Source organism: Crinia signifera, chromosome 4, assembly GCF_055691185.1.
Source record: "Crinia signifera chromosome 4, ASM5569118v1, whole genome shotgun sequence".
Classification (NCBI taxonomy): Eukaryota; Metazoa; Chordata; class Amphibia; order Anura; family Myobatrachidae; genus Crinia; species Crinia signifera.
The window spans coordinates 19238631-19345816 of NC_139220.1; the positions used below are offsets into that span (position 1 = coordinate 19238631).

Consider the following 107186-nt stretch of genomic DNA (forward strand, 5'->3'; position numbering starts at 1 on the left):
GTTAAGGCCTAATACATCTGCCCCTTAGTTACCAAGCTGTCCGGAGTAATTACGGACAGGTGGTAACCCTACTTAGTGCACACTGTATGATACGCTCCACAATATTGTTACTGATTTTTTATGAACTTCTGGCTAAACGGTATATAGGCCATCTGTCCTGCGCCCTGTCTGGCAGAAATTGAGACAGCAAGAATCACTCAGCCGCCTGCCCACCCCGCTTGCTGCGCTGCTGGGGGAGCTGCTTCTGGCGGCTGTCAGTTATACAGCTGCAGCAGCAGCCAGGAAGAAGCAGAGGAGCTCTTTCGGCTCTGGTGATTTGTGCTGCCCAGTCCCCGCTCCTGCTCCCGCCCCGTCAGGCCGCTCCGACGCATGGAGGCGGACATGATGGACAAGCAGCACCTCCATGGCGCCTGGACAACGGCACTAGGAAACACCTGCAAGGTGGCGGGTGAGTATATCGATCAGCTGAAGCGGAGCGGGGAGGAGGAGGAGGGGGGGACTGTAATGGAGAGCCAGGGACGACGAGTCAGGGACGAGGAATGTTTGGGGGAGGGGGCATGGAGTGGAGAGTCGTGAGGAGGCATGGACACGGAAGATAGGGGGGGGGGGCGGCAGTTATCCTAATTCCTCCGCTTTTTCATTTTATATATTCAAAGCCTACCCATATTCCTCTCCCCTGTGCCTAATCCTAACCTCCCCTCCCGCAGCCTAACCCTCTCCCCTGTGCCTAATTCTAACCTAATCCAGTGACACAGAGAAGGTAATGTTGATCTGTATGCTGCTCCCTTCACACTTAAATAAATGCTCTCTCTCTCTTCTCTCCCTCTTCCTCTTTTGCACACTTCCTCTCCCCCTCTCTCTAACTTTCTCCCTTTTTTTCACACTCCCACCCCTCTCTTTTCTCCCTCTTTCTCACACTCATTCTTCCCTCAACATCCCCTCTATTCTCCCCCTCTCTCACACTTACTCCCCCCTCCTTTACTCTCACCCTTCTCTCCCACTCACTCCTTTTCTCACCCCTATCTCTCTTTTCTACCTTTTTCACTCGCTCCCCCCTCTCACTTCTCTCAATATCTGTCTCTTCCCTCTCTCATCCCTCTTTCTTCTCCCCCTCTCGCACACTCACTCTTCCGCTCTCATCCCCCTCTCTCACTCCTCTCTCTCAAACTCTTTCTCCTCTTCACCCTCTCACCCATCTCTTCTCTCTTTAACCCCCTCTGTCTTGCTTCCCGCTCACACGCTCTCCCCCCTTTCTCTCAACTCTGTCTCTTCACCCTCTCTCACCCTCCCTCTTTCACCCCCCTTTCTAAGCTCAGCCCTCTCCCTCTCCACCTAGAACCTCTCTCTCTCACACTCTTAGCCCCCCCCCCCCCACTTCTCACACTCACTTTCCCCTTTTCTCACCTCTCTCTCACTCCCCCACTCTCTCTGTCCAAAACTCCACCCCTTCTGTCCTTCTCTCTTCACCCTCTCACTCACTCCCCCTTTCCTTCTCACTCTCCCCTTTTACTGTACCTCTCACTCCCCACTCCATCACTGCCTCCCTTCCTTCTTCACCCCATCACCTTTTCACTTTTCACCACTGCTTCTCCTCATCATGCCTTCAGAGGCCAAGAAATTGTTGTGAGGCCACATCCATTGTTTTATGAGCACACACAAATAACCCCTCCCCCTCTCATGGTCCCCCCTCCCCCTGTTGTTTTGTTCTGAATCCACCCCTGTAAGTGTCTGTTTTTATTAAGTGACAGAGGTGTGTATGTGTATGTATTAGGGGGGGCACCAACACTTTACTTGCCTCCGGGCAATTGGGACGAACTTTCGCCACTGGTTCTACTACCACTCAGATTGGGGTCTGTATTGTTAACTAGCAGGCCACTGGCTCCCTCATCTATGCTTTCCTCCCATGGACAAATTAGTGCAATGGACTCCAGCACTCCAGCAATGTGCTTCAGGTACAAAGAAATTCCCATATTTATAGGAAATATAAAATGGGGCTAAAATGACACAATTCGCAGCATTTCGGCCCCGCCCTCCTTCCACGGACCTGCAAATTGATGCTGCTGCCGGTCATGGGGGCGGAGCTTAGTGACATCAGCCTCACCCCGCCCCCACAACGTAGCCTCTTCCCGCCCCCTTTTCACTCCTCTCCGGGCTTCTCCCGGAGAGGAGTTTTAAAAAGTCAGCAAGTATGTTCTAAATCTTATGTTTGGATTACTCTAATGCACAGGTTACCACATTTGGTCCTAAATTTCACAATACCATACGTCCCAACATATCCGCTCTTTAAGCGAGAGCGCCCCCAAAAGGGACGTGGCCTATGAAAATGAGGTGATGTGTCCTCAGGCCATGCCCCCATTTTCCACCCTTCTTAAATGATGAATTTCCCTTCAGGCTGGGGGGACTTCCAACTGCCCCCTTCGCCGCGGGACAAAATACCCCAAAATACCGGGATGGTCCGGCAAAAAATGGGACAGTTGGGAGGTATGCAATACAGTATCCACATATTGTCATTTTGGTTAGCACTAACTATTTCCCTGGCTTCTTAATAGCAGTAATCAATGAATAATAACTAGATCATTCCCTTAACCCTTTAAGTTCCAAAGTCCTCAAAATATCCGCTAAACATGCCAGAGTCGCTCACCCCCCCCCCCCCCCCCCCCTAAAAAAAAGAGCAGTCGCTGTGATCGGCGCTGGCATTTTTTAACGGATATTTTTAGGATCCCTCACAGCAGCATTGGCACTCAAAGGGTTAATTGAAAGCCCCGTTTGCTGGTCAATTTTCACATATTTTGCCAAATTCCCTTGGCACTCAAAGGGTTAAAGTCACGGAGCCCAGAAATAAGCTGTGTACGATCGGGGGCACTTCATGACACAGCTGCACAATTAGGAACACCTCTTATGTATATTCTAAATATGTGAACGAGTGCCACTTATTGGGTGCACACCCAAGTGCATGACATATAAATAGACTGACAAGTCTGCATCCAAATAGCACTACACACGCGTAGCATCAGGTCACATATTTATGTGAATTTTTTTATCGCTATAATCATCCATCTCTGTTGACCATCATTCTAATAAAATAAAATAATAACAAATCTATTATCGAATTCAAGCACCCTAATGCCCCTTTCCCACTGCAGCTAAAAAACGGTAAATTGCCGATTTTCAGCGCAATTTACCGTTTTAAGGCTGCAGTGGGAAAGTGCCAGAGTTGAAATACCGTTTAAAGTTAAATGGTATTTCAACCCGTTTTTAAAGCAGAGTCCTACACGTTAAAATAACGTTTAAGAGGCAGTGGGAATGCCTCATAAACGTTATTTAGCCTCCAGGCAGTCCCAGTGCCTGATGAGAACTAGTAGTTCTCACTTTGTGCATGTGTAATGAGTGCACGTGCATAATAATGAGCCACTCATTACATATGCGCATATGTAATGAGCGGCTCATTATTATGCACGTGCACTCATTACATATGCACAAAGTGAGAACTACTAGTTCCCATCAGGCACTGGGACTGCTTGGACCCCGCATGGACCCCCGCTGCCTCCCCACTGCCCTGCATCCCTGTGCAGGTAAGTACAAGGGGAGGGGAGGTGGGGGCACAGGGCAGGTATGGGGGGTTAGGCACTCTTTACACTTGGGGAGGAGGGATTAGGCACTCTTTACACTGGGGGGGGGTTAGGCACTCTACATTTTACACGGTTCACTGCAATGGGAATGGTACTTAAATGGTATTTAAAACGGTAATCTGCTGCAGTGGGAATGCTAATAACGTTTTAAATACCATTTAAGATTACCAGTACTTTAAACTGGTCTGCAGTGGGAAAGCAGCATTAGGCTTTTCATTGCCCCAGCAGTAGAGAAATGACTGACGATATTTGAGGGTTTTGTGAGATTTGGTGAATGTTATATTTCGGCAGGGCCTGATCGTCAGATCCACCGGTGGCCATTTTGTACTGTTGTTGCAGCCGGCTTTGTGAGCCTCTTTAGCCCCATACACATGGGGGGATATATCGCCGAGCGATATATCGCTCACGATGAGCGATATATCGCTCAGTGTCCCGTTTGCATCAGTGACCAGAGATGGTCGCTGACGAAAAATAAACTGCCGGGGGAGTCCGGCAGTGGAAATCAGCTGGTCGCAGGAGCATGTTCCTGCGACCAGCGATCACTACGGGGGAGGAAACGGGAGTCCCATCACGGGCAATATGGTCACTCAGCGACCATATTGCCCGCGATATTAGATAAAAACGCCCCCGTGTGTACACAGCCTTAGGGACAGTAGGCAATTCTCTCTCTTCACGCTCCAAAACTTAAAGTTGCGTACACACATTGTTAATGATGTGCACGATAACGACCACCGTTAAATATATTTTTGTGTATAACATTTAGATAACCTCTAGTGTGTACGCAACTATATCATTAAATTCGGTTCATAATCAGAACATGGGACACCCTGGAATAGCATAACTAAACTGCTTCAGAACATCATTACATTTATTGAGATTATTAAAACGTGTATCTTCGCTTCGCTTGCAACATATGTCCACGTGCATTGTGTTCTGAAGAAGTTTAATTATGCAAATACAGGGGGTCCCATGTCCTGAGCTTAGGCCAGTCCATCCCTCCTCTCTTCTTGATTCTAACTGGTCCATCTCACCATCCTGGTACTTACAGCTTCAACCATTCTTCCTCCTCCCTAGTCTCCCACTGCTCCATATCTTCTACTTGATTCTCACTGCTCCATTCCTCCTTCCTAATTCTCTCAACTCAATCCTGCATTCCTCCTCTTTGGTTCTATCTGCTCCAACCCACCTTCAAAAGTTCATCCTCCCAGGTTCTCACTTCTCTATCCCTCCTTCCTAATCCTTGATCACCCACTGCTCAGTTCTCTTTCTGCTCCTCCTCTATGGTTCTCTCTGCTTCATCCCTCCTTCCCTGGCCTTGATTCTCACTGCTCAATCCCTCCTTCCTCCTCCCTGGTTCTCTTTGCTCTGACCCTCCTTCAAGGTTCTCTCTACTCTGTCCCTACTTCCTCCTCCCTGGTTCTCTTTGCTCTGGCCCTTCTTCGATGTTCCTTCTCTGCTGTACTTACTTCCTCTTCTCTTCTCTCTGCTGTACCTACTCCCTCCTTCCTGACCCTTCTTCCGTGTTCTCTCTGCTTCATTCCTACTTCCTCCTCCTTGGTTCTTTCTGCTCTGACCCTCCTTCCAAATTCCTTCTCTCTGCTGTCCCTACTTCCTCTTTCCTGGATCTCTTTGCTCTAACCCTCCTTCCAGGTTCTCTCTGCTCTGTCCCTACTTCCTCCCTGGTTCTTTCTGCTCTGACCCTCCTTCCAGGTTCTCTCTGCTCCATCCCTACTTCCTCCTTCCTGGTTCCTTCTGCTCTGACCCGCCTTCCAAGTTCCTCCTCCCAACTTCTCACTGCTCAATCCCTCCTTCCTAATCCTTGATTAACCACTACTCTGTTCTTTCTCTGCACCATCTTTCCTCCCTCCTCATTGGCTCTTTCTGCTTGTCCCTCCTTCCTCTGGTACTGATTCTCTCTTCTCTGGTCCTCCTTCCTTCTCCCTGGTTCTCTTTGCCCTGACCCTCCTTCCGTGTTCTCGCTGCTCCGTCCCTACTTTTTCCTTCCTGGTTCTCTCTGTTCTGACCCCTCTTCCAAGTTCCTTCTCTCTGCTTCCTCCCTACTTCCTCCTCCCTGGTTCCTTCTTCTCTGACCCTTCTTCCAAGTTCCTCCTCCCAGGTTCAGCTTCTCACTGCTCAATCCCTCCTTCCTAATCCTTGATCACCCACTACTCTGTCCTCTTTCTGCACCATCCTTCCTCCCTCCTCCCTGGTTCTCTCTGCTTTGTCCATCCTTCCCCTGGTATTGATGATCTCTGCTGTAGTCTTTATTCCTCCTCCCTGGTTTTTATTTGCCAGTGCCTGATCCTCTTTAGAAGTTAATATATGTCCCTATATATGAAGCATTGATAAAAGCCTAGAATGCCTGAAGCCTGAAGAAATCTTATATATTTTCACTTGTTACACAAATTCTTGAGAGCACCCTCTAGCATTGTTTTGTTAACCTTTTGCTGTCCATTTATTTATTTATTTTTGCAATTCAAACAGTCTGGTTTAAAATTTGTTGTGTTTTTTTTTTTTTATTATTCAAAAATGGTCCTACATTGTATGTTGAACGATGTTAATGTTCTTATTTTAATGTGGCTCAGCATTGGATCTGCTACTAGCGCTAGGGCTGCTGAGCCTGACTAGACTTTGGACCAGAAAGGGTTAACAGACTACTCCAAAATATGGAAATAGCAATGAAAATTACAGGTAGCAGACAGAGATCCCCGCAGGTTCATACTTATTCTTCATTTGTTACATCCCATTGCAGCGAGGTTACACCTCTTTTTCTGGAAGCGGCATACCCAAATGTACCCCCCCCCCCCCCCCCATTTGATCTATTGAGGTAGAGGAAATTGAACCTTCTCGAAAAGCTTCAGAACCACAGATCTGACGGGCTCATCTTGGGCCTTATTTTGGTTCATTCTTTCTGACAAAATCCTTCTTAGATGGACAAAACCATGTGCACTGCAGGGGGGGCAGATGTAACATGTGCAGAGAGAATTAGATTTGGGTGAGTAATTTTGTTTCTGTGCAGGGAAAATACTGACTGCATGATTTTACACTGCAATATAGATCTCACTTTGAAGTAAAACCCCACCCAAATCTAATTCTCTCTGCACAAGTAACACCTGCCCCACCTGCAGTGCACATGGTTTTGCCCATCTAAGAAGGATTTTGTCAGAAAGAATGAACCAAAATAAGGCCCCTTATGATTGGTCAGATAAGCAAACTTTTTATATTATCCATTATGGGGCCATCTTTTCACTTCACGTTAAGTGTGTTTTGTTGTTTTTGTTTTATTACAATGGTGATATTAGTTATACAGCACCAGGCATTGCCCTTGTTTTTTTTCTTGCTTACCCATAAATTATATTATTCTCATTTTTTTTTTTTTAGATTAGCTTGGGTCAGTGCCTGTCAATATTTCCTTTGGCTCCTTTATTATTGCCGTTGTCCTCTTGGGAGCATCTCTCTGTGTCCACCATTCATCATCTTTGGACAAGTACCGGTTCTATCACATTGTCTTAACTTATTGATAACCTTTTAAAAGTCCCTAGAAAAGGTTATTTCAGGTGTAGCTCCTTACACACAGAAATTATGCAATATTTTACGCACAGGCCAAAGGTGCATATGCTCAAAAAGGTGCGTGGCCCTGCGCCTACTAAGCCATTTCCCATGGAATGCCGTTTTTTTTGGGCAGGAACGTGTGTCCCTTCCCTGTTATTCATCATGATGGGGACAAGCCCAGCCCTCAGACAACATGTAGGCTATTCGTAGCCTTCTCCCATTTACTGCTGCTGTTCTGCAGATCAGCGATGAGTGTTCTCCAACCTCCTGACCGCCCGTGGGACACAGCGGTCCAAGGGTGAGACAGAAAAGCAAGACGGTCCATCTGATATCAGGATGGTTGGTCGGTATGTTTTAGTGGTCACTATAATCAGGAGCACAGAGAAAGGAAAGGGCCCTTTCTGGGGGGGCTGGGAGTGCAAAGCAGGCATAACTCTATGAAGCGATGGCCACATCACCGTTGGTGCACTGCTTGAACAAAGCGCCCCCTCCTCTAGCAGGTCCAGGCTGAGCTCTCGATGGACTTGACAATAAGAAAAGAAGTGTAGCTCAGGGAAAAGGGGAAGGGGATGAAGGCCAAGGGCACAGGACTAATTTGCTATGGGGTAAGAAGGTATTCTCCAATCAACGTATAAATGGATTGTAATATATAGTATTGTTGTGGAGGTGCTCCCAGGGAGTAAGGTAAGTACAATTGAAAAAAGGGGTTGATATTCAAGAGAGAATATCAATAAAGAAACTCCCGGGTGGGGCACAACCTTCTATAGTGTTGTGTGTAACAGTCTAAAATATAAACTTTATTATTACTAAATAATAGTAGTAGTAATAATAAAGTTTATATTTTAGACTGTTACACACAACACTATAGAAGATTGTGCCCCACCCGGGAGTTTCTTTATTGATATTCTCTCTTGAATATCAACCCCTTTTTTCAATAAGAAAAGAATGCAGGCATGTAGGGGGTTATTTACCAAGAGTTTTATTTAAAATGGAATGTTGCCTACAGCAACCAATCAGAATCTACTACTAGAATTTATTTAGCATCGTAAGAAATAGAATCTGACTGGTTGTCCATAGCAACATCTCATCTTAAGTAGAACTCCCCATCTTAGTATACTGTACAAACCCCTTATTGTTTTATGACAAATGAGTTGGAGATAAGATTAGTCTTAAACAGTGACGTAACTATGGTGTAGCAGCCCCAGCTGTGGCTTGGGGGAGCCAGTGGTCTCGGGGTGCACTGAAAAATACCTGCTGTCCTATACGAATACACACTTTAGTAGTGGGCGGCGGTGGCTGTGTACTGTAGCTGTGTACCGTAGGTGACAGTCCGACCCCTCTCCCCACCTCCTCTGCGCCTGGGGGTGGCTGGTGCCATTACCCGCACACACTTCCGCTTGTTTCCCTGGTCAGACCTTGGAAGCTGAGGCTGGTGACGGAAGGCTACAGTTTGTCAGCAGACGGGATGTCCTCCCTGTTACGCCGCATGGGCGTACGTCACTCCTGGGGAGCTGCAGCACTACACATAGTGGTGCACAATGGCCCAGGTAACCAGTCTGCACTTTTGTCATAATTTACTAAAGAAGGGGGGGCTCCACAATTTTTTGGGCACGGGGAGCTAAATTTTATAGTTACGCCACTGGTCTTAAAGTAGACAATGGCCCTCCTTCTGATCGGATTGGAATGGGGCGACTTAGGGAGTATTTGGCGGGACAGCGTCTCTGGTTCTGATTAAGCTGCGAGCTTCGCAGCTTACCAAACAAACCAAAATCACACCCGATGCCTCCATAGGAACAAGAAAATTGGAACACAAAACCGAGAATTTGTTTTTTAAAAAGTTAACAAAAGACAAACAAAAAACAATACAGACCTCATGTGTAACTGACCAGCTTTGGAAATTTTATTAATCATAATAGCAGAACAAAGTTTTCATCAATATCAACATTCATCTGATTTCAAGATATTTATTATACAGAATATAAATTTGCAGCTATTTAACAGCAATTAAAGTGCTTTATTCTCTCAGAACACATCCATAATTCTTCCTGGTCCTCGATGCAAAATATACATATATTACAGGAAACAAAATATATTTACAAACTTTAGAAATATTAAACGTTGAAGGGTTCGAACAAATCTCTTTCTCCATTAACATCGACAACACATAATAAAGCTACGGGGAATTTGTTCTGTAATGCGCCGTTTCTGCGCTGTTAAACTCGTCACACAATCGGGAAACGTGGATGGAGTAAATGTACATAATTCCCAACATTTCACCGCGCGTCTTTTACGTTACGCAATGTTTTCCATGTCGCACAGACATGCTGTACCGTTCTAGCTAAATATCGGGAATTAAATTGTAAGCCTTAATGCCTGACGCATAGGCCAAAGTAGTCTGAAAAGCTTGCAATTAAGGTTCTTGTATTCCTTGATCCTGCCATTTTCATACTTCGGGTTCAATTCAATTGTAGGTAATTCCTATGATCTAATCTATGCATAGGATGCAATTGGTGTACCCCAAAATTGAGCATTTCTCTACCACCTCTGTTTGACGGCAAACAAAAATATGCCATTTCTGGGTGAAATTAGGGCAATTTGATATACCGTCGCGGGTGTTCCAATGTCGTTGCAACTGCACAGTGCTGGCATCACCCACAATTGAATTGATCCCTAATATTTTCACCAAAGTATGTTAATCATAAATCAAGGGCAATTACACACATAAATATTTGCACACAAATATTTTTTTCTATTTAAAAGGTCAGACCATGGGCGGCCTTCGCCATCTTGGCCTTCACAGTTGTGACTATTTGGATTTAGGGGAGGGCTTACCCGCCTGTCCATCATTAAAAACTGGTCTAGCTATGGGACTGGTTTTACTGTTATATGGTCATTCCACGCCTAGGCAAATACAGTGAGTATTTAGTCATTTCAGGTAACCTACGTATGTGGTAAACCCTTGCAGTTATCTAAAGCAGGGTACCCACTGGAGGATTAACCGAATTATACATTTACAGTTTAGGCAAACTGGCCATGTTCAATCAAATTATCCCAACAATGGTCTATGGTTAGATAGAAAAGACCAGCGAACCCACGACAAACTCCCAAGGGTCTCTGTTTTTTCCTTTTTGTTTCGGCATCCGGTTGACGTACAACTGCCTCATCCTTGGCAGTACAACTGCCTCATCCTGGGCAGTATTATTGCGGTAATATTAAATACAAAACAAGCTTGGTCTTGTATTTAATATTTTTTGCCCATTAAAGGCAGCGGCCATATCTGGAAGATGAATGTGATATGGCGGCTGTACTTCATGTGTGTTCATTTTTATACGGATGACCCCCTTTGGGCTGTGCAACGGAGTGGTGTGGATCAACGGTCAACAGTGTCTATGTCAACAGTCCATAGATTGACCCCAAAAAGCCAACAGGCACGAGGTCGAGATGGAAAAGAGGTCTACTTGAACAGGTCAACACTGACAAAGGGTCCACAGGAAAAAAGGTAGACATACCAAAAGGTTGACATGCGTTTTCACAGGGTTTTTTTGTGTCAATGTCCACATGACAACCCATTTATTGACGAGCTTCGCTTCCCAATGCTCTATTCCCAGTCAGAGTCCACGTGCATGAAAAGGTCCAACAAAAGGAAAAAATTGTGAAAAACTCATGTCGACATTTTCATATTGCACCATTGGCATGTGCATGCCGACATATGGTGTTGACCTATCATCCACATACCACAACTGAGGCCCTGCACTTAGATCTGCCCATATAGAGCTGTTTATTGCATGCAGGAATAAAGTTCAGAGGGAAATCTGGAACCAACTCCTTACAGAAGGCAGGAAAGTAGTCACATAGGCAAAAACATGGCAATAAAGCACCTTTATAAGCCAATGGCAATCCTTTATATAAGGCAGCATCAGGAACAGGTTAGATTAGGTCTTGCAGGCGGAAAAATCTATTTTCAGCGATCATCTATTTTGAACTGTACGGAGAAACCGCTTTATCCTGACTGCATGTCCCTAGGGGAGCAGATACGGATTTGCGAACTCATTAAACTACCGGGCCAGTGACATATACATACTGTATACAGTCTTCCACACAAAGTAAGACATCGCTAGCAAATATCCCTAATCAAATGTAGACATAATCATGGAACTCAGGCACCAGTCAGGCCTGGTCTTGCAGAAGCCCAGACTAGGCCATCAAACTACCGGGGACTGGGTGTGACAGTAAGGCCGTCCATGGCTGCACCAGTGTTGGACCACAAATTTCTAATCATTCCCAATTAAATTATTACTAAGAGGCAAATTACAATATAAAAAGGAGGATTGAAATACATACTAGTAGTATACATATATACACACATTACTAGATTGCATTACTAGATTGCTGTTTGATTAACTAGATATGAGTAGCCTTGAAAAGTTCCAATGGAAATAAACGAGGATTTCTCCAACCATCTAAAACATGGCGATACAAATACATTTACAGAAACTAAAACAACAACAAAAAATTTAATAAATACTCGAGAAGTGTTATCTGGTTGCAACTTGTGAAAATGGTCAATTACATACCATGTTATAAGGCAATAAATATTTAGAACTTGCCTATGTGGAATGAAACATGAGATTTCTGGCCTACATAATATATGTGTCCTTGTAAAAGTCTGCGGCAAGAAAAAAATACTTCATAAAATGAGGGAAAACGGCCAACTAGCCTTATGACTGCTGCTTGTGCACATTCCTGGCGGCCATTTTAAGATCTTAGCCAACACTCCTATCCATGACAACAAGCTACAGCTTAGTGCCGTAAGGGGTTCTGTGGGCATTGATAGGTTGCGATCTTGTGAGCATTAGATAATCCCACAAAATGGCTGCCTCTACAGAATAATAGAGGCGCACAGCTCTAGATAACTTAAAGTGGTACAGAGAAGCTCCTGAGACTTAAACTTTACCCTGACGCCGGATTTTGGTCGTCCCTGCGTTAACAATGATCATTTTGTGCTATTGAGTACAATGTTTAACTGATTTGCTCCATAATGTGGACACACCATAGGTCACCTGTATTGAATTAATAGCGATATTAATTTCACCTAATAGAATTAGGGGAGGAACCTTCAATCAGGTTAAAAGGCACAAGTTATAAATAAAATAGGCAAATTAAGGCTAATTCTTATTCACGTTACTGTATCTCAGATACTTTACATCGCACACTGGATATACAAAAAGAAGGCATTGTCGAGAGGGGGTTGACATTTTATTTTAACTATAAAGCACAGAACATGCTTTATAATATACTATTTGTTATGTCACAGTATGTCATTTATATTATTTTTTGGGAGTAAAGATTTATTCTCTCACATAAAAGTACATAGGTATTGTTAAAATGGTAAAATGTAATATTTTACTGTAATGGCCCATCTGCGAACCACAACAGGGGTAATGTCGGTAGGCCCCTGAATATATTTCCCCCTATGGATATCGATACTATAAGGGTTAAGATGCAGCTATTACAAACACACACACATGGCCCATACAACATGGCAGCCATTTTGTGAGCGAAATTAATAACTGTGACATTGCATCAGTTCACCAGGAACCTATGACAATTTGAGGCAAACAAAATGGATACCCCTTTCCCCCCACTGCCCCGCTTTGAACAGGACATTGAGAAGACAATCTGAAAAAGATAAATAACTAAAAACATAATTTAGGAAGCAACAAATGACATGACATGTTTTTTTTTCTAAATACACTATTGGTCAAAAACCATTAACACACGGGAACATGGGCACTGGTATTATGTATTGAATTGTGTAAAATTGGACCTAACCACATATTACAAGCATCCTCTCTACCATCACTTACCCTGCCATTGATGGGATCACAGGAAATCCCTAACTAAAGCAAAATTACACTGTACAACGCAACATGCAACATTCAGTCCAGACAGCACCAATCGAATGATGGTGGTACGCCAGCCTGTGTGGAGCCACCATCTTCAAAGGCTGACTTTTCTCTTTTTGCACCAACTCTAAAGTATGCATCTCCAAATGGTCATTTACAAACATCCCAAAGCTTAAAAGGGTCTACATGACTCAATATACCAATGTCAGAGTGCAATTCAGCGAAAAATCTAAATGAGCAAATATTAGTTGACCTGAGGGACCAGTTCATACCTCTTCAATTCTCCATGTGCTTTCTCTTCCAAATCTTTGTGCCTTACGATATTAACAGATGAAATTTAGATCTATAAATGGTCTTTTTTGTAGCAGACTGTGCAATAATATAAAACGGTCGGTCCTGTGGACATCCATACAAAACTGAAGCTTTCATCTGACTTATTCGATATAATACCTATACAAAGTCCCTTAATTTGTGTGTTGGCTTTAGATGTTCTCTCATCTGAAATCCAAAGCCGCTGAAGCGACTCGGTTGGTGAAGGTCTAAAAGAACGTTACCATGTAGTGAAAAATCTTCACACAAATCACAGGTCATAACGAGATTCCCACCAGACAATTTTCTCAACAGCGAAATGTACAACAAACAGCAACTTTCACATCTCTGGACGATCTGTGTATTGGACATTGTTGGCACCTGACAAACATTTTTAATCTATTTACTAGTGATCCGAAGGAACTATAATAAACATTTAATTGGACTCCACTCTGAAGTCAGGCGACTTAAAACCAAGGGTGGCCCAGATATATTCCCTGACTTTGTTTAATCTTGTGTTCATGTTATCAGGTGTTACACGTGGAATTCGACCACTACGCACTAAGAAGATCCGGCTATCCGTCTTCAGGTGTCAAGGAATATAGCCACTACTCAATAAATTCAGACTGTCTGTCTTCAGGTGTCATGGAATATGAACACCACTGTACTTAGATTTGGACTGTCCATCTTCAGGTGTCATGGAATATGGCCACTACTAAGACGATTTAGTCTATCCGTCTTCAGGTGGTAGGGAATACGGCCACTACTGAGAAGATTCCAACTATCGTCTTCAGGGGTTATGGAATATGGCCACTACTGAGAAGATTCAGAGTATCCATCTTCAGGTGTCAGTGAACATGGACACAACTGAGAAGATTCGGTCTATCCATCTTCAGGTGGTAGGGAATATGGCCACTACTGAGAAGATTCAGAGTATCCATCTTCAGGTGTCAGTGAACATGGACACAACTGAGAAGATTCGGTCTATCCATCTTCAGGTGGTAGGTAATATGGCCACTACTGGGAAGATTCAGAGTATCCATCTTCAGGTGTCAGTGAACATGGACACAACTGAGAAGATTCGGTCTATCCATCTTCAGGTGGTAGGGAATATGTCCACTACTGAGAAGATTCAGGAGTATCCATCTTCAGGTGTCAGTGAACATGGACACAACTGAGAAGATTCGGTCTATCCATCTTCAGGTGGTAGGGAATATGGCCACTACTGAGAAGATTCAGAGTATCCATCTTCAGGTGTCAGTGAACATGGACACAACTGAGAAGATTCGGTCTATCCATCTTCAGGTGGTAGGGAATATGGCCACTACTGAGAAGATTCCGATTATCCATCTTCAGGTGTCAGGGAATATGTTCACTACTGAGAAGATTCAAACTATATGTTTTCAAGTGTCAGGTATTATGGATTCTACTGAGAAATTTCTGATTGTCCATCCTCTGTACTGTTCGCCTCTTCACTATCTTCTAGCGTCTCCCCTTTTACAGCCAGGCTGATGACCTTAAGCCACTTTTGTTTCAGTTCCTCGCTGTCGGACGAAAAGCTGTGCACGGACTTGGACTGGGACAATTTGAAGCTATAAGGCAAGTCTACTCCACGGGGTGATTCGTCGACGGTGTAGCCCAGAAGCGGGATAGTGGCTTGAGCTTTTACATCCTGAAAACATAAACCAACAGAGTCATTGATGCATTGTCCACCTACAAATGGCTTTGTTGGGTGAAAATTCTTATGTTCGGCTAAGGCATTCCAACTCAGGAGGGCCTATTTGTGGGGATGCAGTTACAATCCCGGCGGTCGGAATCCCGACCACCGAAATCCCGATACTTTCTCCCTCTATGGGTGTCCACGACACCCATAGAAGGAGAATAAATTAGTGTGCCAAGGGTAGCGAGGCACCGGGCCCACTGTGTGGCGAGCGCAGCGAGCCTGCAAGGCGGGGCAATCCACGTCCTCCCCTTGTCGGGATTTCAGCGGTCGGGATTTTGAACGCCGGGATTTTGAATGCCGGGATTCCGACTGCTGGGATTTAGTACCAATCCCCATTTCTCAATGAATGATAAAACTCGTTGTAAATGATAAAACTCGTTGCGTACGTTATATGGTGCTGGTGTTAGGAGCTGAACACATGTCACCAGTTATCAATCATATGTGACAAGGTTTATCTTTAATGTGACTGAGGAGGAGATGTACTAAGACTTTTAGGGTGGTATTCATTCCTGGTTCAGGACTGTTGGGCCGCCCTGACAGTCGTGACCCAGTCCCGCTCTCAGCCCGCTCGACTGCATCTCAGCAGGTGGGATTCAATGTCCCGCCTGCTGAACGCCGAAAAGGGGGCGTGGTCACGAGATACGGCCATCGATCGTTGAGATACGGCATGGAGCTCGGCAATCCACCACCGTTCTCGACTGTTTCTAGAGATGCCTGTTCAATGCTGTCGGGAAAGACAGCATTGAATAGGCACCCGCCGCTATTTCCCCCTTCGGAAATAGTGGCGGGGGATTGAATACCCCCCTTAGAGTGATTTAGTACCAACCATTCAGCTCCTGTCATTTTGCAGGGTGTATTTGAAAAATGACAGTTAGAGGCTGATTGGTTGGTACTTTATCGCTCTCCACCTTATCATTCCCCAAGTAAGTATATCTGCCCCCAATATTTCGTGAACTACGCATATACAGAATATATGACTACACTGCAACCTGTGAGAGGCTCTGGAACAAATAAGCGCTTATGCACAACTAGATATACATAGGTTAAATATATACATTTAAAATAAAGACAATAAAATGTATGGTCAACAGCAGACTTTGAGACAATTAAAAATAAAGGGGTAAATGTAATAATAATAATAATAATAATAAAAAATAATTTGATGTTTCAATCAAGCACACAGGTAAATGATGCTGTGATCCTGACCTGCACCAGCAGAGGGCAGCCTGTAGCACTGCAGATGCTGTGAAATGACACAGACCAGTGTGCACTGACACAGTTTTGCTGTTAGAGCGTGCAAGGCCCAGGTCAGTGCATGCTGGGATGTGTAGTTCCATAGCATCTATAGAGACACAATAGGGAGTTGTGGCTTATGTGGGATGCTGACATGGAAAGTAAAAAATGATTCAAGAAAAGTTCCTGATTTTCATCCAGGTCAAATGAGAGAAACTTTTTTTTTAACTTACTGTGGACAGGTTAAAAATGTTGATTATATATATATTTTTCAACTGTTGCTTGATCTACCATCCACGTGGACTACAAATGGGAACTTTTGGCAAGCAAAAACCATAAAAAACTTGTGTCAACCATTTCCATGTCTACCTAATGCATGTCGACCACATGTGCTCAACCTAATGGCTGTCTATCTAATCGCACCCCCACCATGCAATTAGAGGCATGGCACAGCGGGGGGCGGGGCTACATTACGCAATTCGCATCATTTGGTTCCATGAATGGGGGGGGGGGGGGGGGGGGGAAATCGCTGGAGACTGGTGGCAATGCAGGGGACTTGGAGGGGGTCAGGTCGGGAGCCTCCTGGGAGGGTAGGCAACACTGCTGTGGATCCCATACACCGGAACCCAATACAACATTCTACAGAACCCAGGCCGATGTACTTTCCTCTAGGACACAACATTATGGATTCCCTGACGCCATGCGGTCCTGTACTTCCTCCTTTTACATGTATGTGAGCGATGCATATCAGTCCTTGCTCGTACCTGTGGTGCGCCGTACATGTATAACACCAGCGACTCCTGCTTCGGAATCACACACCAGACTTTCTGCCACGGCTTCGACTTCTCGTTATACTGAAGAAAGCCGCAGATGACGCTGTTTCCTGAGACTTCTGCCGACTCAATCTGACGAGCAGAGGAACAGATTACATACAGATAACAGCCTACAACAGACATTGGGGCAGATGGATCTAACCACCTACAACAAGAGCGACGAGGCCGCATTCACTACCTGCCTCTCAGCCTGCAGCCAGACAGTGAAGAGCTGTCAGCATGCTGATTAGTGAATGGTTAGAGCTTTCCACCAATCAGAGTACAGCATTCACTACCTGCCTCGCCTGCAGCCAGACAGTGAAGGGCTGTCAGCATGCTGATTAGTGAATGGTTAGAGCTTTCCACCAATCAGAGTGCAGCATTCACTACCTGCCTCTCAGCCTGAAGCCAGGCAGTGAAGGTCTGTCAGCATGCTGATTGGTGAATGGTTAGAGATATCCACCAATCAGAGTGCAGCATTCACTACTTGCCTCTCCGCCTGCATCCAGACAGTGAAAGGCTGTCAGCATGCTGATTGGTGAATGGTTAGAGTTATTCACAAATCAGAGTGCAGCATTCTCTAGCCTGCAGCCAGACAGTGAATGTCAACATGCTGATAGGTGGATGGTTAGAGCTTTCCACCAATCAGAGTGCAGCATTCACTACCTGCCTCGCCTGCAGCCAGACAGTGAAGGTCTGTCAGCATGCTGATTGGTGAATGGTTAGAGCTATCCACCAATCAGAGTGCAGCATTCACTACTTGCCTCTCAGCCAGACAGTGACTGTCAATATGCTGATAGGTGGATGGTTGGAGCTATCCACCAATCAGAGCGCTGATAGTCTTTCACTGTTCTGGAAGCATGAGGAAAGCGGTGGATGGCAGGAGGGGTGTGTAGGGGCCCCAATGCATTGCTTCGTCCATGGCCTACGATGCTGTTAAGAAATCATCAGGATTTGTGTGGTCCCACCAGATCTCCAGTTCCTACCTCCAGTATTCCTTTCTTTCTCTCCTTCTCCTCGCTGTCGCTACAGCCTCGTAAAATGTGGTAACAGTCCTTGCACACCTTGTTCATCTTGTTCCCGTCGTACTCTAGCGGAGCCTTGTAGTCGGAGCATTTCCAGCACACCACCTAGTGGATACATGATGACTTTCTTTGTTTATGAACATTTTTGACACAAGATGAATAAAGTCCCAGCTCTGTTTGGAGCTTCGGCAGGGCCAGATTAACCACGGGGTGACAGGAACGGTCGCCCCGGGGCCCCCACACATCAGGGGCCCCCACACCAGCACTGCTACAGTGGTGGCGGGTGGGTGGCAGGCAGTGGAGTCGGGCGGGGCGGGCAGGGGGTCCTGCGGCGACTGGTCAGTCAGTGGTGGGGTCCCTGTGGTGTATGGGTAGTCAGCGGGGTGGGGTCCCTGCTGCGGATGGGAACTAGTAGCGGTATTGGCAGCGCGGGAAGTGGCTGCTGAGTGTAAACCATATTTTGAAAAGACTGGCCGGCCGCTGATTGGCTGAGAGAATTCTCTCAGCCAATAAACGGCGACCAGTCTTTTCAAAAAAGTCTGTTCAGCAGCCGCATCCTGTCCCGCCAATACCGCTACTAGCTCCCATCCGCCGCAGGGACCCCACCAATGACTGCCCATCCACTGCAGGGACCACACTGCCTCCCGAGCGATGCATGGACCCTGCTGCAGTGCTGCCCAGATCCGCGCTGCCCAGGCACCACCTGCCTCCATCCCAGACTGGGGGGTACATTTTTTTGTCCAGGGCCCCCACAGACCTTAATCTGGCACTGGGCTTCGGTCTGGATGTTTTTGTGTCTGGCGGAAAGTGGACTGTCCTTCTGATGGCAAATCTCATGTACCGTATAATACCACACCACTATTCACTTCCAGCAGCCATGTGTTACAATCAATGTACTTACGGCGTAATTATTGCTAACATGGTTTATGCACTACAGCAGGTAGGGAGCGTTGAAGGGGGGGGGGGGGCTTGCTGCTGGTGGTCTTCTTACTGAGGGCGTCCCATCTACCGGTCACACATACTGAATCCCTAGGGACTACGATGTCCAATTTATACGCCGCTAATACAATGGCTTCAGGACCAATGCAGATTTTATTACGTTCATTGTGGCATGTGGCTTTTTATCCTCCCAAGTGGTCATGTGACCCAGCATCTGTCACATGACATGCTCAAAAGAGCGGGAAGCATTGATAAACTGGCCAACAATGTGGTGAGATCCACGTGAAGTAAGTTAGTGATGCCAGTTTTTTGCCACATATATAGGGGTGTAAATTGTATATGGCAGGCCTATATGTTGAATGTCTGGGTTTTTTGGGGGGTAAAATAATGTAAAATACAACAATATAGTGTAAAAGTAGTATACAGCAACATAGCGTAGAATTAATATACAACGACATAGTGTAAAACGTACAAATCCACAGGCCCGGCAGTGATGTCTCCTGCGTGTCAGCGCATTAAACTGCTCTTTGCACTTCATGCACATGGTCACCTCGTTGTCTCGAATCCACCGGGGGGCCCGAAGTCCCAGCTCTGCACTCTGAAGACCAAGGAGAGAGGTTAGTAAAATCTTGGTGTTGGACCCGTCTATGTTCCATAAAAGGAGATGAAGAAGGCCGACGGCATTATTGGAAATCTCCACTTAAATTTCCCATAACCCCCCACATTTGTCCCTCTCTGGAGTTCCTCCCCTGGAGTTCCTCCCCTGGAGTTCCTCCGCCGGAGTTCCTCTCCTAAACATCTCTAAAAGCTGTCAGGAGGGAAGGATCCAATTGCATTGAGATGATAGCCTGGGATGATTGGGAAATTCCACAGCCATTACATTGTAAACCTTGGACTGCATCCTGTGGCACGATGACTGGCCAGTAGAGGTCCTCAGTACCAGAACTAGGGATGGCCATCGTTGCAATTGCCATCGATGGTTGCAATCGATGGCAATTCTGCAACTGCCCATCGATAGTGCTAAACTATGCAATGGCTGACCATTTTTACATATCGATGGTCAGCCATTGTGTTTGATTGGCCTGTGGGCCAATCAAAACACGGGGCGAGGCTTCGCGGGTGTCAGGGGGGCGGAGCTATGCTCAGTATCCCGGGACTTTGAAAAAGAAAAAAGCAAAACATTGTTTTGCTGTTACATCGATGGAGGTAAACCATCTGGTTCTCCCCCATCGATGGCAAAAGTATTCAACATCGGCCATGAACCATCTATGATTTTGAATCATCGATGGTTGATGGCCATCCCTAACCAGAACCTGGCACGTATAAACAGAAAGGCTGAGGTGATGTGAGCACCATGCGCAAACACACGGATTCTATGGTCTGCACCCGACAGCAAGGCAGGGAGTTTGTTCCGACAGAGATGATAACCCTTAACTGTCATTTTTCAAGCACAGACTGTAACATGGCAGTTAGGAGCTGGTTGACAGGTACTTAATCTCTCCCCACTTTATCTCGCTCTCTCCAATGTTTAACATATATACCCCATACAGACCCCAAAGGCTGGAATGTGATGTTAGTTTGTCATATGGCGCACCATGGTGATAACTAAGATGTCAGAACGGTTGCTATGCTAGTACTGACTATGGGATAGCTGTATTAGGAGCAAGCAAGACCTAAAGATGCCCATACACAGGTCCAACCTGGCCTGTATTCATCCAATTCACACGGATCGGCCCGATATATTGGATGAAAATGATGTCAGAGGCGTTCAACAGCGGGTCTGATCCGATGCGCGTTCACGTGCACATTTGATCAGATCTTGTAGATCACATGTGCAGCAGAGAGCTCTCTCGGCCAATCAGCGACCGTCCATTAATTTGAATGGGAGTTTTGAAATCTCCTGCCCCTCGCCGCTGCTACCGCAGCCTGTTCCCTGCCGGCAGCTCCCCGGGAGTCCTTTCATGCATCACATGTAAAAAATAGGACATCACGTGCCAAATCGACCCCATTACATCAACAGCTACAAAAGGTCGACCTAGTGTAAAAGGTCGACAGTGCTTAAGGTGGGCAGGTTCAAATGGTCAACCTACTTTTTTCTTGTCCCTTCTTTACCAACCACATAAGGTTAAACATACAAAATGGAACCCAAAAATGGAGCCCCCCCCCATGTCATCTATTTTTGTTGATAATTTACATGCCAACATTTTTACTGATCTCCACCTTTTTCATGGGTCTACCATTTCCCTTTTGTATGTGCATGTTGACCACTACACCGAGTCGACCAATTAGCCCACACCCTTTCAGAGCCAATTGGTGAGTTCCTGGCTACATACTGTATAAGTGCCTAGAATGGGCTGTATACAGCAACCAGTGGGTGACCAAGGGGTGGGACTTAGTACCGTGCGTTTCATTGTGTTATGTGGAAAGTCCCATTATGCTGACAGTTACTTGTCAAATAAAAAGAGGAAGAGTGAAAACTCAGCAACTTTCTATGAGTAACACTCACAATGACAGATAAATAGAGAAGCAACGGTCCCCCCACAAGGTGGCGCTCTTACACCAGTGAGCAAGGACATGAAATAAAGCCGTCACCACTTACTAGAACCTCCGGCGTAGTTTCCTCCATTTTTTTGGCGTTGGCGATCAGGAAAGTTTCATTCCTCTGCTGAAATTCGGCAATCGCATTGTTCAAAGCCTGAAGGAAGAGAGAGATACGGATTTATATAGTGTATTACTGCATAAATGGGCCGTTTGCGTATCATCAAGGGCAGTGGGGTCCGGTGTAGGGTTTGGTTGCCACATTACCCAGTTTTGTGGACTAACAAGAATTGCAATAGAAGCGAAGCAAACCTTTTTATTAACCCTCTGGGTGCCAACGTTGCTGTGCCCCCACCCGGCGCCGGTGGCCAGGCTTGCACAATACACAGTGCAGCCTGCAGAGCGCCGAGCCTAGGATACAGAGGGGCTCGGTGCTCTGCAGGCTGCACTGTGCAGTGAGTGCTCCGAGCCCCAAGTCCCGGGAGAAGATGCTGCTGCGCCGCCGACACCACCGCTGGTAAGTAATTGGGGGGGGGGGGGGGGGTGGGAGGCGAGGTGCCGGCGTGCACGAAGGTCAGTCCCGGGCCCCAACATTACTAGTGGCGGCTAAATGTCCTTTATAATATAGCATTATAGATGTCCGCAATGCTAAATGTATTCTAAAGCTTATCATTTAGATGAACGAATCCACTCACCTTAATCCATTCCTCCTTGATCTGTCCGGTGCTAAAATAAAATAAAAAAAATTATGAAAATTTTATAAAAAGTCGTTTTATAGTTGTTTAGGCACATGACGCCCAACTGGGTGCCAGGACAAACAAGGGTGATGCCTCCTTATATGCTTCTGGGACACCTCCATCATTTCAGGCGTGACCCATTACTGCGCTGTGACAGAGAAGGCCGCCCAGGGCAATCCGCGAGTGGCTGGTGGGAATAGCCCTGTAGCGTCTGCCTGATGGCAGCAGGTTAAACATGCCATGGCCGGGATGTAGTTGGCGCTTGACTATCTTCCCTGCCCGCTTTTTTGCTCTGGACAGGTACAGGTCCTGGACAGAGGGAAGGTCCATCCTCTTCTCCGCAGATCTGACTACCTTTTGGAGTCAGCATTTGTCTCTCTCGCTGGCGGAGCCGTACCAGACCAGTATCGAGGAGCACAGTACAGACTCCACAATTGCGGAGTAGAAGAGAAGCAGAAGCTTCTGTGGGATGTTGAACTTCCTCAGTTGCCTAAGGAAGAACAGCCTCTGCTGCGATATTCCAAAAATAGTATCAGTGTTGGGCCCCCATTTAAGGTCCCGGGAAATTGTGGTCCCCAGAAACTTGAAGGAGTCCACACTGTCAGCAATTGTTAGCAGAGGAAGACCATCAGACATCTTCCTAAAGTCCACTACCATCTCAACAGTTTTGAGTGGGTTGAGCTCTAGATGGTTGATGCTATAGAATCGATAGTAAATTAAATGCATTATTTAAATTAGTATTCACCGGATTTATAAAAAGAGAATTGGAAAGTGTAATAGGCAATATTTTATATGTATTTGGGTCAATTCGCTTTCTTTGCAGACCCGTTAGCTCGGGAACTTCCTGTGTACCGGATGTTATTGGGGCGGGATTATTCTGTGCGTTTGGATCCTATTTTTAAATCACTATGTCCGAAATGAACAATGTGGTTTCCCATCTAAAACCATCCGTGACCAGGACCTCCTACCTGGCCTGTAACTCCAGCGTCCGCTCTTTGCCAGAGATCTGGAAGGTGTGCAGATAATCCTCATTGTGGGTCTCCACCACCTTCATTCCATCCAGCCCGATCTTTGTCCGCACCGAGTACTTCGCCCCCACCAGGCTGAACTTGGGAACGCAGTACAGCAACATGTTGTTGAACTGAAAGAAAAGTTCTGAGAACTTAGCACAGTCAGTATGTATTTTAGTATTATGTATATTAGTGCTGAGCACTTTAAAGTGTTAAAATGCGTTAACGCAGAGCTAGTATAAGCTAGTGACCGGACTATACGCAGTGAAGCACAGATGTGAAGAAAAGACGTATATACTGTACCAGGAAGAGGTGTCGCTCCTGGGCTGACGTGTTCCGAGCCGCCAGCTTAAGAATCTGCCCTTCTTTTATAAACTCGTTGGACGGGTGAACAATGTCCGCTTCTTCCCCCAGCATTTCATAGACCATCATAAGCTTCTTTACACTCTCCTGTAACAGAACCACAGACCCAATCCGCTATGAATGCCGGCTTGTAATCTACCGATGAGCTACAAGTCCCAGAAGCCTCTGTCTGCATCAGCTGTTGGACTGGCCGCTGGGGTCCGCAGTTTATTCCACCCCCCCACCCTATCAATGCCGACATGACATATACCATTTACCTACCATTTTCCGGATGGCCGTATTTGAGTGACTCGCCGCAGTGGATATAATGTCCAGGGACTCTGTGAGAAAGAAAGAACCGGTTACCGGGTATTACCGATACGTGATCTTACAGGTGACACCTAGGGTGGCCATTCCCGGGATCGGCGGGATTCCGGGATTTGGCCCCCAAAACACCGGGATTTCAATTTCGGGATTGGAATGGGCATGTGCAGTACCCGGCAGTGCGGCCCTGTACCCGGCAGTGCGGCCCTGCGCAGCGTGATGAGGTCATAAGTCACGCTGCGCAGGCTGCACAGACAGCATAAGACGTGTAAGACGTGTCCTGGCTGGCTCCCGGAGACCCCGCCTACCCACCTGGCTCACGGAGAACTCTCTCCCCCACCCGGCTTCCTGCTCCTGTCCTGGACATGCTGGCTGGCTCCCGGAGACCCCGCCTACCCACCTGGCTCACGGAGAACTCTCTCCCCCACCCGGCTTCCTGCTCCTGTCCTGGACATACTGGCTGGCTCCCGGAGACCCCGCCTACCCACCCGGCTCCCTGCTCCCGGAGACCCCTCCCGGCTCCCCACCCACCCTCCTGGCAACCGGCAACATCACCATGCCCAGCCACCCACCGGGCTCCATGTACGTAAACATGCGGGGTATTTCTTTAAAAAATTTTTTTAGGGAAACCAATCCTGGGATCCTGGGATTGAGCATTTTACAATCCGGAATCCCGGGATTGAAAAAATGCCTCGGGATTGGCTTCCCTAGTGACACCCAATGGCGTAGTGCAGAGGGGTTTGTAACTAATTATTATCATTAGTGATATAATAAGGACAGATTTATGGCTGAGCATTAATCACTTCATAGGAAGTATGAGTTGGCCAACTACGATAAGCTTCTGTTCTGTAAATGTGAGAGATTAAGACACTGCGGGTATATTTACTAAAAATCAAACCAAAATGTACTAATATCGATAGGATGTTCCACGGACAAAATTCCGTATTTGCTATAAAAAAAAAAAAGTCTAAAAGCAGTCGATCAGTTCCATTCTTAATCCACAGCAAATTAGGGATGGTCACTGTTGTGGTCACCATCGATGACAATAGTACAGAGTCATCAATGGCAGCATAATATCTAGAGGATGACCATCAATGTTTTTGACTATCGGTGGTCATCTATTTTCTTTGTCTGACTGGCCCATGGGCAAATCAGGACACGGAGGCGTGGCTTCATGGGTGTTGGGGGCGGAGCTATTCTTAGTGTCCCTGCACCTTTGGGTAAATAAAAAAACCAAACTATTTGGTTATGCTGTGCCATTGATGGGGGAAGGGGGGGGGGGCTTTTGGTTCTCCCCCATCGATGGCAAAACTACATAGACCATCGATGATCATGATTAATCAATGGACGTCCCAATGAAAAATTCACGGCCAAAAAAAACAAACATTAAAAATCTTCAACAAATCATCTGGTGGACAGTGTCTAGGTCGACATTTACTAGGTCAATGTTGACAAAAGATTGACACAATCGAAATGTCGACATGAAGAGCTTTGTGTTCTGCAATTGTAACCATTTGCAGTTTGCAAATTACATTAAATGTCTATACACACTGGGCGATTTTTCCCAGCATGTATGGACAGCGATGACAGGGAAAAGAGCTGCCCCGTACACACCAGTCAGCTTTTGAGCTGACAGCAGCTCAAACTACGAAACTGAGCTGCTTTCAGATCAAAGTCGCCCAGTGTGTACGGGCCTTAGGCAGTGAAGTGAGACCAGATTCATCCAACAGGGCCATGACTCTACAGCAAACCAGAATGTGACCTTACTTTCGCCATCCTTGCGATCGAGCGAGTCTTCTGGTAGCTTGCGGAGATAGTCCTTGAGCAGCATCTCGTATCGCGGGATTCGCTGCACCGGTTCCAGCATATGGTGCTGCAGGGTTAAATTGCCGCATTTGCCTTCTTTCTGTAATAGACATGTACAAATTTAAATTACATATTGCTTACTGTGTACCCAGTTTAAGCTGGACATGACCCAGAGAAGGCTGATCTATGCTATTTTGGCATTTCCTAAAGCTTCCCTGTAAAAGGTATCGCATTGGTTGCTTACTACACGCTGCCACATTTCTTTGAAAGTCAGTCTCCGTTTTCTATGGCAGCTCCCAGTAAGCAAACGACAAAACAGAAAAAAAAACAACCACCACAAAGTACTTTTACTGACCATCACTGGAATTCCCCTTATAAATAGGTTTCTTATGTAATGCGCTTGGTCCACAGCAGCAGCAGCCTCACCTGGATTTCTTCAACGACGTGTTTAAATTGCGCAGAACGATCCAGCCACGCTTTCACCGTTTCCATGGCGTTGTCAAAGTTTTTGACGTACTCCGCGTACATCTTTAGGAATGGCGCCAACTTTTGAAAAATGTCCCCGATCCTCGGGCTGACGGACCTGTCCAATGAAGCAAAGTTCAACAATAAGGATGGACTGAACGTATTCTACAGCAGAGCGAAGTCTTCCCATGTAGAGATTGGTGCAAGCAAAAGGTCGACGGGAACTTGGTCGACAGATGTGTTTGAGTACACAGCATTGCGAACAAGTCTGAATTAGACCCTATGGCCACATGGGATAGTAAATTATGAACCATCAATGAAACAAAATAAATCATGAAAAACTTGTCCTTGTCAAGCACGTTCCCGTAGACCTTTTGCATGTGTTGATCTTCTGTTACTGTCGATCTCGATGCTGACAACTATGTTTAGTTGTCTAACTAGTTGAGTTCGACCATTAGTGGTTGACATCGCTGATCAGATACGGTTTATGTATATGTCAGAGAAGCACATCTGTCCTACAGGTTCTGCCTTGTAAATGATCGGGAGCCGAGGCACACTGACTGCACAAGTGTGCAGTGCATTACTGGGAGTTGATTAAGTCCCATAACACTTTGCACAAGAGGGCAGAGGCTGAGAGGTTTGTGCTGAGCTCTGATTGGTGGAGCTCATTACATGCTTCTCTGGCCCATGGAGGACAGCAGCAGCAGCCTAGTCATGGGAGGGTTTTTAGTCAGAGGCAGCACTGGGACTGTGAGGTCTCCTACAGTCCTACAGAGTAAGGTGCAGTGGGACAAACACAGGCTTTTCATGTGGTATGTATGTATGTATGTATGTATGTATGTATGTATATACTGAATCAGGCCTTATATCAGAGATGTCTGATTCCAAATAATTAAAACTTTGTGTTTTGTTACCAAATGTAATATACTTTATATACTGTATACTGCATCTTCCCTGGGTCTCGGTGCGGTCAGGGATCAGCTGCATTCTTATGAATAATGGCCCAGCCCAGATATTCCCTGTGCTCTACTCTGAAATCACAATTTAGAACCGAGCTGCCAGATATCGTTCCCCTCTGCGTCCTCATCGCTGCAAAGTTATTACATCACGAGTTGAGCTCAGGCCACAAATCCTGATTGTTCAACACCTCCACCCAGGGAAGATCCCAAGTGCCGCTGTGGAATCACACTGGTGAAACTCAAATTTAACGTTGCAAAACTCGTCTTGTATGTCACAAAGTTACTGGACAGCTATGGTCGCGGCGTGTTTGGGAGTGGATTAGCTTGGGAACCCCCTCGAAGCAGAAGCCGCAATTCATTTCAGCGGCACAGCCACTGTGATTGGACTACAAGTTGGGATGGTGTGACCCACATTACGCCACTTTGTTGGCGTTACCTCATCAGCCAATCAGAGTACGAACCCGCCACTGGGCAAATTCAGGTCCACATTAGAGACTTGTACCACATTAGTAGATCTCTCAGTTATACGTGTTCCGTCTACCTATTCATGTAATAACGATGGCATAACCACCACAATTACCTATTGTTATAAGCCCTTTTGATCTCTTTTGTTTGCAAAACCGCACCCCTTGAATTCCAGCCCCACCCTAACCAAATGAAGACATGCAATCCTCTACGTACAAATGTGTCCACGTACATCGAGCCTCCCTTCGTGTTATTAAACAGCCCTCGGTAGCACCAGGTGTCTTTTTCCAACTTTTTTTGTTAAAAACCATCTTATTTGCAAAAAAAAAAAATAGGACACACAAGCAGCTTCTGCTGATAAAAATGATCAAACACTGTAACGTTCAATTTCATATGCAGACACAGTAACACACAGAATATAGACATGCCACATATCATTTTAATCAACAGAAGCTGATTGTGCATCCTATTCTCTCCGTTTTGCAAATGAAACACATAAGGAAATAGTCATAAGGGAAAATATGGAAAATAGAGTCACTCGGAGCTCACGACTATACATTTCTTTTACTGATAATTTGGCTGCGACAACAGAAATGTTTTCTTTTTGGGCCATAATGATAAATAGACCCCTTACTGGGTAACGAGTCACGTGAATGATGCTGATCCTGCATTAATATATATGACAATTTTGCTCTTGGCACGTTTAGTCTGTCCTTCCCCCCACCTGATGACTGTAGAGGCGTCAGTTATTAAAACCAAAGTGCGCACTTACCACTCATTCATCCGCTCCTCCAGTGCCGGCAGCAGGAATGAGGAATGGAAGCTGTAAATGGACGAGATGTTGGAGAATATTTTGTTTGGCACATCCACTGGGAAAGAGCCTTTCTTGGCTTCACTGTCCAAGGCTTTATTAAAGGTCTGGGGGAAAAAATAAACGATAAAGTGTATACAGTATGATTAGTGAGTTAATACATTAGGTAGTAACTGACCATTAAAAGATTGCTCAAATGTCTTGTCAACTTGATAATTATTCAAGGTCATACTTATTACAGAGGCAAATTATTATTCAATTGTTATGCCCGGTACACACAAGAACGAAGCACATGGTGAGCGGGTCGCAAGACGAGAGTACGACCCGTTTCACGATCTGGTGGAGCTTACGACCCGCTCACGAACTGCATCCGATCTAATCGTGATCCGATAGCGACCCCTTACCCACTTGAATGGTTGTTTTTCAGATCCAACCTGCTGCAGGTAGGATCTGAAAAACGACCTTAAGACCCGCAGGGCTTGCATCGGATCGGGATTGTATCTGAAATGCTCTGAAATGGCCCAAAACATGCCCAATTTACATAAAATCGGTCGAGATTGTATGTAAATTGGGTAATTTTGGGCCAAATCGTTCTGGTGTGTACCCTACATTAGGCACATGGAAGTAAACCAATGACGTGCAGTATAATCCAGAGCTAGGACTATAAATGTGATTAGAATAATACAACCATCGACCATTGCAGCCATCGATGGCTAACCACTGATGGTAGATGCTTTTGAATCCAATGGTTCTTCTCCATAAATGGCATAACCCCCCTCCCATAAGAATGTGTTTAATTCCTGCTTGGAGCTGGTTCATTGAACAAAGCCCGCCTCTTAATGCCACTTACGAAGCTCCGTCTCCACCTCTGATTGGCCTAATGAGTAATACAGCAGGGATGAACTATGCAACTATACATGGGTTTCCCGGTCAATGGTTTCAGATCATCGAGGATAACCACCAATGGAGACATTGGCGGTTAACCCACCGATACCCATCCCTAGTTCAAGGGGCTATACGGAGACTGATATGGGGGGGAACTGTGGCCAGAGCGGTGTGGGCGTGGCCAAAGCCACATGGGCGTTCACACTATCAGCCCCACTGTTTCCTTAATTATATAAAGGGAGGGCTGGGGTGAGAACCAGTATATTTTTGGATTCTGGGAGGAAACCAGAGTACCCGAAGACAACCCATGCAAGCACGGGGAGAATATAAACTCAACACAGTTAGGGCTTTGGTGGTATTTAAACCCAAGACCTCAGAGATGTGAGGCACTCCATACTGTGATGTAATGCTACCATTACACCATATGTGCTGTCCAACATCAGGTTTACAAGCAAATAAATAACAGACTGCTTTAATAGATGATTGGTTGTCCACCAGAAGGCAGCAGAGAAACTAATTAGCAAAACATTAAATTAAGAATTTGGTTGGCCCTTAAGCAAAGTCAGACTCTTAGCTATCAACACAACATTAGAGGGAGCTTCTTGGCTCCCATTGCGGTTCCCTCCCAAGAGATAAATAAGTAATAAGGATATCAAACGACAGTAAAGGGTTCTTTACCTCCAGAAGTTCCAGCCTGCTGACGTAAGCCCGCTCCGTCTGTAGAAGCTCGTTGGCGATGTTGTGTAGTTTCTGCTCATTTGTCTCCTAGAAAACAGGAATGTTCTGCTTTACGACGTGATAGATATAGAGGTGAGAGCATTGATCTTGTGTGAGGCACGTTAATGAGACACCGGGCATCCATATAGCAGCGTGACGCAGAGCAACATCTAAGGACACCTTCCCAATTAGGAGGTCATTTGACATTTGCGCGACTCTGCTAATGATAATCCGGGAGCCACAGGAATTTTGATTGTACCGGTTAATTTCACAGCTCCCTCCATACCACACGGAAAACACGTCATGCTGTGTAGGTTTTGGAAGCGGCGTCTGAAATATGTCTATGTTTTATTTAAGGACCGCGAAACATAACCAGGAGTTGGTTGAATATGAAAATTGGATTATGCAGCATTGCGTGTCCAAAATATCTCCAGTTCTAATGGGAAACGAGGTTTATTACATATTTAACTGTTATTGTTACACTTGGCCATTTCAGTTCATGAAATGTTGCCTATTTTTGCTTTTTATTAGAATATAAGGACAATAGGCCTGGTTCTGAGTCTTGCATCGGGCAATTCTGGGTGGTGGCAGCGAGGTGGCTTAGCGCACTCACAAATATGGTTCTGTATTATGTCTATGAAAGTAGTTCCGGACAGACAGGGATTGATCAGGGCTGTATTACACGTGTGCTCTGAAAAGGGGGGCGTGGTCATGGAACACCTCCGTACATAGATGCTCAACCGCTCACATAGGAAATCAGTCTTCAGATAGAGAAACTTTAAAGGTCGTTAAACCTACAGTGCAATTAAAGAATACCTGTGTAACTTTCCATAACAGTACAAGGATTAGGATTATTAGATATCCTGGGAGGTCTAAAGAAAGCCACGTTCAAGTAGTCCCATAGAATCATAACATATCCTATATAAATTACTCCATTCCTTCATTTACCATAAGAACTCATGGTCTTGTACAAATAAAACTGTATTCGGTGTATAAATTATTCCAAGATATTGAATAAAAGCGTAACGTAATCAACATAGGTATAAAAATAGCAAAAATTATTTCATGCCAAGACTACCGGTCAATAGAAGGTACACATTGTAACTGTTCCAAGCAACAGCTAGGGGAGGTGAAAACCAAAGCGAAGACCATAGTGTACTAGACCCGGACATCTCTCCATAGAAAGCAACACTTATGGAAGGGAAGGGCATTAAGATATATTATATTAAATTGTCTTGTAGACAAGTTTCAGGGGACTCCTGAAATATGCCAAAACGTAGCTTTGGAACAGTTCTGCAAGTTATCGGTGTAATATACAACACGTACCTTTATTTCTCCGGATTGACTGTGCGTAGATTTGATGCTACTCTGGTTGTCCTCAATATCTTTATCCTGTGATGGTAATCCAACAGGGAGTTCAGTTTCCTGGTACCCCTCATTAGTATGTCCGCAGTGGCTAGATTTTATGGATTCATCCCCGGGAGAGTTGGGTCCTTCTCCGTTTAGGTGGTTCTGCACAGCAGATTCATTAGATGGTGGAGAATCCCTCTCTAGAAAAGGAAGTGGACTTGATGATCCAGGAGAAGGCCCTTGGGTTCTAGTAGGAGATCTTGGCATAGCTGGACTTCCACTACCAATAAAAGGAGATCTTGAAGCAGGGTGGCCTTGTATTTTAGACGTTGATGAGTCAGTCTCCGATGTTTCAGTCTTCATGGCAGGAGAAGATTGCGTGTTTTCATCATATTCCACTGGGTTAGGGGTGACGATCCCATTGTATTTTGGGGTTGGGTGGTCCTCTGTTAGCTCAAGACTGATGCCTTGTTTATGAAGAAGAGGGTGCTCGGTGAAAGGCCGCGGCTGGAGAACTACTTTAGTTACCGTTCGTTGATGATTAGATCCATTGTTCAAGTCCAGATTTTCTTTCTTGGTGTCCAGAGGGCTGGAGAAGACAAATATAGAGTAAATGTTATAGACAGGTCAATACTAAACAGTCCCAGTAATGGACAATCAAATGGTGAATAATCTCCTTGGGGCTGAACGGTTTGTGGTTTTCCACCAAATTACTTCTACAATGCGATGGGAACCATTACTCTAATATGGTCACGTGCAGAAAATTCTCTCCTTGACTAAAAAGTTAGGTACTTGTGTATTATAGCGGCGCCCATCGCATCGCATACTATAAGGCATGCGATGGTATGCAATGCGACCCGATATCGCGCGATATTGTACAATGTCATACAATTTTTTAATTGTATGACATTGTGTATGGCATAAAATGCCATACAATGCGATGCGATTAAAAATTGTATAAGCACCCTAATGGGTGCTTACAATGTGAAATGCACCCCCACGCCACCCCCCCACTATAAACGTGAACCCGAAGCGTGGCGAGCGCAGCGAGCCCGCGAGGGGCAGCGGTACGGGTCCTCCGACCTTTTATACCCCCACTATCCACGTCGGCGTGGAGTTGAGAATAGAAACTGTGGCGAGCCACCGAGCCCGAAGCATGGCGAGCCCCTCGAGGGGACGCCGATACCTTCACAGGTATCGGCGTCTCCTCGCGGGCTTCACAGGTATCCGCGTCCGCTCGCCACACTTTCTATTCTCAACTCCACGCCGACGTGGATAGTGGGGGTATAAAAGGTCGGAGGACGCGTACCGCTGCGCTCGCCACGCTTCGGGTTCGCGTTTATAGTGGGGGGGTGGCGTGGGGGTGCATTTAACATTGTAAGCACCCATTTGGGTGCTTAAAAGCACCCTTTAGGGTGCTTATACAATGTTTCATCGCATAGGGGGCAAAAATCGCGTTGCATCGCATCACATGCCATCGGCCACATGGCATGCGATGCGATAAAAACATTGCGCAATGTACATCGGGGGCGCCGCTATAATACACAAGTACCAAAAGTTATCATTTCACTTGATTATTTCTAGAACATTGGTTGTATCCTCTGAAGTAAGGGACCAATCGCAATTCTTCATTGAATGTAATAACCCAGTGCGAGTGCCAACATCGCTGTGTGAGATGTTCAAAATGTCGGCTAAAAATCCCAGCGTCGCTCACATTTGTTATATAAATTCAAATAAAAAATGTTGGGTAAAAATAGATAATATTTCCTATATAAGGTAACATTACAGGTCATTATGATGAATACAAATGTTTCCTTGGCAATTTTCACACCTATTATGACAAATTCACTTGGCACTCAAAGGGTTAAAAAAAATACCGAATATAACACAACAATGTCACATTTAAATAGGTTATGTTTTGTGTTATAAAATAATTAACACAACAATAATAATAATAATAATATCTGAAGCAAATGTTAGCCACATAGTACAATGAATAATGGTGTGTAGTAACCCATAGCAACCAGATATCGAGTTTCAGAAGAAAAGTGCAGTCAGGCTAATGAAAGAGGGGGTCAGATTGGTTGCAGCAGATTAGCTAGACATAGCAAAAGTGCACCCAATTTACTAAGATGGGAGTTCTGTTGAATATGGGGCATTGCCCATAGCAACCAATCACATTCTACTTCCCATCTTCAATAGAACTGCCATCATAGTGGCAACAGGCACTTTATAAACCGATGGGAAAATAATGATTTAGGGTTAGTTGAACGGGGGATAAATGTCACCCGTTCAACTAACCCTAAACCATTATGTTACCATTGGTTTATTAAGTGCCTGTTGCCGCACTAGATACATATGTAGTCCATGGAGTAAATTTACGTCCCATCAGATTTGGCAATTTACCCGGCATGTAAATGATAAAATAAACAAAAACATTTTCTCCTGCCCCAGTGCCTCCTACCTCAGCCATGGCAGTCTCATAGGATGCTTGCAGGATAAGGAGCCCGGAATCACCACAGCAGGATCCTGTCATCTCTCCATATCCGAAGCAATTATCCTATTCAAAGAGCTGGGTCCACTGGTTCTGGTGTGGTGGTTCTAGCACAGTGTGGTCTGTATTTCAGCACTGCTATCCAGACCTGACTGTGCTAGAAGCCACAGCAGCGAGAGAGAGAGACACCCCAGACAGGGAAGGGGAACTGCATGGGTTTTGAAAGATAAAGTGTGCTAGAACACTATTAGGTTGCCACCAAAAGGTCGACATGTACAAAGTCGGCACCCATGGTTTTTGGGTGTCAATGCCGACACCTGAGCAGGTGGACCCTCAACAAAACTCATATTCACCTTTCCACGTGTTGACCTTTAAGCTTGTGTCAGCAGGGCTGCCGCTAGAAATGAGGGGCCCGGGACCAATTTCTAGTCCGCCAAGGCCATTTAAAATATGGCACTGACTTGTAAGCCAATCGGGTCTCATGGCCCGGCAGCCAATCAGAGCGGCTGCCAGTATGCAAGCTCCGATTGGCTCACCAGCCAGTGCCGCAGTTTAATTGCCCGTCAGCATCCGGAGGTGAAGCCTGAAGGCGCAGGCAGTGCGGCGGAGGCATTCGGGTGTGCGGTGTGCAGAATGAGTGGCCTGAGTGTGTGTATTTATGCTGACTGACTATATTATTAAGCAGCGTGACATTGCCTCAAACTGTGAGACACACACATGCAGACACACACACACCCAGGAGCGCTGCTCGCTCCCTGGCACAGAGCCTTACAGCCACGTGTGTTTTATACGGTAATCCATCACACGCAGACACACAGGAAGCCCCTTCCAGGTGTTAGGGCACTACTGATGGGAAAGGGCAAGGCAGGAAGCCAGCCGGCCCTGTCAGCTCCACTTTGCTGTCACCACATGTAGAGGAAGGACCACCCGAAAACAGGGATAGGCACCTATCAGCATCCCGACTGGTAACAGGCAATACCACTCATTGTCTACAGCTGGACACTGCAAAATGGCAATTTTAAATTTGACCTCCACTGCGAGCAATGAGGCCAAATTCATCCTGGCATAGGTACATTAACTCACTGGACAGAGAACAACAGTGATGTATGAGTGTCTGATCTCTTCGGAAGGGACGGACATTGACCACTGATGGATTGCATAAAATGGTGGTGGTATCAGCAGTTTTGTCTGTTGTGCACGCCTGGTGGTGGCACCTGCAATTTGCATGTACATTGTCCCCAACCATCTATGGTTTTGGCCCAATGGTGTGAAATTCTCAACAAGCGATTTGTTCCATTGGTGATGACCATCCGTGAGCCAGTTGGACATGACTTGCTGACCAATCAGAACTTGAGTCAGACATGTAGACTATGATGGCAAATAGACCACTTGGCCCTTTTTTAACCTCTAGGTATAAATTCACAACCTTAATTGATCCTATTAGTTAGCCATAAGGATATGCCTATCCCAAGCATGCCCACCTGTTGTTTTCGAAGCGGCTGATGAGATCTGAGATCTTGCTGGATTTGTCAGACGATGGAGGTGGCCCTTCTTCCATACTGAACTGACCTCGAGGGAAGGTCCTCCGCCAGTTAGGAGTTTGTTGCTTGTACGGCGATGGAGAAGGCGGCAAATTGGTTGGTTTCGGTGCCACTGTAACAAATACAACAACGTAAAATCAAAGTTAGCACAATGGATGGAGTTTGGCTGCTTTAACATGCCAACTGGAAACCTTCTGAGAAATAACTATGAACCTACTCCCGTGAATACAGCTACCCTGGTGAATATTGATGATGAAATACTGTAAGTGTAGAGGTCTATTTGATGCGTTTAAAACAAACACCTGTTCTGCGGATCTTCAGCAGGATCAAGGACAATATTGTCTCACGTTGGGCAGCATGCAGGAAAATTGCCCACCCTCCAGGGGGGCCCAGATTTTAGAAGCCTCTAAGGCCATTCCGAGATGATAGGCAAGTATGCATTTTGCCATTATACTGCATGTAATAGCTGCTGGCCAAGCTGTAGGGGAGGGGACTTCTGGGCAACTGGAAACCCCCCACATGTGTTTGCCTTCCAGTCAGAACAGCGTGACTGACAGTTTTATGTGCAGATACATATTTAGGGTCAAGGCCATTAATGTGATAGCAGCTTAACAGACAACTCTGGTGTCCATTTTTTGTCTAGGTATAGCAACAACAACCCCCCAGCCAAAAAAATTGTACAAAGGCAGAGCTCACAAGAGAAACACGGTCTGTAGTATGGATTGACAACCTCTAAATAGAGTGGACATAACCTGTAAAGCATATGTATTTCATTATGTGAATTACATTTTACAAGCGATTTATTACCTCATTAAAAGAGGTATGGCATGAAACAAAATGGCTGCCTCTTTGAGTTTTTTTCCCCACAGACAGTTAACCAATACATAACAGCATAAAACACATAGGTGGAGATGTAATTAACATCTTGGACAGCGATAAGCTAGAGATAAAGTACCAATCAATCAGCTCCTGGCGTTTTTCCAACACAACCTGTAACATGTCAGTTAGAACAAAGCTGATTGGTTGGTCTCTCCAAGCATTTATGAGCCTACTCCAAAATGTCAATAAATTCAATAAGGCTTATATAGCTTGTGCAGTACGGACGGTGTGATGGTTAGCATTACTGCCTCACAGCACTGAGGTCATAGGTTCAATCCCCACCATGGCACTAACTGTGCGGAGTTTTTATATGCTCCCTGTACTTGCATGGGTTTCCTCCGGGTGCTCCGGTTTCCTCCCACAATCCAAAAATATACTGGTAGGCTAATTGGCTCCCAACAAATTAACACTAGAATGTCTGTGTGTGCATGTACATGTGGTAGGGAATATAGATTGTAAGCTCCACCGGGGCAGGGACTGATGTGAATGTTCAAATATTCTGTAAAGCGCTGCGGAATATGTGTGCGCTATATAAGAAACCGTTAATAAATAAATACAGCTATAGCCCATCTGGTGTGATGCAGCATCCTCCTTCTCACAGTAAAGGCCAGTCGGAGGAAATGACATCCCCCCTCCCGGGTCTCGCTTTCAATAATGATTTACAGACACTTCTGTAGGACTAGTGAGCGCAATAAAAAAGGTGTTATACTGTATTCAGCAGTTCAGTCAGAAAAATGAGTCACAGATCACTGGCCTATTTTATCTCTTGTTTAATCATCATGGAAACACGAATTACATTTTTAATCGTCATGGAAACAAGGTGATAATTGGCGATAGGGATATAGCAGGACACCAAGCCTTTAGGCATACTTTCTGTCAGTAGATAAACGAGGGGGTCATCCTGGTAGGAGCTGCGGTTGCCATGGTGGCATGAATCATGTTGCCGAGCACCCGCCTCCACCGAGTCAAGGATGCAAACCCTTGGGACCCCCCAATGTCTAATTCGGCAATTGGAAGTTTTCGATTAGCCTAATTACTTGTCATTATTGGGGCGAATAATAAAAATTTCCTTAAATGACCCCAAAGTAAAAACTTTATTTGTTTTTGCCGATTTTCAAAAAAGTTTCACCTGGTCCATCGGTGTGGAGTTTATATGTATCAGCTCCAGACTATACTATTTCCTGCTTATGCGTTGAACTTGTGAATCAGGGGTATAAAGCAGTGATAACGGAGGAGAAGTGATAAAGTGCCTGGTACTTAATTACCGGCCAATCAGCTCCTGACTGTTAAGTTACAGGCTGGGTTTAAAAAGGGACAGAAAGGAGCTGATTGGCCGGTGATAAAGTACCAGGCACTTTATCACTTCTCCTCCCTTATCACCTCTTTATACATCTACTCCTCAGTTCAATTCTTGATTTTTATCACACACGTATGGTGTGGAGTTTATATGTATTAACCATGTCATTTTTTGCCTGACTGAACGTCCGCCTCCTCCTACCTCGCATGCGGTCGCACAAAGGAAAAAGGTGCGATACTCGCCAATGGCGTTCGCACAGGGCGTCAGCACATGCGCAATTTTCGCCCATGCGCAGACCCCCACCATCGAAAACGAGGCCGAATTGGGCCCCGTAGGAACCAACCTGAATCAGGCCGATTATTTACCTGGCTTGGACCATGTACATTACACCGTTTCGCTATTCACCAATAAGGGAATTACAATGTACAGTATCTTTGTTTGCTGTCATATTCTGTCATAACGAGAATAAAAACATGGAACTGGTTCGGTAAGCAAGGCTTCCTGTTACCTATAAATAAGACTAGCGCAGGTTCCTTATACGTGGGAGGATTCAGAATGTGTCTAGTAACCTATTTTGTACAATAATTATGAATTATTTAGCATTCTCCCGGCCCCCGCTGGTTATCAGCCTGCTATAACCTGTATCCATGGTGCATTCAGTAAACGGTTATGCACTAATTTATGTTCCGTGCTTACCCCGACACCCCCCTTCCCTCTGCACCCATCTTACACCCTTGTATCAGTGTGCGCATACATTAACCGTGTCCCTTTGCAAGGAGAAAACCAGGGTAATCCTTTATGAATGCTCCCTTTCAACCCCTTTATCTCATCTGGAAAAAAAACAAAATCTGAATTTTGCATATTGACGTATATGTGCATTTAACACATTCCCGTCAGGAATCCTGCATGCAAATTTACAATGCATCACCATTGTGCTCTGGAATATGTGACAGTTGGTGAGCTCTCCCTGTGCACCTGCTGGGTGACCTGGAAAAGTGACCTGCTGAATGGCCTGGAAACTGTGACAGTTATTTGCAGCCACCCACTAGTATGTTGTTTTTTTTTATTATTGGACATGAAATCAGACCTTTGTCTGATTGAAACCGGGCAAACCGTCTAGCATTATATAGTATAATGTATGCAATAAACTCGGCAGTTTTGGTGCAATAAAATGATGTATTAAACCTTGTAAAGAGTACAAAGGGAGATGTTGCCCACCAACCAGATTCTAGCTAACATTTATCTTGTACATTCTGTGCCATTTAAGCTAGAATCTGATTGGTTGGCAGGGTAACGCCTCCATATGTTTGATAAATTGATGTGACAAGTGTTCCTGGCTGGAGTTCTTGTGTTAGAATAGATGATTGTCTGTTTGGCAGTAAACACTAAAGTCTTGCAGCCACGTGATTGCGTAACCATTTCCTCTAAAACTAAACTGGACTCAGTAGTATTGCGTTACAAACGCTTACATAATTGTGATGATATAATAATGTACGTGCTGTTGTACATTCTGTCACCATCATCGGTAACTTGTCTATTTCAGCTTACATTAACCAGCTGTGTGTACTGTATGTTTTGACCGTTATACCTTTTTCCACCAAAATCACAGCTTTTTCCCCAGTTTGATCCATTTTCCTTGGAAAAGGGAAACCCAGGAAAGCAAATAGGGTGGGGGGGTGTGTGTTTGAGTACTGGCAGGAAGTCAGCGGCAGACGGCACCGTCAGGGGGGGTCAACGACGGGCAGGGGCAGGCTGGTCAGTGGCGGTCTAGTCAATGAAGTGCAGGCTATTAATGGCGGATGGGCGGGCAATGGGAGGTGCCTGCGCAATGGCAGCCTCCCCTGCCCAGTTCAAAAAACACGGATAAGAGCCGTTTCCACGGCTCATTATCCGGGTTTGACCCTCTAAACACCCTTCTTGATTCCAAGGTATGAATCCTGTGTTACTAGACTGGATTTTTACCTGGTCCCTGCAAAAATTGCTTTCACTTTCTGTTAGTATGTCTTTTAGTACACTAAGGAGTAAATTGATCGAGTGGTCTCTAGTGGTCACTGGTGGTACTTCACCTCATAGGTGGTGAGGAATTTATATACATAGTGACTCTCCACCTAGACAGACAACGGAACACGTAAACCCCTCCAAACACAGGAATAGATGGGCGAAGACACACAAGGATATAGGATGTGTTCCTTTATCCGCATTTATTGCTGGATGTGCGGCTGTCGCTCCCCGGGGACCGTAGTTGGACTTTGTTCTTGCTGACATGCCACAGGTCAGAAATGCCCTTCCCGTACTCGCTTGTACAGTGATTGTTCTGCTGAGGTGTGGCACATGGAGGGTTACTTCGCTGTGCCAGAGTCTGAGGAAGACTGTGTGAGTAATAAGGTCAGAGGTTGGGCGCAGTTTAGGACAAGGCGTGTTACCAGTGGGATTAAAGGGACATTATTCCTGCAGTTATACATTGTATTATGTGCACTGGTCTGTAGGTGCAGAGCTTTGTGTTACATAAGGCCAAATACTGGGAAATCCCTGCACACACAAATACACTAAGGTGATACCATACTCCTTTCACACCAGCCTAAATTCCCAGGTTGGGCCAGGGAACAACCCGCGACTAGCGCTGGTGTGTAAGGTTCCCGGACCAAAATGGCCAGAAAATTTGCTGGGATTTCAACCCCGCTAGGGGAGCAGGGCTATTCCCGGGTCCCGGCCGATGTGATAGGGGTAGGGGTACTCAACGGGGTTGCCGGCCCTCGGTGCGTGCAGTCAGGCCAGCGATCCACACAGGCAGCGGGCGAAGATGACAGGACAGGTGGTGTATGACGATGACACAGCTCTCTGGCGCCCTCACTGCCGCTGGAGAGCTGCATCATTTGCGCCCACCCTCTGCCTGTGTGGATCCCCGACCTGCACCGGGGACCGGCAACCTGGGGTGAGTACTGTCCACTGCCATTCCACCTCCTGCCCGCCTCCTCCCTACCTCCTTCCCACACCAGATAATGCAGGGATTTTTCTGGTGTGAAAGGGGCCAACCCAGGAATGCCCCGGCATGATCCCTGGGACGTATTCCCAGGTGGGACCCTGCCTTTTCTGGTGTCAAAGGGGTATCATATGGATGAGGCATCAGACTGGTGCAAAAGGGAAGTCCTTCTACAGAGCGGGAATTGGTGGGGTGCGCTATAATAGATCCGCAGGTTTTAGTTACACAGTCAATAGGTTGACAGGCTCAAAAAGTCGACATATAACTAGTCATCATAAAAAGTAGACACTTTTTTATTTCCTGTAAAAGTTTGCCAATCCCATGTCCATGTGGTTATGGTATAGGGGGTCGACAATGCCTATGTCAACACCTAAAAATAGTCGACACATCATAGGTCAACATTGATAGAAGGTTGACACAAGCTTAAGGTCGACATGGTCTACACTTAAAAGGTTGTCACATATTTTTCACGTCTTTTGCCATCTATGTCGACATGGACTCCGTATAAATGCGCCGCGTCCCCTCGCATGTCTCACTGCGCTCGGCCCACGATTATAGTCGACTGATTTTATAAACAGCAGTGTAAAATACAAGGTAGCACAGTGGACTTCTGGGCAGATGCGCTAAATCTTGGAGAGATAAAGTAGAAGGGGGATAAAGAACGAGGCAATCAGCTCCTAACTGCCATGTTACTGTGAGGCAGATGTATCATTAACCTTTTAACGTTTGTGAAATAACGGGTCCCGCTTCTCCTGCATAACGAGGAGAAGCGGGCACTCGTTATGGGAAGATGTATTAACATCCCCCAAGCCGATAAGGAGAGCCGTTATGCCCAGTGTTAACGGCTCTCCTTTTCGTCTCCCCCTGCGCCCCGCGCATGCTCAGTGCGCTTCTCCCCCCTGTCCGGCTCTAATGGGCATGCGTGAGATCTCGCAAAAAACGCAAGATCTCCAGCGCAGCCCGAGCCAGAAGCAGGGATAGGACAACGCTAGCCCTGAGCTGGCAAGCGGCTGGGGCAAATTAACACCTTGAAGGCTGTTAATACATCGCCCCGGGCCGCTAATCCCTGGGGGGGATTGTAGGGGACAGCCCCGCCGAGCGTAACTCGGCGGGCTGTCACTAGCGCACGTTAGGTGCGCTAGAAATACATTAGCAAAATCGTAATCCCCCCCAGTTAACCAGCGTTAAGTGCATTTTTGCACTTAACGCTGGTTCATACATCTGCCCCACTGTTTGAAAAATGAAAGTTATGAGCTGATTGGTTGGTACCCTATCTCTCTTCACTTTACCACTCTCCAAGGATTAATCCATTGATGGTCATCTGTAGTCTTGTTGTACTGCAAGTATTTTCTTTTAGAGATTTTTATTGTGTCCTTTTTTGGAATATTCCTTATAAACGACTGGAAAACACTTAACGGCGGCTCTGGTTTTCTCCCCCCGCAGGTCTTAAAATGTTTTTATTCTTTAATAGAGCATAAAAATCTATAGAGATGAAAGGTAGGAACAATTACGGTAAATGTTGAATACCTCGTCCACAACACTGTGTGCCAGTATTGGGATTTTGGTGAGAGGCCTCATTTAAAGTCTCCATCAATGTAAAACAAAAATCAATAACGCAAAAATAAAAAAAAATATCACAGCGACGCCTTGCTACATCCCCCTACTCTGAAGAAAACCCGCTCTACTTTACATTCACGAACAATGACCCTGCCACTGACATATTTATCACATATTATCATCACCTCTGATAAAGGGGTTACATTGATTCAATCTTTCCCAGGATGCAAAGTGCCCTATAACTGTACCGGGTCCATTAGCAGGCTAGATGGGAGCCCAGAGTGATATCAGGATTACTCATTTCGGATCCAGAGTATAACAGTGAGGGATTAATAGAGACAGATTTATTAAGACTGGTGAAGTGGTAAAGTGGTCAGTGATAATACACCAGCCAATAAGCAGCTGACTGTCATTTATCAAACCCAGCCTGTGACGACAGTTACGAGCTGATTGGCTGCTGCGGTATCACGACCACTTTATCACTTCACCAGGCTTAATAAATCTGCCTCAGCGGCTTCAAGCTCAAAGATGCTCCTAAAAAGGGTCAACTGCCTCAAATGTAGTTATTAAAAAGAAGCATTACAATACAGAGCCTCATCTGGTGCACGAAGTGTCACTGGGAGGTATAGTGGAGGCCATTACGGTGCTTTCCACCTTCACGTAACTTTATCACTTCATCCTGCATCTTACCTGAGGGCTTTGGACTTTGCTGGAGGTTGGTGGAAAAGTCCCTGGCTTTTATCCCCTGAGCGACATCATTCTGCCTGTTGTACTTCTCCTGCCTCAGTCGTAGTTCTGCGCTGGTGGACAGCGGCTTCCAGATTGGAATGATCTGCGGACAGATCACGCTGCTACCTGTAATAACAAGGTACCAGGATTAGCTCATCATTATAACAATCGTTACTGAAAATTACAGACGTGAGAAGTAGTGATGAACACTGTATACCTGCAACAGGCTAAGAATAAATATCAGGACAAAATAAAGCTCACACCCAATCCATCATTCCCTGACCGGGTCCGCCCAAAGAGGCCCAGGTCCAACCCACATTCTCACAAGGTCACCAACACTTCCAAGTAAGCAAACACCTCTTTCAGGTTCCAAGAACAGGGACAGTCCATCTTAAATTAGAACCGACTAGAGATACGTGGAAGATGGGGCCAGAAGGCGTCAGCAGTAGTACAAATAAATATGGAACCGAAAGTCAGGTTCAACATTTCTAATAGATGACCACAATGCAACTCATCACACCTGCGGTACGTGTGTCATTTTACACAACATACGGACATGTGGCGGACAGCACTGTAACTTTCCTCATAGGACTCTTACTTGCGGGGTTACAGGGGATGCCAACTTTAAAAAACGTTAATGCCCATTCCTGCAGCACCAAAGGGTATTAAACCCGGGCACATTTCAAAGCTGCTGCAGGGGTTGAATTTAAAGGGGCAATAGTATCATATACAAACCCAGGTGTGTTTTGTATGTAACACTACTGCCACTTTAAATCCAGCATCTGAAACCACTAAAGGTGCGGCAGCTTTGAATATTACTACATTGTCAATGCGGCGTGAAGAAAAGACCCGCAAGACATGGAGGGGTATTCAGTGCCCGACGGCGGGCTATACGGCGAGCAGTGCCGATAGCTCACCATCAGAGTATTCAACGCCCTCCCCTTCACTCGCCGTTTCCACCTTGCTGGTTCCGTTCAGGTGGAAAGGGCGAGTGTGGCCATCGAAACGGCGGGACTCGCTGCATTTGCGGAGAAGCTCGCCATTTAAGGGGATCCTCGACATCCCCTGATGGCCAGGATTCCTGGCAAACATATGGCGAGGGGGTTGGACGGCGAGGATGGCTTTTCCTTGCCGAAAATAAGCCATCCGCGCCGCCGCATTGAATACACCTCCTAGTTGGAATATTTAAATTAGGAAAAACATATTTTCCTATTAGCTGAACCTTTAATCAATGACTAATGGCCTTATCTACGGACTATAGAGGGTGCAACAGTTTATCGCGAATAAACAGTAGTAGTAGTAGTATACAGTAGCTTGCGGATACTAGGAGTGTTGCTAACGAACTAGTTATTAGATCATTGTTACACACTTGCTAATGCCATAAACATAATATATTTCATGTTCACGGTGAATAGTGTTTGTACAGGACACAGGCTTAGCATGAAAACCTGGTATGCGAATACACAGGTCCCCCATGTTCATTTCCTCCATTTGCCATTTCGCAGCCCCCCGTGAGAATCAGAATACGTTATTTTGCATTCGCTACGGCTAATCGCAGTCTCCGTGGGTTGCATTAGCATCCCCAGTGGGATATTTAAACCCCTTTCTAGCCCCTCGGATCCGGATCAGCAACCTCTGAATTATACATGGACTTGGAACCTGTGCACAAAGTATAATGGTTTTCCAGGAGGGCCTGGTGCACTTAGAAATCACGAAGATACTGTAGTTTAAGGCTTGGAAATGAAGTATTTTCTTTTAAACGCCATTTGCATTTAGTGACAGACAGCAATATACTGATATATATCTAGGTGTGTGCCAGTGCACCTACACTGTGGGCACATCGCTGGCACCCACATAGTCTGCAACGTGAGGAAGTGCCGGGCAGGACACACGCTCTCCCCGCTCTGTCTCCTGCTGCTGCCCAGCTGCTGTGAGGAGAGAGGCCAGCACCAAGGAACAGAGGAGCAACCCTGGCTGGGAACAGGCAGGACAGCAGTGGCCGGGCAGGGGATTTAAAAAATCAATTTGAATCAATGGGCGGCCGATGATTGGCCAAGAGAGTCATGTGTCAAAGCTCTTAGCCAATCAGCGTTTTCCCATTAATTTCAATGGGAATTCCCTGAATACCTAGTTATGGTATTTACCCCGCACAGAAAAATAGCACCCAAATCGAACTCTCTCTGTGCACGTTACATCTTACACCCCCTTGCAGTGCAGTATGGTTTTGACCAGTTGTGTGTTCTTTTGCTTTGCTAATAAAGTTATAATTAGTGTGTGCACTTGTATGTTAGGAACTTTAGGGTGAAAGGTATCAAGCCTTGGAGATGGATAAAATGGAGAAGATGCCCAAAGCAACCAATCAGCTTCTGTCATTTTAAAGAGTAGATAAATGACGGTTAGTATGATATTGGTTACTGTAAGTAACTACTCCCGTTTAGGTCTCCCCAAGGCTTGATACACTTAGATTATAAACTTCAAAAGGGACTGGAACGTACGTGCTCTGTACACCGCTGCGGAATTTGGTGGCGCCATATAAATAAATGTTAATAATGAACACTCATTAGGTCGACATTCGGCAAGGTCGACATGGATCGAGGTTGGCAGGTCACTAGGTCGACACAAGCATTATGTCGACATGGTCTACGTCGACAGTCAAAAGGTCGACATGGTTTTTACAAATTTTTTTTGAGCCGACATGTGCCGACAGGCGGCATTTCATGACCTACCATCCTCTAGGACGTGGAGGGAGAATAAAATAGTGTGCCGAGCGCAGCGAGCCATGCAAGAGGACGTGGTGCACTTAATCCTGTGTCCATATCGACTGTGTCGACATTTTGGTACAAAAAAAAAGTGAAAAACCCCATGTCAACCTTTTGACTGTCGACCTAGATCATGTCGACATAATGCTTGTGTTGATCTAATGACCCGTCGACCTTGTCCCATGTCGACTTTGCAGTATGGTGACCTAGTGGTGTCGACCTAATGACTGTTGACCGTCTTTATGTCGACCAACCAATCCACACTGCCTGTAGCTCGGTGGTGTCTCCTTTGAATCACAAATTTCCAGACGAATGCTAGCAATAGAATGTCCCTCCCCCCATTGGACTCGGCGGCTGAGGTATTTGAGGAAGCAGCCGCCGGGGTGTGTAATAGCGTCGGTAAGATACGTACTAGAGGATACTGGAAAGAGGAAGATACATACGGAGGAGTCTCTCCAGTTACTGCAGTTCCACTATCATGTTACCTATGTATAGAAAGCAGGGTGTGCTCTGTGATTGGTGGATAGATTTCGGACATGGGTGTAATACACATGGGGCCTGATTCAGTACCGCTCGCTAGGCGGTCGCTTGCTGCTTAGTCGGCGGTTTAATGCTGCCTCGCATGCGGCTGAAGGGGAGATAAATCATTCCATGTTCCATTTCTCTCCCTTTGGGAAATAACAGTCAGTCTAAACTGACTTTGATTTCCGTCAGAGTCTGCCGAAGATGGGGCAGGCGCTGAGGTCATGTGACGTCAGCCGCCCTGAACAGGGAATGTCACACCTGCTTTCCCAGGGGAACGCCAGCGTTTACAAGGGTACACCCATAAAACGTTGGGTGTTCCCCTCCAGCCACGGTATCAGTGGATGAGATAACTTATTTAACAGTTATATTTATATAGCGCACACATATTCCGCAGCGCTGTACAGAGTATAGTTGACCATTCACATCAGTCCCTGCCCCAGTGGAGCTTACAATCTATATTCCCTACCACATGTACACGCACACACAGACATGCTAGGGTTAATTTTGTTGGGAGCCAAATAATCTACCAGTATATTTTTGGATTGTGGGAGGAAACCGGAGTACCCGGAGGAAACTCACGCAAGTACGGGGAGAATATACAAACTCCGCACAGTTAGGGCCATGGTGGGAATGGAACCCATGGCCTCAGTGCTGTGAGGCAGTAACACTGACCATTCAACCGTCGGTATTTTATTTATTATCTTATTTACAGTTTCATATATAGCGCAGCATATTCCGTTGGTTAGTATTCCGTAGCATGGCAGTCCCATCAGATTACAGGACAGTCCTGATGGGATTCAATTAGATATGAATGCTAATGGGGGTTGTGTGGGGGTCCGGAATATGATAAGCTTGCCTGAAGAGGTGAGTTTTCAGGGAACGCTTGAAAGCTCGGAGGCTATAGGAGAGTCTCAATGTGCGTGGAAGGGCATTCCATAGGGTGGGTGCTGCCCGACAAAAATCCTGCAAGTGTAAGTGGGAGCGAGTAATGAGTGTGGATGAGAGACGCAGATCCTGTGCAGAGTGGAGAGGTCGGGTGGGGATATATTTTAAAATAAGCAAAGAGATATACTGTAAGTCGGTGTAGTCAGAGTGATGGCTTTGTATGTAAGTAGAAGTATTTTATAGTGAATGCGGTAATATACAGGCAACCAATGGAGGGACTGACAGAGCGGATCAGCAGATGATGAACGTCCGTACTGCCCCAAACTGTTCTACAGCACTGAAAAATTACCTCTGTCCTAAGTGAATCAATCAAAAAAAAAAAGGATGACCATCAATAGATAAAATCATCGATGGTCATCCATTGCATAGTTTAACACTACTGATGACCAGTTGCACTATTGCCATGGATGGCAATGGCAACGATGGCCATCCCTAGCGTTCGCATGTGGGTTCCGCTGTTTTCTAGCACGCATGCGCATAGTCGCCGAGCAGTTTGCAGGGGGCGGCAGACTTGTGTAGCGCTCATGGGAAGACCCAGCGGTTCATGGGTGTTCCCATGGTATTGCGGGCGGGACAAGGTGTGCCGCGGGTGAGCGGCTGCTGCCCACCCTGTCTTTGTCCTGCTGCCCATATATATACGTCAACCATCGAATGATTTCTCCTGCTATGGGCACACGCGAGGGGATGTGACTTCATGACACACCCCCCCCCCCCCTGCATGGTTGCGAGGAGAAACGGTGGCGTGGGGGGGGGGGGTGCAATTGCCAGGTCGGCGTTGTAAGGACTCTGTAAACAGCTTACCAACTCAACTAGAATCACCCCCAACATCCCTTCCCAAACAAGACACCTCTTCAATTTCTGGTTAAACAAAAATTTCTTTCTGGTTTTCCGCTGTGCTCAGATTGTGGCTATTTATAACCTGGAACATTAAACTCGTGTGGTTTATGCATGGTTGCGTTGAGTTTTTATGTGAACATCTATTTGTATCTTTCTTGTGCGATGACCTGGACGATGAACACTGGAGGAAAATCTATTGCCGGCAGTGAGAAAACTCTGGGGGTTGCGTAGCATAACAAAGTCTATCTTCCCGCGCTATAGGATCAGACACAAGCAAGGCTGCATCTACTATCCAGTGACCAGTACAAAGGCAGATGGCTAAATCCACAAAATACCAAATGATGTACATGTGGATCTATGCAATCAAAATGGGTGCCCATTTCATAGTGGACACCAGACAGCATATATACTGTGTTCATTCTAGCACCTTGCACCTTACAAAATACACGAAGTTACTCTTTCCTGCTGGGATGTCGCTGTCTGTTTTGGTGCTTCTAGCACAGTCTGGTCTGTATTGAGATACAGACCAGCCTGTGCTAGAAACACCACAACCCCCCTCATAGGTGTTGAAAGAGGATTCGATAAAGTTACACCATAATGGCTAAATTTAGTTTAGCGCGGGGGTAGGGATTGAACGTTGCAACGCGATTGTTAGAAACCGTCAAATTTTTTTTATTCAATGATAGTGGTTTAATTCGATGGCGGCATTCCGATTTTTGCTGCCTTTAAATGATCAACAATCAAGTGGTGCTCCGATGCTTGCACTGGGTCCCCTTTCTGGTCCCATGCGCAGTCGGCTCCACCGCAGAGCTTTTCGGCATGCGCAAACTGTGGGTTTTTTTGGGGAGGGGAATCAAATAGAAAATTATTTTCTACTGAATTTTTTTTTATGCAACGGTTAGTTACCATAGCACCGAAAAATAAGATGGCCATCCCCATTTTGAGGCTTGGTGATGCTATTTATGTGATTGAGGCCATCGCTTATCCCCCAACACCCATCAAAAGCAGATACTGCAGTCACTTGAGCTGCTGTGACATCACTTATCACTGATAAGACTCCACCAATGCATGCGCAGAACACTTCTGATGCAAAGTCTGCCAGCCTGCAAGTTATAATCCGAGAGCTCAGATAGAGGGTCAGAGCTGCTTACTGCCTCATAGTGATCAAGCGATGTGACGGAGATTTCGTTGATGACCACTTTAGTTATTAGTATTATCTAGTGTTCAATATACCTGATTCGGTCAAACAATGTCGTCTCTCGTTCTCTATATAAGGGAAGTTACAAATATACTTGCTGTGAAAGTGTTTAGAAATGAGGTAGTATTCCAAAGTAACAAGAACTCCATTATATGTAGTTTTCTGTATTCAGTATTTATGTGTGTTCTCTATTCAATTCTCTTCCTTATTTTTGTAAAATTGCTGTAAAAATGATATATAAAAAAACACTGGCACCATTACCTACCCTACCAAATCAACCCCCTTCCACTCCCATAATGTACACTAGCGTGATTGTCCTTCCAGGCAGCAGTCACTACTGTTGTCTCCTCTCCGCCATAACCTGGGGAACAGGCAGCCTCTTTTTTAATCCAAGATGGCTGATGTGAAACTGCTCTATTCAGAAATAGCAGTTTCACATCCGCCATATTGGATTCAAAAGGAGGAAGCCTCTTTCCTGGGAGTCGGCAACGGTGGGTAAATGAAGCTTTAGGTAGCAGTTGAGACTAACTAAGGGGTGTGCAATTCCCGTGGCTTTGGTGTAAAGTTGTTTCGGAAAAGGTTTTTCAGCTGTAAACAACAAAACATTAATTTAGGTTCTAAGAACTAAAAGAAGAAAAGTTTGCAGCAGCTTTCCCATTAAATACATTATATAGAATTCACAGGTTCTCAAAGCCGGCCCTCAGGACCCCACTCAGTGCACGGTTTGCAGGACTCCTCGCAGAATCAAGTGAAATAATTAGCTCCACTTGTGGATCCATTAAGATGTGTCAGTCAGTAATGAGTGCACCTGGAAAACGTGAACTGAGTGAGGTCCTGAGGACCGAGTTTGAGAACCACTGAGATATGTCACGGTGGATATGGATAAGAAGACCACTGTCTAATGTCACGGTGGATATGGATAAGAAGACCACTGTCTAATGCAGATACTGTTTGAGCTGTCAACTAAGGTGGAGAAGTGTATTTTAGACGTGCGCTGACGACACAACACAAGATTTATCATGCAAAACTATGTGAAGTCACTTTGGCCAGTATTCAATGCTCTTGATTCACTGCTTTTTTCGGTGAACAGGGCTGTTTTTCGGCGAAACTGTGAATTTTTTCACCAAAAATGTTAATCGCTGTATTCAATGATCACTGTTCGCCGAAAGCGAACAGTGAATTCCGGCCAATTCACCATTTCAAAGTCGCTGCAATTCGCTGGTGTATTTCAATGGTTTCACCGTGAATTTCACCGTTTTGCATTCGACATCTTTTTGTTGGAGAACTGAAATGGCACGGCGCCCATCGCATCGCAGACCATAAGGCATGCGATGGTATGCGATGCGATGCGATGGCAGCCGATGTTATACAATTTTGAATTGTATACCATTCTATCGCATATACGATTTAAAATTGTATAAGCACCCTAATGAGGGCTTACAATGTTAAATGCACCCCCACTATGAACGTGAACCCAAAGCGTGATGAGTGCAGCGAGCCCGCGAGGGGCGGCGGTACGCGTCCTCCGACCTTTTCATACCCCCACTGTCCACGTCGGCATGGAGTTGATTTTATATAGTGCGCTCGCCACCGAGCCCGAAGCGTGGCGAGCATAGCCATGTAAAGTAATACGCGTCCCAGCGCGGGGCACGCTGCGCTCGCCACACTTCGGGCTCGGTGGCTCGCTGCGCTCGCCACACTATATCAAATCAACTCCACGCCGACGTGGATAGTGGGGGTATGAAAAGGTCGTAGGGCACGTACCGCCACTCCTCACGTGCTATCTGCGCTTGCCACGATTCCTGTTGGCGTTCATAGTGGGGGTGGCGTGGGGGGTGCATTTAACATTGTAAGCCCCCATTAGGGTGCTTATACAATTAAACATCGTATAGGGGGCTTATACAATTTTAAATCGCATCGCAGTGCATCGGGTTAATGGCATGCGATGCGATTATATGTAGTGCGATCAAATATCGTGGGCGCCGTGCTATTACACAAGTACCAAATGTTTTCTTTTCATTTTTTTGGTGTTTAAAAATCAGTTTAATTATTATTTGCAGGATCTTGCTATTTGTTTTTCAAGACAAGCAGCACATAAATATAGTTTGATTTTTTTAGTGTATTTTTTTCCCCCATTACATATTCAGGCGGGGCGGGGACCCGCTCATTAAATATTCACTGCGCTGGGTCCCGCTCATTACATATGCATGGAGCTGGACCAGCTCAGCGCACACTACACACAGGGTCACCCGGCCCTCCCTGCAGTGAATACTTGCGCTGCAGCCCTTCGTCCCTCCACAGCAGCTGCCCTGTCCCCCTCCTGCCAGTCTACGGCGGCCGTCTGCCATCCTGCCTGCCGCCATCCCCCTCCCTGCCACCGTCCCCCCTGCTGCCTGTGTCCGCTGTATTGGACAAGTTTCACCGTCAGAGGCAGCAAGCCTCTGACAAGTTGAATAGGGCGGCAGCACGGCTAGTGGCGAATGGTGGACACCGGTGAATCACGGCGAATCAAAAATTCCAGGCGCTCGCCGTAGCATTGAATAGTGGCCTTTGTGTCACTTTCACAGTAGACCTGAACTCAAACAGTGTAAAACCCGCACTGGCCGGAGACTCTCTTAGATCCTCTTTCTGAGAGAATTTCCTTTTTCCCTTCATAAAGGTACTTGCAGATCAATATAAGAATAATGTAACAGAAACTGGGGCCAGAAACGGAATTGGTTTTGTGTTCCCTTTATTCACCTAAAGTTTTTTAAACAATCTCTTAGCAAATAAGTTTCTCATAGGAAAATTGCATTAAAAAAAAATCCCAGATTTTGAACGTCCGTCCCTGTTTAAGGTCCTTGACACAGAGGTCAAAAGGAAGACCCTCACCAAAAAAGACGACATGTATGTGTCCAGGAGTCGGAAAGGAAAGAACTAGACTAACTGGAATACAATGACAACGTGGCCTATTTTAAACTCAACTGGTGGAAGTCCTACAGATCACTAGCACTCCATAACACCCAAACATCCAGGAATCAGCTTCAGGAATCAGCTTCCCCTGCTATTAACATTTTTATATGGTAACAATATGTGCCGCTTAATGGCGGTATCCCACACCAACATCAGGAGATGTGCCTGCTTGGTTTATTCTAGAAGACCTTCTAGAACTTGTGAGGTCCCAAAGCTAAGCAATAGACGTTCCATCAAGTTCTCCTGAGATGATAGTCAACCGTGATTTCACTATAGGGCCAATACAACAAGTAAGGATTTGACATTGTATTGAAATAAAAAGAGTAACTAACATCCCATAGCAAGTTCTGTTGATTATAGAAGGTGCAGTTAGAGAGGACATAGATACAGACGTCTTCTGACACCGGTTAAGGTGACAAAGAATCAAGAAGAGTCCACAGGCAAAACGTACACACAGAAGTGGGCAATGATGCAAATAATTCCAGGTAGACCATAGATCCAATGTCCGTAGAACAAGGAATGGAAAGCTAGGTATAAGCCTGAGCGGTTTGACTCACAAGAAAAACAAATAATGGTCGTTAAGTTCGGACAGTCACTCCCAAGGGAACCTTGACCAAAATGGCATCAATCTGTGGTCACCATCGTCTCTAACATGCCTCCTACCACTGCCCTGACAGCAATAAGGTAACAGAGAAAGTGCAATAAGTGCACAATGGCGTGCAAATGCACGGTCCGGTTAGGGAATATACTACATTAAGCGTTCTCAAAAGACAGAGCGACTCATGGTGCCCCCATACTAAATACATATATTTGTATATAAAAGGCTAACTACTCCTCACCTCTTTGAAGTGAAGTACCGCCAGTGACCGATAGATGCTATTCGATGGAGCAAATTACTCCTTTGTGTGCTAAAAGATGTCATGACAGAAAGTAAAAGCAATTTTTGCAGGGACACTGATCTGTTTGAAACTTGGATATGGAGAGAGAGAGCGCTGTGGAGACAGAGGTTGGAGGTAGGAGCAGATAGGGACTGGGGGTGGGTGGAGAGTTTGTGGTCACAGCGAAAAGTCAAAGTAAAAACTGTCACAGCTCAAAGTACATTGCAGAACCCGTCATTTTGACTAGTTACACAATCTTGCATCATAACCTTGAAAACACACAATGTACTTTTATTTTCATTTGAATCACTATTTTTATTTTTTTGTTTTAAAGAGCAAAAATCGTCCAGTACTTTTCTATATTTACCCAGAACTAAATTTGACTTCAGAAATGTTCTTCGAGTCGTATTTTAAGCCGTGGGAAAGCGATATCTCATTCCAGGATGCACATATTTTCGATGGATTTGCTCTGCAGTAGGAAGAACCTGTGTTCTCTAACTCCCACAGTATTCTGTTCCATTAGCTAACAGACGCGGGTTGCGCACAATATAATAGACGGCCGCGGCTTCTCATGGAAATTCTGTTGGATTTTAGTATTGGTACAGTTTCATTAACCATCTGTGTGCCAGGTGAATTTGTCGAAATAGGTGTGAAAATTGGCAAGCAATCGGTTTTATTCATCATAGTGACCTGTAATGTTACCTCATATAGGAAATATCATTTTTTACACAGAATTTTGGGTCTGAATTTATATAACAAATGTGAGCGACGCTGGTATTTTTAGCGGATATTCTATGCATCTCTCGTAGCGATATTGGCACTCTAGGAGTTAATGGCCCTTATTCAGATTGATTCAGCGAGCGCGAATTCGCACCGGGACCGATGTTTTGCGCATGCGCAGCTGCATTTCTGCGCATATGCAAAAGCTGGGAGCGTGCAAACTCGGTGCTCAATCTGTTCCCCGATTGTACGCTCCCTGCCTCGCGAGCAGGGGGGCGGAGAGGGGCGTGGGTGCTGGCCAGGGGCATTAACATATGTATATGTAATATGTAAAACATCTATTCGCGTGCCGGACAAACGATGATGATTCGCAAGGGGAGGCGTAGAGAAAGTGTGGGTGCCGGGGGGTCTGCGGGGCTATTGTTACCCGCTGCTGTCTGACGGTACCTGGCCTGCCGTCATGGTCCCGTCTCTCCCTGCTGCTATAATGAAAAGTGACACTTAGAAAATGGCTGCCCCCATACTGCAGACAGTTTTTGAGGATGCTAGAGGAGGCGGCGGCCAGTATTTTAAGGTAATCTCTTACCCTGATCTACGGTACACCGAGACGCTCGTTGTCACATGGTACAATGACATCATAGGGTCCTTTCGGGCCAAGGGGAACTAGCCGCTACCGTAATTTGGTCCTTCGATCGGTACTTCACCTCAAAAACCTCATGGCAGCATTCTGTGATTTCATGTTTAGTAGAAACGGGAGCAATGGAACCCAGGCTTAAACTGGCACAGAACTAGTACAGAAAATCAGGAAGGCACAAGGTATTACCCAACTGCCATGGAATCACAGTGAATTGCTACTAGACCGTTTCCCGCGTGTTACAGGATTCTGCGCCGTCCGCAACAGGTGGAAACATAAAAGGCTCTCTCCAATAACACAGACATGACTTCACTGCAATCTCACTGTAATCACTGCCATTACTGTAATAACAGCTGTAAGCACAACACTGCGAGAAGCTCTGGCTTCCGTCTCAGACATCATAATAACGTTTTCTGCTTCTCAGTTGTTATCTTTTGTGTCATTTATTATTAATCATTCCGTTGGGTTTCTCTTTTTATACATGCACAAAAAAAAAAACAATCATGTTGTTTAGTTTTTCCCGTATTAACCCTTTGGGTGCCGAGTGAATGTATAATTGGTGTGGAAATTGCCAAGCAAACATTTGTATTCATCATATAATGACCTGTAATGTTACCGTATATAGGAAATATAATCTTCTTTTTACCCAACATTTTTTATTTGAATTTATATAACACATGTGAGCGACGCTGGGATTTTGTAGCCGATGTTTTGCACATTGCTCACAGAGATGTTGGCACTCAAAGGGTTAATAAAAACTAGGAGCACCGTAAAGACGGCAGATGATTAGTTTAATTTCATCATTATTTGTATCAGGGTAAGAAGGGAAGGTCTCGGGCAACAGGAACCCAAAAGGGAGAAAGTGCCGGGTATACAACAACATGTAGACGAGCGACCAATCAGGCCCCGCTGAGATATTGCACCTATCCAATCAGAAAGCAGTTTTGGAAAAAAAACTCCACCCCTTCCAAGGTATGAGAACACTTGTATAGGTTGTCACAGATGCCCAATGGGGCCACTACAAGACAGTAGCATATTTCGAATTAGCAAAATCGAATTAATGTATGAGGGATAGGGCGACAGGAACTTTTTTGGCAGGAGGGGGCACAAAATTTTTATTTACGCCACTGAATGCAAATGACCGTCAGCACCTGTAAGGTATGAAACACAGAGCCTGGGTAATGATTGGCTGATTTTCGCCTTTCAAACTGCGGACAACAAATAATCCATCTACCGTATAACAGCCACTGAAATCCTATTACATCCAGCAACCAGGCACAGGAGATATGAAGCTGAATCAAAACTGCCAACTTCAGTGAAACTATTAAGGAAGGCCGCACAGCATCCCGAATCCCCCTGCGTGTTATCTGGTGGCTGGGAGGATGGAATATTAATGTGCGGGGCAGTATATCTGGATATCTTTGTTCTTCCAGCGCAGTAATAATCTCTGCTGCACAGGCAGCTCTGCCAGGCATCCGCGGTCCCTATGGGGGCTCCAAACTGCGCAGCCCAACTGGGAGAAACGTGCGCACTAACTAAAAATAACCTCTTTAAAGTCTACGGCTTGTTTGGATATATAAGGGGATATATCGCCGTGGCAACATTATAAAATAAATGTGATTAGTTTCTGCTCCAAACCATGGTAGCATTATTATTCCTTATTTATAGGGTTTGGGACATAGTGTTGACACTATGAAAGTCGAAATACATTAGGTCAACCACTAAAGGTCGACAGGGCATCGAACATGTCGAACTGGAGACCATACCCCCCCCCCCCCCCCCCCAGACAGAATCTAGGTAGACAGTTAATCGGATGACCCCACAATGTTGACATGCAATAGGTCGACAGGGTCAAAAGGTCAACATAAAAAAAGATAGACACATGAAAAGGTTGACATGAGTTTTTCACATTATTTGGTGTCTATGTCGACATGGACCCCACGCGTACACCCGGCACACTATTATAGTCTCCCTTTATGCCGACATGGATGGTTGAGTAAGAACAAGCCATTCCAAACCCCCTCATGTCGACATTGACAGGTGTTTACCTTTTTTTGTATGTGTGTCGACATTGTGACACTGTTGACTTATTGCATGTCAACATTTTGACCTGTCGACCCACTGCATGCCGACATTTGGGGTAGAACAATTGTCTGTTTATCTAGACCAGTGGTAGCCAACTCCAGTCCTCGAGAGCTACCAACAGTTCACATTTTCCAGACAACCCAGCTGCAGCACAGGTGCACTCATTACTCACTGACCTGTTTCCCTGGTTACCCAGCTGCTGCACAGGTGCACTCATTACTCGTGACACATTTTAAAAGATCCACAGGTGGAGCTAATTACTTCACTTGTGAATCTGTGAGGAGACCTGGAAATCGTGAACTGGAGTTGGCTACCCCAGATCCAGTGGCGTAGCTTTGTTTGGGGCGCCCCCCCGCCGTTAATGGGGGGCGCCCCCCCTCTCCCCCACCCCGGCTGCCCCCCATGCCCCCTCCCCCCATTGCCGCAGGCTTACCTGTCCGCCGCACTTCCCGGCTCCCCTCCTGGCTTCAATTAATTCTATGCAGACGGACCACGATAAAATGGCCGCCCCCATACCGCAGACAGTTTCAGAGAACAGTCTGCTTTATGGGGCGGCCATTTTATCGTGGTCCGTCTCCATAGCATTGATTGAAGCCAGGAGGGGAGCCGGGACGCGCGGACACTGGACAGGTAAGCCTGCGGGGGATGGGGCGCGGGGGGATTACTATAGCACCGCAGCCCCCCCGGCGCCCCCATATGCACAGCGCCCCCCCCCCCCCCGCGACCGAGGGGCTGCGGTGCTATAGCTACGCCACTGCCCAGATCTAGACACTGTAGATCTATCAACGAGAACCAGTCTGTGGTCACGAGTGCTCAACAATTGCACCAGATCATTAGACCTGCCTATGTCGGTGTATGAAACATGTCTGACGTACTGTATTTCTCACACTGCACTATGTTTGGGGCAGACTATAGCTTGTTGCATGTCAATTAAATGCAAACATTTAGAAATCCCCTCCTGCAGAAATCCTGTTTGCCCCTGAGGAATTTTCTAGAAGCTCCAGAGCAGAAAGCCACACACCGGGTAGGAAGGAGGCACTGCATGGTGGTTTGTGTCAGTGTTCATTCTATCACACTGCACCTATGTGAGGTATTCAATTCATTCAGTAAAATCTTTTTACACACAGCTGAGGAATGCTGAAACTGTGGCAGGGCATGCTGGGATGTGTAGTTCCAAGAGGGTAGCATGCTAAATACCGCTGGGCTGGAGCAATATGAAGCCAATCTCAGTGGTCACGCGGAAGGCCACGTGAAGCCGGTATAGACACTGTGCGACCTTTGCTCCCTGCAGTCACAGCACTAATGGAAAGCAAACCTGAAACAGAACCTATAAATAGCCCTATATAACGTATCCATTGTATAATGTACGCTGAGTTAGATACACACCACCACCTCCCGACTAGGGTTGGGCACTGACCATACATATATCAGGGTTGCCGACCCTCCCGGAATTTGCGGGAGTCTCCCGAAAATCGGGTCCTTCCTCCCGGCCCCCGGAAGGGTGGGCAACCCTCCCGGAATCAGGGAGCCCATAGCCTTCTATAGGGTATGCCTGCCCTGTGGCAACGTGGCAGCAGGGTTTTAGTACATGTGAAAATGTGGTAAAACTGAGGTTTAGTACATCCCGCCCAAAGTGGTAATAGATTAAAAGGCAAACAATCATCTTCTGTCATTTTATGTTATGTACTAACCAGTGGAGAGAGATAAAGTACCAATCAGCTCCTAACTGCCATGTTACAGGCTGGGTTTCAAAAATGTCAGGAGGTGGTTGGTTGTGACTATCTCAGTCTAATGTATCTCTCTGCAAGTATCATTGGGGAGATTCTGTAAACTAAAAATGCGGTAAAAACCCTGTTATCTGGGTTTTTACCGCATTTTGGGTAAGCATCCCCCGCCGGGTTACCTGACGGGGGGCATCGCCAGAAAAATCTGGCGATGCCCCATAGAAGCCTACATGCGACCCACCGCCGCCCCGCACCGACTCCCCCTCTCCTGTGTTTGGGCAGCACAGAGCTGTGCTGCCCGGACCTGTGACCTCCTCCTCCCTACACTATGATCCACTTCCGGGTGCAGGGAGGAGGAGAGCCCGGGGCAGCAGCAGCACCAGGTAAGGGAGGGAGGGAGGGGGGAGCCGCCGGGACCCGATAGGACCCGCTGACTCACCGCAAAGGACAGCTGTCCTTTGCCATAATTATCGCATATGCGATAATTATGTATGCGATGGGCGGCGAAGGGAGGCGGAGCTGGGCTGCAGATGTTAGAACATCCCGCCCCAGTACTGTAAAGAGACCCCTTAATGTCTCTCCATGCTCGGATTGATAGATCAGGTGATGGACAGATAGAGAAAGAACATACAGGTATGGGTTTAAGGTTACCATAACGAATGATCACATGACACGGTACAAAGGTCGCTGCTTCAGGTGTGTGTCACACACATGTATTATACATGACCCCACATTAACCCTTCGTTGCATGATTTTTTTATTTTAATTTTGTGTTTTGTACTGACCAGGAAAAATAATGAAAAAAAAAATAGAAAAAAAAAAATAGGTATGTAGCAAATTTGCAACAGAGTCATTGATGTCCTATTACTCTACCACAACCAACGTGTGGCTACAGTGACAGACGTGTTATACAGCGGATACAGATGATAACAACACCATATACACTGTAACCATGCTCATATATGTAATAAGTCTCACCTTCAAAGACCACCTGTAAAAGGCATAGTGAAACTACAAGTCCCAGCATGCATCTGCTCCATAGCAGCCGGAAATCATGTCATGTCATTATCCAAGCTGACGAAAAAATCCACTACATGGATGAATACTTGTAATCAGGGCTATTTTTTAGCAGGCTCCAGCAGGAACTGAGGCCCTTATTCTGGTTCACTCTTTCTGACAAAATATTTCTTAGATGGACAAAACCATGTGCACTGCAGGTGAAGCAGGTGTAAAACCCCACCCAAATCTAATTATCTCTGCACAAGTAACACCTGCCTCACCTGCAGTGCACATGGTTTTGTCCATCTAAGAAATATTTTGTCAGAAAGAGTGAACTAGAATAAGGGCCTCAGGGGTAGATTTATTAAGCTCGGTGAAGTGATAAAGTGTCTGGTCTTTATCACCGGCCAATCAGCTTTTGGCTGGTGATAAAAAACAGACACTTTATCACTTCACCGAGCTTAATAAATCTACCCCTCAGTTCCTGCTGGAGCCTGCTCAAAAATAGCCCTGCTTGTAATGTTATAAATATCTTTAATATGTTAAAATTATTCATTAAATGTTTTATTGCAATTCCTTAAAAACAAAAAGTTGCTTTTTTTGTGGTGGTCTTAATAAAATGGATGTTGCTAGTATTTTAGTAAGCATTCTATAAACCGGATGTTAAATTGGGGTGCTTTAAGCTGGGTACACATTAGACGATATCGGAAACGATACAATGTCATCAACGTTTTCCTTTGAACCGCCTGGAATTCCCTAACAAATGATATATCACACACACACTATACAATGTTACAAACGATATCGTTCAGTTGCCACATCCGTGAGTATAACGGTGACAGAATCGTCAGGATTGTGCCGCATATACAGACGACAGAAGGTGTCGCTATTAACCACACATCGTTAACGCTATAGGGGGGAAATTTACTAAAGGAAATTTGTAAAAAATAGGTGTATTTGTATCCAGAAATACACTTATTTTTGACATTTACTATCCCGAAAATACGGCAATTCGTATTCCTATTGATAGTACATCAATACGACTACGAATTGCCGTATTTTCGGGATATTAAATGTCAAAAATAAGTGTATTTCTGGATACAAATACACCTATTTTTTTTTTACAAATTTCCTTTAGTAAATTTCCCCCATAGTGCGTACACTCTGGACGACATGCAGGAAAATACCGTAATCGATGGGCCGTTATCGCGCATATAGTTTAATATATTGTCTAGTTGTACCCAGTTTTACGGTTATGGCTGAGAAGAGGGGAACGTAAATATATGGATATAATGCGGTAGATTTACCAAAGCTCGGGGAACGATAATGTGGCGATAAAGTAACAAACCAATCAGCTCTTGACTGCCATGGCACAGGATGTGTTTGAAAAATGACAGGTAGAAGCCGATTGGCTGATCATTTCTTTCTTTCAACTTTATCTATTCGGTCATGGAATCCATTAATCTTCCATTTCGCCCTATCGACTGATTAAGACCAGAGGGGGGGAAAAGCCTTTGGGAAAACGAGGGGAAAAATTCTGAAGGGGAATGATGATGTGTAATCAGGCAATCCTAAAATAAACAGAAAGCCACCTGCAGCACGACCGGACATTGGGGAAAGCTGACGGTTATTAACCCTTTCAGCGCCAACATTGCAATGTGCAAAATATCGGCTAAAAAATGACAGCGTCGCTCACAGTGAATGTATTTTTGGTACTTATGTAGTATCTGGGCTGCCGATTTCTAAATCGGGTCGAATCGGGCACATCGCATCGCATCGCATGCGACCATCGATGCGATGCGATGACCCGATTTTTCCATAGGAATCAATGTTAAAATGGACTGAGTCCATTTTAACATGGAATTCAATGGGAAAAAGGGGTCCTTTTCATACCCCTACTATCCAAGTGGGCATGGAGTTGGATATAAACCTGTGGCGAGCGTAGCGAGCCACCGAGCCCGAAGCGTGGCGAGCGTAGCGAGCCCCGCGAGGGGACACAGAATACCGGCCCCTCGCGGGGCTCGCTTCGCTCGCCACGCTTCGGGCTCGGTGGCTCGCTACGCTCGCCACAGGTTTATATCCAACTCCATGCCCACTTGGATAGTAGGGGTATGAAAAGGACCCCTTTTTCCCATTGAATTCCATGTTAAAATGGACTCAGTCCATTTTAACATTGATTCCTATGGAAAAATCGGGTCATCGCATCCGATGGTCGCATGCGATGCGATGCGATGCGATATCGCATCGCATCGCATCTGATTGTATGCCTTAACTTAAGGCATACAATCAAAAAATCGGCAGCCCAGATACTACATAAGTACCGTATTTTTTTTTTTTTTTGGCTGCAATATTTAACTAAACTTCAGTTAATTGACTTCAAGACCATTCGCCGGCAATAACGAAATTGATTCGTAGTCCTTGACTACAGCCCTGGCATTTTAAGCGGATATTTTGCACATCGCTCACAGCGACATTGGCACACGAAAGGGTTAACGACAGCTCTTTTGAGGGAGGACCGGGACAGACGCGATCACTTACCGGCCTCAATCCTACGCGAGAGTGCAATAATCCGCCTCACTGCCTAGTCCCACACAACAGGTCATCTCTTGGGGAGAAAAAAAAAAACAGAAGCACTCACCTGAAGACGGCTTCACGCACTTTGCATGCATCTGTGAGCCGGCGTTCTCCCCCCAGCGCTTGGAGAAGTCCATCCAGAAAAAATAGGAAATGAGTATAAAGTGCAGAACCGGTGACAGATGCCGGTTTGGGGTTTTTATTTTTTTGGCCGTAAGTGCGATTTCTGCTGCGTTGTGACCCGTGCCTTACATTGTGTGTCCTTGTCTCCTGAGTCTGTACTACAAACACAATACAACGCTCCTCCCTGCCAGGGAAAGACTGAACTTCCTCCTCGGCAAACTCTCACTGACTACACAATGACATTCTAAGTTCTCCGAGATGTTTATAGCTTATGAAGATCAGCAGTGACACAGGCAGAGTCCCCGAGGCAGACCGAGTATTCCTGCCTGGAATCACAGAACAGGCGGGACAAGAGAACATCATCTGCCTGACCAGAGCATTACAGCCAGCAAATGGGAACGAATGTCTCATGTATCCATGGGGCTCCGATTTATCGGGCATGGAGTGTGATAACTATGCCGCGCAGCCAATTACATTGTAAGCTTTTGCGAGCAGGGCGCAGACATGTCAGCGGTCATACAGAGGGGTAGGGGTGATTGGGTTGACCTTATTTAGGTCGACATGCATCGGGTAGACCAATGAAGGTCAACCGACCTTTACTATACAGGGGTTGGGATCGTTTGGTCTATCTCTTCACTGGCTCCCCATTCCTCTCCGAGTTCTCTTTAAACTCCTCACCACCACCTACAAGGCTCTCTCCTCCGCCACCGCTCCTTACCTCTCTTCACTGATCTCTATCCACACTCCCTCCCGTCCTCTTCGCTCCATCGCTGACCGCCGACTGACCTCTCACCTAATCACCTCCTCCCACTCCCGTGTCCAAGACTTCTCTCGCGCTGCCCCCCTGCACTGGAACAACCTCCCGCCACCCATCAGGCTTTCTGATTCCCTTACCTCCTTCAAGCGCTCTCTCAAAACCCACTTTTTTCGACTAGCCTATCCCTCCTCCTAACCTCTTTTGATCCTCCTATCCTGCCTCCGTTCCCCTCCGTTCCTACTTATCCTATTGTTTTTCGTTCGTCCACCCACCTATTTTTAGTATGTTAACTCTTATGAGTAGGGCCCTGCTTTCTCACGTACTCACCCTACCTCTTTACCTCACCTGTGCTCCTGTCCTGTTCTTCCCTTCCTCTACTTCATCTTCAGTCTCCTTGACACCTACTTCTGAACTGAAGCTGATTTTATTTCTACCAGCTATGCCCCTATTTATACTGTATTTTTCAACACACCCTGTACGTTACCTTGTCATTTGTTTTTTTGTTTGCTATGTACGGCGCTGCGGACACTATGCGGCGCCTTATAAATAAACGTACTACTACTACAGTATGTAGTCGACAAGCATTAGGTTGACACCATTAGGTCGACATGGGTCTAGGTCGACATGGGTCTAGGTCGACAGGACATTAGGTAGACACAAGCATTAGGTCGACTGTCGTAGGGTCGACTTGGGGGTTTTCACTGTTTTTTTACCCGAATGTCGACACAGTCAGCATAGATAAAGTTTGAAGTGCACCGCATCCCTCGCTGCACTCGCAATGCTTCGGGCACGGTGCCTCGATGCGCTCGGCACACTATTTTATTCTCCCACCACGCCCTAGTGGATGGTAGGGCATGAAATACCGCCTGTCGGCACATGTCGGCTCAAAAAATCCTGTGAAAAACCTCATGTCAACCTTTTGACTGTCGACCTAATGCTTGTGTCAACCTAGACCCATGTCGACCTAATGGTGTTGACCCAATGCTTGTTGACCAACATACTGTAGAACAAATGACCTTATCCTCTATACAGACCTTTCGACTGAACTGCCCAGACAAACAGTTTGTGTGGAACCCGAGAGACAAGCAAAATAAATTATAAAGAATATTATTTTAATTGGAGCTGCCGGATGATCCGATTAATCAATGGCCAATGCATTTGCTCCCTAACTTTGTCACTTATCGGCTTTGTGCATTTTCTCCCTAACTTTGTGCAAGTGTACCTAGCAGAATTGATGCAGTTTTGAAGGAAAGGGCGGTCACACCAAATATTGACTTCGATTTCGTTGACTTTCCAATTATTATTTTGTTAATTGCTAAAAATAAACGATTAACGCCTCTATTTTTTTTAAAGCATTCTTACGCCGAGTACACATTAAACGATACGCCAGCGCTAAGTGATTTCATTAGGCGCAATCAGCGTTCCGGATTGCCCAACTTTTGGCACTGGGTAAATGTGACCGGTGTAAGGGAAGCGTGCTCAGGCCGCACAGGGAGCTAGACCACCCTTTCCCCTTAATGCGCCATTTCATTTCAATGCACCCCGTGCAAGACATTGCGGCCTATTGCGAAAGAGCGCTCAATTCGGGACTGTCCGTCCTAAATCTGAACAGTTGAGAGGTGCGAGCGACGGCGGGTAAGGGAAACCCCAAGAGGAATCTGGAAACTACGGAGAGTTGAACCAGTATAATTAATATTTAAAAGCAAGGAAGAAAAAAAAGGTTGCTCCACCCTCGACTGGGACGCCTTACAGGAAGTAACACGGGTTATCAGTTAGATCATACGCCAATGACTTTGGAATGTCACCTGAGAGAAGGCCACGGTGCAGGAATGCAGATTCGCAGCTGCTACCTGATCCCTGTGCGGTTACACACTGTCCCGGGAAACGCGTGTGACAACACTTCTCTGTACAGAATAATATCAAAGCGCAACCTACTGCACCTGTCATAGATCCAGCAAACACACACGTACGGGATCTGCTACCCCAAAACCTGCATTCCAAACACCCTGCTCAGGGGCTTTCCAAATACAGTTTACAACTTCCCACTCAGCGGAACATTGGAGCAAGTGCGGGAGTCTGGGGGAGCGGTAGAAACACCTCACACAAAGCACGCTTGGGAGAAGATGCTGCTACCACTGTGCACCGCTCTGTCCCTTACACTACATGTCATGACTGCATGCTATTTTACCGATAATCGGACGATTTCGGTCCGATGCGCGCTCCCGTGGATCTTTTGCTAAATCTTCTGATCTTACGTGCTGCATGAAAGATCAGAAGATTTAACATAAGATCTATAGGAACGCACACGGGATCTTAAGAAAAATCTTTGGTAAAGATGTGCGCTTGCCTGAAATCTTTTGTCCAGGACAGAAAAAATATTTGAAGGCTAATTTATGCGCACATCTTATGATCGCAGATCTTTCTAGTGTGTGGGCACCTTTAGCTTCTGCCCTCCAGACGAGCACTTGTGGACTGTGATCTAGTTATCTGAAAAGGATCCAAAGTAAATGTGTAACTGGGTGTATTAGCTGGGACTCACCTCAGTGCCACAGTCACACCTCAGGAGGAAGTACCCTCGCCCAGACACTGGGGTACTCCGGAGTAAGAAGCCACCCAGGGCTCAGTGCAGATCAGCAGGGCACCAGGAAATGTTAGCGGAATAATATTGGGCCGGAACAATCAGGTGACCAGGAACACTAAGCCAATGTGACCTCTTTTTATAACTACCAGCCAACTTTGTGACACATTAACCAACGCCAACTTCTCCCTTACCACGGCCAACCGTGACGGAGAGAGATTATTTCTCCCGTTGGTGCCTAATGTTCGTTCAAAACCCGCGCAGTTTCTCTCCCCTGCCTGGTGTGTCACACTGGGGATCTAACTAGATTTATACTGGAGCGATCCAGGCTGAACTTCTAAGCCATGCATGTCCAAACTATGGCCCTCCAGCTGTTGTGAAACTACAAGTCCCATCATGCCTTGACACAGCTTTGCTATTAGGGAATGCTAAAACTATTGCAAGGCATGCTGGGATGTGTAGTTTCGCAACAGCTGGAGGGCCGCAGTTCGGACATGCCTGGTCTAAGCAATCTAGTCAGAACGCTTTAGAAATAGGGCAAAAATCGCCATGTGAGTATGCCCCATTAAGTGCAGTTAGCCCAAATCGGATAGTCAAAATTGGCCATTAGCCTAAATCGCGCTATGTGTACACACCATAATGGGTTTGTTTATTAAGATGGGAATTTTGTTTCAGATGGGATGTTGCCCATAGCAAGATACAATTTGTTATCTTCTAAAAAGTGCTAAATAAATAAGTAGTAGACTCATTGGTTGCTAAGGGCAACATACAAGGTTCAATAGAGCTCCCATCTTCGAAAATGTACCCGTAAAGGTTTGTTCTCCCTGCCTCCGGAGCAATGCAGGTAGATTTAATGCACCTAGAACATGTTGGAACCTTACTATGAAATGAAATGAATACACACACACACATATACATATATATATATATAAACATAAACACACACACAGTGCCAGGAGAAAAATAACCTAAGTGACAGAATGCTGCAGGCTGAACATGACAGGCGGCTGCTGGGCTCACTTCACCGAGACAAGGTCAGACATACATTACATATCAACCTGCATGTTTATCCTCCTGTCACCAAGAAACACGTGGGCAGCACGGGCTGCTGCTGGTTACATGTATTGCTTCTACAGACAATCCAGGCCTTTAAATAGAGAAATTATATTATACACTGGATTGGACAAACAATACCATTTACTTACATAAGGATATTGTTTTATTTTACCTCAGATTTGCAGCAAAACAAATGTTTGCATTCTTGTTACTATGCTTATTATTTATATATACACCATACATATTTGATGTATATTTATATCTCGTGCTATGCCAGGAAGAACAGATTTAAGGCTGTCACAGTGCCATATAGTGCACACATTACCTGGCACCATGTTTACACGGTTTTATTGATCTCTCTTTACAAATGATGATCCAGCCAATCAGCTCCTGCCATTTTATTTCAAACACACGACAGGAGCTGATTGGCTGGATCACCATTTATAATATAGAACAATCACATCAGTCCCTGCCCCAGTGGAGCTTACAATCTATATTCCCTACCACATGTACACGCACACGCAGACATTCTAGGGTTAATTTTGGTGGGAGCCAATTAGCCTACCAGTATATTTTTGGATTGTGGGAGGAAACCAGAGTACCCGGAGGAAATCCACGCAAGTACGGGGAGACTATACAAACTCCACACAGTTAGAGCCATGGTAGGAATCGAACCCATGGCCTCAGTGCTGTGAGGCCACAATGCTAACCATTACAGATTACACTGTCCATGCTGCCCTACACCGTCCGTGCTGTGTATGTATGTATATATAGATATATATTTATATATATACACACACACACACACACACGTGTATACTTACATCACACACTCAAACAGGACAGAAGAGATGTTAGACAGTAATAAATGTACCTTGGCCCGGCAGCAGGCTTGGAGCAGATGCTGTGAGAGGTACTTGCAGCTGTCAGTGCACCTCAGCCTCACTGATGTGGATCTGGTCTACAACAGGGTGACGACCGTCCCCTCACCGGAGCCCACGCTTGCTGTGAAGTATTTTAGCCAAATAAACATTTTCTTTAGGGAACTACACTTCCTATGTTTCAGCCGCACACAGCAAGATCTATTAATAGGGCGACAGAAAAGCAGCAGCAGTCCTTTTAGGCCGAGTGACCGCTCCACTCCTGTCCCCGCACAGCTTATATCACTGCTTCCAATTATAAATGTGATACAGCGGCGGGGAGGGTGTGATGGCACTACATAAGCTGGTACTCCCATCGCTGCTGAAAGTGCATTCAGCTCAAACAGCCACTGCATCACTCACAGCAGCACCTCCCTCCTCTACCGCAGTCAACACAAACACAAAGTCGACACAAGCAAACAATCGACATGAGTTTTTCATGAGTTTTACATTTATTGGGACTTTTCCATGCTTGATCATCCACTTAGACTCTGGTTGGGAACAGTAGAGTGTGTGGAGAGCGTAGAAAGACACCTGGCTCGAAGTGTGAGGGTACGCAGTACATTATTCTGGGGTCCAAGTTTAACATTGACACAATTAAAAAAAAAAACCTCATGTCGACCCTTCCATGTGTCAGCATTTCCCATATCAACCTTTTGATGCGTCAACCTTTTGTCAATTCTACTTTGTGCATGCTGACCTTTTGCTGTCGACCTATACCGCACCCGAGGAGAGTAACGACAAATCTTTTGCAAAACGTTCTGGGTTTCTTGGTGTCCCATTTATTGCTTTGCATACACAAAACATGCAGTATAAATTCTCCTCTAGAGTCCATTGAAAACGCTGCCACCTTGTGGCCAGATTGTTAAGTGTAATATTAAAAGGCTAAGGTGCATACTGTATGTATACTTGCTTTCAGTGGCAGATTTTATCTATGGGATGCCGGACTGCACGTCCCAAACTCAGCATCAGTGAAGCCAGACACAGTCTATGGGGTACATTCAATGCGGGCAGCGAGCCCCTGACGGCAAGCTATACACCGAGTATTGTTGATAGCTTGCCGTCAGAGTGTTCAACGGCCTACCCTTCATATCGTCGTTTCCACTTCGCCTGTTCCCTGAGGCGAGGTGGTAATGGCGAGTGCGACCACCAAAATAGCGGGGCTCGCCACAAAACCTCGGGGAATCCCTTAAGGGAATCCATGCTGTCCTCTGATGGTAAGGATTTTGCCGGAACATTGAATATGGCGAGCGGCCGACGAGGGGGTTTGACGTTGAGGACGGCAGCAATGAATCCACCTCTATGACTGGTAATGACTTCCTATTGGTTCCAGGGCCATCTTAAAAGTATTGTAGGCCCTGAGAAAAGCAGTGCAATGGGGCCCCTACACAGATATGGTCACTAGGTCGACAAATATTAGGTTGACCACTGAAGGTCGAAATGACTGAAGGTTGACATGACTGATGGTCGACAGTGTCATTAGGTCGTCATACTTAATAAGTCGACATGGGGCAGGTCGACAGACAATAGGTCAACATGGTTTTTTTTTTTTCACTTTATTTTTTAAGCCGACATGTGCCGACAGGTGGTATTTCATGCCCTACCATCCACTAGGGCAGTGACGGCTAACCCTGACACTCCAGATGTTGTTGAACTACACATCCCAGCATACCCTGCTACAGTTTTAGCATGGCCAAATAGCAAAACTGCAGCAGGGCATGCTGGGATGTGTAGTGGTGGTATAATAAAATAGTGTGCCGAATGTAGCGAGGCACCGTGCCTGAAGCATGTCGAGCCATGCAAGGGGACGCAGTGCACTTTTTTAGTGTCCATGTCGACATTCGGGTAAAATAAGTGAAAAACCCCATGTCGATCATTTGAATGTCGACCTTTCCCATGTCAGTACTCTGATTGGTAGATAACTCCACCAGCATTTGGACAGACATTCACTGTTTGGCTGCAGGCTGGGAAGCAGGAAGAAGAAAATGCGGACTGGCTTCCCATATTCTCTAATGCCTTCCAAAAATCTCAGGAGACAGATGCTCACAGCCCAATCTGCTCCTGCTCGAAGGCCCTAAGAATTGGGGGGCCCTTGACCAGCTGCCCCTTAAGCCCATACGTTAAGATGGCCCTGATTGTTTCCTATTGGAAGTTTTACCTGTCAGTCACAGACACTCGGGATGGTTCGAGGCGGCTGTTTTGTCATCATTAAGCACCGCCCCTAACATAAGGAAACACCCACAATTCAATGGTCCGCAGTGAGGGGCAGGGCTAAATGACACGATCCAGTCATAAGCCGTTCCCCAGGTAAGTATGTAACAGTGAAGTCACTAAGGTTCCTGAAGACCAGCGCTAGAGCATGGACTGTTCCCAGTGACAGACCCCAGTGGTCTGCGTTCCCCAGGCACAGCTCCTACAGCAGCCTTGCAGCGTGTGTGAGCTGTCCCGTTATGTGATGTCACTACATGGTCTGCACAGATCTGCAGTATTCCGGGGCTGTGCATGATCACACAATAGGGTCCTATGTCTGCTCCAGTTCCGTGATGAGATGATTAATGGTGACAAATTTCAGAATATGTGACAGTCATTACCCCTCACATGCGTCTGTTCAGCTCGGCTACACAGTGTCCAGCAATTACATCACATAATGGGGGCTTACAGCTCCAGATGTCTTCACTTTACTCACAATGTCTGTCAGTCAGGCGGGAATACGAGGCAAAGCTGTAACTAATATTATATCAATAACCTTTGTAGATTTATATGGAAACACACAGTGTCAGTAGCACCATACGCAGGCTTTACCGTACCACACAAAGGTAGCTGGTAACAGTAGTCCGTGACCTAGGGACGGCTTAGAAGAATTGTAGGCCCTGGGGCCCTTGCTGCCCCGGCTCCCCACCCCATGGTACGTGCTCCTTGCCAGTGGATTCCTTCGGCCGCCGCAGGAGTCTGTACCATCTGCCCCCTTAATATGACCCTCCTAAAATGGCCACTGCACCATAATAGCAGCCATTTTTTTGGGGGGGGGGGGGGGACACACAACATTTTCAATGAGGGCTGGTGCGATGGAACAGCAGATAAGTATATTGTCTATGGTCCAGGCAGTGGAAGCAATAGCCTCCGCAGAGCCCAAGCACCCACAAGCCACTCAGTGCCTGGACCCCGCTGTGGCTATTGCTACCCCACTCCCCTGGGCCAACCCATTCACGAGAATAAATCATAGCTTACCCATCTTGTGGCCCCACGCCGTCTCTTCACATGCTTCCATACAGTGAAGGGCTGTCTGCACTCTGATTGGTAGATAGCTCCAGCCCATCCACCAATCAGCGTACTGATTTCCATTCCCTGTATGACTACAGGCTGGAAGGCAGGTAGAGAATGGTGCACTCTGATTGGTGGATAGCTCCAGCCATCCCCAGAATTCTATGAGTCTCATCCACACTCGCTGATCGGGCAGGATGAGCGCATTGAAAATCCAGCGACAGCATCTTCAGGGATAAAAGATGGGAATAAGGTCAAAACCTCCCCCGCGTCCATGGATTACTAATAAAATGAATTTCGTTTTATTCCGCAGAATCCTGCGCCATACAGATTTTTAGGAAATGATCATTTTTTTTAAAGCAATGGGTCTGGGTTCTTCCATTCAGATCCCTGGAGCTCTCCCATAGAGGACAAAACACATTTTCCGAGGACAGAGAGAGTGCACAAAATACCAAAGCAGATCCCTGAGCACTCTCTGGCTCTGGCTGACATTCTGAAACAATTACCACACAACAAGGAGGCTGCTGAAGTGGAGCCGTTTAATGCTGTGAGTCAGATTGCTGGGTGGTTCCAACAGCAGTCCCATGATATTAGGCCAGAGTGCTATGTAATGCCTGAGAGGACTCTCTCACGAGCCCTCTACACAGCACACAATGCACAGTAATAAACGGTGATCGGATTGGTTGCTATAGGTTACAACCGGGCCCTTTTACGTTCATTTTCAGGTCTTAAAATTTTATTATATTATTCATTGAGAAACCGTCATTCATGCTCAATAAATGGTTACAAATGACTGTGTACAGAGACTGGCCCTTATTCTGGTTCGTGCGGTACGGCCCGCGTGCGGCCGTACCGCCGATGTTTTCCGTCTGCACATGCGCAGAGGTCAATCTGCGCATGTGCAGGCGAATTCGCCGCACATAACGTTAGTACGCCGCAAAGGGGGCGTATAGGGGCGTGAGGGGCTTCATGCCCTCATTTCCCTATGTATACGCCCCGCGTTTCATGGGCGTTCCCATGCAAACGCGGGGCGTACGCATGGTAATGAGGCCATGACGCAACTCATGGGGGCGGAAAGCTGACGTCGCCGGATGTCAGCTTTCAGCCCCCATACAAGCTACCACACGGACGATTGTCCGTGTGGTCTCAGCTTGCGGGAGCTGCCGCGGCGTGCGGACCTGCCTTCGATGGTCGACGACCATCGAATGCAGGGGGCAGCTCCCACCATGGTGGAGGCGTACGCCTCCACCATTTTCATGCGGATCGGCAGCCGTCCGTGTACGGACGGCCGTGCCGATCCGTCTTGTAGGCGGGGATTCGTCTGGTGCGGTCGGAGCCGCATATGCGGCTCGACCGCACCAACCAGAATAAGGGCCACTGTGTATTATTTGCACATCTGCAGTTCTATGGGTTCATGTAATCCTTGTTAAAGGCTGCCACAGGGGCAATATAAGGCAACAACATATATAAAGTGATCCACAGACAGACTGCAACAGTGCCACCACTGGTGTGGAGTGTGAACTGCAGTCGTATGTCATTATGAATGGACCAAGTATATGATACCATGGTAACAATACCACTGTCCAGCTGCTGCTGCTGCTGCTGCTGCTGCTGCAACAACAACTCCTACCAGCTAGGGGGCAGCAGTGCTGCCATAACTCTTCATAAGAAACCACAACAATAACATATAATTAAATACAATTTACCTGTAACCTACACACTGAAAGCAGCTTTGTGAGCTCAAACGTTGTCCTCATAATGCAGTGAGGCATGAGCCACTTCAAGATCAATATTAGGGATGGCCATCGTTGCCTTTGCCATCGATGGTTGCTATCTATGGCAAAAGTGATGACCATCAATGTTTTTACATATCGATGGTCATCCATTTTCTTTGATTGCTTGGCCTGTAGGCCAATCAAAACATGTGGGCGGGGCTTCACAGGTGTCAGAGGCGGAGCTATGCTCCGTGTCCCAGCCTTCTGGGGAAAAAGCAAAGACAAAACTATTTGTTTAAGCTTGACATCGATGGTGGGAAATCGACAATAAACATCGGCCATAAACCATTGATGATTTTATAATCATCGATGGTAGATGACCATCCCTAATTAATATTCCTAAGGCATGAGAGATATAGTACCCACCAAGCAGCTCCTAAATTTCATGTTACAGGCCGGGGCCTGTCCCTGGACTTCCAGGTCTAAGACCCGAGTGTCCGTCTACGCATGCACATAGTGACCGTGGTGGCCATGGGGCATGCTGGGAGGAATCCGTGATGGATCCCTCAAACAGTGCTGTAGAGAGAAGCCCGTAGGCTTCTAAGGGGTATCGTCAGCTTTTGCTGGCGATACCCCTGCGCCGGGGTGTTTTAAAGCATTCAAAAATGGTAGTTAGGAGCTGACTAGTTGGTACTTTATCTCTCTCTCGCCAAGACCTAGCACTTCTGACCCCCAGTGAGATGAGAGTACCCATATGCTCAGCAAGCAATACATCGACATACCTATAATCACTGCATACTGGTATGTTCTGATAACAGTTGAATGATAGATATACAGTATTCTGCAATGACATGTTTGGAAGTGGTCATGTCAGCAGCTAAAACAGAGACCCCCTATCCCTCCCAACAGGGTCCAGGGAGAGACTCCTTCTATGTGGCTCATTTACTTATTTACATTGTCTTATATAGCGCAGCATATTCCGTCGCGCTTTACAATTGTAAACAGAGATAAAACAAAGTAGGTAGGAACAAACCGACATAGAGGTAGGAGGGCCCTGCTCGCACCCTTACATACTACAGGCTCAGAATCAGGAACTATAGTGTATACAACAAGTGCCCCCCCCCCCCCCCCCCTGCAGTACACTGTAATAAGGCCCTCTGGGCACATAGACGCTGCAGTATCACATCCTTAAAAAATCAATCACATGACAATATTATGCAACAAAGGGCTCGCAACTCTCACACAGCACACAACACATTGAAAGCAGATCTAATGCAGCTTGCTCAATTCACAAAGAGGAATACACACACATACTATATTATATATATATATATATATATATATATATATATATATATATATATATATATATATATATATATATATATACACACACACACGCATAGATGCCTGTATGTATATATTTGCACACACATCACAACCAGTTTGTGTACTATAGCGTTCCCATCCCATTCCCCAGGAACCGAATGCACCAGGATGGACCCCTACAGTTTAGAGCACAGTGGTATACGGATGCCGCCAGTATACACCGGCATTGGGTATACAGGGACACAAAGCCTGTTATTCCTATCCTGCTAGTGCCCAGAAGAATGACAAGCATGCATTCATTATCCAAATCTTCCCCAGCCTCCTACACTGGGATCAGGGACAAACAGGAGCAGGGCCTGTGGGTGGAAAGGGGATGGGGACAGCAGCTCTCATGCCTACATGGGGAGGAGATACAGGGATAAGGCTGGTACGGTTCCACAGCCTGAAAGTTTGGGAGCAGGGGTCTGCATAATGCAGCAAAGGAGACAGGACCTGGGCACATGGGAGATGTCATATTGGGTACAGCAGCATTTCACAGCATGGCAGGGAACCTGCTCACTCAGGATCCATCCTAGGCGGACCAGCCAGGTACAGCAGCACAGTGCTTGCACCTAGAATAGGACTCAGACGTGCAGTGGGGTTTATTATAGGTATAATCAGAATGATAGCGCTACATTGCTGGTTTTCTTGTGTCCTGTCCTCCATTATAGCAATTGGGGTATTTGCAGCATTGTGTGCATTTGTCATTGTTGCCTTGGCATTAGCAGTGCATCACTCACCTGGCCCGCAGAGCCTCTCGGAGCAGCCACCTGCACAAAATCCGGCCTTTAAATTCCGGCTGGTCCAGGATTCTCCTGTGCACACTTCATTGCAGTTCCCAGTATCCCACACTGTGCACAGCTTTTTCCCCGGCTCTGTGCACATTCCAGCGGGGAGGGAACAGATGGTGATCTCCTTGGTAACTGGCCTGAGCAACACTATTGGATGCAGGCGTCTGTCACCGATTGGGCTACCATTCTTTTTTTTTCCTCTCATTGTCCCCGTGCTTTGCAAATTTCTTAATGAAGGGACAAGCTGCTCCCAGCAATCCCAAACCATGGATGACAGGTGCTGAGTTTTTTTTTTCTCTCCCTACTTCGGTTACTTAAGCAGAGCAGCGGTCTGCAGCCTACAAGACTTAAAGGAGACCCAGGAGACTTTGTATAAGTCAGCAAAAAGAAATGCCATCTTCTGTAATCCCCCCGACTGGGGGAGGAACACTGTGCAAGGAGGAATCACTGTGCACTGTGCATTTACAGGCGAGGGAGAAGTTGTACTGTGCAGATGGTGGGAACAGAAAACAGGGACAATTCCAGGGAAGACTCTTTAAAACCAGCGTCTTTCCCTGGGTATCAGGGTCTGTAAACCATCGGCAAATCGTATATTCGCCCCTATGCGGATTCTGACAGACTTACATAAAATTCTTACAGGATAAGAGGCCAGGTGCACTAAGCTTCAAAAGTGATAAAATGGAGAATAATAAACAGCCAGCCAATCAGCTCCTACCTGCCATGCCACAGACTGTGTTTGAAAAATGACAGGCAGAATCCGATTGCATACCTCCCAACTTTCTTCTTGCTGGACACGGGACGTTGCTGATGCGCGTCGAAGTCGCGCCGAAAATTTTGGGGGCGTGGTATAATTTAAGGGGAATTGGCATATACTCGCGGCTCTCCCGCGAGGCCACACCCTATTTTGCCGCTATGGGGGCATGACCCAGAGGCTCGGTGAGCCTCTAGCCATGCCTCCAGCCCCCTGGCTGCGGGAATAGACGCTGTGCGCATGCGCACAGCGTTTATTCCCCGCTGCTTAGCAGCCGACAGGGGGGACTGCCAACAGCCCCCCCTCACCGCGGGACACAGCCGCCTGCAGGTGGGACAGCGGGACAGGCCCAATAATCGGGACTGTCCCGCGAAAATAGGGACTGTTGGGAGGTATGCGATTGGCTGGCTGTTTATCACTCTCCATTTTATCACTTTTGAAGCGCAGTGCATCTGTCCCAAAGTGACGGAAATTTCCGCAGCGTGCACCTTTAGCACAAAAGGTCCGTCTATATATAGGGTCCTGTAAATATGTACAGCTCAGAATCGCTGGCAGATGCTTGAAGCCGTGTGCATAGGGCCTTATTCAGAGTTGATCGCTGATCAGCGTCTTCACAATTCCGATGATTATGGAACGACTGTGTGTGTGCATTAGCTGTCTGGGCGGAATGGGCGCCCATAGCACCCAACCAATTTTGAGGTATCTTTTATGAAGTACATTCCATAAAATCAGAGGTAGCAGCTGATTGGTTGATGATATGACAGCTTCTCCACCTTTCTCACATCTCTATGTTGAAACTATATTATACTTACATTATGTATAACTAGTTAAAAGCCCTTTAAAATGACGGCTTCTGCAACATACTTTCACTTTGAGCTGTGACAGTTTTAACTTTCGCTTTGAGCTGTGAAAGTTTTTAGCCCACAAAATTCCCATCCCAGTCCCTATCTGCTCCTACCTCCAATCTCTGTCTTCACAGCTCCCTCTCGCCATATCCAGCAAGTATTAAAAAAAGTGTACCTGCAAAAATTGGTTTCACTTTCCGTTATGACATCTTTTAGCACACAAAGGAGTAATTTGGTCCATGGAGAGGCCTCTAGCGGTCACTGACAGTACTTCACGTCAGGAGTGAGGAGTAGTATATATATATATATATATATATATATATATATATAATATATATATATAAAACGCTGGGTGGAGCCTCTGACTCACATGACTGACTCACATGACAGAGAACCAGCCCAGTGAGCCCACAGTGCAAGACACCCTCTGCCTCCACAGCCACCAGGTGGGCCCACCCCCCCCCCCCCCCCCCGCGCGGCACACACACCCCCACCCCCGTGACCCCCCTCCCGCGATTCGCGGCAAACCCCCCCCCCGCAACTTGTGGCAAACACCCCCCCCTCCCGCAATTCGCGGCACCTACCTGCGACCCCCCCTCCCGCTATTCGCGGAAGCCCCCCACCTCCCCCCTCCCGGCGATTCATGGCAACCCCAGGATTAAATGGCACATGCAAAACACTGACATGGCTATGGTCGACAATGAAAAAGGTTGACATGAGTTTTTGAAGATTTACTTTTCATTTTTTGAATGTTTTCATATTGATTCTCATGTGTCGACATGGACACCAATAAAGTGCCACACTTATGTCAACATTTACATGTGTTGACCTTTCTGTGTTAATTTTTTTTTGTGGCGATTCGCGGCACACCCCCCCCCCCCCCCTTGTATGATATACAACACCTGTTCTGTTTTACTGTACAGTAGGTGTTTTAAGTCAGATCTTTTACTGCAATTCGCGGACCCCTCGCTCCCCCTCCCGCGATTCACGCCCCCCTCCCACGATTCACGGCACCCCCCCCCCCCACACCCACAAGTGTCACTGTACCCTCCACACTATCAATGTACATCTTGCTCTGTAACTGCTTTTTAATTAAACAAAACAATACACACCTCCTTCCACATCATATGCTCTCTATTTAACACATTTCACCTATAACTCAAGTTGCAATACAGGCATCTTTCATACAATTCTAACCATCTTTCTCACAATACAAACGTTCACAAATTAAGGGGGGGCAGCCCCTTACGACGGTGTGAAGAGCGCCCGTAGGGCGCGATGAATCACAGAGTATATATATATATATATATATATATATATATATATATATTTATATTTACTTGGTTCTAATAAACAAGCAAATCATCTTATTCAGTTTTAAAATATTAATAACAACAACATAAGAAATCATTGAATTTTTAATCATCTAATATTTTTATGACTACAGAGACGCTTGCACATCAATAATGGGGATCTAATTACATTTGCACACATTATTCACGGATGCCCATAAATCATGGTGATAAACTGGTAACTAGGACCCTGACCAACGCTATACATGGTCTTTATATCATGTACCAGGTCCCCAAAATCCGATTAACACGTATTAAACGTCTCTGAGGTGACCGGGTCATTGTGTAATGTGACAGAATGATGAATTTGGTGGTAGAAATGAACTGGTTAATATATAAAATATGGACTTCTCACATACCCTATAGAAGGGACTCACAAGACCCTTAAATAATCAGTTAAATACATAGGAAAACAATACAGAAGCAAACAAAATATCCAAGGTCACCCCTGAATATAAATCATCTATTCTCGAGACATAGCAGTGTAGCAAGCTTTAGAGAATGTGTTATAAACAAAAAATATCATTTATACTTCAAAATGCACACGAACTACAAACTGGGTTAAAACTACCTGGATTTAAAGGGGCAATAATACAAATACAAAACAGGTCTTTTTTTAAATACAAAAATATTTAGTCACTGACGGATTCATTTTAGAAGCCCTTTCATTGCAGTGGCCTTTCTACAAGGTAGAAACGCCATTGAAATGAATGAGCCGATGAAATGAATGGGAAATCCTCTGTGCTGTATTGTATGCCTATTTAAGGGGGCAATATTGCTACATACAAAGCCTGATTTTTAATACTAAATTATTTATTCCCAAATTGATTCACTTGAGCAGCCCTTCCACTGTGCTGGCCTTTCTCCAATCCAGAAACACCATTGAAATGAATGAGCCAATGAAATGGGAAAACCTTTGTGCTGTATCCCATCAGATACACTTGCAAAACGCATGTGTGCTTGACCAGCGCATATCAATCTAGAATATATATGTCTAGTGTCTGTGTGACTCCGAAACACTGCCATCTGTTGCCAGCAAGTGAAACTACATCTACTAGCTTTCGAAGCATTAGCTTCGAGCGGGCCTACTAGTTGTTAATATGCTGCATTTGAACCACACATTAAATGCATTTTGCTTTCTCCATGACCCTAAATAGATTGCAACTGTGTATGGACAGTTTAGACCAATGGGAGAGGAGTGTGAGGGTCTGAGAGGCAGATGTATGAAGCAGTGATAAGGGAGGAGAACTGAGCCAGTGGAGAAGTGCCCAATCAGCACTTAAGTAACATCTATAATTTGCATACATTATACAGAGCAGTTGATTGGTTGCCATGGGCAACTTCTCCACTGGCTCACTTCTCCCTTATCACTGCTTCATACGTCTGCCCTGAATTACTCTGTGCTGCTGTAGATGTTCAGAGGACCTGATTGGCTGGAGGTTGTTCTATACCCAGTCTTTGAAACACTGGGAGATATGTGGGAGACGCTATTGAGCGATTATTATTAGCGCACTGCCTGTGACATCAGCAAGGAACCACGTCGCCATTTTTTTTTTTTATATCGATGGCAGGCGACCATCTTTCACTTTGAGAAGGTACAAAGATTCCACAAGTTAATATAAACTATAGGCCCGGGGGACGTAGCAGCAGCAGCAGGCCACGCCCCCACGGATTCAGCCACACCCCCAGCCTAGCATGACCAAGCCGCCTTTCTGCCGCACGCACGGTCCCAAAGAACAGAAAAAGAATTGTTTCTGTAAGCAACAAATCCAGTAAATTCTAGAACGCAGGAATCACACTGAACGTGATCAATTCTTTCCTATCGCGGCCATAACAATATTAATCTTTCTGTCTTTATCGTTTCCCCAAGAATACATTTTAAATCGGCCTGTTTTCTAAAGCCGAAAGCCTTACGCAGTTCATCAGGACAATAAATAATTCCGGCTTCAATTAAACCTCACCAAACAACGAACAAAAAAACCATAAACCCATTAAATAATAATTATAACCCAACATACTAATAATAAAACAAAACAGAATGATTGTATTATGTTCAGAAAGTCCTGAATACAGATGGCAATAAAGAACATTACATACAGAGGAGGAAGGAACTGGTGGGTGGGTGGGTTTTTAAATTCAATTAAAAGTTTCTGTGCCTCATTAAAAACAGATAGAAGCGACAATACTCACACCCCCCCATGGGTCGCTCCCTCGGGTGTCTCTATGTCTCCGAGGCTGGGACGGTTGCCAGAGGCCTCCCACCCATCCCAAATTCTCTCTTAGAACCTTACGTCTCGTTACAGACCCAGCACGAATGTTAATTAAGGCAGCCGTATAGGAAATGCTGTATATTTGGTAAAGCTGCAAACAATTTTCAACCACAGGAAACTTGCAAGAATATTTCAAAACACGGGAGGAAGCTGTCCCTTTGACTTGTGCGTTTGGATTGTTTTTAAGTCCCCTTACCTTCCCAGCTTCCTCGCCGCGCTGAGACTGTGCATTGTTTATAAACGGATTCATCAGTACTGGGTTCCGTAGCATAGAACGTAACGGAAGGCGTTGTATGTGCCGTATAGTCCAGTTTCCTTATTTGTGTATGAAATAGAGGATAGGATTGTATCTCGCAATTATACGAAGTGGTTTTATTGACAAATATCTGCGAGGAGATAGCCACCGCATATACAGAAAGAGAAAACGGCCCATGCAAACTGGCGAATGGATCACTAACCGCTATCCACTCGCTGAACCATACGCAAATCACGGAACATCAAAGAGACTTTGGTGCAATTCTTAGTAGCTCTGAGGGGATTCGGTATGAAATCCCGAATGGGTCATAATACCGACAAGGACAAAATCCCGACAAGGACAAAATCCCGACAAGGACAAAATCCCGACATTTAAAGTCCCGACAAGGGCCCTTATTCTGATCGGTGCGGCCGGAGCCGCATATGCGGCTCCGACCGCACAGACGAATCCCCGCCTTGCATACGGATCGCCACCTCCGTCCGTACGCGGATATGTGGCGATCCGTATGAAAGTGGACGGGGATACGCCTCCTCCACCTTGGGAGCAGCCCCTGCATTCGATGGTCGCAGACCATCGAATGCAGGGCCGCACGCTCCACCAGGTCCCGCAACACAAGACCACACGGACACTTGTCCGTGTGAAATCTTGTATTGGGGCGGGCAGCTGACATCCGGCGATGTCAGCTGCCCGCCCCCTACACGCGCGTCACGGCCTCATTACCATGCATACGCCCCGCGTTTGCATGGGAACGCCCATGAAACGCGGGGCGTATGCATAGGGAAATGAGGCTAAGTAGCCCCTCACGCCCCTATCCGCCCCCTTTGCGGCGGTCAAAAAAAGTGTGCGGCGATTTCGCCTGCACATGCGCAGAGTGCCCTCTGCACATGCGCAGAGCGAAAACATCGGCGGAACGGCCGCATGCGGCCGTTACCGATCCGATCAAAGGAGACAATCCCGACACTTAAAATCCCGACAGGGTCAAAATACCGACATATAGAATGTCAGGTGAAACAGTCAACATGACTTTCCGTCGACAGGTCGACATGGGTTTTTTCACTATTTTTTTTACCCCAATGTTGACACAGTTGACATGGACACAGTTGGAAGTGAACCGCAGCCCCTCGCTTCACTCGTTTTGCTTTGGGCACTATTTTATTCTCCCACCACGCCCTAGTGGATGGTAGGGCATGAAATACCGCCTGTCGGCACATGTCGGGTCAACAAACAGTGAAAAAACCCATGGCGACCTCGCGACCTGTTGAGGGAAAGTCATGTCGACTGTTTGACCTGTACATTCTATATGTCGGTATTTTGACGGGATTTTAAATGTCGGGATTTCGTCCTTCGCAGTATTATGACCCATTCGGGATTTTGACCGTCGGCATTTTAACTGAATCCCCTCTGAGGCTGTCAATAATCTGTGACTGTACAGGCTGAATGAGGCCGGGGCGGATGTCAGAGATCCGGTCAGAAAATGGCCATTTACCACCCCCAAAATGGCCGATTTCCACCCCCAGAAGCTGAACGCTGTTCATATGCATATGCATGGTGCGTGCACCCACTGCGAATAGTCTGATCGCTGGGTGCGGGGTGGAGAGGGGCATGGGGCGGCCCCATTAGCATATGGGAATGCCCACCTTTTCATGGGCGTTCCCATGAGGCCGTGACATGGGAGCCGGGGGGCGGGCAGCTGACATCACCGGTTGTCAGCTGCCCGCCCACTTCCTTCTGAAAATGCGCGCATATGTAAGGGTGCCTGAGAGCACCCTTACATATACGTGCATGCTCATCATCATTTGATGGTTGCCGACCATCGAATGATGTGGGTGCCCCCACCCCCCGCAGGCTTACACCCATTCGCATGCCATGCGAAGGCACGTGCCTTGCGAATGGCCAGCCGGCGTACCACCATTCCCAAGGCCGGGTTAGGTTGACTCGCAAGGGTGCAAATACACATCCGAGTGAATCAACCAGAACCACCCCCAATGTGTTTTCCCTTACAAGGCTCATGGTAGAAACCAAAAAAACATCTCTAATAATAGCCCCAACTTTAATGATGGCGCTCAGCGCGGTTTCCACAAATCTACGCTCGTGGCGACTTCCTAATTTATCTATGTGACAGGAAATTTTCTCAGCTCTGGAAAATGTCAACTTTGTCCTAAAAGAAGGAGAAAAGAAAAACCACGGTTTTCTGGAAAAAAGGACCCATTGTGTGCAAATCTGGTGGTGAGGGCAGACGCGGGGAACGCGCCTCTATAGCAGCGGCACTAATCCTTAATCCTAATTTACTTATGGTTAACCCTTTCAGCCAGCAAATGGACAATACGCCCGCATTTTAAACTGGCCTGGTTTCTGGTCTTCTTATGTAATGAATACATGTCAGTGCCAGATTAAGCCTTCGGGGGGCCCGGGGCACTCCCAACATGACCCTCTCCAGGAGGGACAGAATGCTCTGTTTCTGGACTTCCATCTTAATTTATGATTGTCATCACCTGTTTTAAACAGGGTAATTGAAAAGAAAGGTGTTTAAGCACAGGTGATGGTAATCCATAAATTAAGAAGAAAGTCCAGAAACAGAGCAATGTGTCCCTCCTGGAGAGGGTCATGTTGGGTATGCACCTCCCTCCCTCCCTCCCTCCCTCCCCCCCCCCCCCCCATTCACGGCATCCCCACGATTAAATGGCACATGCAAAACACTGACATGGCTATGGTCGACAATGAAAAAGGTTGACAAGATTTATTTTTCACTTTTTCATATTCATTCTCATGTGTCGACATGGACACCAATGAAGTGCCACACTTATGTCAACATTTACATGTGTTGACCTTTCTGTGTTGATTTTTTCTTGTGGCGATTCGCGGCAACCCCCGCGACCCCCCTCCCGATATTTGCAGCACACCCCCCGCAATTCGCGGCACCCCCGGTGACTCCCGCGATTCGCGGCCTCACCCCGTGACACCCCCCCTCCTGCGATTCGCGGCACCCCGCGACTCCCCCTCCCACGATTCGCGCCAACCCCCTGGCCCCCCCTCCCGCTGTTCACAGTGCCCCCCACGACCCCCCTACCGCGATTCCCCACCCCTGACCCCCCCTCCTGTCATTGCGGAAACCCCCCGCGACCCACCCTCCCGGGATTCACTGCAACCCCCCGCCCCCCCACGATTCGCGGCACCCACACCCACCCCTCCCGCGACCCCCCCTCCCGCAATTCACGGCATCCAGCCACGAACCCTCCTCCCGTGATTCGGGGACACCCCTCACCTCCTCCCTCCCCCCCCACCCCCGCGCGCGATTCATGGCAACCCCAGGATTAAATGGCACATGCAAAACACTGGCACGGCTATGGTCGACAATGAAAACGGTTGACATGAGTTTTTGAAGATTTATTTTTCTTTTTTTGAATGTTTTCATATTCATTCTCATGTGTCGACATGGACACCGATGAAGTGCCACACTTATGTCAACATTTATATGTGTTGAACTTTCTGTGTTGATTTTTTCTTGTAGCAATTTTTTTCCAGTGACAACTATGAACTATGTGCACGTCAACCTACACATCATCAACCAATTCTTTGTATAATATATAACACCTGTTCTGTTTTACTGTAGGTGTTTTAAGTCAGATCTTTTACTGCTAATATTACTGTTTATGTAAATGCATTCTGAATGACAGCAACATCCTACCATTTTTCTACAAGAATATATAACCAACTAGGTGATTCATTGCGCCCCGTGACCCCCCCTCCCACAATTCACGGACCCCCCGCGCACCCCCCCTCCCGCGATTCGCAACCCCCCCTCGCGCAATTCACGCCCCCTCCCACGCTTTGCGGACCCCCGCCCTCTCCCGCGATTCGCCGACACCTGCGCCCCCTCCCTCCCTTGATTCACGGCAACCCCCGCGCCCCTCCCGCAATTCACGGCACCCCTAAGCCCCTCTTTAGTCCCCCGTATACTCACACACGCCTATCACTACCCAGCTTCCTGCTCTCCTGAACCGTAACTTCCACCACTGGGGAGTCGCTGACGCTGTTTTGCCCACATGCCCCTATCATGCCTCATAGCCCAGCATCCTGCTCTCATGCACCCGAACTCCCACCCAGTAGGAGGAGACACTGACTAAGGGCCACCATCCTGTACTGCCACGATGGACCCTCACCCACTGACAGAAGCTGCACAGTATCTCCCACCCTCCTCTTTAGTCCCCCTTATGCCCACACACCCCTATCACTACCCAGCCTCCTGTTTTCCTGTGTCGTGACCTCCGCCAGTGGGGAGCCGCTGACTCAGAAACACCCTACTATACTATTGCACACACACACCTAAACAACATGCACACACAGCCCCCCCCCCCCCCCCACACCCACAAATGTCACTGTACCATCCACACTATCAATGTACATCTTACTTTGTAACCGCTTTTTAATTAAACAAAACAATACAATACACACCCCCTTGCACATCATATGCTCTCTATTTAACACATTTCACCTATAACTCAAGTTGCAATACAGGCCATCTTTCATACAATTCTAACCATCTTTCTCATATACAAATGTTCACAAATTAAGGGGGCGCAGCCCCTTACGACGGTGTGAAGAGCGCCCGTAGGGCGCGATGAATCACCTAGTATATATATATATATATATATATATATATATATATACACACACACATACACACACACACATACCACATGAAAAGCCTGTGTTTGACCATCTGCAACTGACTCTGTAGGACTGTAAAAGACCCAGTGCTGCCTCGGATTATAAACCCTCCCATGACTAGGCTGCTGCTGCTGTCCTCCATAGGCCTGAGAATCAAAGAATGAACTCTACCAATCAGAGCTCAGCACAAACCTCTCAGCCTCTGTCCTCTTGTGCAAAGTGTCATGGGACTTGGTCAACTCCCAGTAATTGCCTTGGCACCCCATGCTCGGCACCATTAATCATTGTGTCATTGGCAGATAGGTGAAGCTGCAGCACTTCCCCACTCCCATGCACAAAAACTTTAGCTAAACAAACAAAAAAAAAATACATATTTTTTTTAAATACATGCCAACCACAGGGGGCCCCTAGCTAGAGGGGGGCCCAGGGGTACTGACCCCTTTTGCCCCTGATAGATCAAAGGGTTGACAGTAATAAGGTCCAAGGCACAAGGCTGACATAGGAAAAAGTTTGACACAAGCAGAATGTAGACACGGAAACCGCTACCACGACACTCGGCACAAGTATGATAACGTTAAAAAAATATATAAAAAATAAATAAAATTGTGAGAGATTTGGTAAGAAATCTCCAGTTTTTTTAAAGCGGCAATCATTTACACCTAGTTTTACAACTGGTTTTGCAGGGCAAATGATTGCCGCTTTAAAAAAACTGGAGATTTCTTACCAAATCTCTCACTTTCTGAATCTCTCATCCTATTAAATCTCACCCAAAGTCTACTTTTTTTTTATCTGACGCTCATTATTACCCTAATAAGGAGCGTCTCTCGCAGTCTTGCTGTCTTGTGTACACTAGAGGCACTAGAGTCATAGGCCAATCAGTCGACTCTAAAGGCCCCCATACACTAGGGCGACTTGTCCTTAGGACAAGTCGCCCCCGACTTCCCCCTGTGCTTCCCCGGCTGCTCCTTGGGGGAGCTTGATTAGATTGGCACTTGATGTGCCATTTTTTACATGTGATAAATCGTCTCGATTTATCACATGTAAAAAACCCGGGGAGCAGGGGGGGGGGGGGGCTACAGAGCAGGGCTGCTGGTGGGAGCAGGGGGGGCTGGGGACGCTGCGGGGGACACAGGCGGCATAGAGCAGGGCAGAGGGAGCCGGGAGCTGTCAGTGCTAGAAAAAAAAGCCTATACAATGAATGGGCAGCCTGTGATTGGCTGAGCGATCTCTCAGCCAATTGCTGACTGGCTGAGAGAGCGCTCAGCCAATCACAGGCCGCCCATTCATTGTATGGGCTTTTTTTTTTATTCAGTACTGACAGCTCCCGGCTCCCCCTGCCTGGCTCTATGCCGCCTGTGTCCCCCGCAGCGTCCCCAGCCCCCCTGCTCCCTCCACCGCCGCGCCGCCCCACTAGGTCCCAAGTCGGGTGGTCGGACGTGCAGCAGGTCCGACCACCCGACGCAGATCCGATGCGCACGGGACCGCGCATCGGATCTGAGGTGACATCAAAACTAGCCGATATTGGTCCGATTTCGTCCAGATCCGACTGATCTGGCCGAAATCTGACCAAAATCGGCTAGTGTATGGGGGCCTTTAGGGTATAGGTCATATTTTCAAAAGACTGGCTGGCCGCTGATTCGCTGAAAGAATTCTATTGAAAATATATATTTTTAATTCTGCTGCGCCCGCTTCCCGCTGCCTGGCACCTGCCCAGCAGTCCGGGGTGTGCCAGCAGTGCTTAACCGACTGGCACACACCTATGTATCAGACCAAATACATAGTGGGTGCTAAAAAGCACCCGTGATGTGCGGTTGATGGGTCCGATCCAATAAATTTTCTGTGCAGCGAGTTCAATCTGTAGGGTCCGACCCGATGCGCATGGAACTGCGCAACGGGTCAGATGGGAGGTCACACACATCCGATTTGGGACGATTTCTTGGCCCGATCAGTCGGGAACGGGTGAAATTGGCCCAAATCTTACTAGTGTATGGGAGGTTCTCTCACGTCTAAGAACTCACACTTTAGTAAATGTACCCCTCAGAACTGTAGCTAAATCCGCCTTATTTCTGGTTGGGGTCAGACAGAATATCTAGATACAAAGCACTCTGCATTTAGAAAGGAGAATTGTCAGGAACAGGCAGGCAATTGCCATCAGTCCCAGCAGCTGATGACGGCCCCCTGTGGATGGAAGATCCCGATACGTCAATACTTCCTTGTGTCTTACCCATTGTTCGGTCTTCTTACCCCCACCCACCTCCCCCTGATTCCCCAGAGCCCTAGGACTCACTAGTGTGACACAATGAGCTCCAGGCCCAACATGGCCGCTCACTCATCTGCAGATAATCTCCAACACAAAGACGGCGGTGACAGGCCATTATCTCAGCTGGACACTGGCTCGTCCTGAAAGATGCGGCCTCAGGCCATGCAGTGACATGTCAGGAGCAAATGTACTTAGCAATAGAGAGTGATAAAGTGGTAAAGTACCAACTGGCTCCTAACTGGCATTTTTTAAATGCACCCTGTAAACGTGACAATCTGATTGGCTGGCACTTTATCTCTCTCTAAGGCTTAGCACATCTCCACATCAGAGCCCTACACTGGTTTCACAGTGGTATCTCATTACACCCTTCCAATATTCACATATTCCGCATCACGACGTGTATAATATATATTACACACATCCACTTTATAAAATGAATGAGGTCAGTATAATGGCTGCTTGATTGACAGCATCTGTTGGCCGATTTCAGACCATTGTATATAGTCTTGCATTTGCACATAATACGATTGTCAGGAAGACACTTGGCCTGCCTACCCAGAATGCACTGGGTGTGTGTGTGACCTACATGGCAGTGCATTGAGGACTCCTTTTGTCCCATTCATCCGTCAAAGTACATTAGGAGAATGAGTGCGTCTGAATGAGTACAAATATAATCCGTGATACAGAAACGTCTGTGCTAGAGTAATACGGGGAAGGGTCCGTCCCAGGAATATGGTGCAGAGCTTCCTAGGTACAGAGATATACAATGGGATGAGGCTGTATAACGGCCCTGATTGATGGATATACACAAGACCAGCCCTGAGGGCCTCTTATACCACAGACGCCATTGTAATGTCTTTTCTCCAAAAGCTTAAAAACAGACTTGGAGACAACACATCCAAGCCACGTGCGACACATCTAGGCCACGTGCGACACATCTAGGCCACGCGTCCCCCGCCGCCTTTTCTTTTTTCTTATTAAACCAAAAGAAATAAAAATCGATGTGTATGAATGAGTGCCAAAAGGAATAATCTCTCCGGCGAAGGACGCGGTCACAATGTACGTTCTTGTGTATAGATCGCAGCGAGCAATGAAACGTCTGCGTTCCATGGGAATCCGTTATGTTCTGTACGGCCTTATAAAGAGGTCATAAGAACCAGGGATAACCGGATGATGTCTACAGTGTCTATGTTGACAGTAAATAGGACGACACAAAAAAAAATATCGACATGCAAAAGTTCGACAATTACATATTTTTGGGACTTTTTTATACTTACAATCCATGTGAACTCCAATTCGTGTCCCGAGCGCAGCAGTAGGGGAGCGAGGCACCATGTGAGGGTTAGTGCCACACTAATGGGGGTCCATGTCAACATGTGTCGACACTGACAACAAAATCCCATGAAAAAGGCATGTCGACCTTATCCGTGTCCATCTGTTCACAGTGTTGACCGAGTGCATGTGACCTTTTGGCATCAACCGAGACACTGTAGATCTTTCTACCCACACCCGAAGTAGGTTAACTTACCCATGGGCGGATCCAGGGAGGGGGGAGATAGGGGCGATCGCCCCCTCTAACATTGCGTGGCTGTGATCGCTATCCCCTGCAATTTCTATTCCCTATATGGCAGATTTACCAGATTCAAAGATCTTATGGTGCCCATACACCTATGTGATCGGATGCGACGCGGCGTCGCAATGCGACACTTTTAACAAAAGACGATTCGCAACATCGATTTTAAAAACAATATTAAAAAAGACCATTAGCACATGTACGATTTAGGCCCTGAAGCAGCGCATATAGATTGATGGATTTAAATCCTCTTTAGAATCGATGTTTGGTAAAACTACACCTCAGTGCCAGCCGTAAAGCCATGCATGGAAGATCATAGACCAATCTTATGATCGGCAAGCACGTGCATCGTGAACGATACACGGAGCGATTTGTCGTTACGATCGATTGGGAACGCCCACATCTTGCAATCTTACACTATTTGTATACAGCAGTAGCTGAAGCCTCCGAAAGTACTGTCCTTGTGCTACTTGTACATGCTATTATCAGACATACTGTATGTTGGACACACTGACACAATCCCCACTGTAACACTGCCACCTGCTGGCCATACCATGGAAGCACAGGTGGCGTATCAATGCATGTTACACAAAAATATTGCTTAATACATCAAAAGTATAAAAAAAAATGCGAAAAGGCAGTGTCGTAATAAATACCTATTCACCAAGAAAATTCCTCATGTGCCGTGGTAACGGGCGTGTAAAGAATAAAATGCATTTGTCACATACTTTAAGTCTTTTTTTAAACGCTAGTAAAACACTATATAAAAATATAGATTTATAACCTGCTCTCCTACTTTACCTTGAACCTGCTCTTTATTTGACCCTTACGCCCTCCAAGAGCAATATTTAATATCTAATCAGCCAATTATGCAGCAGCAACTCAGTGTTTAAAAACATGCAGACATGGTCAAGGGGGTCAGTTGTTGTTCAGACCACACACCAGAACTGGGAAAGACAAAACAGTCGGAATGCCGTCACTTCGCAGCAAACGCCACCAATTATATAAACCCCCCCCCCATGTATCTTGTTATCGAACGTCTGCTTTATGCTGCTGTTCCGTTACCAAACATATATATTTATGATCATGCAGCGACGATACTAATGACTTTGGCTATTTGCGTATCATAATCTTAAAAAATATTCTTAATGCCACAATTTGTCAAGCGAATCTCATCAACGCACCCGAGCGATATCGTCCTAGAGCGGTAAGGGATCATTTACCAGTTCTCCGGGCCAAGCGCCAGCCTCCCTGAATTTGGTTATTCAAATATTTTTGATATAGCAAAGAACATGGGTGAAAAAAGTTCAAAATAGGTTCAAATATTGTAAGTAATATTTAAGAGATATTGATCACTGGAAAAAATGCTTTATTCATTAAATATTTTTTTTTTTAAAGGTTATTATTTGTGGTTATCACCATCCTGATATGAGAAACCCAACCAAAGCTTACTGGTAGCAAGAGACGGGCATTTGCAGGCCGGAAATGGCCATTTGACCTCTCCGGCGAGCAGGGCCGTCTTCCCTCGTGTGCCTTTCCCTCTTTTACATAACCATTTGAGTGCCAAGTGAATTTGGCAAAACAGGTGTTTAATTATCACACTGACCTGTCAGGTTTACCTCATATAGGAAATAAAATTTTTTTTTTTTTTTTTTACACATTTTGTATTTGAATTTATAGAATACCCCTTTCAGACAGAAAAAAAGACCAGGGAATTTCCCTGCTCTTGCCGTGTCGACCCGGGTTTTTCTTCTGTCTGAAAGGGTCAACACGGGTCTAAAGTTCCGGGACTTCGACCCAGGTATTTACCTGGGTTTTTTCCGGGTCTGTATTCCAACGGGTCGCCGGCTGTCTGAAAGGAAACGACCCGGGTTTTTGGGATTATTACACATTGTTAGGCACTGATTGGCTCTCCTGGTGGGGTGCTGGCTGATTGGTTGTGAGGATAGGCTTCTCTGATTGGCTGGGAGGGCATGGCAATGGAGCTGGCCTCTGAGGTCATTAGGGAGCTGAAAAAAGTATTGCATGGCCCACTGGTAGAAGCAAGAGGTGAGAGCTGCTGGCAGTGAGAGGGGAGGAGGATATCGGCAGATGACTGGGACAGTCAAAGATGCCACAGTGTACTCAAACATTGCAAATATACTGACAGCCATGTGAGGTAACATGTACCTTCCAGTATATAAAAACAATAAAACTTGTTTACAACATATCCTTGTGTCATGCCATGGTTAATGCAATGCAGTGAGCAGTCACCACCCACTTTTGATGACCTCATCTCTGTGTGCCTTTAAAACTGTACTATTCTTATGACACACAGAGTTTTGCAGGAAAAATCCGGCTTCTGTGTGAAAGGGGTCGACATGGGAAATACCCGGGTTTTTGCTCCTGTGTGAAAGGAGGTCAGCCCCTTGCTGCCTAGTTGTACCCGGGTTTTTGTATCCGGGAAATACCTGGGTTTTTGGGATTTTTCTGTCTGAAAGGGGTATAACAAATGTGATTGATGCTGGCCTTTTTAGCGGATATTTTGAACATCGCTAACAGAGATATTGGCACTCAGGATTTCCGATGGCACTGAATCCGTGGTTTTCTGCCACGCTGATACTTCTGTTAGTAACGTCTGCTGATGCAGCTATGGTTATATACCCTGTACTTGTCCTCTATGTCCGCGACTGATGTTTAATCAGGTGTTGCAAACACTGTACACCCACAATGGGAGACCAGTCTAAAGTGGCCATCAGTGGTTCATGCCAGGTAACAGTGACAGGGGAGGAGACGGTAGAGTTGTTATATCTGTCATAGGGCAAGGCTGATCAGCCTCATTCAATAAAGTCTCCCAAGTGTGTGTGTGTGTGTGTGTGTGTGTGTGGGGGGGGATCAGTAATGCAGATGCAGGTGCAAGATTGACAACTCGTGTTATCGCTGCCGTCTCAGGAGAAGAACCGCCTGAAGAGTGGACTTTGAAACCCTATTAATAAATAACGTTCTTATCTAATATCTATCCTCCCTGGGAGGTTGTAAAATCTTGGAAGCAGAAATACCAAACACAGGGAATCCGTAATATCAAGGGCTCCAGGCTGGGGTTTGAGAAGTCCAACAGTAAGACGCCATTCCAAGATTATCTACAGAGAGAGAGACGGAAAGTAAAAGTGTGTGAGTTCACACTGGACAGATATATTGTATGTACCAGAGACAAACGCTATATCTGTAGCACATTGGCGAGGGGGTACACCCTCAGGCCCCTCAGCAGAGCTGACACCGATATATATGAAAGATATAGCGACATGTCTGTCTTCAAGTACGGGCAACCTGCTGACCGCCTTACGCGGTCTGCATGGAACGCTGCCACTAGTGTCACAGCTGCTTGAGTGGATGGGCAAATTTAAATGCTGTGATGTCATATTGGGCATCCGTTTGGCAAGCATTTTCAGAGGTTACACTGTATTTTCAGCTTTGATGCATCTTGTCCATTGGGTTAATTTTAGCCGGTCGGCCATTTTGTACAGGAAGTTGGAGAAAGATAAACGTTCGCCTTGTGGCGACACACCTTGGCACTTTGAGGAGGTTAATGACCATGTCATTATGCCTACCAGGTTGTCCAGGCCTAATCTAGGTAAGGAGGGACAAACAGATATACTGCCCATTGGAACCAATCAGCATCTAATTATCATATCTAGTACACTCTAGCAAATGCTAGCAAACACCTGATTGGTTGCATGTTGCTAGGGGAAACATCTTCACTATAAAAATACATTTCTGAACTGAACAAGACCCTCCAGGCTGAAGTTTGCAGGACTGTGCCACATCCCCGGATGACACATCATAAAACAATATTTTTAGGATTCCGCACAGATCCGGGCCAATCAGATATAACGCACGTGCCAGAGATAATGATCTTCCCCAATTTCTCAGAGCAGCAGTAGAAATGACAGGTCCATACTCGTCGTTCTAGTGGGAGGGAACGCCCAAAGTAGGGATCTGGAATGTGAATCTTCCCTTTAATAACAGTGGAGGGGAGTGCCGAGGGTTTTATAACACAAGCTTCCACGAAGTTCCAAGTTAGGGCGCAGCAATTTAATGGCGGGGGTGCTTGATCAAGGAGGGCATATTCTGAGGTAAAATTGTAAACACTAATGACTGCAAAGTCTAACAATCATAAGACATAGTTATGTTGTGTATAATAAATACAGCTGAATGGTAAAACATTTCCTTTTGGTTAGATTCCATTGCATGGTCTACAGTTCGGAAGGACCCCAAAATGATTGATTTTAGTATGATCAGATTCTGTCAATAATATCTATTAAAAGCCCGTTTCAAAATCATTTTATAAAAAAAAAAAAAAATACAGATTTGTTAATAAATGCAACAAAAGTAAAATTTGACTGTTTTTGAAAAAAATGGGGCAAATGCATTAAGCCTGGTAAAGTGATAAAGTGGAAGGTGATAATGCAGCAGCCAATCAGCTCCCAACTGTTATTTTTCAAACCCATTATGTAACATGGCAGTTGTGAGCCAATTGGCTGATACATTATCACTGGCAATTTTTAACTTCTCCGGCTTAATAAATCTGTCCCATTGTTTTGAGTGGTTAAAAAAAATAAAAAAACATACAGATACAGCCGCGCTTATCTAGCTCACCAGTGCGTCAACTAGACATTCCTGGCAGCTGGCGTGTCAGCGAGCATGCGAGACGCTCGCGCGTCCATTGCAGAGAATGGGTCGCTCGAGCGTCTCCACATTCGCAGCCGCGGCCTGTCGAGTGTCTCGATGAGCCTGGCTCTAGCTGTACACCTGGCTCTAATTATACACATCATCATTTTCTTTACACCTCTTGCAGGATTTCATAGCCCTTGAGTGTAGTGTACCACACTATATACCCCTTATACACATTATGCAACACAATAGTAGACCCCCTTATACTTGCCCCTTACATATTATGCCACACAGAATGATCCAAAATTCATGTTATGCCACCCGGATTGAGCCAAAATTCACATTATGCCACACAGTATGAGCCAAAATTCATGTTATGCCACCCGGATTGAGCCAAAATTCACATTATGCCACACAGTATGAGCCAAAATCCACATGATATAAACCAGTGATCCACTCCCATGCTGTGGCACCTCCCCCCCGACGCTGCGCAGCGTCTGACGTCACAAAAGAAAATCCAGACCAGCCGTCCTCCGTGACAAGAACAAGGTTTCCATTGCACACCCAATTTGGACACAGGTGAGTACCCAGGTGCGACCCAAGAATTTGCAATGATAATCTCCCACAGCAAACTGGCAATAAGCAGGGTCACTGACGTCAGAAAGGGGGTGGAGCAGAGCAGCAGCGTGTCATCGGGGGGAATGGGAGAAGGCATCACTTGGAGCCGATGCTGCCTCCTCCCTATAGTGTGAATGGGACCCGCGTTTACACTGTCCACCGGCACTGTACCCGGGTTAGAATGACAGGTTGCTGGACCCGGGTAGTTTCAAAAGCCCCTTTCACACTGCACGTCGACCCGGGTTATTTGTGCCATGTGAAAGGGGTACAGCTGGCCGGCAGGAGTAGGCTGGTAGTGGTTGCCGTGGCGGTCGCAGAGATTAACATTCTGCGGCCATTTGGAGACATGGTGGTGACAAAAACGCATGCGAGTTTAGGCGGGTGTTGGTGCTTGCAAGGGAACTCCCGTATGCAGTAACACTAGCTCCAGCATCTTACTTACAGTGCCAGAGTCCCGTGTCCAACCCTGCTGCCAGCAATTTAAATTGCTTGCTCTTAAAATGGCAGCCAGTCCTTACTACTGAGGATTGGAGAAATGCAATTGGTCTTTATAGGAGATTGCATAACCTGGAAAGGGTCACCTACCAGATAGTCGCCACTCCAATTATTATCAATATGCAATGACAGTGACCCATTTAATAAATGGAACAGATCACCCCATTAAAATCCACATGTTGCTCGTCGGTCCTGATTTACTGGTTTGAACAATGGATTTTTAATAAGGATGTATAATAAATAAAAGTGTTATATAACACACAGCGCACCTTCTGTAGTGACTGCGAGCTTCTAGAATTTATTTATAAATTATTTCCTATTAGCGGTGACTCACCGTGACATCATAGGTGGAGTACGTGGTCATGTGACTGGCTGCTGTTTTATTGGGCTGCTTAATCCCATGTGCTTTGTACAGAAACGTGCTAAAACCCAGGTCTATACTTTCACTTTCTAGATATTACTAGAATTCTATATAGATTCCATAGCAATTTAATTATTAGACTGTCACCTCAGTGTTCTGGACAGGAACACCCGGTTCCTTCCACTATCCCCCCCCCCACTACACCAAATGGCACAGCCCTGACCTCATCAACATAATCCTAGTGAGTGTTCAATCCGCTGACTTGAGAAAGCATTTGAGCTCGAAACGCGTTAGTCTAGACCTCGAAACGCACGTTGGTAATAAGAATGTGGACTGTTGCTCTATGAGAGTACGTCTCCTTGGGAATCTCCACCTCAGCTGAAAACAGCTTGGATCTTGGGGGCAAAGAACCTAGAGCCTCAACCGGTATGCATTTTCCAGCAGGTCGGCTTAGCTGGGGAGCGTGTAACAGGAAGTGGGCGTGTTTCCGCAAATGCAACATCATGGTTCTACCACGCTACATAATGCTCCGATTACCACCACTGTAATGCCGCCACTTTTTTATACGGTAAGTGGATTGCTGCGGATGGGTTGGGGGTAGGTCTGGAAGCACCTCCTGAATTTTGGGAGCTTGCTGGCCCTCCTTGACAAATCAGCAATTATTCTGTGGAGCTATGGACAGGATCTGCTTACTGTCTGGCAGACAAACGTGCAACCCAAGCTGCCATTGACGGTGAATTGAATCTGTCCTTTTAATGTTTGAATTTTATATATTTAGCTCTCTGGGCTGCAACTATCCCACAGGTTCAGTTCAACTTCCCTCCTGAAATACTTTGTGCTGCGGTGACCATTTGATCATTCAGATTGGAGGGCAGTGGGGCGGTACCTTTCATGGTATTATGCAAAGCAGCCGATTGCAGGGGATACAGCCACACACACATTTTGGAAGTATGCAATTAGCTACAGGACTTTTATGCATGCCTCCTTTAAAAAAAAAAAAAAAGGGTTCTCAGACAAACAAAAATGTGGTTGGTCAATTCACACCTCAAAATAACAAATAGGGTCACTATAAAATCTCTTTAATCAGTGTCACAACTGAATAATACAGGTTCTGGGCCTGGTGAAAACCAGGGGAAATGCAGACTTGAATCGGCCAGCACCAGAACCTGTGTAATTCATAAAGGGTTACCATAGCAACCCGCTTATGGTATAAAGCATAGACTGACTCATGATAGACAGTCACATGGTCAACCACTGATGGTCGTCAGTCACAAGGTCGACAGGGTCAAAAGGTTGACATGGTTAAAAATGTCAACATGAAAAAGGTCGACATGCGTTTTTAATGTTGACATAGGTCGACATTGACACGGTCTAAGTGTGCCGCTGCGCTCGCCATGCTTCGGGCTCCGTGCCTTGCTGCGCTCGGCACACTATTTTATTCTTACTCCATGCCCTAGTATAGTGTTCATTCTAGCACCCGCCATCTTTGAAAATCAATGCAGTTCCTCTTCCCTGCCTGGGGTGTCGCTGTCTGCTGTGGTGTTTCTAGCACAGGTCTGGTTTGCATATCAGTGATGATAAACAGACCACGCTGTGCTAGAAGCACTACAGCAGACAGCGACACCCCAGGCAGGGAAGAGGAACTGCATGGGTTCTCAAAGATGGCGGGTGCTAGAAGGAACACTACCCTAGTGGATGGTAGGGCATGAAATACCGCCTGTCGGCACATGTAGGATGAAAAATTCGTCAAAAAAATACATGTCTACCTTTTTCATGTCGATCTTTTGACCATGTCGACCTTTTGTCTGTCTACCATATGACTGTCTATCATGAGTCAGTCTATGATCAGTCCGGATACCAGCAACCCAAGGCTGACTGAATACTAGATTTGTCACTAAGCCCAAATGACAGCTGATCACTATGGGTACACGGTAGCTGTTCCCAGGCACCAGCACCAGCACCTTGGTAACCAGACATAAACCAGTTCTGTGCTATTTGCTGCAGAACGGAATTCAAGGGGCTTATTTACCAACAGGGACAATGCGAGGCGGGACACAGATGTTATCAGGTTATAAATTCCAGGGGAACCTCAGCCATTATCCTGGGAGTTTACGAATCCTGCCCTCCAGCCAAGACATTCCTAAAAACAGGCAATATGGGCGGTGGGGTGTTGTGTCATTCTGGTTCATTCACAGCCTTGCGAGTCCACCAAACCCCACCTTGCGAATGGTGGTAGGCCCGGCCCACTGGCAGACGCTAAACATCGGACTCCTTGCGGACAAAGGGGTCCAAGTGAACAGACCTGAATAAGATCCTATGCCTTTATACGTGGGACCCTTTTAGAGGAAATCCCGATACCCTCTGTTAAGGCCCCCATACACTAGTGAGATTTGTTTTAATTTGACCCGATTGTGATGGATCAAGCCGATAAATCGGACCAAATCGCATGTGTTTGACATCCGGTCCGACCCGATCCCATGGTACCAGATAGGGCTGTCCCCTATATCACTTGATCTTTGCTCAGGGGTGCTAACATAAGTGTAAACCAGGCATGTCCAAACTTTGGCCCTCCAGTTGTTGTGAAACTACAAGTCCCATCATGCCTTGCCACAGTATTGCTATTAGGGGATGCTAAAACTATGGAAATGGCATGCTGGGATGCGTCGTTTCACAAAAGAGGGAGGGCCACAGTTTGGACATGCCTGGTGTAAACCATTGCATCTCAACATGGACTGCCAAGGAGGCTTTAGCTGGATTTACACCATTCATGACAGAGATAACATAAACCAGCAAAAACAGAGAATCCCGGAGCCCCGGGCTGGCGGGGGAAGGACACGCCTGCATGTATAGAAATACTTAACGAGAATACAAACAGATGGAGCCAGAATAACTTAATAAGTATGAATAATATGTAGCGTCCTACACACCCTCATAACACAGCCAGATATTTTACACAGTTGGATACAATAAAAGCAGTCATTTGCATAGGACCCAGTAGACACGTCCCTATGTAACAGCCACACCCCCAGTGCAGGATGGCCACGCCTCCTTTCTCATCTGTGTTGCAACAACATGAACCTAAATGTTGGGTAATAGGTTCTTATCAGTGCTGGAATTTATGAGCAGTGGGCCGGGGGCCCAGGTGCAAAAATATCATTTGGCCCACTCAGAATTTAGTCACAGAGGTAGGATATAAGAAAAGGGCCTGCTTCAGACTTTTTTGCTAGGCTGCGTATACTCGCATAGACCCCCCTGCCACCTGAAACCCCTCCCATTCAGCCGTCCAGCCGAAAAATCATTTGAACTAATGACTTTTCCCCGTTGGCAGATTCTAGACAGTCTGAATCTTTGGGCGGAGAGGGCCGAATTCGGATGTGTTGCTGAAAGCGGTTGCCTTCAGACACTCGCTAATACTCAGGAGACCGTACTCAGCTAGGGTGCTTCTGAAGACCAGGTGCAGTGCCTAATTTCCCACTAGGCCCGAGAGGCACGGGCCTTTGGGCGGCACCTGCTGGGGACGGCAAGCAGTGGTGTGATTTTTTGTTACTTTTTTTTTTTTTTTTTAAATACTTTTGCGCCGATTTACTCCGGGCACCGCAGCTTCCTCCCGCAATATTGTGTGGCTTTTTGGGGAAGAGGAGTAAGACATAGGGGCAGGGCCGGACTGGCCATCCGCAAATACCAGAAGGGCCGAATTTGAGTCCCGCTTTAAGAATATGGCCGTGGCTTTGGGAAAATGGCCGCCGGCCTCCTGCACTGAGGGACCTGTCTAGACAGTGCAGGAGGCCGTTACAGAGGGCGGGAGGAGAAGCCAGGAAGGAAGTAGCGCAGCCTGCCTGCGCTGATCCTCACACGACACCATACTTCTTACTTCCGGCCAGCTTTTGCGTGCACATTACTTCCCACTGCTAGTGCTGCAGGCCTGCAGCCTTGGTGTCCATCCGGCGGAAAAATCAGCTTCACAGCCTCAGGTAAATAGGAAATGTACAGGGGGAGAACAGGACTGAGGAGTCAGGACACCACAGGCTTCTCCCAGAGAACTTCTGGAGCAGCCTGTGGTGTCCAGTTATTGTGCAAGGGGAGCAGCCTGTGGTGTCCAGTTATTGTGCAAGGGGAGCAGCCTGTGGTGTCCAGTTATTGTGCAGGGGGAGCAGCCTGTGGTGTCGTTATTGTGCCGGAGGAGCAGCCTGTGGTGTTCTGTTATTGTGCAGGAGGAGCAGCCTGTGGTGTTCTGTTATTATGCAGGAGGAGCAGCCTGTGGTGTCCAGTTATTGTGCAGGGGGGAGCCTGTGGTGTCCAGTTATTGTGCAGGGGGTGCAGCCTGTGGTGTTCTGTTGTTATACAGGTGGAGTAGCCTGTAGTGTTCTGTTATCAGCCTGTTGTGTCCTGTTATTATACACGGGGAGCTGCCTGTGGGGGTCCAGATTGTTTTATATACTGTAATGGGCATTACGGTGTTCTCCATAATTTTTCTGATGCCACGCCTCCTTTCCATGAGACCATGTCCCCTTTTAGCCTAGCGGCTTCAACGCGCAAGGGTCCCGCCTACTTCAGGTGGGTCTGTGTACTCAAAATGCCAGGGCCAATTTCTGGTCCCAGTCCGGCCCTGCATAGGGGTCACGGACTGAGGTGGATCATTAAACATTTTTTGCTCCATTGTGAGTATAGGACCCTTCTGTTAATGCTGCTCCTCAGGGGTGTGGCCACACCACCTGGAGGCGTGGTTTCACTCCTTCCCCCGCAGTACCCCTGTTGTAGGTCCTTTATTTAAGTGCACTCTTGGACACAGTATTTCAGCTTAAACATGTTTCTTTCCCTCAGTATATTTTTTGAATCCAATAAATAGATCAAGTTATTTGTCTGAGGATAATATTTGCTATACCAGTCACATGTATTTATATACAGCTGATTTATCTATATTTACAGTGTTAGATCATATGAGCGACTCATCTTTCAGTTTATGTTGAATTCTTAAATTTCATACAAACAAGAATTGCCAGGATTACAGGATGGATTACACAGGGCGGGGGAAGAGGCTAATATTAGGTGACTACACACTGGATATTCTCTCTCCCATCATCACCCATTCCGTGCGCTGACCCTGGGCCTCCAGCAATGTTAATTACTATTCAGCTATATAATTACTGACGGCTGCCTGGCAGCTGCTGAGCAGAGTCTTATGCGCACACACATTTATTTACACAACAGGGGAAAGCTCTACAAGGTTTATAGAAAGTGCCGGCAACGATTGCTGACTTCCGTTCTTCAAGCTTCTTACAGGCCAGAATTCCATCCTGAAGCCGCTGGTAACCTGCCAACTGGCACCAGCGAGCGCCTCCTACAGGTTATGTGAAATACGCACAATTTAGGGGCAGAAACTCTGGGAAATTAAGAGAATGAGAACCATAAAAAAAAGAAAAATTGATAGAGAAAAGGGTATAGGGGTGAGGGACAGGTACCCCACAGGGCACGCTGGGACTTGCAGTTCCACAATAGCAAGAGATCCACAGTTATCCTGCAGTAAGGGTATATTTACTTAAGCTTATAAAAATTAAAAGAGGTCATGTTGTCCTTCAGTGGCATAGCTAATAGCTTAGCAGGCGATTCAGCGTAAGAATATCGCATCGCATGCCGTATTTGCGTGCGATGCGATCGCATGTGATGCGATTTTCCTATGTAATTTATTCACTGCTATTTTTTCCCCCCGGGCTGTGCGATCAAAGCGTGGTGAGCGCAGGGGACGCGGATCACGCTTCGGGCTCGGTGGCGCGCTGCGCTCACCACACCGTATAAAGTCGGCTCCACACAAAAACACGCATGCGATACGATGCGATTTCACTATGGTACCATACGGATACGGTCGTATTGTCGACCAGATTTAGGTAGACAGTCATTAGGTCAACACCGTTGGGTCGACAGGCAACAAGGTTGACAGGGTTCTAGGTCGACATGGGACGAGGTCGACATGGGACGAGGTCGACATGGGACGAGGTCGACAAATGCGTTAGGCAACATGGGTAAGGTCGACAGGTCGCGAGGTAGACATGGTTTTTTTCACTGTTTTTTTAGCCAACGTGAGCCGACAGGTGGTATTTCATGCCCTACCATCCACTAGGGTGTGGTGAGAGAATAAAATAGTATGCCGAGCGCAGCGTGCGAAGCAAGGGGCTGCGGTTCACTTCCAACTGTGTCCATGTCGACTGTATCGAAATTCAGGTTAAAAAAAAAAACAGTGAAAAAACCCATGTTGACCTCGCGACCTGTTGAACTAACCCATGTCGACCTAACGCATTTCTTGACCTAAACCCATGTTGACCATGTCGACCTAGAACTCTGTCGACCTAATGACTTGACCTAAGTCTGGTCGACAATACGATCCACACCCCTTATTAGAATTCTACATCTTTCAAAACCAATGCAGTTCCATTTCACTGCCCTGGGGGTGCTGTGGTGCTCCTAGCACAGTGTGGTCTGTATTTCACCACTAATATACAGACTAGACATGTGCTATAAGCACCATAGCCAAGAGCGACACCTCAGGCAAGGAGGAGGAACTGCAGGGATTTTGAAAGATGCAGGGTGCTAGATTGAACACAAAATTATACATAAAAGGAATGTGCTTGCAGTGTGGAGGTAGTATCCCACAGGATTTGCTGGCACTTGTGGTTCTTATACCTATTATACAGCTTCCAGTTTGGTCGTATTGGTAGGTGAATATGAGTCCACTAAGAACCTTAGGAATAACTATTTTTTCTCTGATGCATGATTGTATACATCACTATAATATTATACTATAATAACATATGCGGTCTTGTCTGTTCCACCATATACTGTGGCCGCACTATAATCAGGGAGAGAGAGAGGACACAGTACAAATACTGGAACTAAGCCCATAACTCATTTCTCCCTAACGCTTAATTAAGCCTCAGGAAAATCTCATTATTTCTGACAGACCGTGGCTGGCAATGTAAGTACAGAGCAATTAGAAGCGTATTATATGAGATACGCCTATGCAGGTAAGTTTTACATTCACGTAATGAGGAAAACACTGATAGGTGAAGATAGCAAGCCTGGACATAGGTGTCCATAGAAAATATAGGAAACTTCTATTTAATAATCCGGCAGCCTAGGAGGGCATTACATGGAGCGCGATGATTTAATGTTTGGTGACACCGTGACACGCACGGAGAACACTGTATCACCCGCTATCTTTGAAAACCCATGCAGTTCCTCTTCCCTGCCTGGGGTGTCGCTGTCTGCTGTAGTGCTTCTAGCACAGTGTGGTCTGTATATCAGCACTGATATGCAAACCAGACCTGTGCTAGAAACACCACAGCAGACAGCGACACCCCAGGCAGGGAAGAGGAACTGCATGGGTTTTCAAAGATAGCGGGTGCTAGAATGAACACTTCACTTATGCGAGGTACCGAATGCCTCCTTCACATGTGATACCCCACCAACTGCAGGCTGAGGAATCTCCGGGCTCCCAGGCAGCAGGATCGTATGATATATATATATATATATATATATATATATATATATATATATATATATATATATATATATATATATATATATTACATGGACTCACTATGCAATATGACTGGTGCTTGATAAACTGCAGATGCCACATGGCTTCTGATAGACCCGGTAACTGGCGTTATCTCGCGGCTTGTAGGTTATGCAGAACATTTAAACACCACATAACAGCATTCCTATTACTCAATATATGGAGGAGTTTATGAAACCCTCTAAACAGGACTAATGGAGATGTTTCCCATTCTAGCCAATCACATTGCAACTTTTATTTAAAGCATGAAGGATAGCGAGAAACTGATTGGCTGGCATGGGCAATGCTTCCATCTGTTCTATTTAGAAGGTTTGAGGCATCTCCCCCTTAATCATTAACAGCACACTGGCTACAGAATGTTCCCACAGCTCAGAAGCTTTCTGTTTAACCCTTTGCATGCCAGGCGAATTTGTCAAAATAGGTGTGAAAATTGCCAAGCAAACATTGTTATCCATCATAATGGCCTGTAATGTTACCTCATATTTTTTTTTTTTTTACACAACATTTTTTATTTGAGTTTACATAACAAATGTGAGCGACGGATGGAAAAAAAATTGCGAAAAACTCAATGTCAATCATATGCTGTGCTGACCATTATCAACTTGACTATTGACTTATGTTGACCAGTAGGAAACCTTAAGGTGCCCACACACTAGAACGATTTTTGGGCCGATTTCCGATAAATCGGCCGATATATCATCCGATGTTTACCGATAATCGATTTTGGCCCAATGCGTGCTCCCGTGGATCTTTAGCTGAATCTTATGATCTTACGTGCTGCACAAAAGATCAGAAGATTTAACAAAAGATCCATAGGAACGCACATGGGATCTTAAAGGCCCCCATACATTAGGCCGACTTGTCCTTAGGACAAGTCGGACCCAAATCTCCTGTGAGCTGCCCGGCAGCTCCCTGGGAGGCTCACATACAATTTGGCACTTGATGAGCCAGTTTTTACATGTGATAAATCGCTTGCAATTTATCACATGTAAAACAAATGGGGAGCTGCAGGGCGGTGAGGAGCAGTGGGGCGGGCAGCGGCAGTAGTGGGGGCGGGCGGCGGCAGTAGTGGGGGCGGGCGACGGCTCTCAAATTAGTTCCCGGCGGGTGCCGAGTGCGGCGAGTGATGCTGACCTGGCCCGGCATGCTGTGATCACAAATAGCAGCGCTGCCGCTGCCAGCCGTTCTGTGATTGGCTGAGAGAGCTCTCAGCCAATCACAGAACGGCCTGTCATTTGACAGGTATTTTAAAAATCGAATAGCCGCCACTGTGCGTCCCGTCTCGCAGCGGCAACGCTGCTATTTGTGATCACAGCATGCCCGGCCAGGTCAGTGTGTCTGCCCGCCGTGCTCCCCCGGTGTCTGCATGCATATGCCTGTCAGGTGGGTAGGCATATGCATAGCATACAGGGAGGTCGGATGATCTTATGTGCTGACCGTCCGACCTCCCTGATCCGGTCCGATGCGCACGGGACCGCGCATCGGATCGGATCATATATCACACACCTGCGATTTCACCAGGTTATCGGCCTAAAGTGCCGAAATTGGATGAAATCGTCCCAAAATCGCATAGTGTATGGGGGCCTTAAGAAAAATCTTTGGTAAAGATGTGCGCTTGCCTGAAATCTTTTGTCCAGGACGGAAAAAAAGATTTCAAGGCTTATTTATGAGCACATCTTACGATCGCAGATCTTTCTAGTGTGTGGGCACCTTTAGTCCTAGGGGTACATTTACTGACGTGTGAGTTTTTAGAGAGGTGTTACCCGTAGCAACCAGATACTAGCTATTATCCTCAAGAAGGTGCTAGACACATGACAAGTAGTATCGGATTAGTTGCAATAATACCATATTTACCATAGTGTCCATCTTTCAAACTTTGTTAAACATTTCCTCATACTGAGGACAAATGACATAAAGTATACAGTATGGGTGAAATTTACTAAGATGTGAAATACACTTCACAGGTCATGTTGCTATGGGAAACCAATCACATCCTGTCTACGGACTTCTAGAGGGTTTTAAGAAATAGCTTCTTATTTGTTGCCCATAGCAACAATCACATCTTCGTAAATTTCCCCCTATATGTCTTACACACCCATTCATATACTAATATAATATACACATGCCAACGTGGGACAGGAATACCAATATCCTCACGTTTACAGGACACCACTCATTAGGGTAATTAACCACACCTGCAAACCTTGCTCATCCGGTCTCTTGTTTGGTAATAGGACACAGTGAACGTGTTTTACAGCTTAACGTGTGTTTGATTCACCTGTAATGAGTTTATATGAGACGACTCACAAGAATGGAAGCTATGCGTCTTGCATCTATCCTGAACGAGCGATGACCATGGTCTATCAGGTTAGCAACCATCGATGTTTTGCGACCGATGCTCGTTGGTTATGCCATCCCCGATGGGGGTTTGAAGCAATAAGTCAGCGACGGAGGTCTGATGGCGGGGGTGTGCAAATGCGCAGTGGCCAACCATCGATGGTAGACTGCCGATGGATATAAGCCAGGATTTCGGGAACCACCAGACATCAATCGATGTGTTAAACAGATGTACGCATAGGACTGTGTTACTCATCACAAAGAAGTCTCTAGTTGTGGGGGAGATTTATCAAAGTTTGGAGAGCTATAAAAGTTGAAGATAAAGTACTAACCAATTGGCTCCTAACTGCCATGTTACAGGCTGTGTTTTAAAATGACAGCTAAGAGCTGAATGGTTGGTACTTTCTTTCGCCAAGATCCAACAAGTGATCCAATGGAGAGTCATAAAGTGTCAGTCAATCAGCTCCTAACTGCCATGTTACAGGCTGTATTTGACAAATGACAGTTGGTCGCCTGGTATTTTCGTACTATCCACTTTATCACTTAGTACATCTGGTCCTGTGATAGAAAAATGACAGAAGCTGATTGATTGGTGCTAGGGATGCCAATCCTGGCGCATTTTTTTCAATCCCGTCATTGGCATCCGCCCACTGCCCCACCCCCAAATGACCGCAGCGCACAATTACTCACATGGTCGGTCCGGCGGGTGGTGTGGCCGGTGAGCAAGGCAGGCGGTGCGAGGCTGTGGCCTGCGCAGTGTGACTATGACATCATGTCACGCTGCGCGCCGGGTCGGGAACGAGTGCTCGGACGCTGCCTGACATTAGACTGTGCGTAGTCTAATCCCGAAATCCAATCCCAGGATTAAAATCCCGGTGATTTTGGTGCCGAATCCCGGGATCGGCCACCCTAGTTGGTACTCTTTCGAATGGGTCTGAATCAGGCACAAAATTCTCAGGGAGAATATTCACCTGTTCCATCAGATCAATAGTTCCACGCAAGCTGATTGGCTGGAGATTGGTTCGTCGCACAATACAGCTGCGCTGTGTGTGGGACATTACTTCATTATCACAATCACTGTCCTTGGAAACTATGTAAAAACGTTGCACACTGTGTGTTACAAGGAAAATGATTCACACAACTCATATTTCCAGTGATGAGCCTCCTGTAATCCACTATGAAGGTCACACAATGTGCTGCTGTTGTGTTCTATACACAATTGTTACCCAGATAGTGGTGATAGTAGTGCAACATATGTAACAACCTGCACAGATAATAGTGAGCTTGGGAACATGACACTAGTGCTGTATTTGCACAATGACTCAGAGCTTTGTTCACAGGGTGGTACATGGGTGATTGCTGCTGGGGGCAACGAAATGCAACACAACACATCACAATACACCACTATAGCTATTGCACACACAGCTGCAGGTAATATCATTAGTCTGGCAGTACTCACCACTCTGCTGCCCATTCTCATTATCTCCCTGCACAGCTATGGCTAGGGTGCCGCGGACCAGGCAGGGACTGGATTTCCTGCGGATAGCCATTCTCCTAAAGTCATCGGAGCTCATGGTTGGACTCCTGTATGGTTATTGGACTCCTGTTCTGTCCTGTATGCTTGGCTGTATTCCTGTATAGTTATTGGACTCCGGTATGCTTGGCTGTACACCTGTATGCCTGGTTGTATTCCTGTATAGTTATTGGACTTGTGTATGCTTGGCTGTACTCCTATATGCCTGGTTGTATTCCTTTATAGTTATTGGACTTGTGTATGCTTCGCTGTACTCTCCTGTATGCCTGGATGAGTAATACTGTATGCTTGGCTGTACCCCTGTATGCCTGGTTGTATTCCTGTATAGTTATTGGACTCCTGTATGCTTGGCTGTACTCCTGTATGCCTGGATGAATACTCCTGTATGCCTGGCTGTACTCCTGTATGCCTGGTTGCTGTGCTCCTGTATGCCTGGTTGCTGTACTCCTGTATGACTGGCTATACTCCTGTATGCCTGGTTGCTCTACTCCCGATGGTTGTACTCCTGTATGCCTGGTTGCTCTACTCCCGATGGTTGTACTCCTGTATGCCTGGTTGCTCTACTCCTGTATGCCTGGTTGCTCTACTCCCGATGGTTGTACTCCTGTATGCCTGCTTGCTGTGCTCCTGATGGTTGTACTCCTGTATGCCTGCTTGCTGTGCTCCTGATGGTTGTACTCCTGTGCCCTTCTACCAGTGAGTGCCAGATGCCACCAGAAATGCCCTCCACTGCCTGCACCCAGGTGACTCACTGCAGAATTCTCCAGGATACATTCCCGGGCTGCAGCCAAACCAACCCCCAGCTCAGTATTAAGCTGATCAACAACTGCTGCAGCTACCACTGCAAGCTAGGGCATGTGTGAGTGACAAGCCCAGCCCCACCCCCCTTACCTCAGACTCCTCCCTCACCTGGGGAATCTGCTCACCTGAGCAGCACAGTGCCAGCACCATGCAGATGCACACTGGTTGCCAGGGCTGCAATTCCAAATATAGAGCAAGATTCACACTTCACAGTGGAGGAAACATCTTCAGCTTGTTAACACTATATGTGTCCTCATGTGCATCTGTTATTTTATCTATCTATCTATCTATCTATCTATCTATCTATCTATCTATCTATCTATCCGTCAGTTTGTCTATGGTGCTACTGCACAAAGGGCTGTGGGAGCAGACAGCAGGTAAATGGACACAAGCATTAAGTCACTGATATGGATCATATGGTCGACACCACTA

The 107186-nt window shown here is 46.3% G+C and overlaps 1 protein-coding gene across 4 annotated transcripts; it reads right to left on the reverse strand.

The window, feature by feature from the left end:
• Positions 1-14183: 14183 nt before the first annotated feature.
• Positions 14184-106764, reverse strand: FGD4 (FYVE, RhoGEF and PH domain containing 4). Of its 4 annotated transcripts, none has more exons than XM_083181316.1 (17): positions 105879-106764; positions 42976-43140; positions 35513-35684; positions 31514-32126; positions 30149-30235; positions 28547-28692; positions 26312-26468; positions 25847-25985; positions 24038-24096; positions 23717-23863; positions 23372-23544; positions 22362-22392; positions 21728-21823; positions 19601-19726; positions 18151-18294; positions 17117-17257; positions 14184-15068 (listed from the first exon to the last, which is right to left on the reverse strand). In XM_083181316.1, exons 1-17 carry the CDS (start codon positions 105991-105993, stop codon positions 14823-14825), a joined length of 2757 nt encoding a protein of 918 aa, XP_083037442.1. In that variant the 5' UTR covers positions 105994-106764; the 3' UTR covers positions 14184-14822. The 4 variants fall into 4 exon arrangements, with proteins under 4 accessions (XP_083037442.1, XP_083037441.1, XP_083037444.1 ...); XM_083181315.1 differs by lacking the exon at positions 105879-106764 and adding an exon at positions 74363-74633; XM_083181318.1 differs by lacking the exon at positions 105879-106764 and adding an exon at positions 65264-65374.
• Positions 106765-107186: the final 422 nt, after the last annotated feature.

What these genes read in the sequence shown, in the direction of transcription:
- FGD4 (XM_083181315.1), bottom strand. Translation starts at nt 74,618, where the DNA reads ATGAGAGGAAAAAAAAAGAATGGTAGCCCAATCGGTGACAGACGCCTG. An exon ending in GTCAATCCGGAGAAATAAAG is followed by an intron (nt 30,236 to 31,513) that starts GTACGTGTTGTA and finishes CCTGTTTTCTAG; the next exon opens with GAGACAAATGAGCAGAAACT. An exon ending in ACATGTACGGCGCACCACAG is followed by an intron (nt 15,069 to 17,116) that starts GTACGAGCAAGG and finishes TTATGTTTTCAG; the next exon opens with GATGTAAAAGCTCAAGCCAC.